This window comes from Lynx canadensis, chromosome B1, assembly GCF_007474595.2.
Source record: "Lynx canadensis isolate LIC74 chromosome B1, mLynCan4.pri.v2, whole genome shotgun sequence".
Lineage (NCBI taxonomy): Eukaryota > Metazoa > Chordata > Mammalia > Carnivora > Felidae > Lynx > Lynx canadensis.
In genome coordinates, this window is record NC_044306.2 from 115,541,256 (window position 1) to 115,647,323 (window position 106,068).

The window sequence follows — 106,068 nt, forward strand, 5'->3', positions numbered from 1 at the left end:
TGAGACAGTCACTTGTGGAGATATAGCCTTATGCACTTTGTTGTCCCCTGTGTTAACCTGTTTCAGACAGAAGTGCATAATAATGCGCTATCCTAGAAGTGACACTTGTAATGAGTTTGCTTTAGTCTAACAAATTTGTGAGCTCAAACACACTTGGGGATTCTTTTGCATTCAAGGCCATTTTGCACAAGAAGCGTGAACTTTTGTCCCCTCCAAAATGTGGTGCGTTGCAAGTATAAGAAAAAGTAGTAGCATTTGACCAAAAAACAAAACAAAACAAAACAAACAAACAAAAAACCCAAACTGTTCAAGGATCAGTTTCCCTCTTAATAAAGTAACTGGCTGATAAAGTGATAAGGGAATAAACTCCCCCTCAAAACAAACAAACAAACAACAAAATCTCTAACAAATGGTGATGGCGGCCACAGTAATTATGACAGGAAGACAGCAAAACAGAAAACAAAACTCAAGTTCCAGCTCTAACACTTATGAACTCTTTTTCATCTCACAAAATGGGGTCACCACATCTTTCCTTACCTACTTCACAGGGTTTTATGAAGATTAAAGAATGTATGTCAAGCATAAAAACTGTAAAATGCTATGCCTCCTTACAGGTGCCACACAGGAATTAAATATGCTTTACACAGACACAGAGTTGTCCGTAATCCATTCCTATTCTAACTTACATTAGTGAGTAATCCAGTATCCTGCTTCTGATAATCTTATCTATTAGAAGAAAAGGAAATGTTGGATGTCAAGGCCTACCGAGCATCACATCAATTCCTTGTGTAATGCATTCTAGATGAGGGTAGTCTTAGAACATATGCCCAGTGCAACCAGCAGACCACAGTGTTTCACGCAGGAGGATGGCATCATCAGTGAAATAAGCTTTCCATCCAAGGCTTGGGTGCACGTGGCAGAAAGACTATTCCGATCTGTACTCTATTGTGTCTGGAAAATCTAAAGAAAAAACCTGAACTACATCTGACAACTTAACCTTTGAACCATATTATCTTACTCCCCTTGCCCCACTCAACTGCCTTTGCTAAATCTGTTCTGGGGCGTCATGCCTTTATCTTTCATCAGGGGGTCCAAAACCAACTTATGGAATCAACGGTAGCAGTGACTGTTGAAGTCTGCTAGAGGACATCACCTCAGTGTCCCATTAGTGAAAGCATGAGGATGACATTTCTTTCAGGACTGAGTGACAGAAAGGACTGTTTTCTTTGACGAATTAATTATTCTGTCCCTTTGTGAACAATGTAAATCAGAATCATGGAGTGTGTAGCTGATTTTTTTACTTCCCATAAATGACCTTATATTGTTCGGAATTATTTTTCACCTTAAATCCAAGGGCAGGGGAAAAAATAACACATTCTAGTTTACTTACAGTTCTATTAATGGAAGGTTATCACCTTATTTTAATAATAGTGCTTGAAGAAAATAATCCTCTTGTGGTTTTAATAAGCACTTAAAACCAAACAAAAATTTAAAATCTTTACAGAAAATAATTTTTTTTAAACCAAAAGAAACAGTAATACTAATTTTCAAAAGACTGTTGATGTCACTGTGGTTTATTGGGTAAATACAAAGTGTAGGCTCTTGCTTTTTTTTTTTTTTTTGCTATTTTTTTTTAAAGCAAAGCCAAGGAGATTAGAAACCAAGTACACATATCCTCTTTAAAATAGAAACATAAATTAGTTTTAACTAACAATTAGGCACTTAAAATGTAAATGTAAAATGGCATTTTTAGAAGTATAAACTATAGTTCCACTCCTAAATTCCTTCTGAAATGTCTTTTACAGACACAAAAGCACAAGCATGGAAAACATTTCTAAACGAAGATAATTTCCTCTTAAAAAAACAAAACAAAACAAAACAAAACTTGAATGCAAATCCCAAATGATAGACCAATGATTAAGGTACTGGTGGGTAGGAGAAAAGAGCTTCTGAAATTTACATGTTTGATTAAAATATAAGCATTTAATAAAACTATTACAATAGCATACAGTATATATCGTAATGAAAAATATGTCAGGAAAATAATGAATTCTAGACTTAAAATTTTACTTTACAACAAGGCACTTAACACATTGAAACAGTACAGTAAATTTCCGAAAGAATGCAATTGGCTACCTCTCAAATCTTGTAATAATATATCTTTTGTGAATATACTGTAACATAACCATACATTTTGCAGCATTAATCATTGCATAGGAGGTAAATTAAATAATGAATTCCAACTTGGCAACTAGATTAGCTTATGTTTACAGTTTCTTCTTTTTCTTTTAAAGGACAGTTTTAAATAATTCCATAATAAAGAGCTATTCTCACTCATGATTCATTTAGAACACAGTATAGTTAATGAGTAATAAAATAAATGAGAACTTATAAGGTGTATATCTGTATAAAAACTTATCTTTGGGTACCTTTGACATGATTTTCAGTGTTTAGGTACTGAAGTCAAGAGCACTTCTTAATAGAAGAAATATTTTTAGCAAGTAAGTCAAAGGAGTTAAATTATTGCAACACAATGACATTAAAAAAAATACCAGAAATCTTTATACATACAAATAGAAAAGCCTTCAACACATGGCATATTACTTATCATATGCTCATTTAAAACTTGTAAACTCATTTATTAAGAAATTCCTTCTCACACTTCCTACAGAAGTAAGTGTGTTAAGACCAGCTTAAATTTTTAATCGGTTTTACAGTGTAAAACAAAAAACAACAAATAATTAAAAAGAAATGTTCAAAATATTAAAGAAACAAGATGTGAACTTTTTAATTAAAACAGAAACTGCATGAGCTCTAGCATGTAAAAAATAATAATAAAAAATAAGAAAGCCAACCTGGTGTTTCAAAGTAAACAAAGTATATAGGTAGTTATAAAGGGAGACATTAATGATTGTGACAATGAGAGGTAAAATGGTGTTCAAATTTTCTTTGATCAAATGGATGAAAGATTAGAACTGCAACTCTCTGCGATCTAAGCACATTTTCCCTTGGGGAAAGGTTTAACATACCTTGAAGTTCCTTTTGCATGATGTTTTCAGATTATTGGCAAAAAATAAAACAAAACAAAAAACCAACCAACCAACCAACCAACCAACCAACCAAATGCCTTTTAAAAACATGAAAATCTACTTTTAAAAAGTGGCAAGTTTGTGTTCCAAGTCATATAACATATTTCCACAAGGGGGCACTGGTATACAGTAAAGAACCTTACACAATGTCATCATTCCACCAGACCAGGGGCTTGGGCTCACTCAAAATAGCCTTTCCTCAGCAAAGCTTGTTTCCTAAGATGCCAGTAAAATTAAATAACAAATTTAAAATTAGTTTTGGTGGAGCTGGGAACAATGCTTTATTTTCAGAGCTGTGGAGGAGCTAAAAAAAAAAAAAAAAAAATCGAACCTGAGAGGAATCCATTTCCACTTGAAAGAATTTAGAAAAAATATGGAGTAATTTACAGGAATGATATATTATAGATATTGTGCAGAAGGACCAAATTACAAGGAAAGCTTCAAGCAGGAGCACTGGTTTACAAAAACAAAGATAATGGATTAGATCTTGTACTGTAATTAGCAAGGAAAAGGAGCTCCCAAAATTTATTGTTTCAAAAGCAGGATCTTAATTGTTTAAGTTTTCTAAGTGGCATGTTAGGTTAAGCCTCAAGTTTGCTTTCCTACATGTAATGGAGTTTCACTGCTTTTCTTTTCCCATCTTGAAACTTTGGTTATTTGCCCTCCTTATTTTCAAACCTCATGCTTAATGTCTACTAGACATCTATGAGACATACACGTAAAGAACATGTGAGCAATAGTGTCCACATGTGAGGTCAGAGAGGTTTTTAAAGTTCTTTAAAAGGTGATGTGTTTTTTTTAAAACTGTATTACTTGACTAAAATGCAAGCTTTACTGTTTCAAGGGTCTCTGGCAATCCACACACCGTGATTTTTAAATCTTAAATACTTTTCCCTTTTTAATTTGCATAAAATTAGGTTTTCCAACACACTGTTGAATAAGGCTCTCAGGTATATCAGGTTATGAATCAGATGCTCAAGGACTATTCCAATGTAAGGAGCATAAAACCCAGGCTTCAGTGTCACATGCTTTTGCTCATAATCAGGGAGCAGGAATTTAAACTCTGTGTTTTCAAGCACAACCCCTTATATATCACAAGTGTCAATATTTAATAAGAGAAAGTTATACAGAATTATGGCTAAGCACATCGGGGAAGCTACAGATATATTTCTTATCGGTTCATTTAATAACAAATACCTGAAAACTCCTTGCATTTCAAAGCCTGTCAAGGATATTTAGGATTTCAATTCTTGTTTTAAATGATCGGATGAAGAATGTCTTTCTTCCTCCCTTTGAATTCGACTACCTTTCCTTTAGTGATTCTTCTGTTACATTGAGAAAGAGCCATACTGAATACACAAACAGAATTTTAGCACCAAAAATAAGGACTCTTCTGAAAAATTTGTGCTGTGCTTCTCTCAAGCAATCTGAAGGTCAATTTTGTGTATCAAATCAAGGCAAACCAGTTTATAGTGATAAATTTCGGGATGTTTCTCATTCTTAAGTGGAGGGAAATTTTCACCTTCGATATAAATGTAACTGCTCGCTCACTGGCGTCATTGGCCTCTCTGTCTTCTGACCTAGTGTTGATGATTTTGTAACCATAAATCTTTTTTTAAACTTACTAGAAGTTTTAAGAGATTAACTCGGACAGCATTGATCTGATCCGATTTTTAAAAATCCATCTTCTTTTTGCACCACCTCAAAGAACTTTAGAAACGATGATCCCCCTTTTACTGAGTAGCTGTAACTGTCTAACAGACCGATCTCAACAGTAGGTTATAGTGCAGCACCGTGGTGTAAGTTCAGGATCAAAGTAAAATTACTCAATTGTGGCATATGTCCTTAGGACCAGTTTATAAGAAGCTGAGTCTCTTGCTAAAAGGCAAGGATACATTACACTTTTGGACTCCTCCTTGGTTTTTCCACAAAGTACAATGTAACTAGGAAGAAATCGTCTGCAGTGAAATGTGGCCAACTGCATTTTTGAGTTCCAACCAGCAGCTCTAAAACAGATCTCCCACAGGGTAGGACAGGACAGAAATGCAGCCTTGTTCCCCAAGTGGCATGATCATCCGCTCACACACCTATGTGTTTCCAGCCTGTGCTGGAGCAGTTGACTGCCCTAGGGATACCAGATGCGTATCTACCCGGCAGATAGCATATACGTGTGTACTCAAGGACCACCTGTTTAGCAGAAACAGCTCCAGGCGTCCTGTATATCTGCCATAGAGATTCTAAGGGGAAATATTTACACACACGTAAAATCTGTGAGATGTGTCAAATACTTCCATATTTACTTAGATCACCTTTCCTATATATATATATCTATATATATATCTATATATATCTATACACACACACACACACACGTGCGCGCGCATGTGTTTGTGTGTATGTATAAGTATCAGTTAAAAAAAGTAAAAGTGATACATAGTGCATGGGGTGGTAGCAGCAGTGCACATTCCCAGACCTGACCCTGACCTTCCCCATGACAAAGTGGAAACAAAGTTCACCTCCAGTTTACTCCTAACCATGGATCTCCCCCTCATTAATAAGCCTAATACTAAAACCACTCTCAACATTGGGTAATTCTATTTACACAGTAGCTGTATATATCCAGATAGTTTATTTAAAACATTAACAAATTCTTCTGACCTTGGAGAAAAAAAAAATCCTGAAAAAATTCTGTAGAGGGCTTTAGTGGAGAAAGAATAAGGATAGGAATAGTATGTTCTTTGGCACCTCTTTAAGAAGCTCATTAGTAAAATCCCAGTGGGGGGGCTTGTCACCAATGAATGAAGGGCTGCAGGAGAATATACCTTTCTCAGGATGAATCAGAAAAGCAGTCAAAGGGTAATACTTCGTTCATCTTTCTAATCATTTACACAAAATTTGGTCCACTTCTTCCTTTACCAGTCAGTTCTTCTAAAATAAAAACCCAAAACTATACCTTTGGTTACAGCGTTAACTCTTTTGGTGTAAGAGCTGATGCCTTTGTTTTGCTCCTCAGGTAGATTTCTCATTATCTTCACCGATTTTCTGAACCCGTGAATACTTTTTGCATGAGGATTTAAAGCAGCCAGGGGGCCAGGAGAGTGGCCAGGAGAAGCAGCAAGGAATTGAGCCTTGTACGTTTTTCTCGAAAAAATAAAAGATGGGGAACCACCATGCTCGAGACAAGAAATTAGTCTGTGAAGAGACCTTCAAGTTCTGTAAAAAGGTAAAAAAAAAAAAAAAAAAAACAAAGGAAAATGAGACCTATTTTTCATGATTTGCATCCCATTTTTTTTTTCTTAATTAAATTGTCATTCATTGTACCATAACAGAGAAAGCAGCAGAATCAGGATCACAAGGCAGTGATTGTCTTTGCGCCTTTTCCCTGATTCTGACATGTTTCTGGTCCCAGCCCCCTTTCCCCCTTGCTCCAGCTCATGCAAATTCTTCTGCCTGCAGTCCCAGTAAGAGTGCAGATTCAGAAAGGGATGTGAGAGTGGGCCAGGAGGAAGAGTTGTAAAGATGTGTGAGCAGGTGGATGTAGGCTGGAAGAAGATGGAAGAGTGCAGGGCAAGCTCGCAGGGTGGAACACATTTAAGAGGACAGGTGAAGGTTTTGGTGGGGTGCTGCCAGTAGACATTTAGACGGAAGTATAAGGAAGGGGGAAATTAAAGTTCATAAAATGGGAAGTAGAACTAGAGACAAAATAACCCCAAAAGAGGCATCTATCAGTGGACACCACTAAACGAGAATTGATTTAGACCCTTTGGGAATGGCATATTTCAACTGCTCACAAATTACATGCATTGGACAATACGGCAAGACTATCCAAAGGTAAGTTAGACTACACAGACTCATGCTCTTTCCTTTTTTAAAATTTTTAAAAATGTTTTATTTATTTTTGAGAGAGACAGAGTGAGAGCAAGGGGGGGCAGAGAAAGGGAGACACAGAATCCGAAGCAGGCTCCAGGCTCTGAGCTGTCAGCACAGACCCCAACATGGGGCTCGAACCCATAGACCGTGAGATCATGACCTGAGCTGAAGTCAGATGCTCAACCAACCGAGCCACCCAGGCGCCCCTGCAGACTCACTCTCCTACACCAAGCACACACACCTAGACTAGGAAAACACATAGAAGGGGAGGAGTCTTCCCATCTTGGGATGACAGGAAGAGAGCAGGAGTTAGGAAGGCTTCCCAGAAGACGTGGCATTTGAGCTAGCTCTTTGACATGAACAGGAGAAGAAGAAAAGGTCATCTGGGAATGGAAGGCACCAGCAACAAATAAGGAAGGGACGAGAAGGGAAGCCAGAGAGCACAGTATCACCGAAAGACGGACCAAATCTAGGAATTCATGGACTGCTTATTTTGCCTTTTTAAAATAGATTCTGTCTTTGCCTCAACATTTCAGTTCTTTGAAGGCAGGGAGCATGTCTTACCTGGCTGCCCCATGACGCTTCTACAGAGAAGGTTCCTGCATTTTAATTTAGCATTTATACTTCTTCAATTCTGGTATTGACTAGTTGAATTAGTAAAACACCATGCTCTATAATTATACAGCACTTTTATCCTTAAATGTCATTTATATTGGTGACATCATTTAAGAAGCAGTAATGGGTATACGTTTCAGTGAACTGACCCAGACCCCACAAGTGGGTGGCGACAGCGGCTATTCCCACTAAGCCACCTGAACCCCCGCTGCATGAAAAGGGGGCCACTGCATTTAAAGAAAAGAAAATCATCCCAGGATAGTTTCACTGCTCTCACCTTTTCATTGGCCATTGAATGGTACCACCAAAACAGCCGTGTTGTAATATAATAAGCAATGATCACGTCGACAGTATAGTGTTCATGTGCTACAAGAATGCAGATGATCCCGGCGGCACTCAGCAGCCAGCAGATTAAATGATACCACCAGAAGTGACGAGGCGAATCTAGACGGGAGGAAAAGTATAGAGTTAGTAAGATTCCCAGAGATGAATTTAATGATTACAGTCTATGTTAATGACCTTAAGTAGAATAATCTAAGGTCAGGAAGTCACTGGAAGAAGAAAACCAATTAACCCAAAATGAGTCACTGTGAACAGTCCGGGATTTGCTCAGGTACAAAGAGACAAGGAGGGGACCACCGGGGGCAGGTCTCATAGTCATTCATCGGGGAACAGTCACTCCCTAGGTATTCTAGGCCTTGTCCGCTGCTAAGTTGTTCAATAAGGAAGAGAACAGAATTGTTTATCAGGTTGGTTGGAATTGGCTCATATTGGCTCAAAGAGATCCCACTGGAAAGAAAAGCAGTAGGGGTCAAAAGAAAGGGTAGTTGTCAATGAAAATGTAGGGAAAAGTAAGAAAGCAGGAGTAATTTCAGGTCTTACAGAAACGTATTTTGATTTCTCCAGGGGGAGAAAAATGGCATTGTGGCCAACAGTATTTTGCTTCTCAGCAGTTTCATACTATTATTGCTAATCGTGACTATGAAACACTCCCGATGTAAAGCTTAGGGTTCTGGCTCATTCACTTGTGGATTTTAACCTTCTCCTAGTGAGTCCAGTAAAAAAGGTCATTATATTGATTAGCTAGAGGAGAGAACCAGAGCACTCATCAGGTGAAATGCGATCATACACCCCACATCCCGCGCACACAAGTGATGAGGACACAGGCAGCAACCTCTGGTTCATCTCTAATAACTTTCCCTTTTTTCTTTTTCTTTAATAGCTGTGTCTTTTTTTTTTTTCTATTTTAAAGCCTTATTAACTCACAAAGTTAATAATCTAACAAATTTATTTCATATTTAACTGTGTTTACATTCATAGTGACATTTATTTCTAAGTACAGCACAATGGTAGAATGCCAAGAGAATCCATTTCCAGAAATCCAGATGAAATAAATACGAAATCAGGTATCATTCAAATGAAGAATATTTTTTGGTGAAATAGCTGTTGCTCTTTTGGTTTCAAGTATAACAGGAAGTTTATAAACCTGTTTGCATTTGGAAGTCTGCTGTTTAATTTTTGCATGCACGTCTTATCGCTTCTCAGTTGGTTCATCCTGGCACAGACTTCTAGCAGACAATGGATAGACTCCTAGAATTTTAAAGCTGGAAGAAGCCTTACCCTTTACAGCCTGGTGGCCACATCCAGGCCCCATAACTGTTCCATTAGGTGGAGAGTACTCAAAATTGAACCAACTCTTAGAAATCTGGAGATTTCACGAAATATGCATTCTGCAGAACCACAGACTCCACCCTTCTCTGAAGCTTCACAGCAGCTCAGTTCCCTTTGCTTATAAGGTCATCTGGTACTTATTACCTTGGAAGTTAAAAATGGTTGGGCAAACCAGAACAATTTTGTATTTGTTTATCCACAAGAAGCAAAGCTGAAGTATAAAAGGAGTAAAGAGATGGGCCGAGTGGTCATTTAGTACTTGTGGAATTGAAAATGAAGTTTTAAGAATGTCTGGAGATACTAACACTGCTCTTCCATAAAAATGTATTCCCATTTATGCTACCACATTGGGACCACTGCTCACTAACTGAGAACACTGGCTGGCTGAGCCTAAGAAAAGATTTAATATAAATTATTTTGAAACAGAAATGGGAAAATGGTAACTTTTCTGCTTTCCCATTCTACCATAGGGATTAGTAACATCAGGCTGAAAGAGGATGACACAAATATTAATTCACCCCACTGCCTGTGTGGGATCCAAGCCCTACAGACATTGAATCATACAGACAATGGACTTTGTGTGGTAGCATGGTAGGAAGGAAGGAAGGAAGGAAGGAAGGAAGGAAGGAAGGAAGGAAGGAAGGAAGGAAAGACAGAAGGGAGGGAGGGGGAAGGAAGGAAGGAAGGAAGGAAGGAAGGAAGGAAGGGAGGGAGGGAGGGAGGGAGGGAGGGAGTTTTTCCCTCTCTAGCAGCAAGGCACTTGGTACTAAAAGCTAGGCTGATTTCTTCAGGCCAGTTTTATAAGGAACCTAGGCCTCAGTGAAATATTTGCACAACTGTGTAAAGCTCCCCTCTGTGTAAAGCCCACAAAATGGTCCTGGTCCAATGTTTTTATCTGTTCTCTTGACTAAATTAAAATCTATTCATGACAACCAGGCAAACAAGGAAAGAGACCAAACAGATCAAAAGGCAGGAAAACAAAAAAATATATGAATGATGCATCTGATTCTAGAAGCAGACGGCTCCAAGAAACCATCTGGGACCACTGCTTACTCTGAACCAGAACACAGGGCATCACTTAGAAGGTGACTGTTTTTCCTAATTGCATAGGAAATGGGCACAAACGTGGAATGCTCTGTCCATGTACAGAACTGATGCTAGAGTTGGGTTTGTACTTAGCATTACAGATTTGCCATTTCATTCCTCACCAAAAAGTAGAAACATCAGAATGTAATTCTTTCACTGCTGTATGTTAACTCACACAGTTTTTGAAACCTCAAGCCAAAATCACGTTTTGGGAAGAAAATATCTCTACATACTGCATAGCCTTTATCAGAGCATAAAAATAATCACAAGTTGCCTTGCTATTGTCCTGAGGTAAAAGAAAGAACAATAATGGGCAATATATCTGGACTGTTCCTTAGCAATTTTATAAGATCAGACAAGTTGGGCTCCCAAATATTCTAAAGAGACCCAAGAAATTAATAGCATAACCTCTAGAGTCAGCCTGCTTGAGGTTGAATACTCCATCCTCCAATTACCAACTATGGACCGTGGGAAGTCACTCTCTCTAAGTGTCCTCTCTGAAAAAGGGGAAAACAGTGCTGCTCTCATGGGGTGGCTGTAGGATTAAATGAGTTATTTTGCATCAAGGACTTAGAATAGTGCCTGGCACAGAGTATTATGTCTATTTGCTATTATTGTTAGCATCACTTGGTCTTCAGTTATTTTCTAAAATTGACCTTCAGTTTCCTGGGGTGTTTCTTGTCATTACTTGCAACTCACCATGGCTTCGTTCCAACATGCAGCTCCTCCCTGCCTCACCCTCATCTTCTTCTCTAAGTTTTCTATGATTCTCAGATTAGAGAGAAACTCCTATAGCACGAGTCCACCTCTGGACTAGAAAATAATTGATCTTACACACTGGTGGAACTCTTCCCAGCAAAAGTTAGAGTTAGAGTCATCAACAACACAGATCTCTCTACTGGCTCATCAGAACCAATAACTACATATGAGAAATAACTGACATTGAAGGAAGAGACAACCCCCGATATCGGTGCAGAAACAGACTCAGGTTCCTCCCCATTACCACCTCTGGTAGAAATGTGAGGACAGAAATAAGGGGAAAGGTCCAGAACGGCCTCCACCTTATGTCAGGAATAATGAAGCCTGTGCATTTAACATGCTACGCTCCCCACTCTAAGTGTGTGTGTGTGTAGCACTTACAAAGGAAACACCTCAAACTACACAATTCTTACCAAAAAAAAAAAAGACTTCCTCTGCTGCAAATAATCTCAAATCTTTGTCCTAAAGCCCTCAAAGCGGAACTGAAACCTGAGACCCCAAGCGGCCTATGGGGACAAGAACTCACTTATGTGCCACTGACAGATAAACTGTGATGTCCATACTGCCATGAAGTAAGGCTAAACCTGTTTGGATTAATGACAGGCCAAGAGAGGGTAGAAGAAGCAGGACAACAGAAGGGCAGGCGACCTTCTGTTGGTCTTTGCCAAAAGGCCTCTTTACAATGCTGAGGAAGTGAAGAAAGTGGAGATAAAGTTCTAAGAAACAATATGGAGTATTCTGGAACTAAAGGTGAAGGTTAACCTGACCAGCTTTGCAAAAACGAAGGAAAAGGTATCAATTACTTTGAAAGGACTTTGAGGTGATGGGTCTACATAAATGGAACCTCAGAAATCTACAACAATGGGATCTGCTGGGCAGCTAACCTCAAACACAGCTCCCATGATGAAGGAGGCACCATGCCAGCCATGAAAGCTGATGGGCTCCACAAGGATTTTGTATAATGGCAATTAAGTGTACAAATATGGAAAGATACTTCAGATTCTTGCCTCCATGTTTTGTATGAAGAAATGATCAATATTGGCAAAATATTTTTTGAAGATGCCTATTAAAGCACAGAAGTCAGCTGGAAAATGGTGAAACTGAAATGGGACAAGAAAACATCTAAAAAAAGGAGAAAACATCAAATTATTTGGAATGATGGAATGGAAGTTTCATACAATGGAAATTTCACACTCATAAGTCATTTACATTCAGCTTTCCAGTGCACTGATTCTGTTTGTAATAAACTTAACACCTATTTGCCAACACTAAAATAGCTTTTCATACCTTGAGAGGTTCTAATGAGGGACTGAGACATTCTGGAGCCAGATTAAATGTTAGAGAATCCAGGGCCAAGTTTTAAGTCTCCCATGTTCAAATCACATAGGCCTAGTTGGAATGAATTAAATACACTCAGACACACACACTCTCACACACTTGCACACCTGTACCTTCCATAGATATCAAGCCCAAAGGGTAAGAGTTCCCATAAGTTTCAGGGCCCAGGGATCCCTCCCACTACAGCGGTCAATAGAGTGGGAATGAGTTAGTACTCACATTCCTTGATGAACAAATAAGTAAGTGTCAGCACAACGGTGTGACCACTGAAGAGGAAGTCTCCACACAAGATATGGGATCCAGTTATGGACAATCCACCACCAGAAATCAACCGTAGAATCCGTTGTACTTTTGCCTGAGAGTCTCCGTTGAGCTGAATGACACAAGAAGATAAGGAAGAAACTTTATAAGCCGATAAAAATCACATTTCATCCTAATTTATAAGATATTTAGAAAGGTCAAAACAAAACAGCTAAAAAAAATTCACCAGGCTGTGCTTTTTTCTTTTTAACTTAAAAACTCAAAAAGAATCCAAGAGGGTAGCTCCTCAAACTAGGTTTTATTCATTTATTGGCGAGTTTTAGTGACATGCTTTAAATTATTCAATATGTTACTAATAATATGTTTTGGTGGTAGTGTGTCCTTGGGCAAAGCTTTTAAAAATATTAATAACCAATGACTTCACCACAGCTATGCACTGAAAAAAAAATCAAAGCTACTTTCTTTCCTCTTTTTAGGGGGAAGTCAGGGTTTTAGATGGTTAATATTTGATTCAGCTGAATACCACATAACTAATATTCTAAAGTGTATTCAGACCTTGTGTTAAGTGGGCAGCCGAAAGTGTACAAATAGCTGTATTAATATCTGATCAAAACATTTCACAGTTAAAACGGGGAGCTGCAACACATTAAATAATTTAAACAGGTTTGAAAATGATGGATTAGAGATGTATTGGGAGCTTTAAAAATGAGTAGCTTTGATCAGGAAAACCATCCTCCAAAGAAATAATCTGTGTGTTACTGCAGAGGGTCAGAAGAGAGTCCCTAGAACAATGGTGCAGAAGCCCCTAGAAGCCACCATGATGACACGGGAAACAATGATGGGCCAGGATAGGAGTTTGACCCAATAGTCAAAAGCTTATATCCCATGAAAATTTTAGCATATGGGAAGGAGCAGTGGACTGAGCTGGTCAGAATAATAGGCATGAAAAATTGGAAAACTGAAGTGCTTGGGGGTCCAGGGTTTCAGATCAGCCTAGCATCAGTTGAAGAGGCTTAGAAAATCAAAGAATGATATTCAGAAATATATTCAGTAATAGTACACAGGAGAGGAGAAATATAGAAAGACCACTAATGACTATTCATTTGGCACCTAGGGGGACAGTTGTATGCCATGCTGTCTTTTATACTCAATGATCCCTGAACCATGGCCAGTCCAGCCTTGATGGTGGTTAAACTGGTCGTGAAGACAGGTAGTACCCTGCCCAAGTGGATGCATGGGGTGAAGGAGGGTAGGGAGGAGAGTCTGGGAGGAGAGAAATTCAATTAGCCTCTAAAGCAAGTAGAAAACCATCTTATCCAGTAGAGTAGGAATCAGGGCATGATTCTTTGCCCAAAACATCACTACTGGGGAGCCTAAACATTTCCTGATAAAAAACAATTCATATGGATCTGGAAAGCTTTCTGGTATCCAGATGACCTATGTAAAAAGGCAAACACACCATGATTGGTTAACAGTTGAGAATAAAGCTCTGTAACAGAAAATGACATAAACCATGATTAGAGGGTAAAGTGAGAAAAAACCTTCTTCAAAAGTTTGTTTAGGGCAAGCCCAGCTGGCAAAAACACAACATAGATATTTTATCAAGACTTGATAGTCCAGGGGTTCCTGGGTGGCTCAGTCAGTTAAGCATCCAACTCCCGATGCTCAGGTCATGATCTCACGGTTCATGAGTATGAGTCCCGCATCGGGCTCTGGCTGACAGCGCAGAGCCTACTTGGGATTCTGTCTCTGCCCCTCTCTGCTCTTTCCCCGCTCATGCTCGCTCACTCTCTCTCAAAATAAACAGACATTACAAAAAAAAAAAAAGTAACAGGTGATCTTGCCTTGAAAAGACAGGCTCTAGAAGGCTGCAAAGGATCCACATCTGAGGAAGGAGAAGTACTGTGGACAGAACTACAGGACTCATTTCAGGTTCACCTCAGGAAATGTGTGCTGTAAACTACATAAAATTATGGATACGCCCTTCATGTGCAAGACAGAACCTAGCCGGGTGCTTTATCAGATCAACCACAGTCCTTCAGGAATTTCTTGTCACGTGGTTGGGACAAACAACTGTCAACACGGAGATCAAATAAAAAAGTACATACACTGCCCAACCATTGTGTTTCCAGTTTAAAAGGACACATGACTCTTCATTTCAAAACTCTAATATATATATATATTTTTATCCGCTCATCGTTCCCAACTCAACACTCTAATTTTCTTTTTTTTTTTTAATTTTTTTTTTAACGTTTATTTATTTTTGAGACAGAGAGAGACAGAGCATGAACAGGGGAGGGTCAGAGAGAAAGGGACACACAGAATCTGAAACGGGCTCCAGGCTCTGAGCTGTCAGTACAGAGCCCGATGCGGGGCTTGAACTCACGGACCGTGAGATCATGACCTGAGCCGAAGTCGGACGTTTAACCGACTGAGCCACCCAGGCGCCCCCCAACACTCTAATTTTCTAAGGGCAGAAACACTTAAAGCCATCAGTCCCTTTACCTGGGATTAGATGGGCCCCAAAGGTATAAGCAAACTAGGAGCTAAACTATTGCCCCACATTCTCTTCTCCCCTCTTCCTTTCAGCAGCCAGGGTGAATGGAGATTTCTGATAGCACTGGATTCATTATGCCTTTACAGAATACAGAACAGAGGAAGCACTCTCTCTCCTTGCTCTGTCTTTTCTCAGTTCTTAATTCCTCAATGCTGTCACTGCTATCCTAGATATCAGTTCATGCTCAAGAAAGGGGAAAAAAGAGGGCGGGGTGAGGGTATAAAGAAAACTGAGGAAGGTCAGGGAAGGTAATGGTGAGAGTTGGGATTAATGGACTTATTTTTCTAATTTTGTTCTGGTTCACTGGGACCCCCAACGCTCACCACTTATAACTCTCGTTCTTATTAATTTCCTGATTTGTCAGACACCATTCTATGCCATGACTGGATATGGAACTGAAGATGCAGACAGCTAAGAGGAGAAGCATCAATCACAAGAGCCAAGGCAGACAGAGGCTCAGTGTTCTAAGGGTTCCTCGAACTGTCACCTCTGCACGCCTCTCCCCACAAAAAAAAAAAAAAAAAAAAAAAAAAAGTACAAGACAGCCCAACTTCGTTGCTGCCAAATCAGAAAACTTACCTTGCAGACTGTCCCTTCAGTTCAGAAGAAAAGTCCTCCAGACATCCTTGGCCAAGGTGTGAGGAAAACTTTCTCAGGGAACAGACTATAGTCATTCCAGCCCAACATTCTTGTATGTGGCAAAATGGGTTTGAAAAGCTAAATCATTTCATTCACGTTCTAATAACTGGGCCAACATTTATTTAAACACACTTCTCAGAACACACAGTTTGTGACTGCAAACCAAAGCTTGGATTGCTGGGTTGAAGCAAATTGTAAGCAAAAGACTTAAAGTAAGGCCCAAGACAGACAAGGGAGAAGGCAACTGGAAAACCCAAAGCCAAATATTTCACCAATCTTGTGAAATCACTCGTGGTGATTGTATCTTGTGAGTAACAAGTTTATTCGGCACCAAGGACTAGATGTGACACCCTCTCACAGAGAGTGGTTTCAGTATACATGGTTCTGTCATTGCTCATAGCCACGAAGGACATTCTACACAGTCAGCAACAGAGGAGGCAGGTAGATTACCTAATAGCCTTGTGACCACAAAAATCTAAGGAGCACTCAAAGCCAGTGGCTGAACCACATTTAGAACACAATTCTGACTCTTGTTCCATAACACCCTATCACCTCTAGTCAAAATGATTTGTGTTTGTTTTACCGAACCATTACTCAGGCACCTATAGCCTGCTTATGCTTCAGGAAGAGGTCTTGACAAATGAACATGGGGGCTATTTAGTTAGGATGCCACCAGAGCTTCCATTGGGAGTATTTGTAGCTTGGTGATCCAGTGGTATGTTTACTGATGTGGCTTCTGAAAATTGCAACTCTTCCAGGGAGGATAATCTTTAATTTACTTTCTTTCTATAATCATAGCAACTCATCTCTGCAAACCTCATCCATTACTAGGATGGGCTTGCCTTCTTTTCTGTGCCCATTTCTTCATTTAACACATAGCAATAACCCCTTAGAAGTGTTTTTACATTTCTGAACTTCTCCCATGCCTTAAATTAGTCTCACTAAAAATCAGCCAATGTTTAAATTCAATATGTACACTGTTTTAATTACAGATACTTTCTGCTTTGATGGCTTTGGAAAATTATAGCTTCTCCAAACCACACCTATATTTGGTGAGGGAGACTGTTGACTTAGAACAACTCTATTTTTCCTTCCACCTTGGACATCTGCTTAGTGTTCAGTAAAATATGATGTTAGACTTTACTCCCTTGTCCAGAAAGCACATGATTTGTATGCTTCTTTTTTTATAAACCAGGACATACTGGGGTCTAAGATGATTAACAGCTCTCTCACGAAGTGGCTCTACCTGGAGAGACTGTAAACCCTGCTTAAGACAGTTTCAGTATTTATTCCCACAATGTATTCCAGCAAAAGGCCCCTCTAGCTTTCCAACTGCTAAAAACTTTGGGGTCATCCTCAGCTTCTTTCTTCTACATCCATATCCAACTTATTAGCACATCCTGTTGGCCTTACCGTCAAAATTCATCTTGAATTGAATGACTTCTCCTCACCTCTTGCCGCCACCACTGAAGTTCATTTTCAGTGGGCCACAAAGGGCCTAGGGGACCCAAGGCCTGTCCCACCTCCATCCTTTCCACCTCTACGCAGCCACATGAGCCTCCTGACACCTTTTAAATCTACTGTGACTAAGCTATTTCCTTGGCTTAGGGCTCCCCCCAACCACATGGCTCACTTCCTTATCTTGTTTCCTGCCCAAATGCTTTCTTACTACAGAAGCCTTTCTGATCTCTGTATAAAGTAGTACCTGTCCTCAGCATTGCTCTTACCCTTACTCAGCTTTTCTGTTTTTCATCTGATAGCAACCTGACATATCATTATGTGACAAGGTGTGCATTTATTTCTCAGTTGTCATCCCCCAACAGAATATAAGCTTTAGAAGAAGAAAAACTTTGTTTTGGTCATGGCTGTTGCTACAGTGCTGGCCTGGTGCAGAACAGGAGCTTAATACTTGAATGAATGAATGAATGAATGAATGAATAGTTAAATAAGAGGGCAAAAAAGCAGAGTTGAACACCCCACTGTAACTTTTAGTTAGTAGAAAATGAACGTCTAATGCGCAAAGATACACATTTTATGAACATATTTAAATTTCTTCCCCCAAGTCTAAAGAGAAACAAAAACTATATTAGATTGCAGTTAACACATATGAAAGTGTCTAAAGAGCATGTCAATAGGGAGCAGGTGTTCAATAATCATTTTCTTCATCTCCTCTATATGGTAATTCAGAGGTACTTACCTTTGGGGCACACTGGAAATGCATTCCAGGCACAGGGAGAGTAGTAACATACATTGTGATACAGCGATACAGGTATAAAGTTCCAATGATAAAAAAGAATCTGCGCCCCACAATTGACCTAAAGGAAAAACAGGGGTGGGGAAAACAAGTTTACTTGTTGTTTCTGCTCCTAATGCATTATCAAACAACGTTTAACAGAATAAAGAAAAATACAGAGTGGCATTAACAGACCACAGTTTCACAGCTCAAAGGCTTATTTGTGAACTGCCCACCCCTGCAATCCCATGGAGAGGCCATACTGTAGCTTTCAGAAACAGAGGTTCACATATTGTGATAATTCTAGGTGGGTTGGGACCCAAAAGGAGTGTCTGTGGGGAGTGGGGGAGTTAAAGTTGACTCAGGGTTCTAGACAACCACCTCTCCTAAAAAAGTTACTCTTTGTGCCAAAGAATTCAATGAACTATGTTTTCAGTCAACTCACTGCATTAATAAAACCTTCTCTTGAGAACATATCAAGGTATAAACGAGCCAGTCACAGAGGAATTAACTAATGAGCCAAGGTGATACTATATAATTGGACACATAGGGAAATGGGACAACTAATTTAACCTAAGTTATATAAGCAAGGTTTATTTGGAGACCATCCAAAAGGATTTTCACAACTTGAGCATGAACTATTTTGTCTATGACTATATAGATTTTTAAAGAAGTAAAAAAAATTTTTTTTTAATATTTACTTTTGAGAGACAGAGAGAGACAGAGCATGAGCAGGGTAGGGGCAGAGAGAGAGGGAGACACAGAATCCGATGCAGGCTCTGGGCTCCGAGCTGTCAGCACGGAGCCTGACACGGGGCTTGAACTCATGAGCTGTGAGATCATGACCCGAGCTGAAGTCGGACACTCAACCGACTGAGCCACCCAGGCACCCCAATTTTCAGAGAATTATATTTTGAAACTGTCCAAAGTATCCTTGTGCATTTACGGGCATTTACCAGTGAAGCTCTTAACTGATGAGTTTACCCTTGTTTTATTCAACCTTGATCCAAAAAAGCAATAAATAAATAAATATCCCACAAGTCCTTTTATACTTTCGATTTTTTGGTGGAAACTGATATTAGTCCCTGTCCTGGACCACTAAGTCCTCACTCCAAGGCAGTGGTTTCTAGAGGGTGACTCTGAGCACACCTCAGGAATCCTCCACAGGGGTAGGCCCTGCCTGCTTGCACCACTGCTTCACGGGTATCTGAATGGGCTTTGAGGGTTCCGAGTGTCCTTATGTCCAGTTGAAGATGACAACTCATTTTCTGCCATGCAGTTAGGGGTGGGTCTATAAACTCTGGGCTCTGGGGATTCAGAGATGGGCGGGGTCCATAAAGCCCCTAGAATTGCTAATTGTGACTTCCCTAGCACATAAACTGTATTACTCCAGGTCCCTCATTTTCAGAGCTCTCAAACTTTCAAAACTAATACTGATCAAAGACTTCTGGAAAAATAGGCAGTTTCAGGTATGTGGCATATTTTTAGTTTTCTCCCAGACTTTCATCTGATGTGGATCAAGGTCTAATTCAGGTAACTGTTAGGATTTCTAACTTATAGAATTATGTACAAATGTAATTTTAGTTGCATGTTTCCAGTAACTATTTTAAGAATATTCCAGGGTTTCTGGGGTCAAAATATAGAGAAGAAAAATACCTAGACTATTAGATGAAAGTATTTATTTAGTGCAAGGCCATTTATTTCAAAGGTTTGCTATGCTAACTATGCCTTTTCAAGTACTGAAAAGGAATGGGCGATAAACAGTGCTGAGTCTCTCCATTTGGTTAAGTGAAAAACAATTCATTCTTTGCTTCTAGCTCAGACCCAAAAAGTGTTGAACTGTGTGCTTCATGCTGTTAGACAAGGTGAAGTAATAAGCAGGAATTATTATGAGTCAATTATATTCATTCCAGCATTCTGAGTTCAGCTGTACTCAGAACTGAAAATTAACTTAGAAGGTAAAATCTGCACTCTGCAACCTTATTTAGAAAAATAACTAGAGCTAATGTTTTTTTTCCCCCCCACAGCTTTGAAGATGCTTTAACAAAGAAGAGCAAGTAGGATTTCTCATTCAGCCAGGATGTTCAAAACATGTTACAAAAATTATTCTACTAGTTACTAAAATACATGATACAATTTTACCTCAAAAGTGAAAAAAAATTAGTATGATTTCCCCAACAAATTTCTGATGATGGGTTGTGACCAAAATGGTGGGTATCATTAAAATGTGTGGTCATCTATGACATGGTAAAATCTCAGGTGGTCATGGAGAGGCAGTGCATAACAACTCTTTAGATGAAGATTCAAATAAATTGAGACTGTACCTCTGGATAGAAGCCAGCTACTTACCAGACCCTGGAAAATATCTCTTTCCACATATATACAAATAAAATGTTGGCCTAAATTAAAGGAGAAAGCAAACACCTTTGGCCTATGCAGGCTCTCTTATTTTCAGTGTCAATTGTAGAAACCAGAAAGAGAAACACTAAAGTTCAACAAATGTATTGTTTGCTTTTGGCATAAAGCATACCATAACTAACAACTTTGGCAGCAAAAAGTTCTAGTAAAAGGCAGTTGATGGCTTTTACTTACCCATATTAAAGAAAATGTTTAGGAATGACTTTGGTTTGTAGAATAAGTTTTCGAAACTACAAACTTGAATTTGGGGAACTCTTCAGCAAATAGAGACTGAATTCTTCTATTCTCAAAGCAACAACCAATGGAAAGAACAATATGACATAAATTCTTTCTTCTAAAAATGATCTTGTGGTATTAATGTGAAAATCCTATTTGTGAATTTTTGAACAGTATGTATTGACTAAATATATATTACATTTTCAAAAGCCTCAGTTTATGAACAATGTTTTGATCAAACTTATATTTTAGTGATTTAATTGCTAGAATCTTAGTAGAGAACAAATCTCCAAAGGATAAATGAAATGAAAAAGGGAATTGAGGGGCCTTGTTTTTATGGGCTAGCAGCGAGATTTCACAGGGAAGCAAAAATAACCACTTCAGAGCTATGTCCTATTTTTAAGTGTCTTTAAAGCAAAAGTACCTGGCTTCCTACTTCCTGATTGCTCCTGTTTCAAAACAAGGAGACTGAAACCAGTGAACTGAGAACTCCTTTGTGGTGCCACGGGGGAAACTGGACAGTGTGTTTACTTTAGAAGTCTAAAGCCCAAACTTCATAGACCCACATCTAAATTCAATTTCTAAAACTCTTGTGATTGGATTCCCAATAGGCAAAAGAAAAGGAAATGTAAAATTTGAGAACTCCTGAATAGAAGCAAACCTCAAAGAACGCCATTGACTATAGACCAATACAGTCATCACATTATGAGTAATAAGAGAAAAACACTTCCCAGTCTACTCCATTCCCCACCTGTTAAAAGCCTAAAATAACAAAAGCATGATGATGTGAATGTTATTCCTTTCCAAGCCTCTTGATTTATCATTCAGATACCACAGTACCAAGTTGCTTAAAATCAGGAACTGCACCTTACATTCATCAACTCTGAATCACCAACCACAGCATATCTGTAGTGTCCTCATATTTGCCCCTTTCATACACAGTTGCTCAACAAATGCTTACTTATTCAATAAGGTAGATCTTTGCATGGCTTCTTGTCATCAGATGCCTGGCTGGAATGAATTTATCAGACAAAACTGAGGAAGACAATTTCAATTATATATTGACTCCCTTAAATACAAGCTTACGGCAAGTCCCCCCAAAATTATTAGACCTACTTACTTGTATCTCAGAAACAGCCACTGGGTGATCCATAATCCAACTAATATAATCCCATTTATTTCTGATACAGAAAATGCCCATTTTACCCGATCAATGTAATCAAAAAACTTGTCTGGTAGCGGAGGGCTGAGCTCCTTGGGAGGCACCCTTTCGTGCACAACTGTGATCATGACGGTTGTTAAGACAAGGTTGAAAAGAGCGTACACAAAGGCGATCCCTGTTTTCCACCACTCCAGGGGAAATTTGTTCCTTGATTCAGTGGGCATAGCAATTTGGATATAGTCCGGGTACTTTTTGGTGCCCTTTCGCAACCCATTGGATAAGCTCTTAGGTTTACTGTTGCCATTTTTGTTTTCTTCTTCAACAGGCTCGGCAGGTCTTGTGTAAGTATTTGCGGGGTCATTGGTTTGATTTTCCATATGTTCCTCGAGTTTTGCTGTCTCTATAATATCCATGGTCCCCCAGTCTTCAGATCAAGAAGGAGATGGTAAAGTTCTTGTTCTTTGTGCAAACTTAACTTTTTCAAATCCCTCTATTTCCGAGATCAACATGGACTCTTATAACTGATTTTGTTTCCTAGCACAAAGTGAAGAAGGTGGCCATCTGATTACTGTTCCTTCCATGCAGCTACCTGCTGTACAGTCACCACCTTCAAGAAAGGAAGCCAATTTTCTTTCTCCCAAAGGTGTTACTCACCTACCTGTAAAAAATAAAACAAAACTACGTTCAGAAACGGTGCGTGTCCAATTGTCAACCATCCAAAACAAAACAAAAGCATTATCAAAATAAGGAAGCAAATACCAAAGCCATTTGCTTTATAAATATATCATAAGAACATGGTGAAAGGTGTTGAGATGGAGTTTATTTGTAAAATACTGAGTTGTCTTATCTTGGGAATCTTGTCTCTTTCCAAGCTGATGTCAGTATTAATGGGAACATTTTAATAAATCCCTTTAAAATCTCTTTAAATAAAAATCAGGACCCAACTTGGCAAATACTTCATCAGACACTATTACTTGTTGCTAACCATGAAGTCACAATAAGTTAGAACCTCTCCAGAGACCACATCATTCTTTCCTAAGACTGTAGCTTTTCTGTGAACCTGGAAGAATAAAAAACTGATGAGGTGCTTACATGCATTGAATAATCGTTACTCTCTTCACTTGTCAAAGACTCAATTTTTTATTTCCTGGAGTCTTCTTAAACGACCACTTCTCAGAACAGATTCAAGAACCACATATGCAAGGTACTTAAGGTGGCATTGCCTCAGTTTATCCTTTTATATTTAGAGATGCACACCACACACATCAGGAACGCGGACAGCCTTCAAAATAATACAGTGAAAAGACACACAAAGCCTTAGCTATGTTTTCATTCAGGGAACACATTCCACTTGTTACTCGAGAAAGATAAAAATCCTCCAGCTGACATGCTAAATTAGTAAGGAACCACATTTTGAGGCGGCCGGCACAATTTCTACCACGCAACAGAAACTGACACCCTGGGGACCAGCTCCAGGCACTTACCACCGCGACACGGAGGAGGAAAGGGTGCCTTCGGCGGAGGCTCCGCAGGCTTCAAAGAGCAAAGACTTCTTCACAGCGCAGAGCCCCAGCACCAACTCTTTTATACTTGCTAGCAACACAGCCCCAGCTGTTCTCAATTTAGGAAAGCAGTATTTTAGTCGTGCTGCAGAACCCAGCCACCTGAAGAGGTTTTCGAACCTCGTAATTAGTCCCCACCCTGAGTACACTGCACAACTGCAGCGTAATTCTTCACATTTTAAAGGGCTCCCTTTCAGGGGAACTTTAGGAAAAAACAGGGAGGAGGAAAAACTCAAAGCAGGACAGCTAAACCTTCACTTAATGAAAGAAAGAGGGAAAAAAGGTAAAATGGCACAGTCAATAAGTACAGGCAATATTTGTTGACAGTATGGATAGCAAATAGATCAACCACACGCCTTTATTGTGCACCTGAACACCTCAGCGCCGAGGGCGCGACGCAGAGGCAATTAAAAGGAGTTTATTAAAAAACATGCCTGGCCTGAGCATTCATCCAAAGAGCTTGCAGTCTGAGGAGACAGAGCTCAAGTGACAACAAAACTACTGGGGAAGACAGAAAGGTGTACTGTAAAAGGAAGGACAAGGTGATCACTAGATAAAAACGTAGTTTTAGTTGTATCTCTGCTCCCCTGACAAGCTGTGTCTACAGAGAGGCACTGTCCACTTCCAGGGAAGTGACGGCATAAGGTGACCTGGAGAGAAACGGATGGTCACTGGACGACGGACACAGGCTAAGAGGTCTCACTGAGAAGCAGACATCTCACCTTTCTATGGTCCCTGTGAAAAGCCCCAGGCACTAAAACATTAGAGCAGGATGAGAAAGGACCAGCAACCCTGTGTGGAAACTGGGATTGACAGAGATCCTTTGTAGAACCCTAGCACAATGTTGTGGGAAGAGTAAGTACAAATAGCAAAGAGATGTCTTGTTAAAATATTTGCAAAACTAAACCTTTGACACCCTGGATTACCACTTCTAAAGGAGGTGCCAAAACACCAACTCAGTCGTTGCCTGTCTCTTTTCACCACATCTAGGCTAATCCACTCATAGTCTCTTGCCAAACTCATCAAAATTCTCTCCAACTTTACTACTCCACATCTGCTCCTAGCCTGGTGTTCATATGTGAAAGAAGCTTGTGATTTTGAAACCCACGTCCACTGGCGGTCTTTATAAGGTAGCTATCCAGTTCTAGAACACAAAATGTAGAACAGAAGAAAATCCAATTAGTTACCTGTTTTTTTTTTTTTTTTCTAAGAGGAAGCACTCAGCCACTCACCTCATGGGACAACTGTGAGGATGACTGAAATAATTAATCATAAAGAGCTTTGCACTACTGGGAGTAAGAGCACTTGGTGTGTGCAAAGCCCATTTATCGTCATTAGTAGCAGGATTGATATTTTCCTTGGGATTTCATTAAGAAGACTGAATATACAAAGCACATTCATCCTGTGTCAACCAATTTTGTGACACAATGTCACCGAGATGATGACTACAAACATATTCATTTCTATGGTGATCCTTTGCTACCAAGTAAGTATCTGGGAAAGTGACAAAAACCACAATAGTTTCGATGGACAGCAATCCCATTGATTCATTTGTTTACGGTACTATGCCAGAGCACAAGGCAGATGAAACCTTTCCAAGTCCTTACATTGCAAAATACCAGAAGTTAACCTAGAGAATATTAAAAAAAAATTTTTTAATGTTTTTATTTATTTTTGAGACAGAGAGAGACAGAGCATGAACAGGAGAGGGGCAGAGAGAGAGGGAGACACAGGATCCGAAGCAGGCTCCAGGCTCCGAGCTGTCAGCACAGAGCCTGGGAGCAGGGCTCGAACTGTGAGATCATGACCTGAGCCGAAGTCAGATGCTCAACCGACTGAGCCACCCAGGTGCCCCAGAAAAGTTAAAGACCTGTATAGACTAATCTTCCTTTTGAAGGAAAGCGCAAAACTCTGAAACTTTTTACACTGATATTCTGTTAAGTTGTTTTTAGGACAAAGAATGATTTATTCCAGAAGTGCAAGTAAGGTTTCAAATTAGGAAATGATTGTAAGAAAACACAAACATATGTAAACAGAAAAGACAGATTATCTTGAGGGAAGTACAAAAGGCATTTGATACAAATCAACATCCACTTGGTTTCAGGGGGAAAAAGTATTCAATAAAGGGAACAGAATTATCTATTTAGAAACACATTCTTTCAATGCTGGTATCCTGTAATATGTGTTTCAGTATCTGGTGTTACTCCTCTTTTCATCCCTAAATAAACTTTAGAATCTTTGTCAAATTACAAGAACACATTACTACTACTACTACTACGACTATTTAGGGGGTGGGGGGAGAGCACAAGCAGGGGAGAAGGGGAGAAAGAATCCTAAGCAGGCTCCACAACCAGTACAGAGCCCGATGCAGGTCTTGAACTTACAATCGTGAAATCATGACCTGAGCTGAAATCAAGAGTTGGACGCTTAACTGACTGAGTCACCCAGGTGCCCCAAGAAAACACATTATTAGCTTCTGTTTTATTTCTATCACCTCTATTCCATAAAGGGTTTGATATGACCATATTCATACATTAGTTATTCCCCTTAATAATCTCAATAGGATTTGTCCATGTAATTTGACAAAACAATTCCAAGATTCACACTGGTAGGTATTAGGTTATATATTACATAATACTAGGGTAATGACACTGAGTTATTCTATTTTGAGTTTATCCAAAGGAAGTAAGAATGTACACAAAATATTTCTGCATTTTTTTAAGTTTATTTATTTAGGGAGAGTGTATGTGTGCATGCTCCAGCAGGGGAGAGAGAGGGAGAGCATCCCAAGCAGGTTCCACGCCATCAGTGCAGAGCCCAACATGGGGTTGATCCCACAAACGATGAGATCATGACCTGAGCTGAAATCAAGAGTCAGACGCTTAGCCAACTAAGCCACCCTGGAACCCCTAAATGTATGTTTTCAACAGTCGTTGATATGAGAAAATTGAAAACAATCTAGTATCCAAAAACAGGGGGTTAAATGAATTATGGTTATCTCACTATCATAAAATACTATGTTTTGATGTAGTAACTATAAAGTGTGAGACAAGCATAGAAATATTACATAAGAAGGATGCAGTTACCCAATTAAAGACAAACTTAGATCTGAATAGGAGATGGAGAATCTCAGTAATTCATATCAGAGGTTATGGTTTTTAAAAACTGGGGAAGGGGCCATGTGACAGATACTCAAGGCTATCAGAAAAGGTATGGTTATCAAACTCATGATGCACATTATCTCCTTAACAGTCCTGACCTGAGGCTCACTGATGGCAGCCTGTAGTGGAGACTGAGTATAGACATGAGCTCTTGTCACAGGGCTTAGAAATGCACTGCTTACTAGATCCCTATAGCAGCCTGGTTGTGCATTTGTAGTAGTTAAGAAGATAAGACATATTAAATGTGTAAATGTAGTTTAAAAATTAAGGAAACTTATCTGAGTTTAAAAATGGGTTTTAATGTTTAAAAAGAGGTCATCTATTAAAGAAAGAAGTTAAACACTGACGGAAGGAAATGTGTTTTTAACATCTGCAAGTTGGAATTATGAATAAAAGAAAATTTATACATTCAGCTTAAAGTCTTAGGAAAAACTAGGTCTTGAAACAATTTTAACAAATGGAAAATCAGTGGAAAGAAACACCTGATAAGTTTCTTAACAGACATAAAAGCTTTTCAGACTTAAAAACAAAACAACTCAGTTGTCACCATAAAGCCATTAAAAAGTCAAGTTGTAGAATTAAACAGCCACAAATAGTTCTCAGAAAATGCTACTTACCTAATTAATCCTCATAAAACCCTAGGAAATATTTTAAAGAAATTGAGGTAAAGTGAGATGCTCAAGGTCAGACAGGGAGAAAGAACAGAGCCCAGATTAGAACCAGGAATCTGACCTCAGGAGCCCGTATTCTTAATGGCACATCACCACCTCTGGTGCCATTACGTTAAGAGGTCAACAATATAGTCAGGAAAAGAAAAGTGACAACTATGAGTTTTTAACATTTTTTTTTAAAGTCTACTTATTTTGGGGAAGAGAGGGAGGGGCAGAGAGAGAGAGAGGATCCAAAGTGGGCTCTGTGTTAATAGCGGAGAGCCCGATGTGGGGCTTGAACCTTGAGATCATGACTTGAGCCAAAGTCAGACACTTAACCAACTGAGCCACCCAGGCTCAAGCTTATTATTTATTTATTTATTTATTTATTTATTTATTTATTTATTTTTTAATTTTTTTTAAATGTTTATTTATTTTTGAGACAGAGAGAGACAGAGCATGAACAGGGGAGGGGCAGAGAGAGAGGGAGACACAGAATCTGAAACAGGCTCCAGGCTCTGAGCTGTCAGCACAGAGCCCGACGCAGGGCTTGAACTCACGGACCATGAGATCATGACCTGAGCCGAAGTCGGATGCGTAACCGATCAAGCCACCCAGGCGCCCCTTATTTATTTATTTTTTTTTTAAATAGAGATACATAAATACTTAGGAAAGCCCTCTAGATAACATCAGAGGCATTTTTAAATCTCTGTTATTTTGCAAAAATTTGTATACACTTAGAGAAAATTTCAGTATATAATTCACCCCTCTTGTGAGAGGAAGAACAAAGGAGTCAATTAAGTATTTCCCATTACCCCTATCTACCATTTAACTATAGTTGTTACTAATAAACTACCATTTAAATTTATCATATATCACTTTATGTTAATAAGATCCATTTTAGCTAAGATATGTCATGCATATAAAGTTTTTTCAGAGATCAAAACACCTTACCTTTTCCTCTAATCTTAGAGCTCAGCTTGTATAAAACTCTTCCCACCTAAAATGGGCAAAAGTCCTACTATGCTTGCAGATAATGAAGGCATCTTATCAATCATGGGATTCTATTTCAGAAGCACTCACAAAATTTTCTGAATACTTTTACTAATGAGTTCTTGAGAACTGAAAAGAAGATCTATAACTTACCAATAAATTATCATGTATTTTTGTGAAATACTTTCTCAACAAAAGTTAACATGAAAAGAGTCCTTATCAGAGCTTTATAGTAAGTTTTTTTACTGCCACTGGGTCTATATAGGTATGATGATAGACTTAAAATTAGGGAAATGGGCAGGCTTTGTAGGGTGACAGCATGCTGGGAATGGATCTGGGAAAAGATTTTTTTTTAATTTATTGGTTTAAAAAAATTTTTTTTTAACATTTATTTATTTTTGAGACAGAGAGAGACAGAGCATGAATGGGGCAGGGTCAGAGAGAGGGAGACACAGAATCTGAAACAGGCTCTAGGCTCTGAGCTGTCAGCACAGAGCCTGGCGCGGGGGTTGAACTCACAGACCGCAAGATCATGACCTGAGCCAAAGTCGGACGCTTAACCGACTGAGCCACCCAGGCGCCCCAAGAATTTTTTAAATTTAAAAGATAAAACCGAACCTCTAAATTTTGGGAGAGATAGCTTGGGTAGAGGACAGATGTTTTGGCTTCTGATACTGATTTACTATCCTTCATGAAGGCAGAGTAGACATCAGTTCAGTTGTTATAGAAGAAAGATCCAGGATATTGCAATGGTTGCCTGGGGCTGCTGGTGGGAATGGAGAGTGACTAGAAATGGGCTGCAAGTTTCTTTTCGGGGGATGTGAAGGTCTTAAAGTAGAAGGGATGATGGTTTCATAGTTCTGTAAATTAAAAAAAATCATTTAATTGCACCCTTAAAACAAATGAGGTAGGTATGTATGTATGTATTTATTTACTTTTGAGAGAGAGAGAGGCAGAGAGAGGGAGAGAATCCCATGAGGTGCAGAAAGAAAGGAATAGATGGTGAGAAGTGGGGCTCGAGCTCATGAACTGTGAGATCATGACCTGAGCTGAAGCCAGATACTTAACTGAATGACCCACCCAGGCGCCCCACAAATGAGTTTTTTACTATGTGGGTAATAATGACCTCATGAAGCTTTTTAAAACAAAACAAAACAAAACAAAACAAAACAAAACAAAACAAAACAAAACAAAACAAAACAAAACAACCACAGACTGTCATGCTAAGTTCTTTCTAAGGAACCAGAAAACCAAGGACTATCCCACACTCATTATGTTCCTGACTGACGTATCCCTGTCAAGGGTAGTACTTACCAACTGAGGACTTCTTTAGCAGTGATTCCACAATACACATTTCTAAGTTCTCTGCAGACAAGTTCAAGAACCAACCAATGAAAATCAAACAGCTTAATAAAATCTGTGTAAACTGTGCTCCAAAAAAACCCTTGTAGCTAAATAATATAAAGTGACAAAAAAAAGATGGATTTTTCTCTAACAGAATTAATCAAAATTTACTGAGTTTATTAAAAGAATTAAAAAAAATGGTCCATTGTTTTTCTCATTAAAAAAAAAAATTGGGGGGCGCCTGGGTGGCTCAACTGGTTGAGCATGCAACTTCGTCTCAGGTCATAATCTTGCGGTTCAGGATTTCAAGCCCGACATGGGGCTCTGTGCTGACGGCGTGGAGCCTTCCTGCTTCAGATCCTCTGTCCCCCTCTCTCTCTGCCCTTGCCCCACTTGCATACTCTCAAAAATAAATAAAACATTAAAAAAATTGGTCACTTTAACTGGTGGGGTAGATAATTTAATACTTGTTGAAAGGAATACTTATTTACCCAGAGCAAATATTAGCTGTGTCAATTGGAAAACCGTAAACCGTGGCACTGGGAGCATTTCACAAGAAGGGATCATCTCCAGGCCATAGTGCAGCAGGAGAGGGGGAGGAGTGCGTGGCCTGTATTAACTGTTTCTGACTTACCTGTGACACAATAAAGTGCCTTCACTAAGATATAACTAGCAAAATGTTCCATTGGATGTTTCAAAATCTGGCTTCTATTTCCTAGCTGCTATTCTTTTTATTGCCAATGGCTGCAAAATTCTGATGATCAGATCTGATTCCAGTGTATACTGAAAAGACAAAACTGTCACCCTGGGGTTGAGAGACTGAAGTTCTCCAATAGGAGTTCTCCACTCAGAGAGCTGGAGTCACAGGGAAAGACAAGGTGACAGTCTGCGGTACAATGTGGAAGGTGGGGTGAGGCGAATAAATGAGTGAATGTGTAGATGGACAAGACAGACAGATTGGGAACCTGAAGACAGAAGAAGGCTGTAAATCGAGGTCAAGGACTAGGAAGTATTTAAAATAATTCTTCAGTTTCCTTTAGGTATACTCTAAAGCAGATGTTCTCAGAGTTAAGGGGTAGAGTCAGGGACACATCACGCGCTTTGCCCAAAGGCTGGCTTATGCTTGCCCCAAACCCTTCTCCCCACCTCTATTCTGGATACATCTAGGAAAGTTTAGAGAATTTCAGGGGGGTAGGGATAGAGGGACTCCCCTGGTGGTTTCTTCTTTCTTTATCTGGTGTTTTCAGTGTAGAATGAGGCTAGAATTTTCTACTTCCCACTCCTCTTTTCTGAACTCACTGCCAGCAAAGTATGATATGTCCATGGCCTCAGAGAGTAAGGTGAGTTGAAGTCTTGCCTTTGTGTCAAAATGCTTATCTACTTTAGCGTATGAGCAAAAGAAAGCCCCTCTCGTTTAAACAGACGTTTGCACTCTTAATAATCTGAACTGTAATTATGTCAATTCACAAGATACAGGACAGACATTTGGTCACTAGAATCATTCCCCCTGCCCCCCACCCCCACACCAGCACTACCTGCTGCATGTTTAACCATCAAACAAAAGCAGCCAGCACTTATTTAGTATAAATACCCTGGAGGCTTTACCAGAAAGGTTAAATCTACAGCCTAACTAAACAACAGTGATAATCACCTGTTTCTACATTCCTATTCTTCCTTATATACCCCAAAGATTTATACACCTAGAAACCGATTCTCTTGGGTTTTAATACTTACTACTCTGCAACAGGAGCACAGATTACCTATTGAAATGAGGATGTTTCTGGAAACCACAAAAACTCCATTTAATAGTTTTAAAATATATTAAGTCTGCAATGAGAGCTTCTATTTCCTAAGAACAGTGGCTGGTCTAAACAAAAAGCAGAAGTTAGGGCCAACAATTTCACATAGTCTCCAGACCACACAACATGTTCTAAATATCAGAAGACCTCATTCTAAGTAAGTAAAGAGATCACAGTCAAGTCAACAGTGTATTTCCTCATCAACAAAATAAAAAATGTTCTTAGATTTGGAAGCATATCTTATTTTTGGAAAACCATGATAAAAAATGAGAAGGAAACAAAGAATAGTAATTTAATAATTCTCTACTTTAATGGAGCTTCTTTATTCCATGCCCTTCAGGTTGCTTAGAAATACACCTATTGAGGGGTGCCTGGGTGGCTCAGTCAGTTAAGCATCCAGCTCTTGATTTTGACTCAGGTCATGATCTCACAGTTTCTCTAAGTTCAAGCCCCACATCCAGCTCTCTGCTGTCAGCACAGAGTCCGCTTTGAATCTCTCTATCCCCCTCTTTGCCCCCATCGCGCTCTGCTCTAAGAAACAAATAAACATTAAAAAAAAAAAAAAAGAAATACACCTATTGATTTCTCCCTCTACCCCACTGTGACCTCACTGTGGGGATACTTTATTCAATTTCATAGCCTATTTAAATGGGTATTTAAAAACAATATCTTGAAGCTTTCCCTGCTGTTTACTAGAATCTCACCACTTTGGGATTTGAGTGAAATCACCTGTAAGCAAGAACGACAGGAAGGAGGTAAGTGATCTTGCTCTAGTGCAGAGGCAAAGGTGAGGCTTTAGGAGCGACATTTAACCAGGCACTTGCAGTCCGTACACAGTGTGGTAACAGAGGAGAGCTGATGCTGAAGAACAGGAAGCTTACTCAATCCCCAGCACTGCTGGAGAAACGACACCCAGATACGCTCCGATACAACTTCCTCGTACAGGTCTAAAGTCTAGAATCAGACGTTTTGATAGGAATCTAAAACATAACAGTTATTGTATTTCTGCTTAGTGCTGTGCCAATAAACAGGTTCAAGAGTTCAAGAAATAGCTTAATACAACTGGAGAGATTTTGGGGGGAGCACTTCCTGGTAGCAAGAATTAAACACCGAAAAATTAAGGAGCTGGACCTTCAGCAGGTTTGCCCCATCTGCTTGTTGCGATTTGGGTGTGGTGTTACATAGGCTTCGGGAGAGGGCAAAGGTGTGTGGGGAACATGAAGGCTAGGTATTTCTTTATGTTTTTAAGTCCTTGCTGCAACCCACCTGGGTTCCTCAAGGCAGAGCATGGTTTTCACTATAAGGCAAAGGAAACAGACCACAGAAGACCCAGAAAGGTCTGTATAAAGCCTCCGTTTCTCATTGTCTTATGCCAACCACAAAGCTCTTCTTTTGCATGACTGGCCGAACAAGCCACTGCTTTCAAATGGTATGAGACTATAAAAAGCAATACTTTCTCCAAAGCCATTAAGGTCACTATATTTGGCTCTAGTTTCTCTCAGAATTTAAACTGCTATGTTGTATTTAAATACATTACTTGTTTCTCAAAAGCACTTATTTGACCAATCTGCTTGTAATCTAGGATTTTGTTACTGCAAAAAACCTAATAATGATAATTTATGTTTCCTAATTTTAGGTCTCTGAAGAGGGAGCCAGATTTCAAACCCAACCTGACACAAGGATTAGTACACATGGGGGAAAGGCAGCAAAAAAAAAAAAAAATAATAACTTAAAACATTAAAATCTTGAATCTAACAATGCCATTTTAACAATTTCAAGGAATGCAAGGGACTGTTATATTGGTATCTGAACTATATCTATAAAATGTTTACCTACTGAATTTTCACTTGTCCTAGTAAATTAAAGAAGAAACTATCACAAAGTGTTCATTTCTGTAATTGTTACCAGAAAGTTTGCATATTAAAAAATTTTTCATTTGAAGGAAATAAATCTGGTTTAAACACCATAATATTTGAATATTATTTTTGTAAATATTAGTGGCTAAGTATCTGAATACTCAAAATGACTGCCAACCGGCATGGTGTGAGAGGGAAAATGAGGTTCTTCAGAACTAGGTCCCGATGCCCGATGTCTTCAGCGAGAGCAAGTGATCCAGGAACCTTCAGCTGCATCAAAATGTTTTGACACATTCCTCCCTCAAAACAGCGAGACAGCTTAGTCAAGACTTTTATTCTTTCCATTTGTGACCACGTGCACTGGTTCACAAGTTGCAAAGCAAAGTTTCTAATAAAAAAATGTATCTTTTGTTGTCTACTGAAGGTACCCAGGATGGAGTGTGAGCCCCTCCCCACAAAGCACAGGGACTGTGATAGAATAAGGACCACAAAGTAGATGATATACACCACTGATTATGTAAGGTCCTTAGCCAATTGCCCATTTCTTTTCAGCAAAAATCTAGAACAGGATACACAGGTCTTCTTTTGTATTTCTTCTATGTATACCATAACATGAGACATTTAGTTCCAACACACCTAAGCTATGCCTCCAGGAGATAATTAGAAAAAGAGGGAAGAGATCGGAAAAGAAAAGGGATAGCAGAAAAAGAGTAAGAGTTTTTACAATGAAACCTGAAAAGAGAAAGAGAATATGGAAAAGTATAGACATCAGGGCTGCACTTAAATGGCTCTTAGGGGACCAGAGTAAGATTTATTCTGTGTAAGGGTGGTTTATAGCTTGGGAAGTGAGGAGAGGCACTGGAAGGGAGCGTCAATCCTTGTTATCAAAAGCAGGAAAGCCCTGAGTATTTGGATGGAAAACCAAACTGGCAGGGACTGGGGGGTAGGTGCTGCAACCCAGCAATACAGTGTTGGAAAGTCTGGGGACTACCTATACTGGAATATTACTACCATAGTAATTGTCAACATAAACACAATTAAAATTTATCATGTAAAAAAGGTCAGAGATTCACTTAGCAGAAATTGTTATTATACAGAAACTAGTAATTATAACATAAATATAAATAACTTCTATATAAATAATATATAAAATATTAATTATTCTTTAATCCAGGCTTCCACCTGGGGGTTTGGCCCTATACTTTCTTTGTACATTAAGTCAGCTGTTCATTCTTATATTCTGTATGTTAAAGCCAGGTGATTACAGGACTCTGATTGTGACAGTCCACTGTCAAATGTAGTTGGGAGAGCATAGAAGGAAGGGGGACAGAGAGTATTTTTTTGCTGGGCTATTCTCCGGGCAAGTGGAGAATGGGCAGGAAAGGAAACACAAGTAGGGGATAAAACTGCTAGGTCCTGTCTTATAGCCAGAACTCATTTCCTTAATTTCTATTTGGAGCTGATTTCCCCCACACCTCCTCTGACATATCCTGGGCAAAAGAGTTCCTGCATCTAAGTATCTCCCAATTACTAGTAACAAAAACTTCCTACAGAATATCTCATTGACAGATTAACATACAAACTTCTACCCTATTGTCATCTGTGGATAAGAACACTGGAAAGTTACCTTCAAACAAAGTCCATTAAATTATAATTTAAACTGTAATTGGAAAGGAGCATAAAAATTGCAATGAATGTCTGGTAGGATCATAAATTGGCATAATTCTTTTGAAATTCTGTCTCTTTTTAAACATGTCAAGAGCTTTGTTTAAAAAATATTTTTAATGCTTATTTATTTTTCAGAGAGTGAGCAGGGGACGGGCAGAGAGAGAGGGACAGAGGATCCGAAGCGGGCTCTGTGCTGACAACAGAGAGACTGATGTGGGGCTCGAATTAATGAACTGCGAGATCATGATCTGAGCTGAGGTCAGACGAACCAATTGAACCAACTGAACCAACTGAACCACCCAGGTGTCACTTAAACATGTCAAGAGCTTTAATAATGCTTACACCTCTTGACATAGTAACTCTACTACTGAGAATGTATTTTAGAACAAGTCTTAATACAGAAAAAACATTATCCAAAAATATATTCAGTGAAACAAAAATCGAAATGTCTACAGGAGACATTTAGAAGCATCTGTGAAGTACAGTAAAACATATGTAATACATTAAATATGCATCTAAATGTCCACCGTAGACATTTTGAAGCATCCATGAGATACATTAAACTTACTGTTTAAAAAACAGTATATTATTTTCATAAAAGTGTAAATGTATGAATTTTTAAAAACCAAGTCAATAAATACACCAAAAGAATATCAGATGTTAAAGCTGATGGTGAGATTTATCAATTATTTTTATTTTCCTTTGTACTTTATTTTCTCCAAATTTTCTACAATAAAAGTACTCACCCACATATCTAAACACAAAAATATTTTCAAATAGTTTATGAAGATTATGTTTACAATTCTAACGATCAGGAAATACAATACGATTTCAGTAATGTAAAGATGTATGTTATATTTACATAGAAAAAACCTGAAGAAAATATACCAAATATTAACCCTGCTTGATGAATTTAAGATGATTTTAATTTTTTCCTTGTTCCAAGTTATATTTTCCACTTTCCACATTAACCATTCTTGTAATCAAGAAAAAGCTGATGGCTATTTTAACTATAACAGTATTGACAGAGTTAATAGGGAGAATGTGTTTGTTTTTAAAAAGGTATTTTGTTTTGTACAATTCCAAGTATGTAAAAAATGCATGTACAGAAAAATCAGAGCACAAGTACACTAAAATATTAAGAATGGTTATCCAAGTGGTAGGAGTAGGAGATTTTTCTGCTTCCTACATTTGTGTGCAGTCCACATTTAAAGATGTTTCATTACAAATGTAACATTTTATATCTAAAAGTACCTGAAACCATGTATAGTTGTTGCTGTGCTTTCAGGGAAGTACTTACCAACTGAAATCTCTTTATTTCATGTCTTCACTCCCTCAATAAAATGCAATAAAAAATACATGTCTACAAAGTCGTGTGTGTGTGTGTGTGTGTTTTAATTTGAGAAAGAGAGACAGACAGACAGACAGACAGACAGAGGGAACTCAGGCTGGGGAGAGGAGAACGGAGAGAGAGAATCCCAAGCAGGCTCCTGGCTCAGTTCTCAGTGCTGAGCCCAACATGGGGCTGGATCCCACAACCCCGGGATCATGACCTGAGCTGAAATCAAGAGTCAGAGTCGGAGTCTCAACCTACCGAGCCACCCAGGCGCCCCCACAAATGTTGTTTTTAGACACACCTGCATCACTGCGGCTCCTTGGCAAAGCCTGGTAAACTAACAGCTAGTTGAATGGTACAGCCCTAATTTGACATACACACACAATTAAATTGGTGTTCAGTTAGTGTCAACTTTCAAAAAGAGACTTAATTGTACTGAAGCGTGATACCTTCTGCAGGGTTTATTTGCAACAAAGGAGTGAGGACAGCTTTATAAATTTCCATATAATAGATGTCACTCAATATTTCACAAAACAAAACCAGTCACTAATTCGGTTTAGTTTTCCCCGGAATAAAACTAGCTGCCAAGTAGCAGAGAATGAGGCCAAACTGGATTTGATGGGGAAGTTGGTTCAGTCAAAAATGCAGATCCCCAAGCCCTCTTTTCAAATATTGGTAATTTTTGTGCACTGTGGATGCTTTAAGCTTATGTATTTTAAAAACCTTTCTCCTGATATTTGGTGGACTTTTGCTTCATTGTACTCATTATCAGTTAATAGTTTTTGTCCTCTGTTCTGTGACAAAACTTCAGAAATAACCTGAAATTGCCAAATGATCATTAAATAATGTTTTTCAAAACAGTAAGTATACCATATATAAAAGTTACTTTTAAAAATTCAAAGAATGATTGGAAACCTTAATTTAAAAGTTTACAAAAATCCATAAATCATACTGAGTAATAATCCCAAATACTACAAAATTCTAATTCCGTATCTTCTTTTTAAAAAAAAATTACATTAGTGCTTTCTTCCCTAATTCCAAAAGCTAGATATTACACTTTTTAGAATTACTTCTGGGAATTTATCTAAAGATACCAGCATAAGCATGAGAAGATTGTTTTCCAAATCTACTCAATAGAATTTTTGGGCAACAGATGCACTTTAAAACTCAGAACTTTGAATTTCAGAAAAACTTAAGTATAGGCTATATTAGGTCACACAGCTCACCCCTACCCCCTTGGCTGGATCGGGGAAACACTAGATACTCAAATATTAATATATCTGAACCAGATATATGAAAATATTCTCATTAAGTCGGGTAAATAAAGACTATAAGGAGCTTCTGGGTAGTTCAAGAGTTGTGACACCAAGGGTTACTGAAGGGAGGAGGGAAGGCAAAGAGAATAGGAGAAGGGAAGGGGAGGAAGAAGGAAGAGGGGAGGAGGGGAGGAGGAACAGATAGGTCAGGAGGGCCTTTAGTTTTTAGAAGTTTAGTTTTTGAAAATACAGATAAGTGATTCTGGACCTGTAAGACTGCAATCACACTGTCCATCAAGATAGGACTGGTTACATGATAAATAGGTTTTATTTGTACAATAAAATACTATCATACCATCATACAACGTTAGGTGAAGAAAGTAAGTTGTAAAATGTTTTCCATATATAGCATGTTTCTTTATTGTGGGGAAAAACTGTTCTGTGTGTGTAAATAAACCAACATGGCTACGAGACAGGTGATATTACATGGAACATTTACGTTTTACCATTTTGTGTTGAAAAAATAAATAAGCAGCATGTTTTGATTTTATTGCCTAAAAAGACAACGATAATTATTCATTTCAGGGTCTTTAGTGTTTATTATAGGAAATGCTGTAGGGATGCCACAGTTTTAAAAAAGTCACTTCCCCCACAAGCTTATACTCTGCTGTGTACAACAACAATATAAAGATTAAAATCGGGGACGTCTGGGTGGCTCAGTCAGTTAAGGGTCCGACTTCGGCTCAGGTCATGATCTCACCATCCGTGGCTTTGAACCTGGAGCCTGCTTCAGATTCTGTGCCTCCCTCTCTCTCTGCCCCTCCCCCACTGGGTGCGCTTGCTCACTCTCGTGCTCTTTCTCTCTCTCAAAAATGAATAAACATTAAAAAAAGATTAAAATTGTTATGAAAAAGTGTTCACTTCGGCAGCACATATACTAAAATTGTTATGATGAAAAACCAAGATAAGGCAAGAGAGTAACAGGAGGGTTATCCAAACTAGAATCTCTGGGCTTACTACGAGGTAACAGTCAATTTAAACATTTTACATGAATACTCTTAATCAGAAAAAAAAAAAATCAGTGTATCACCAAGTCAAAGGTATATCAAGAACATCTATCATCCATCCTGCTGAGATCCAATTAATATAAATAGCTCTTAGAAACCTGTGCAAATCAAACTTTTTAAAACTAAAAAGGGATTCCACTGGAAATGCTCCAATAATTACTCAATTATGGATTTTTGCCTTTGAGTTTTTTCCATTTCTAATAGACCAAAATAAAACATATGTGTTTAATATTCTAATTATATACATCACAATGGACTTTTATTTAATTGATCACCCCAGTGTTGTCTTCTAAGAAATGTTTAATCCACATGAGGCTTTTAAGAAAAGATTAAGGACGCAATATTATAATCACAGGAAGAGTAAAAACAATTATGCAGGAACAGAAAGGTTGAAGGTAGCAAATACCTAAAGAGGATTTAGAATCCAATTAGACTTACAATGCAGAAACTTTATCATTGAATCCTAATACATAGGATAGAAACTACGGATATAGAAAACCTCAAAACCTGTACCCCAAGTCTAGTGACCAAACTCAAGCAATACTCAAGGGTTAAATATGTAGTAACTGTTACTACACTCACTGATGAAAGCCTGGAAGGTAAGGCAAATACATGGGCAGTCAACACAGAAGGCAGAATTATTTCTGGCCTTCCGTTCTGTGCAGAATTTGGCTCTGAGTGCTAAGGAAGGTAGCAGCAGAGAAGCCCGGCTACTATTCTCAAGGGATTTTTTTGGTTAAGTATCTCCCCCCAATCTTCCCAGACAGAAGTGACTTAAAAAGACCAAAGAGCAATAAAAACAACTTTTATAAATTAGATTACAGCCTGAAATAACATTTGAAGTTTAGTAAAACCATATATACCAGATAGAAGTACAAGTGAAAAGAAAATTCAAATAATGAACTTAAAATGGGGGAAGAAGACTGGAGATGCATGTGCATGTGTGTGTGTGTGTGTGTGTGTGTGTGTGTGTGTAATAAATGTCACAGGAATTTTAAGTCTATGAAAACTGAAAACAAAGGTTTTAAAAAGTAAAATAGTTTTGTTTTTTTTTTTAATAAATAGCCTTTTAAAAATGCCAAGCCCCACCAGGTGTTGTAGGAATACTGTACACCTGGAACTAATATTACACTGTATGTTAACTAACTGGAATTTAAATATTTAAAAAAAAATAAAGAAAAACAAAAATGCCAAGCTCCACAAATCAGGAGTGAATGGAAGATCAGTGAAGTAGTTATTCAGTTTAGCAGCAGTCTATCCTTGGGAGTAAACTATGGTCAGAATTCTTTTCTACAGAGTGAAGCAGATTTAGAAAAACACAGGATGATTAAAAGCACTGAACATGAACATGATGCCATGGGGTAGCCAGGAAACACTATAAACTCAATGTTCAATTAGCATCAGGAAGCTGAAAGATGTAATTCCATACATAATCTTATTTCTATTAAATCTAATTTTCATTGATAACCCTACATAAATAGAAGTATTTGGCTATAAATAATCACCTGAAATTGTTTTTTAAAATATACTTTTGCTATCAACAAAATACATTTAAAAAACTGAAATAAAGTAACAGGCTAGAAAAGAAGTTTTTTTTTGTTTGTTTTCCAATTTGGGTTTTGTTTTGTTTCTGCTTCTAACATCTCCTGTAGCATAATCTGCAGCAATAATAGGAGATTGGGAGCCCATTTCCAGAGCTTAGACCGAACAAGAGCAATAATTACATTCTGGTTCATATGGATCTATACTTTAGAGGCACATCTTAAGAATGTCAAAAAGGGGGGTGCCTGGGTGGCTCAGTTGGTTAGGCGTCCGACTTCAGCTCAGGTCATGATCTCACAGTTCGTGAATTCCAGCCCCGCATCCAGCTCTATGCTGACAGCTCAGACCCTGGAGCCTGCTTCTGATTCTGGCTCCTTCCCTCACTGCCCCCGCCCTGCTCACGCTCTGTCTCTCTCTCAAAAATAAGTAAACATTAAAAAAAAATTAAGAATGTCAAAAAGGATTATGGGTTGATGGGGAGCACTGAGAAGAAAAGAGTTCATTTGGGGGGGGTTAAGTGTGGGATAAACAAAATCTTAGCTATCCTCTCAGCTTCTAACTCCCTCCTCTGCTCACTGACAATCACTCTAGGTCCTATCCATTTTAATCCTCCTCCCATCACCTTAACTCTGCTTTCTCCAGCTTAGTTCAGGTCAGGAACATCCTGACTTACACAGGGCAGGATATCAATAGCCACAAAAAATTTTAAATGGATTAAATCCATCCACCAAAAAGATACCTAAAAAAAAGAAAGCTGATGTAGTGCTGGGAGTATCAGGCACCACTTGTATTTTGTACTATTAGAGTGAAAAGTGAAAACATTGAGAGAAGGGTTCCCTAAGAAGATATAAACTCAAGGGGCACCTGGGTGGCTCAGTCGGTTAAGTGTCTGACTTCAGCTCAGGTCATGGTCCTGTGGCTTTGTGAGTTCGAGGCCTGCTTCCAGCTCTGCGCTGACAGCTCAGAGCCTGGAGCCTGCTTCTGATTCTGTGTCTCCCTCTCTCTCTGCCCCTCCCCTGCTTGCACTCTCTTTCTCTCAAAAATAAATAAACATTAAAAAAAACTAAATGGAGACTTGGGGAAAGGGGACACTGGGCTCTGTAACCTCACTGGGCCAGGAGTACTGTACTTGACAATTCACTTCTGGGTCCAAAAATTGTAGCAGGAAAGGTTTTTGGAGGAAATGACATTGACACTGAGACCTGACACATGAGAGGCAGGTATGTAACCAAGAGGGTAAGGGTGAAGAGGTTGCTAAAAAACCCCACTCTATGTAAAGGCCTGATAAGAGGGGACACTGCAAGTAAAGGGAACAGAAGTTAAGTAAATATTGCTGGGAGCACAGAATTTAGGGAAAGGGAAAAACTCATCCCAAGAACAAAGCCTGTAAAAGGAAGGCAGAGGCCAGATTACAAAGGTCCTTGTAAGCAATGTCAAATGTCAGGACACAACACCCTCTAAGAAGCAGTCTTGGACAAAAAACTGAGATAACTGAGGAAAGGTGACCTGACTGGATATTTATTATTATGGAAATTATGTTAATTTTGTTTAGAAGGAACAATGGCAGTAAGGTGTTTTGTTTGTTCTAAAGAGACCCTTTATCTTAAAGAGGCATACCGAAATAGGTACAGATGGATGATGAGATATTGGGATTGCTTCAAAAAAATCCAGGGGTGGGGGGGATGATGAAAAAGATTTCCTGTGACAGTTGTTGTAGCTGATAAGGTTCACCACACGGTTGTCTCTACTTTCAGTATAACTGCTTGAAATGGTCTATTGTAAGTTTTTTTTAAAGTCAAAATAAGCAATGGATTTTGGCCACAGAGAGCCATTTAAGGGCTTTAAAAAAGCCAGTAAAGCAGGAAATGGGCTGGGAACAAAACCAGAGAGAGAGAGGGACAGCTGCTCAAATGGTCAGTGGTCAGTCCTTCCCCACAGTGACTGTGCTGCTTCAGTTTCTTCTTGGGGAAGATTGTTTGTCACTTTATATCTTTTTTTTTTTTTTTAATGTTTATTATTTATTTAGTTTTGAGAGAGAAAGAGAGAGCACAAGCAGGGGACGGGCAGAGAGAGAGGGAGACACAGGATCTCCCCAAGTCTCCAGTTAAAAACAAGTGCCTATTTATAACTTCGGGCTTGTTAGAAACTAACCTTCCCTTCTGGGGTCCTTTGTGTCCGACATTTTCACAGTATGGTTACTATTCTTTGCATCTGCCTGTTGACCTATGTATTCATGCATAATTACTACACAAACCTCTTATAAATGGTGTTCTATAGATGCAAATCAGATTTTGCTTCAAAATTTGCCAATTGTAAGAAAATCCAGAGCATTTTAATTAAACATTCTATTTAATAATCATAAAGCCTTTCAAATGTGAATTACATACTTAGTCAATATCTGGGTGTCATAAAGAAAGCTTTTATTGGGAAAAGTATTTTACAAATACGTATTTTAAACAATATTATCAACATTATGATCATGCAAAGCTAGCTGGGATTTACCCCTATTATGCTAGCTTCTCTCTGCCAAGAAAATAAATAACTATTTAATTAATAGTTTAGTTAATGCTAGGTTGGAATATTTAAGTGTTGAAAATTTTTTGAATTTGTATCCTATTAATGATTTAAATTTATACAGTGTAGACTTAAGACTAAGAGCGGTAGCTAACACTTATGTAGTATTTATTATTTCCCCAAGACTATTCTAATTGCTTTACTTATCTTATTTAATCTTCACCACAACTCCGATCGGTATTATTATTACCCATATTTTACAAATGAGCACATAGAAGTTAAGTGAATTAGCCAAGGTCACCAGCTGCTAAGTAGTGGAGCCAGCATTTGGTACTTACATGGTTCTAATTTAGTATGTCATTTTGCCACTTTTTGAGAAAAAAACATCTACAAATGAGCACACGGCTTCAGCAAAGAAAAGGAAATGTGAACCCCTACCAAATCTGAAGAGCCAACCATAGAGATAGTAGGTTCTCATAGCCAGATCTCCTCTGCCGCTTCCTCTTGACACAGAGTAAAAATGTTCCAGAGTCAAAGGGGAAGACCTGACATTTCCTTTATATCTGTGACTCCCACGCTCGGTCAACTCACCTCCTCCAACTTTTTCTTTTTTTCCCCCCCCCCCAAGTAGGCTTCACATCCAGCATGGAGCCCAGTGCAGGGGTTTGAACTCATGACCTTGAGATCAAGACCTGAGCTGAGATCAAGAGTCAGATGCTCAACCATCTGTGCCCACCCCCCCAACTTTTTCATTTATATTCTCTTTGAGATACAGGGGACAGAAATGCTCCAGGAAAGCAGAACCAGGTCAGGTTTAGTTTGTTGTGCTAAGGGTGGAGAAGGGCCATGCATTTTATCTGTGCTGTGTACTATACTGGAAAGAAAGAAGTACATTACAGTGCACAGTCTCAGGGAGACCATGCAGACCCATCTTCAACTAGAGGAACTCTGCTTTTCTATTTTGGAGGGGTAACCCAAAATCTCATCTGAAACCTGGGTTCTGTGGCTAAAATTTTAAAAAGTAACGGTACCATGGCAAGGTCCTGGATCAGAATAGACCAGAATCCTTATCTCTATGTATTTGGTCACAAATAGGCCATGACTAATCCTGGGTACATAATTTAGCAATGTTGGGTTTCAGTTTAATAGAGTCCCATTATTTTATTTCTAAGACCTTTTGCCACATTAAAAAAATATATCATCCCAGGGCACCTGGGTGGCTCAGTCAGTTGAGGGTCCGATTCCTGGTTCAGTTCAGGTCATGATCTCATGTTTGGAGAGACTGAGTCCCACATCAGGGGGACTGATAGCACAGATCCTGCTTGGGATTCTCTCTCTCTCCCTCTCTCTCTCTCTCTCTCTCTCTCTCTCTCTGTCCCTCCCCAGCATGTGTGCGTGCACGCACGCTCTCTCTCAAAATACATAAACGCACTTAAAAAATATATCCCATAAAAAGAAAGCAAAGATGCAATAGCGATCTCAACAAAGACAGCTAAAAGAAGGCAAACAAAAGTCCCATTTCTCACATAAAGAAGTAGGGTAAGGTAACTTATGGATAAAGAATGAACTAGCCATCGGATGCTCTAGGTAATTCCTCTTAGAGGTCAAAACACCACCATGAGATTGGTCCTATGAGCGAGAAATTGATTCTGTCAAAGATATAAAAATGTTTGATATTTTAATTTGCTTGATATAGATAATTTATGGGTAACAGTCCATAGGGGTTTATTAAGATAATGAACAATAAAAGTTTACTCAACAACCACAACCCCTACAACATGTCCTTGATAATATCAGAAGCAAATTAAATACAAGTTGAACTTACATGGTAATTAATATCTTAGAATCCTAAAGTCCAGGTTCTAACCCTGACTCTACCACTTGATAAGAAGTGAAGCAATCTCTTTGGTCCTCAGTTCCTTCTGCCTTACCTCTCTGACATTCTCAAATAAGGAACTAGGCCAAATTATTGGCCATTGGCATATTACAATAAAAATATAGTTTATCTTTGTTCCTTATGATAAGAAATAATATTTGTCAATATATGCCACATGAAAAGGGAAATAAATTCATGGAAGAAACATCCATTAGGTTCCATTCACTACTTAGCTGTCTAAATGGAGTAAGAAGTCTACAGTGGGGTGGGGGTGGGGGCTGATGGAGAACCCTTTTTGTACCAGGGCTGAAGCCAATTAAATAAGATCTCAACAAAGAGCTCCTGAGTTCAGGTTAATTAAAGAAGAAATAAGACATCAAAACTGAAGAAAATAACTTTATAAGATTGTAGTGAAAGGTCACATCACATAGAACAAATGATGGTTAAATTAGATGCAAGGTAAAGAACACAAAGTTATTGGGTGAGCTCAGAGGCCAATACCAAAAGATGCAAAAGAACCAAGTATTATGCTTTATTATACCAATTGACCATTATATGGATGCAGATCCAAAATTAAGAAATAATATAATACAAGTTAGTGTAAACCATATAGTGTTAAACCAGGAACAGTTCTAAAATATTTAACATTGAGAAGTAAAAATATCCCAAGTAACTTGAAAAAGTATATCTTGATTTAAAGAGCTAAGCTATTCTACTAGCATTAATTGAATGTCTGTTTAAAGGCAGACAACTTACAATATCAAGTAAGACTAGACTTCTCTGGTAATGGATTAGCAATCATTGATTTGATTTTTTTTTTTTCTGGTTAGCAGACTATTATTTCAGTGTTAACCTCAGACAACACACACATACACACCCACAACCATACACACAGACACATACCGACAGAAAACACACACACGCTGAACCAAATATTGGACATGCAGAGGGTCACGTATTAGAGCTTTTCTTTCTTTCTTTCTTTCTTTCTTTCTTTCTTTCTTTCTTTCTTTCTTTCTTTCTTTTTCTTTTTTTCTTTTTCTTTTTCTTTTTCTTATGTTAATTTCTTTTTGAGGGAGAAAGAGAGAGAAAGAAGAGGGCGTGTGTGTGAGCCAGCGGGACAAGGGGCAGAGACCGAAAGGAGGGCAGAGGATCTGAAGCAGGCTCCATGCTGACAGCACAGAGCCCAATGTGGGGTTTGAACTCATGAACCATGAGATCATGACCTGAGCCAAAGTGGGACATTTAACCAATTGAGCCACCCAGGCGCCCCACATATTAGAGCTTTCTTAATTAAAATATCAAAGTCTTCCCTCAAATTTTAAAATAAAGTGAGCTCCATCAAAGTTTTTGAACCATCTGAAACATGATTTATGGCTTCTATTTTTGAAAATAAGTTATATACGCTCAGTAATCTTTTATGAATGGTTAATACCGTTTTCCACCAAGTAACAAAGATTCCTGATGAAGACTGAAAATCTAAATTAATAGGAAAAACTCTAGGTTCGTTATAAAGCCAAGCTTAAAAACTTTCCCCAAATCAACATTCTACACTCAGGAAGTTATTCAAGGTATGAGACTGCATATAAAATGGATTCTACCGTTCAGTGCTAAATTTCATGAGCACTACTGTGGCTTCAAGAAAAGTCAGAAAATTTTAGAGTTAAATGGGCATGTCTCCTACTTTTTATAGAGATCCAAAAGTTAACCTTAAGTCACCAGGCTGTTGTTTTGGTAACACATCTTCATAGTTGCTGAATAAAATGGTGTTAGTTACTTAGGTGTACCGTTGGCCAGGGCATTGAAATAATTTTAATGAATGAATATGGCTAGCCTTTGAGATAATCCTGAGAGCCACCCCCCCCCCCACCCCAATCCCTTTCATCCTGTTGATTTTATGGCAGATCCTTCCTTGGGAAAAACTCCCACCTGACAGAACCAGAGAGAGCCTCTCTACAAGTTCAGGAAGAAGAAAGGTTCCTATCTCACAACTCCCTCACAGCACTGCTGAATCGCTACAGATGATCGAACATCATCCAGGCACTGCTGTCCCACTAGGCCAAAGGGCAGCAACATATTCTCAACAGAGTCTGGTAACACTCTGTTTTCCTTCAAGGAATAAATTCAAGGGAAGTTAGGACTCTTCAGAGATGTAATTGGGATTAATGCCATGGCTTCCTCCCCTTACAGAAGCTCCTCCCATTTCTTTTGTCTAGTTCTGGAGGGTTTGCAGTTTGCACCTACTGCAGGTTATCTCTGCTGGGGTGGGAGGTTCAAGGGCAATCCATGTCTGCCTTGTGGCAGTATGGCTGGCCACCAACCAAGTGCCTGGCTTCTAGAGCATCAGAGTGGCCATGAATGAATGTATCAGCTCACACACTCAAAGACACCAGATCTATCTCCCTGTTCTCCAAAGAACCTCCTAAAGGAGTCAATAACGTGTCCGCATAATTAGGATTTCCATACATGCTACAAAGCCCAAAAATTTCACCCAATTTATGATGCTTTACTTAGTGCGACTTCAATCCTTGTTATAATGTATCTTATATAAGGGGGACATAGCATAAGGTATAAGAAATAGAACACAAAAACTCGTGTATGTTGCTTCAGAACATTATAGATGCCTCAGAACCCCACAAGGAACCTCTGTGATTATATCCCCCTCTCCCTGCATAATCCTGATGTAGGTTTTCAATATATAAATAACTTTCAAAGTACATAATGCTGAAAACCGTTGGAGAACTTTCTTAAAGGATGCTATAATTATAATTTTTATTAATTGCAGCTCTCAAAATGATAAAAGCATAAATGATTCCTTAAAAGTTCTCCTTGGGGCACCTGGATGGCTTAGTCGGTTAAGCATTCGACTTCGCCTCAGGTCATGATCTCACCGTTCATTCGTGAGTTCGAGCCCTATGTCGGGCTCTGTGCTGACAGCTCAGAGCCTGGAGCCTGCTGTGGATTCTGTGTCTCCCTCTTTCTCTGCCCCTTCCCTGCTCATGCGCTGTCTCTCCCTCTCTCTCAAAATAAACATTAAAAAAACATTTTTTTTAAAGAAAAATAAAGTAAAATAAAAGTTCTCCTTTTTGGGTTTTCCTTCATTCCTTCACAATTCTGCCCCTGCCCCTTAGGGAGTTGTCTAGAGGATGGGAAGCACGGTAACACTCACCAGAGCTTATGATAATAGACACTGGTGCTTCCCAAATATTAATGTTAATAATATTTAGTGTTATTACCACATGTGCCTGTTAACATGCACACCCACTTCGTGGGGTAGGTACCATTATCACCTCCATCTGTGGCATGAGGAAGTGAAACCCAGAAATCTAGCACGTGGCCCAGAAGATTTGAATCCAAGTAATCTGGCTCCAGAGTCCATGCTCTTCTTAGCCACTATGCTATGTTGTGATTCTCTGAGATTTTGGTCTATTTCCACAATTAGGAATGTGCTATTTTTTTCCTTAAGAGAAACGGATTTCCTTCCTCATGAATCCTTCTGGGGAGAGAGATCTCATCTTTCCCTCCTCCACCCTTCCTCCCCAGTTACCATGCAGGTAACAGTCTGTTTGCCCATTGAGGTGATTTCCTTTCAAATATTAGCCAGCCCCACCTTCTAACCCACAGCTTTGAGCTCTAGGTCATCTGATGCCTTCAGTGCCTGTGTGAATGTTTATCCCACTCCCCAGTGACTTATAAGAGGGACATTTCCTGGAAATATTGTGGATGGACATTTCACTATGGTGAGGTGTCCAGAGTGTCTGAATCACTCCTGTTGCCTAGTAACCTGTTTGTGTTTGGCAGGAGGAAGGTGACTCACACACAGGTACACTCAGACCCAGGGCAGATATTTATTCAGCATGACCGGCCCTAGACGGTTGATTTCATGTTTAACCTTGACACTGTTCCTTCTCACATGCCACTGTTAGTATAGGCCCCTTCAATTCTCTCCAAGTCAGGGAATTCAAAATATAGTATGCTGTGCATAGAATCAACAGATCCTTTGTAGCTGAAATACAGGCTACATTATTTTCCCTACTGAGTTCTAAAGGAAAAAGTTCAAGACAAAAGTAATTACAAAATTCTTATATGTAAAAGTGAATTGAAATTATATGCAGTCGTGGAAGTTACACGCCATCCCTCTGAGAACTTAGTCCTTTCATGAATTCAGTTAATATAACATATTCCTAAACAGCGATGAATCACTAATTTTGACCTCATACTTAAGAATTTTTTCAGGAAAATAGAGTTGACTCATTTGGTGGGCCACATTCTAGGCCAGAAAAACTTTTACACTTACACACATACCTGTCTTTATTACCTGAAAGAATTGATGAGCAAATATAAGTAGCATCAGACTTGAAGGGATTTACTTTCAAACAGAATATGAATATATGGAGAGGTCATAGCGGGCCTACGGTCACCTCACTGATCTTTGCCTTCAAATTTAAGTTAGCATGCATGCTTTAGCCAAAACACTCCAGAATAAAACACTCTGGACTTGCACTTCATGTAAATTCTCCAGTAGTTATTACTATTCCCCTAATATTTTACAGACCCACCATTTCTCCTAGTGATTTCTATTTATTAAATATTCAAAGGAGGAAAAGTGGCTTCAAAAAAGACACACACATACACATATACCAGACTGTGGGGTTTTTTTTGGTCCTTCTTTTCAGCCATACCTGCTATAGACATGGAGAGTAAGACCTAAGAGTGTACCTAAATGGCACCTCTAATCTTGATGGGAAAGTCCTGAATCCTAAATTTATTGGACTTACGGACATATTGCTTATAGACTGAAGGGTACAAATGTAGTTTAGGAAGTTTTCTTTTTTCTTCCCTGCACTAAGTAATATTCATCCTAACAAAGGGGTTCCAGTATGCCTGGTATCTATATACCAGATCTATTAAAATCTAATACAGGATATAAATTTTATTTTGTTCTCGATAGGTATAAAAGGGATACATAAATGTACTTGGCAAAGATTTTCATCTTAAACATATGTTAAAACTTCTCTCCAAAAATTTTCTCCAAAACTTTTTTTGAAAGGCATATTTTAGGGAAAAAAAATCTTTCCATATCTAAAAACTTCTTGAAGTCTGCCAAACTCCATGGCAGGCTTAAGAAAAAGATGCCTTCATTATCCAGAACTGGCTAATTGGTTACAATTACTACTGGCAAGCAATATGGGGATAAATTGCCCTCCAAAGTATTTTGAAGTCCTTAACCATGCCTAAAGCAGGTTCGCCCAATTTGAGGTTTGTAGTTGATAAGTGAACCTGCTGGAGCCCACATGTTTGGGCTTGTGCATATAACCGGGGATAGAGAGTAAGCTCTGTTCTTCAGAGTCCCAAAATGGAGCTATGCTTGGGAAATGAAAGTGCCAGCAGAAAGCTTAGGATTTAAGCTCATGAATTTGTTGCTGACCATCTGCTTCATGCAAGTTTCAGTCACAAAAGAACTTTCATTAGCATCAGGTGAACCAGACAGACATTGTCCCTGCCTTTACAGAGCTTGCTGTCAGAAAAACAAGTAACTATAACATAGGGAGAAGACTCTAGGAACACCTTGCAAAGGTATACCCCTTAGTTTGGAAAGATCAGGTAAGGCTTCCTGGAAGAAAGGGCCTCTCAACTCAGATCTGAAAAGTGAAGAAAAATCAGGCAAGGTGGGGTGGGGTTATTTAAGGCAGAGAAATAGTATATGCAAAGGCCTTCAGGAACAAAGGAGAATATGGTTAGTATGGATGGGAACAGAAGGAAAGTCAGCTTGGCTGAAATGGAGAAAGATAGGCTCCTGAAGAACCTGATAAGACCTTTTTATGATATTTGGATTTTGCCCCAGGATGATGGGATCAGGGACACGCTCAGTTTTGTAATTTATGAGGATCCCACTTAGGATTCCTGACACTTAGAAACCAAGGAGATGAGCATTTCTTACACTCAGCAGAAAATGAATAGGTCACTCCTCTACCCAAGGGTGAATGCATGAGATTCTTCATGTAACCTGTTTCCTGTAGAGCCAGTGAGATGTTACCATGTGACCTGGAAAGAGAGTGGCTAAGCGCTCAGCCTGTGGAGAGGACTCAGATTCAAATTCTAATTCTATCACGTTCTACATAATACTTAACTTTGGGCAAGTCCTTAAACCCTCTGTCTCCGAGTGGACTTAAAAGTAGCTACCTCATACCGTTGCTGTGTAAATGGCATGAGGTACTATATGTGGCCAAGAGCAGCAGCTGCCACGATGTCATTCAATCTTGGTCACTGTCATCAAACACATGCCAGTCAACCAACTGCAAGCATTAAGAACCATTGCTGTAGACTACATTTAATATTTTTAAACACTATAAACACTTTTCTTTAGAAGCCGTCTATTGAAGAAAAGTAGCTTACACAAATACTGTACATCTTTCTGTTTAACACTTATCAGTTTCCCATTTGAATATTTAAAATTTAAAGTGGGATGCTAACGTTGTATGATTATTCAAAAATAAGCTTTATTTCCATCTTTGGGCCTTATGTCTATTTGGACAAAGATCCGCTGTCCTAAGCAAAGTTTCCAGGACGATTTGCAGATAAGCTTCAGAACTTCAGAATCAGAGCATAGTTAGAAATCACACTGCCTAACTACACTTCTATGGCCATGAGTCCAAAGGAATTTGAGTAAATCCATTTATTTAATAATCAAATTATAGAAAATTAAAGCAAAAGGTGTTGAAGCCTAAATGTAGACATTGGGAAGACCAAAGAACCAGTTGTGGATTCACCATTAAATGTCTAACCCTCTGATATCAGCCGCCTTCTTGCTGCCTCCATTAGTTAGATGTAAACGCTAAATCAGTGTTCAGAAATCTGAGGAATTATACATTTTACAAGAGAACACAGACTACGAGTGAAGATATAATGCCGAAGGTCGACTAACTGCATGCTAACAATATTTGTGTCACTCACCACGAACACCTCAGACAGAGTATTAAAGTTTTTTAGAGCTGATTGAGCTATAGTGCAAGACCACTTCCAGTTCAGTGATTCACTAGGAGGACTCCCAGGACCCTGCCTGTAGTTCTACTCATGGCTATGATTTGTTACAGCATGAGGCTAGAGAGTCAGCAAAGGGAGAAGGCACATGGGATGAAGTCCAGAGGTGATCAGTAGCAAGCTTCCAAGGGTCCTCTCCCACTGGTATCACACAGGTTGTGCTTAATTGCCTGGCACTGACTGAGTTGTGACAACGCCTGTGAAATATCATCTACCAGGGAAGCTCATTAGTGACTCAGTGTCTGGGATTTTTACTGGGGCTGGTCATAGAGAAACCTGCTGTTGGGCATGTACCCAAATTCCACACTCCTGGAATGCAAGTGGGTATTCAACAGAAACTGCACTGTTTGCACAGTTTAGGCACAGTGAGCCACGCTAACGAGGGAATGATGGGAACCCTCCCCAAATCTGTTCCCAGACGCCAGTCAAGGGGCCAAGGGTGCAAGCAGGCCTCTAGGGAGAGCAGTCTCTCCATCTGATTTCAATTAGCAATATAAGACCAAATTATAGGAGAAAGGTCTTACTCTTAGCAGGTCACCTAGGTACATCGTGAGCCTGAGAAGCACTTTTATCCTATATACTTTCAGTATTTAAAATGTAGCATTTTTAATGTAGACAACCATGATCTTAAATTACATAACAGAAGATTTAAGACAGCCTTTTGTACAATAAAAAAAAAAAAAAGCTGAATTCTAGTCCTATTTACTTTTCTGAGCATCTTCTTTTCCAAAATACCACTGAAAAATCTGAACAAATAGTGTTCCTACATTGAAACTACTCTCAGAAACCATTTAGCCTACCAGATTGGCAATAAAATCCAGACCCAGATAACAGGTACCCTTCACAAGTTTCTAGTAGGGATGTGAATAAGAAAAACTCCCTCTGGCAGGCAATCTGACAAGATATCTTATGAAAATTATACATACACCTTATGACCTGTAGTTCAGCTCTGCAAATTATATGCTCTGGAATATAATTGTGTACACGCAGAATAACCTATGTACAAAGTTATTTATTGCGGCATTGTTTAAGAGCAAAGGACTGGCCACAACCCAAGTGTCCATCAATAGGTCACTATTTAAATTGTGGTACATCCATACAATGGACTACTCTGTAACTGTTGAGGGGGAAAAAAAGAAAAAAGAACGAGGAAGCTCTTTTAGTACTGATTTGTTAAACCCTCCTACATATGTTAGGAGAAAAACATACATTGTACAGAAGTACAGTTTACTATCTTTTACTTTATGAAAAGGGCAAATATGAAACCACATTCATATTGTCTGTGTATGCAGAAACTCGGGAAGGATGCATGGGCCCCTAATAACAGGCTGGGAGAGGGTAGTGGATGCAGAATTGGGGCAGAATCTGTGAACCTAAAAAAAATATATTAAAATGACACCCTTGACATGTAACCCTTCTGTCTTTTCTAAGTCCAGGTCATATCCCTTGGCACCTTTTTGCATGCGTGTGTTTTTTTAATAGGCTTCTGTATTTCTGCAGTGGTTAAACTAGAACATAAGATTGCTTTATCTTCTTTTCCAAATCCGGTTCCCGCTCTCTCCTTTGCATCTTGAGTCTGCCTGCCATCTTGAAGGGGGTCTCCCCAGGACAGCTGACAGTGAATTAAGTTCTCTATGCCTCCCTTTGAACATATGCCTGCTGAGGAAATTTGGGAGCTTCTTAAAAGCTCAATTTCTGAAAGCAGGGATTTTGTTTTGTACACTGCCTTATTTGCAACACTGAACAGAGCGCCTGGCACACAGAAATTGCTCAGTAAGTATTTGTTGAATAAATGAATTCTTTTCTTCATCTAGCTTCAATGGAACAGACACTACCAGACAAAGAGGGAGATATCATCGGGGTCAAATATTTAGAAATAGTTGTCATGCCCAGTATTGGCTCTATATAGGCATTCTAATCCTAGCAACATTCTTAGGATTATTTTGAATTTTACAGAAGACAAACAAGCCTATAGAATGCTGTGCTGAACGAGGACTCTTAAATATTCATAAAAATTTATTTTTAATTAACTTGGGATTATAAGGCCTTGGAGTCCATCTGAGGGCTGAAGTCTTTTTAGGCAAACACCACACTAATTAGTAATGATAAAAAAAAGAATGGCTAAAAGAACCAATGAACCCCCAATCGTAAGGTGCCTGCCCACAAGCAGCATAGAGAAAATATTTTGCATTAAAAATGTTACTGCTCTTTTTAGTTAGAAATAAAATTCTCCTTCAAATTAAATTCAAATCAGTCTAGACAGTGAACTGAATTGCACAATGTCAATCCTAAAAGAGAAAGTTTCCTCCTCAGTGAGTCCAGAAGGGGTATGACTACCATGCCTTTCTAACCTTGGTTTAAATGACTATAAAAACTAAATAACTCTGCTAGTAGTAATTTCAGTAATGTGGCTAAATAGGTGCACACCTGACTGATGTTCCTTTGAAGCATTTTCTTAATGCATGCTTGAGGTGGTTCCTGAGTGCTGTCTGTTGGCCATTAGTAATGCAGAGAGATTAGGAGGTTTTGGTGCTCCCTCTATCTCTTACTGTCATTTAAGGCAACAATCCAATGAGTGAGGAAACATGCCAGCACCTGGATCAGCATGAACTCTAAGACTTTGCTGAGGACATTCTCAGTTAGGGCATTAATGGAATGTTTTAACTGGAAAGGGAAGACAGAGAAGTTTCAGGACAACTGGTAGGTAACCAACCGTCAGCTGATGCAAATCGTACTTATGATCTCGCACCAGGAAGCACTGAACCTACTGTTTGCAAATGGTAGCACGCTGAGCCCCACCCTGGTTCATGCAGCAGGCAACACCCGAGGTCTCATAGCAGATCCTTTCTGCGAAGAGTGGTATAGGGCAGAGGCTGACAGCTCTAAAAGGACGGGAAGAGTGAGAGGTTCAATAAGAAAGATGCTTTGTTGTTACGTTTTGTTGGTTTTCTGGGGATGGAGGCGAAATAAAGAGCTAATACTGTCCTCCTGGAAGAGTCACCAGGAAAACACGGACTCTAACAGGTACCAGCATTTCAGGAGGAGAAATGCAACTCTTGGCCAGTCATTCCCCTGACATTTATTTTTTTTTTTTTTATTTTTTTTTTTTTTTAAATTTTTTTTTTTTCAACGTTTATTTATTTTTGGGACAGAGAGAGACAGAGCATGAACGGGGGAGGGGCAGAGAGAGAGGGAGACACAGAATCGGAAACAGGCTCCAGGCTCTGAGCCATCAGCCCAGAGCCTGACACGGGGCTCGAACTCACGGACCGCGAGATCGCGACCTGGCTGAAGTCGGACACTTAACCAACTGCGCCACCCAGGCGCCCCTCCCCTGACATTTAATACCTGCCAGACCCTGTTCAGAGGTGGAGCAATGAAGGTGGGCAGATTCCTGTCCCTTGTGATGCTCACGTGGAAATGTGCCAACAAACACATAGATAAACAAGAAGACTGTGATAAATGCCACTGAGAGAAGTCAATCAGAATCACAGCAAGGTTGGTGTGGCTCATTTAGAGCAAGTGGTCAGGGATGCAGAGGATGCTATTTAAGACAGTAATTGTGGGGGAGGAGGGGGTTGGGCAGCCAAGGAAGAAGAGCACTCCAGGCCAAAGGAGCAGCTGGTTCAAAAGCCCTGGGGCAGGAATGAGCCAGGCGGTTTAAAGACTGGAAAGTCATGCATGCAATGCTGAAGCACTGTGATCAGAGGAGGACCAAAGCACAGTGGAGGGCAGAGGCCAGGTCACCGAGGTTTTACGGGCCAGGTGGAGGGACTGCCTACACACAGGGCAAAGTAAGCATCCAGGAACCCCAGGCTGCTCGGGGGTGCACACTTGGTCACTTCCACACAAAATGGTGGAAGACTCTCTTTGAAATACATACAGCTGCTGCAACCTTTTCATGGATTTTTTAAATAGACTGTAACTGTTTATAACTTGGTATTCATGACATAATAATATATTTGGCTTGCAGATTTTTTTTTTCAATTACATAGCTAACATGGTGCCTTTCATCTAGTCAAACTTAAAATACGTCCCCTTATTGGGGCGCCTGGGTGGCTCAGTCAGTTAAGCCTCCGACTTCAGTTCAGGTCACGATCTAACGGGTCCTGAGTTCGAGCTCCACACCAGGCTCCATGCTGGTGGTGTGAAGCCCGCTTGGGATTTCTCTCTCCTCCTCTTTCTCTCTGCCCCTCCCCCACCTGCTCATGCACGCTCTCACTCAAAAATAAATTAAAAAAAAAAAGTGCCCCCTTGTCAAAAAGAAGAATGGGTAAAGAGGGGGTGGATGACAGAATGCAAATTCATGGTTACTATTCCAAAAACTCTTATGTACACATGCTAACGTAGTAGCATGTTAAGACGCAGTTTTAAAAAATGCCACTGGGGCGCCTGGGTGGCGCAGTCGGTTAAGCGTCCGACTTCAGCCAGGTCACGATCTCGCGGTCCGTGAGTTCGAGCCCCGCGTCGGGCTCTGGGCTGATGGCTCAGAGCCTGGAGCCTGTTTCCCATTCTGTGTCTCCCTCTCTCTCTGCCCCTCCCCCGTTCATGCTCTGTCTCTCTCTGTCCCAAAAATAAATAAACGTTGAAAAAAAAAATTTTAAAAATGCCACTAAAGTTTATGATTTACTGTAATTTGAAATATACATACTATGCATGACTTCCTAAAGGAATAAAGTAAATGATATAACTTACAAAAGAAAATGCTACTATAAGAAGAGTAACGTAGAATCAGAGTGAGGTAGATCCAGACCAGGGGTTCTTGGTCACAAGATAGAGTGGAAGAGGGAGAGGTATTGCCTGTGACTGAATATTGTCGCACCTGCTCCTGGTAAGCAATCACTGTTAAGGTAGCAAAGCTGGGAGGTGGGGGTGGCTTATGAACAAGGGCTCTGACACCTAACTTCACAATCAGCACCTGTGTGACTCCAGGAATGATACTTAACCTCTCTGTGCCTCAGTTTCCTGGTCTACAAGTGGGATAGCAACAGTACTAACTCCATGGGGTCTTTAAGAGGATTGAAGGAATTCATATTTATGGAGCTCAGAAATAGCACCTGGCATATTGTGTACTACTGTTAAATAACTAAAATAGAGATGAGGTAACAGAATGTACCAAGTCCTACAATGTGACAAAAGCTCATGCCGAGCTGGGCTGTGTGTTAGGTTCTCACTTCCTTTGTATAAGGAAGAGAGACGAAACAAAATTTTCTAAACTCAGAGAGACAGCGTATGGATCGCCATATCTGCATGTGTTGGGACAAAGTGGGGAGCCGTGTTTCATTCCCCAGGGGACCAAAGCTTTTCTTGACATTTAGCTCAAGAAATACACTCACTGTGGGTCTCTACACAGGAGGCCAGCCATAAGCAATAACGCAGACCAGGGAGACCATCGTCTGACGTCATATGATGGTTTTCCAGGGTATCCCTCCATACATTCCAAAGCAGAACTCTCTAGAGTTTCTTTAGTAGGAAGCCAAGGCAACATGATACAGATAAGCTGCTCTGATGGTCTGGTTCGTTTCAGGGATACACCTGCATCAGAAATGCATCCTTTACTTCCATTTCCTTGAGCCATGCTTCTGATAAGAGATGAGGAGGAGACCGCTCCAGATTTGTAAAACAAATTCTCCAACATCAGGAGATGGACAAAACGCAGCCATATTAAAAAAAAAAAAAAAAAAGAAAGAAACCTTAAGTAACCTGATGCATTGAAAGCGACTTTCCCTAGAAGCATCTGGTTTTAAGTCTAATGGACTTGAGAGCTGTTGTCTGGCAAAGAACAGCCATAATCGTCTCAGGGGATTAAACAATTTAAGAGAATATTCCTTTTGTCATAGTCATCTCAGGCTCTACCTGGCAGTAAAACATGGAGATTTTCCAAACGACAAAAGCCACTGTGGTTAAGGCACATTTCATTGTGATGTAAGTTGGAATGTAAAATATCAGCTGAAAAAGAGAAGTTTTTATTTAAAAAATTAGTTATTAGAAAACCTTAGCTAGAAAAGGACCTTTGTCCCTTCAGATATTCCCACACCTCATGTGCAATCTATGGTGCCACTGAACTATCCCCCCAAGTCCTATGGATAAGACTGTATCCCAGTGGTTTGTCAACCTTTTTCAACCCATCAGACAAAGTATGCTGTTTTTAAGGCTAGTTGTTTAAGCATCTTTCTTCAGTTGACATAGTGTTAATCTTCAAATTGTTAACTATGGCAACGTATTTTCCTTTTAATACTTGTGAGGTATTGTCAAAGCCACCAAAGAAAGCAGAAATAGATAAATTCACGTGCAATTCACAGGCAAGGAAGCAGAGCAAGAGAGGATGTGTATAACTTATCCCTACGCACCCTTGGACAAGCATCATTTCCTCCAAGAAGGCTTTCTTGATTCTTCCAGACTGGATTGTGGCCCCGTTCACCAACTCCACATTACTCTATTCTTTTTCTCCATCGTAACAGTGGTAATTTTAATTATGCAGTAAATTGTTAGTAAAGATTTACTTGTCTCTTTTCTGTAAACTCTATGAGGGAAGGGACCATATCTGCCAGGTTTTCTGCTGTCCCTGGCACACAGTCAATGACTATTTGTTCACAGCCTAACTCGCTCTTTGTAAGACAGTCCAGCTATGATCCTGAAGACTCCCATGCAAGCTACTTGCAAATCAGATAATTATGGAAGTCATTGAAGTAATCCTATAAAGGGTGGGGCGGGGTGACGACAGGAAAGCATTTTAATATTATAAAACCGACAAATTTGATGCCTTGAATATTTTCAGAAGCAGAATCTGTGGATGTACATATAGCAGATACGAGTGAGAGAGGGAAGGAGAAAAGGAGGGGCAGGAACGACCCACCAATTCAGATGGGTGCTTTAAGAGTAAAATTGTGTTATGAGAACTCAAATAGGGTTTTCTAATTATAGACCCTTAAATTTAAAATATCTTGAAAGGTCACTCTGTACTTCCCTCTGCCTAATACAGGCTGCATTCAAAACATCCCAGAAATAGGAGTCAAATTTTTTTAAGGCTAGAGAGGTTGAACAACAGATTAAAAAGCCCTGTGTCTTGCAATCTCTGCTTTCTACAGTTTTTCTGTTAGGTCTTCCGTGAAGAAATGATTGCCAATCTAGTCCTTTCCTTCATGACACAAAGGTGTTATTGTTACAGCTGAACTCCTAAACTCCTTCGAGTAAAAGTCCTAAGAAATGACAAGACGGTCACAACAGTGAAACTTTAAGAAATGCTTTCATATCTTCTGCAACAACAACAAAAAATAACCCCTTTATACTTTAATATTGAAAGGGAGAAAGTGCCGGGGCGCCTGGGTGGCTCAGTTGGTTAAGCAGCCAACTTTGGCTCAGGTCATGATCTCGCAGTTTGTGAGTTCGAGCCCCACACTGGGCTCTGCGCTGACAGCTGGGAGCCTACAGCCTGCTTCAGATTGTGTCTCTCTCTCTCTCTGCCCCTCCCCTCCCCTACTTATGCTTATGCTTATGCTCATGCTCATGCTCTGTCTCTCTCTCTCTCTCTCTCTCTCTCTCTCAGAAATAAATATTTAAAAAACATTTTAAATAAAGTAAGAAAGGGGCGCCTGGGTGGCGCAGTCGGTTAAGCGTCCGACTTCAGCCGGGTCACGATCTCGCAGTCCGTGAGTTCGAGCCCCGCGTCGGGCTCTGGGCTGATGGCTCGGAGCCTGGAGCCTGTTTCCGATTCTGTGTCTCCCTCTCTCTGTCCCTCCCCCGTTCATGCTCTGTCTCTCTCTGTCCCAAATAAATAAATAAATAAATAAAAACGTTGGGAAAAAAAAAAAAAAAAAGAAAGTAAGAAAGTGTCTAACCTTATTGGTGAGCAAAGCAACCCAAATCAAAAAGTGAGATACCACGTTTTTACATATTGAATTGGCTAAAAAACAAAACCCAAATCATCAAACTCCTCTCCAGGACCACTGTAAAATACATTTCTTATATTTTACAAACACCCTAAGAATGTGAGCCAAGATTTAGCTCTGAGCTTCTAAGAACATTAACAACAGTAAAAAGCTGATAATAACTAAGTGTCCAACAATAGGGGATTGCTTAAACTGTGGTGGATGGACACAGTGGAATTCTGAAATATACTTCCTTACTGTGTTTAATGGGGAGGGACAAGAGGTTCAGGAGCATTCATGAGGACACAACAATATGTATATGACCCTATCTATCCTATAAAGTGGCATGTGTAAACATAAATGCAACAGGTGATAGATTTATGTGTGATTTAAAATTTCCTTCTTATCCAGGTTTAAGTTTTTCTAAAATAAACATGAGTTATTATTATAATTACAAAGTTAAAAAGAAAAGATGAGGCTAAATCTCCCAACACAAACTTCCAAATATCAGTTACCATATTAACAGTCTCTTTAAAAAAAAACAACAACCATTTATCATAAGCACAAAGTCTGTTTAATATCATTATGTACTAAGGATAAAAATAATAAACCCGAGTTTTCATTTTGGTCACTGTGCGTGGGGTAAGCAAATAAAAATACTCTGTCCTGGAAACTTAAAAGTTTTCTTTATAGCAAGATGCCATTTGTGGTAATGTACCACTGGGTAGCAAAGAGGCCAGCCTCTCTGGTTAAATATGGCATAATTATATAGTTCATAAAATTAAAGCAACATGTACATATGTGCTATGATTACTCCTGCTCAAATAAAATCTTGTCTTCTGAAATAAAAATGAAGCTAGAAGTAAAAATGAAGCTAGAAGTAAAAATGAAATGAGACACGGATAAGCATGAACTAAGATGGAAGCAAATGTGGGAGGAGGCTGTTATTAGAGAGTTCACCTCTGGTCACGGAGAGAGGACTTTGAAGGCAGAGTAACTCCTCAGGATACACGTAAGCATTACAGCTGAAACCACTGGGATCCTACAGTATACTGTACATACCTGAGGAGGGTAACAGATGGAGTGGAGGAGCTACCCCTGAGTCACCCTCCAACGCTAAACCATGCGGACCCTTTGTCTCCTGCTCAGGAAGTCCCCAGATTCCAGTCCATTCCAGTCTTTTAGATCTGCGACCATTTCCCTCCTGTTTTTATTTTTCTCTCTCACACTTTTGTTGTCCTTGGTCTTAAGATTTCTAAGGATTGTTTCCTCTAGCTTCCTCACTAGTTATTAGCAGTTTGCTTCTCTTGTGAGAAACTTGTTTGGGGGCACGTGGGTGGCTCAGTCGGTTGAACGTCCGACTTCCGCTCAGCTCATGATCTCGTGGTTTGTGGGGGTTTGAGCCCCGTGTCCGGCTCTGTGCTGACGGCTCAGAGCCTGGAGCCTGCTTCGGATTCTATGTCTCCCTCTCTCTCTTTCTGCCCTTCCCCCACTCATGCTCTGTCTCTGTCTCTCTCTCTCAAAAATAAATAAACATTAAAAAAAATTAAAAACTTGCTTTAAAAAATAATCTAGTTTGCCCTTGTGCTTCATCACCCATCTTACAGTCTCACCCAACAGGCTTCCAACATTCCTTCAAAGCAATCCCAGGGCAAATTACATTTTGGTATATTTACATAATCCTTATTTCACAGAGCAACATCTTTCAAGGTCTTCTTTTAAGTATTAGATGAAGGATGATGTTCAGAGAACAAAATGAGGGTCAAGAAAGTCAACTCTCGGGGCTCCAAAGAGTTATTTGGTGTCCAAATAGAAGACCAATTAAAGTACCAGGAATAGGGGTGCCTGGGTGGCTCAGTCGGTTAAGTGTCTGACTCTCGGTATTGGTTCAGGTCATGATCTCAGAGCTTTGGGAGTTTGAGCCTTGCATTGGGCTCTGTGTTGGCAGCTTGGGGCCTGCTTGGGGTTCTCTCTCTCTCTCTGCCCCTCCCCCTACTCATGCTGTCTCTGTCTCTCAAAACAACAAACAAACAACAAAAAAACTTAAAACAAAAAGAAAGTATCAGGAATAAATGGAAAAGAGGAAGAAGAAAGAAGGAAGTGAAATGAGGGAGGCACACTAATAGAACTTTATGTAACTGAATCTTGAGCAAGACAAAGGAAGATGAAGCAAAGCACCCAGAGGCCTGGCATGATGAACACATTTTGGGGGTAAGGGCTAGAGCTGAGCATCTAGATGTAAACTAGAAGTGCTGAGGGTAGAATCTGAGGCACCACCCAGACTCTAATGGGCTGCCACAAAATGGGATGGTGATGCTGACCAAATAAATAAATCTGCCACGTGCTTTTACCTTCAGCTTCTAAATCATGCATGGTCAGAGGTTACACCTCAGGTACAAAAAGCAAGAGCTGAAGGAGTAAACATTAGGAATGTCATTATTCACGACCATGCTTCTCTCTCTTGCTTTCAGAGTACTATCTACGGGCTTGGACACCTTGGATGTCACTTTGATCTTAGAATATGCCACCTTCAAGAGAAGGATGAGGTTCAGCACATGGAAAAAGAACTCCGGATTCACCCTGCCCCTGTCTCCCTAGAGTGTCTAATGCTTGCTGCAGGGAAAAGCAAAGAATAATTCTTACTTCATCCTTGAAGAAAGGTTTACAGATAGTACATAATCCTAGTTTTTCCATCACATTTCTAAACAAACAAAATGTATGAAAGAAATGCACACCTGTGTCCTCTCTCCAGTCAGGGTATACACAGTCACTTTTCATGGTACTTTAGCTAAACCGTAATAGCGTATCAGTGGTGAGCTACTCCTGTCAGCAGTAAGAAATACGATGGACGAAAACAAGAAGCAAAGGGGTTTCCTGGGGGAAGCAGAATAGACAAAGAATATTTCATTACAATGAAGAGACCTGGCTTTCATCTGGATTCTGATATTGCTAATTGTGATCTTTAAAACGTCACTTGAATAGGTCCAACAGGCAGAAAATCAGTAAGGACATAGTTGAACCCAACAATAAAAACTAATCAACTGGATCGATTGACATATATAGAGGACATCATCCAATAACAGAATACACATTCTTCTCAAGCTCACATGAACATTCACCAAAATAGACCACATTCTAGGCTATAAAATACACCTTCATAAATTTAAAAGACATAAACAGTGTCTCTATTCTCAGACCACAATGGAATTCAACTAGAAATCAATAACAGAGAGCTGGAAAATCCCCAAATAGTTGGAGATTAAACAACACACTTCTAATTAACACATGGGTCAATGAAGAAATCAAGAGAAATTTTAAAATATTTTGAACTAAATCAAAATAAAATCATAACTTATCAAAATTTGTGGGATGCATTAAAACCAGTACTTAGAGGGAAATCTATAGAAGTGAATGCATAGATTAGAAGATATAAAATCAATAAGCTAGGCTTATACCTTAAGAACTAGCAAAAAAAGGGAGCAAATTCAATCCTAAGTAAAAGAAAAGAAATAATAAAAATTAGAGCATAAATCAGTGCACTCGAAAAGAAATTAATAAGAAAAATCAATGGAACCAAAAGCTAGTTCTTTGAAAAGATCACTAAATGTAATAAGGCCTCTAGGTAGGCTAAGAACAAAAGGGGCAACATAAATTACTAATATCGGAAATAAAAGAAAGGACATCACTACAGATTTTAAAGGGATGATAAAGCAATACTATGAACAATTCTACACCCTCAAATTTGATAACCTAGGTGAACTGGACCAATTCCTTGTGAGATACAATCTGAGAAAACTCACACAAGAAACAGACCACCTGAATACGAAGCCTATGGGGGGGAATAAGAAGCCTATTAAGGGAACTGAATCAATTAATAACATTCCAAAATACAAAACACCTGGCCCAGACAGCATCATGGGTAAACTCTTCCAAATATTTAAGGAAGAAATTCTACCAATTCTCTGCAATGTCTTTTGGAAGATGGAAGCGGAGGGAGTACTTCCTAACTCACTGTATGAGGCCAACATTACCATAATACCAAAACCAGACAAAAACATTAAAAAAGAAAACTACATACCACCAATGTCACTCATGAACACAGATGAAAAAATGCTCAACAAAATATTAGCAAATTTAACCCAACAATGTATAAAAACAATTATATACCATGACTACAGATTTATACCAGGCATGCAAAGCTAATTAAATATTCAAAAATCAATAATGCAATCTATCACATCAAGAGGCTAACAAAGAAAAATCACATCATGTCAATAGACGCAGAAAAAGCATGTGACAAAATCCAGCACCCCATTCATGATAAAAACGCTCAGTTAGGTAAGAGCAGAGGGAAACTTCATCAGCTTGATAAAGAATATCTACCAAAAACCTAACATCATACTCAACACTGAGGAGCTCTTTACCAACATACTAAAATCCTAGCTAATGCAGGAGGAAAATGACATAAAAAGTAGACTGGGAAGGAAAAAAAATTAAACTATCTTTGTTCACAGGCCACATGATCTTCTATGCAGAAGATCCAAAAGAACTTACAAAACCCCTGAACTAATAAAAGATTATAGCAAGGTTGTAGTTTACAAGGTTAACATATGAAAGTCAATCACTTTCCCGTACATCCACAATGACCAAGTAGAATTTTAATTTTATAACACAGTACTATTTACATTAGCACTCTCCAAAAAAGAAATACTTAGGAATCAATTTAAGAAAATATGTACAAGAGCTACATGAGAACAACTACAAAACTCTGAAGACATCAAAGAAGTAAGTGGAGATATTCCATGTTCAAGCATAACAAGACTCAATTATTGTCAAGATATTAGTTCTTCCCAACCTGAACTACAGATTCAATGCAACCCCAGTTAAAATCCCAACAAGCTATTTTGTGGATATCAACAAAGTTGATACAGAAAGGCATAACACCCAGAATAGCCAGCTCAATGTTGAAGAAGACTACAGTCAGAAGACTGACACTATCTGACTTCGAGACTTACTATAAAGCTATAGTAATCCAGACACTGTAGTTTTAGTAAAAGAACAGAAAAACAAGTCAATCGAACAGAATAGAGAGTCCAGAAATAGACCCATCTAAATAAAGTCAACTGATCCTTGACAGAGGAGCAAAGATAATACCTTGGAGCAAAGACAGTCTTTTCAACAAATGGTACTAGAATAACTGCTGGTCATCCACGTGCAAACAAAACAAAAGTCTATATATAGATCCTAGCCATTCATAAAAATTAACTAAAGATGAATCATAGGCTTAAATGTAAGATACAAAACTATAAAATAATAATCCTAAATAGATAACACGGGATAAAAATAATTGACTTTGGGTATAGAGATTTTTAGATACAACCACAAAAGCACAATTCATGAAAGAAATAATTGATAAACTGACTTCACTAAAATTAAAAACTTGTGCTCTGTGAAAGGCAATGTCAAGAGAAGACAAGCCTCTCAATGGGAGAAAATATTCACAAAAGGGACTGTGATAATAAAATGTTATCTAAAATACACAAAGAGGGGCACCTGGGTGGCTCAGTCGGTTGAGCATCCGACTCTTGAGTTTGGCTTAGGTCATGATCTCACAGTTCAGGAGATCAAGCCCCACATCGGGCTCTGTACTAGCAGTATGGAGTCTGCTTGGGATTCTCTCTCTCTCTCTCTCTCTCTCTCGCTCTCGCTCTCGCTCTCAATCTCTCTCCTCCCCCCCCCCCCGTTTCTCTTCTGCCCCTCCCCTACACTCTTTCCCTCTTAAAATAAATAAATAACTTAAACATTTTTTTAAATAAATAAAATACACAAAGAATCTTAAAACTCAACAATAAGAAAACAACCCAATTCATAAATGTGTAAAAGACCTGAACAGATCTCACCAAGGAAGATATACAGATGGCAAATAAACATCTAAAAAGATGCTTCATATCGTATTTCACAGAGAAATGCAAATTAAAACAGTGAGATACCACTACGCACCTATTAGAATGGCCAAAATCTGTAACACCGACAAAATTAAATGCCGGTGAAGATAACAGAGTAACAGAAACTCTCATTCACTGGTGGCAGAAATGCAAGATGGTACAGCCACTCTGTAAGACAGTCTGGTGGTTTTACACAAAACTATACATACTTCAATCATATGATCCAGCAATCACACCACTTGGTATTTACCCAAGGAGTTTAAAAACTTATGTCCACACAAAAACCTGCACACATCAAATATTTATGGCAAGTAATTGCCAAAATTTGAAAGCAACAAAGATGTCTTTCAATAGATGAATGAAAAACAGTGATATACCATAGAATGGAATGTTACTCAGTGATGAAAAGAAACGAGTTATTTCAAGCCATGAAAAGACATGGAGGAACATTCGATGTAAATTGCGAAGAAGCCAATCTGAAAAGGCTATCTACTGTATAATTCCAACTATGTGAGATTCTGGAAAAAGCAAAACTCTAGGGGCAGTAGAAAGATCAGTGAGTGCCAGGAGTTAGGGCGGGGGAATGAAAAGGAGAAGCACTAGGAATTTTTAGGGCAGTATAACTACTTTATATGATACTGTAATGGTGGATACATGTCATTACACATTTTTCAAAACCCATAGAATGGGTTTATTCTATGCAAAGAGTGAACCCTAATGTAAACTATGGACTTCAGTTCATAATAATGTATCAATACTGGCTCAACAATTATAACAAATGTATGACACTGAGGCAAGATGTTAATGATAGGGAAAACTGGGGAAGTGGGGACACGGTACATGGAAATTCTGTACTTTCTGTTCAGTCTTTTTGTAAACCAAAAAAGAAAGGCTATTCATTTTTTAAAAGTTCTTCTCAGATTTACCTATAAACTCATTCATATTTAAGACAGTGGTAATTTTTTCAAAAAAAAATTACTCCAAATACTGTGATTTAAGCTGTAAAGCAACATTCCAACATTAATGGCAGAACAGCCCCAATTATGTCCTTCAAGAACAATGACAATTTGCTCAAATACAACCACTGATCTAAATTTGCCTTATAATTCAAAAGCACTTAAGCCTTCTAAATGTAGAAGGCATTCTAAACACTACTTAATGTTGACGAAATCTGTGGTCAGGGCAGCATTCCATTTTGTGGTATAACATGTTTAGATGTATAACTCCATCACAGCCCCCACAGTTTTTCATATTCTACATACGTATTCATTCCAACAAACACGAAGGCTATGCTTTGTATACCAAATGGTAGGGCACATCTCATCCCTGCGGAAATTAAAGGCCCCATTCAGTGTGCAGCCTAAACCCATATAGGGAGGGGCTCAGAACAAATCCATAATGTGCCATTTGCAAAACTGTACCCAGATGAAACCACACCTAAGACTTGTTTTGCTTCAAAAATGACACCTAAGACATCCCTTAAGAACATGCTTATAGCCGAACACTCACTTTAACGGAGCCCTCTAAGTGAAGAGTTTTCTCAAGCTGTTTGCCTCAAGGAACCTTGCTACCAAGAACCTTGCGATCAGTTAAAACGCAGATGAAATTTGCAACAGAAATAATGGCCAGGTCCAAAAGATATTTCTCTGCCATTTGCAAAATCCCAGGTAAGTTGTACACTGTGATTTTAAATGAAAATATCTCAATTTTGGGGTGCCTGGGTGGCTCAGTCAGTTGAGCGTCCAACTTCAGCTCAGGTCATGATCTCACGGTTCGTAAGTTCAAGCCCCACGTCGGACTCTGTGCTGACAGCTCAGAGCCTGGACCCTGCTTCAGATTCTGTGTTTGTGTCTCCCTCTCTCTCTGCCCCTCTCCTGCTTGCACTCTGACTCTATCAAAAATTAAAATAAGAAAAACATTTTTAAAAATCTCAATTTTAATCAGCCTTCTTAAGACTTCTACGAATTACATCTTCAGTTCACAAGTGCACATGAATGCCTTTTGTAAAGAAGCACTTCACTGCACGATGATTTTAATCGTTAGTCCTAATCCAAAGGGTGTGGGATCTGGGAACCTCTTCCCACCCTTGGGATGGAGGCTGACGCTAAGGAGTCTGGGCCTCAGAGTTCCATTTCCAATGTCCTGTTGCTGGCACACCCTCAGCTTATTACACTTCTCATTGACAACCGCATCTAGGGCAATTCACAGCTGACACCACATTACTTCCACTACTTCCGTTTCCAGACACAATATTTAGAAACTATTAGTAACACTTGTGGTTTATAAACAAATAATAATAAAGCTGGCTCATCAGACAGCTGTATTTGTTAAATTCTGGCTAGGTTTAAAGAGTCAATCCAAAATCTTTGTAAAATATAATCAAATCTCATTTAAAGGAACAAAAATGTTTTTGAGGACAAATGATTCAAAAAAGAATTCTGTCAATATTTCTTTTTTTTTTTTTAAGTTTCATGTTGGAAGGAATCAAAGGATTCTTAGAATTCAAAAGTAGGTAATTAACTACTTATATAAAAAAGGGAGTATGTATCCAACCCTGATTGTTTCACAAACAGCATTTTAGAAGCACAGTGCAAGGACATCATTTAAAACAAACAAACAAACAAACAAACAAATTCAGCTTCATTTTCTTAATGATGGCTGAGTAGGGCAGGGGCTCCATGGCTTGTGTAAATGGGGCAAAAAGAACAGAAATGAAGTTTAGGGACTGATACCATACATTACCTTTACTTTTTGTGTTTCCCACTTAACCATTTGGAAGGAACTTTTATAAATGACATCCTTCTGGCTGTAGTTTCATACTTTTCCTCCTTCTTGTTCACCTACTAGAGGCAATGGACTTGTCGAGAAGGTAAACAAAACAACCAAAAAGAAAGATTAGAAGGGGGGAGAAGTAGACTACACCACTGAACAGAGAATCTTGAGAAAAACAATTAAAATCTGTATGTCACTGATGGTCGATGTTGGATGAAGATACAGTAAGAGGAAGTAACACTGCAAAATTTATAAGTCTGTGACACACACTAAGCCTACGTCCAAAATTCACAGAGGTACAATAGGAAATTATAAGACCGGTCATTAAGACAGGTACACCTTTTCCAGTTTCCATGACTGTTGGCCAGATAACTAGCTTAATCTAAATTTCTCTCTCACGTACGTGAACACATAGATACAGATACAGAGAAAGAGCCAGACCAGAGGTTGTATCACCTAATTTCAGATATATTCCTTGCATTTCTCTCAACCTTATATTACATGAATTATCCCTGATAAACCCACATCCTTTAGACATGTATAATCTCAACCTGAATGACCAAAGAATCTTGGTGATAAAGAAGAGTTATATCACCCCCTTAATTTCCTTCTCTAAAAAAGGTTACTAGTACTCTCTACCTTTACTTCGCTTTTCTCCTAAATTCCTATAGAGTTTCTTTTAGACAAATGTGCTGTCTCTGAAACACAGAAGCAATCACGAATCAGATTTTCCTTTTTATCCCTCTACGCAGCACCCGTTTCATGATCTTCATCATGTTTTATGAAAGTACTGGAAGAAACTGCCAAATTAATCTTCCTAAGTAGGATTGCAACTTTGTGCACATCCAAATCTTCAGGCTGCAAAACAAAACCTGAACTCCCGACAATCACCATCTTCCCGAATCTGGTCCTCACCAGGAATGCCCTGAAAATGGCACCAAATTGGATTAGAGGGACTGATTAATCCCAGCCTTCCTAGACCATTTAAGGATTTTTCATACTGTATTTCAAATGCTTTTATTTCTCCCTTCCCAACCTCGTGGAAGATTTAAAAAAAAGTGTCTAGGTAGGTGGCATCATTACTATTGTCCTATTAGAGATGGTGTCTGCCTCAAGAAACGCTAAAATGACCCCCACAGACAATAAGTAATAAAGTATGCATTCTCAATGGTGAAAACTGGTGCTCTAAGGGTGGAAGAAATGGTTTGTAATCCTCCAAAAGGCATTAAAATTTCACAGGGGGAAGGGAGTAGTTAGGAAAAAACTGTCTAAAAAAGGCAATAATGAAAAAAAAAAAAAAAGGCTGAGAAACACAGATAGAGGAACCCAGAGGGCACCTTATATGCGAATTGGCTAAATGATCATGAACAAATTACTTAACCTGAGTTCCACATTCATATACAGCTGACATCATGGGTTTTTGCTCACACTGGCCAGCATCTTCTCATCCTTCACTTCTCACTTTTAATGTTCTTTCCTCAAGGGGTCCTTTCTTGACCACTGTCTAAAGAAGGTCTCCCCTCTTTTTCTTTCTGAGCACTACTGACCCACTTTCACAATTTGTGATTATATACTTGTTTCCTTGTTTTTTTTTTTTAATTTTTAACGTTTATTTATTTTTGAGACAGAGAGAGACAGAGCATGAGTGGGGGAGGGTCAGAGAGAGAGAGGGAGACACAGAATCTGAAACAGGCTCCAGGCTCCGAGCTGTCAGCACAGAGCCCGGATGCGGGGCTCGAACTCAGCCACAAGATCACCTGAGCCAAAGTCAGACATTTAACCGACTGAGCCACCCAGGTGCCCCTTGTTTCCTTGTTTTAATTGGATGGCTCCCACAGTAGGTGGTAGGCTCCATGCGGGGAGCGGCCACGTCTGTCTGTTCACAACAGCACACACCCAGCCAGGCACAAAAGGGTGCTCCCTGGTTCTTGCCAAGCTCTTCCCCTTCAACCGACTTGTATTCCCCTGACATACTGAAGGGTGCACCAGCGCTCTTCTCTAGAGATTAACCCCAAGAGATAGTCTTCAATACTGGCAATTCACTAACTCTTACTTTCTTTTAAAACCACTTCAAGGAGTCCCTGGGTGGCTCAGTCGGTTGGGCATCCGACTTCAGCTCAGGTCATGCATGACCTCACGGCCCATGAGTTTAAGCCCCAGGTTGGGCTCTGTGCTGACAGCTCAGAGCCTGGAGCCTGCTTCACATTCTGTCTCTGTCTCTGCCCCTCCACTGCTCATGCTCTCTCTCTCTCTCTCAAATATAAAATAAGACGTTAAAAAAAAACAAAAACAACTTCCAGGTCTCCTTGGCCCCAGAGCATAACCTGCCAGAAATTTTCCCAAGGATCTTTGATCAATTATAAAAATTTTAGTATGGGGGCACCTGGGTGGCTCAATCAGTTAAGCGTTTGACTCTTGATTTCCACTCAGGTCATGATCTCACGGTTCATGAGATTGAGCCCCACATTGGGTTCTGCGCTGATAGCTCGGAGTCTGCTTAGGATTCTCTCTCTCTTCCCCTCCCCTGCTTGAGCTCTCTCTCAAAATAAATAAACAAACATTTAAAAAATTTTAGTATGGGGGCCCCTGGGTGGTTCAGTTAAGTGTCCATCTTCAGCTCAGGTCATGATTTCATGGCTCGTGGGTTCAAGACCCACGTCGGGCTCTGTGCTGACACCTCAGACCCTGGAACCTGCTTCAGATTCTGTGTCTCCCTCTGTCTCTGCCCCTCCTCCATTCACACTCTGTCTCTCTTTGTCTTTCAAAAATGAATAAATGTTAGAAAATCTTTTTTTTTTTTTAAATCTTAGTATGACTTTCAGAGTTTTTACATTAATAAACTTGATATTAAGAGGGATGAGTTAGGGAAGGAATGTGCATATTTTTTAAATTCAATTTTGAATATCAAAATGGTACTTTTTACTCTTCAAGGTGTCCAAGATTTTAAAAGCCCTTCCTTTTCTTAGTCTAGTGGCTGTTGTTCTACCTTTGGGTGTATCAATAACTGAGCTGCTAATAGATGATACAATGGAATAGTCTAGGATATATATCCAATTCCACTACATGCAGGGAGAAAAATCTGATGTGAACAAGAAGTGAGTGTTTGTATTAGGTAGAGAGAAACACAATGAGATATGAGAAGTCATTTCAAATCAGAACAGCTAACATTTGGAGAACACTGCTCCCTCAAAATAGCTCCTGTCCATTTAGGAAGAGCCAGGTCAGCCATTATTACAGTAAAGTGAATCTTTAAAGTAAAATGTAAAATCTTAAAGTAAAAATGTAACATAAGGGAATCATGTAAAATCCTAAATGTAAAATTTTTTTAATGTTTGTTTATTTATTTTGAGAGAGAGCTCAAGCAGGGGAGGGGAAGAGAGAGAGAATCCTAAATGTAACATGAGAGAATCACATATATATATATATATATATATAAATATATATACACATATACATATGTGTATCTGTGTGTATATAGATGTATGTATATATGTGTGTGTATATATAAGTATATGTGTGTCTCTCTACAGCATCAAGACATTTGGCAAGTTTTAAACAATAAGTTTAGTTGGAGGAAGTAAAAGAAAAAATACATATACACATATGTATGTGTTACATATATACATATTACACATACATACATGGGAGTATATAATCCACATATATCTACCTAAAAATATGTACATTATATGGATTAAAACAAAAAAAAGCATAAAATATTTCATTCCTTCCATTTTCTATTAAATGCGGTCTTTACTTAGGGTGGCCATATAATTTAACATCCTAACCAGGCCAGTTCTGAGAGTGCCAGATAACCTTACCAGTAATGACACCAGCACAGCAGTTATACACTGTGGCTGTCCTGGGCATACAAGGACATGGTCACCTTAATAATAATAAAGTCCATGGAAAACTGCAAGATTTCATGAAATAAATATAAGATGAACAATATTAAAATGTGTCCCCTTTAGAAAAGTTTTTTAAAAAAGGCTCTAAGAAATAAATCTTAAAAGATGAAGTCCACAAAAACCTTGCTCTATTTGGGACAACAACCTGCCAAAGAATATAAATTAAAAAATGAATAGTAAAGGATTAAACTAGGGAATTAGCCTCTAAGAGGACCAGCAGCTTAAATTAATATTTTCTTTAATTAAGAAAGCCAATCCTCTCTAAAACCATAAGCCGATCCCATATAGACATTTCTGCACCACAGACTCTAATACCACTTAGTTATTTTTGTTACTAGGAAACATTTGCACAAAAACAAGATTTATATTCTCCTCTTGCTTCTACTCTTCCACCTAAAGGAGTAATCCTCCATTATTAGCAATGCACTTACTATCTCCACAGCAACTAGTGTAATTGTGGTGTTGCAACAGGCGGAGAATGAAGTGGAAAACAAAATAATAGAAATAGTGTAGAAGAAATAAAATTTCCACACAGCCTTGGTGAGGAAATAAGCACACACACACACACACACACACACACACACAAGGAAACTTGCTAAAAAGAAGCCTTTTGAAGTTGTTAGTTGCTTCTAGGCCTTTAAGATGCATAAGTATGCAAGGGGGTAAAAATGGTAAATTGTATGGAGTAACTGCAGATGTCTTCTCCCCAAGAACTTGAAGGTGGGGGGCGCCTGGGTGGCGCAGTCGGTTAAGCGTCCGACTTCAGCCAGGTCACGATCTCGCGGTCCGTGAGTTTGAGCCCCGCATCGGGCTCTGGGCTGATGGCTCAGAGCCTGGAGCCTGTTTCTGATTCTGTGTCTCCCTCTCTCTCTGCCCCTCCCCCGTTCATGCTCTGTCTCTCTCTGTCCCAAAAATAAATAAATGTTGAAAAAAAAAAATTAAAAAAAAAAAAAAAAAAAAAAAAGAACTTGAAGGTGGGGAAGAGGGGTGGTTTCTGGAAGAGAAGTGATTTCCACAGGTGTTCACATGTGGATCTCAAGAAGGTATAAAGTACAAATGAAAGGTCTAAGAAGAGAGGACCAGAGCAAAGACTAGAGCTAAGCAAGCCTTCCAAAGCAATCACTGGCCAACAGGTGTTGGGGGAGGAGTAGAGGGGGAGGGGGGGGCAATCCTGGGCAAAAGGGGAACATCAGTCCAGGCAAGACCATGGCTGTAGAAGGCAGAGGGCAGCAAACTGAGAATCAGGAAATCTGGGCTCTTCATTGGCCTCTGCTGATACAACACAGGAGTAAATAACACAAGGAAAAACACAGTTTCAAAAATACTCAACGCATTAATTCAGAAAACACGTACTGAGTGTCTGCATCATGCTAAGAAATTAAAACACACACGCGCGTGCACACACACACACACACACACACACAGTATAAGTTTTGCTATCAAAGAGCTCAGTCTGAAAGAACCTAATTTCAACAGAAAATCACCTTCCAATATGGTAGTCCAGTTGACAGAGAAAGGCCTAAGTACTCCAGAACAATGAGGGAACCCCTAGCCCCCAGGGGTGATGTGGAGAAGGGAGACTGTGAGGAAAGCTTCCTGCAGGACCTGCTGTGGGTCAATTCATTTGTGCTTTAAATCACTTCTCTAAAAAACAAGGTCACCACGTAAAAGAATCTTCCACATTGCTAACCCCAATGAATACTGTGTTCTCCTCGTAATCCACTTTTCAAGAACTTACAACAGAACTAATTACTCCATCCTGCTCTAGACATTTGATTCTGCTGGCATCTGGAACACTGCTCTTCTGGTCCTTCTCCTGCCTTGCTGGTTACTCCATAGTCTCCTACTTGATCTTTCAACTCGGTCATTCCCTGGGGTTTGATCTCAGTCTCTCTTCTCTGCCTACAAAATCTCCTTAGATGACAGTAGATTCCCCATAACTTTACATAGCACCAGTCCCATGCTGAAACAGCTCCCACACCGACCGCATCCCTGAATGCAGGTCTCTTGGTCATGGCTGGCTATCTGACATCTGTCTCCATTAGGATGACTAACAGGCAACTCAAACTAACCAATGTCCAAAACAGAACTCTATTCTCTACAACTGTCTCACCCACCAAAAATCTGGGAGTCCTCCTTGACTTCTCCTACTCTCTCATGCCCCTCATCCAAACCTAACCATAAGTCTTGTCAATTCAATCTCCATACCTCTCAAATGCATCTGGGGCTCTCCCTCTCTCATACGGCCTCCCATACAGGCTGCATCCCTTCTCGTGCAGTAGCTTAACAACTGATCCTGCTTCTACTCTTGCTCCTTTCCACCTCATTCTCTGCCCAGCAGCCACAGTCTTGTAAATCAGATCATGGCTGCTCCTTCTTAGATCAAGTCATAAGGCCTTCTCACTGCATTTGCAGTTAGGCCCATACTCCTCACAAAGTCTGCAAGCCCCATCCAACCTGGTTCTGCCGGCTGAGCCACTTCTCCCTCACTGCTGGCTCCTTCCCACCACTTGTGTGACCAAGCACTCTCCTCCCCAGGCTGATGCATATGCCCTTCCCTCTCATCCTTCACAACCCAGTACAAGTCTCACTGCTTCCAACAAACTTTTCCCAACTGTGCTAGAACAGGCTTCCCCAGTCACTCTCCACCATATCACCCTTAAGTTGCCCTTAAAGACCGGCTCTACCTCTGAACTTAACCTTCTTTACTTATTGGTTTTACTTGTTTATCATTGTGCAATCTTTCTTTTCAGCATCCTTTCCTCTCTCAACGCATAAACTCAAACAATCTCCATTAGGGTAGGAGCCCTGACTGCTATTCACTGAATCTCTAGAATCAAGAATAAAGTCTAGGACCTAGCAAGTGCTCACAACATTGTGTTGAATGTGCTAATCAACTTCAGAAGAAATCAAGGAGGGCTTGGAACTATGTCTCAGCCATCTGTATAGTGTCAGTACATTTATGAAACCCAAAGAAACCTATCTTGAGAATTTGGTGAGAACAGTGGCTTGCCCAATAGCTGGGGAATGTTTTGCTATGAAATCCTCTGCTTTTAGTTATGTTCCCACACAGAAATGCACTCTTCCCTTCCTTCCCCCCTCCCCTCCCATGTCTCCCTCTCTCCTCTCTCCCTCTCACATCGTGCCTGTGTCTTCTTATATTCTAATCTGTTTCTGGCAGACCAATATTTGGTATCAAGTAATAATTTCTGTGATCTAGGTTTTAGAGTGGACTTGCTCCTCAAATTGTTACAATAGGGAACTGAACAAGGGCATACATGAGTAAGCAGCATTATGTATATACACAGGGCAAGGACAGGATGAAGACAATGGTACATAAACAGGTAGAAAGTGAGATGACAGATGAGAGGAGTTAAATGTGGGGAGGCACTGGGGCTGAGACCAGGCCAGATGCTTCACACATCCTATGGTATCAGCTCATAAATGCATAGGAACAGTCATCTTTTCTCTAAGCATTATCCTAATAATCTACATGTTTCATTTATAGGCCTAGGCACACCTCCTGGCATTGAAATTCACAAATTTATGTTACAGATAACCTCAGAGAGATGTTCCCCGGTACCATTCAGCCTGTTCACTCTTTCCAGCAAAAGGCACCAGAACCAGTTTTTTCTGGTGCTAAGGCGACACCATGATATAATTAATTCAGTTTTTATACAACACACCAGAATCACTAGATGGCAACTATTAAGGAATTATCCTCAGATTCATGCAGGGTATTTTTGCTTAAAGATAAAATTGGTCACAGCTGCACTTCCCAGTACAGTAGTTGCTAACCACAGATAGCTAAGCATGCGAGACGTGGCCAATGCACGCAGAGATGTGCTGTTAAGTGCAGAATGTATACCAGATTTCAAAAATTTAGAAACAAATAAATATTCCCAGAATTTTTATATTGACTATAATTGGCAATAGTAAATAGAATATTTTGATCTATTGAGTTAAAATATGCTCTTAAAGGGGCACCTGGGTGGCTCCATCAGTTGAGCATCTGACCTCGGCTCAGGTCATGATCTCGCAGTCCATGAGTTCGAGCCCCGCGTCGGGCTCTGTGCTGACAGCTCAGAGCCTGGAGCCTGTTTCAGATTCTGTGTCTCCCTCTCTCTGACCCTCCCCCCATTCATGCTCTGTCTCTCTCTGTCTCAAAAATAAATAAACGTTAAAAAAAAATTTTTTTTTAAATATGTTCTTAAAATTAATTTCACTTTAAAAAAAACTTTTGTAATGTGGCTGTTGGAAAATTCAAATTATACATGTAGCTATCATGTGTGGCTCATATATATTTCTACTGGCAAACACTGAGTTCTTAGGGGATGGTTACCTCCTGGGGGGCAGGGCAGCACCTTGGTCCCAGGTCTGATCTTTGCCCAGAAACTATTTCATCAGCTCACCCAGGAGAGAGAAGCTCTGATTCATACTAACAAAAGGTGCAACAGGAAACATTTATCTATTAACTTATCAGGGATGGCTATGAGATAGGATAGGTACCTTCTGGTACTGGTGAAGGTTACTAGGCCTCTTACATAACTAAGACATCTTCATTCCATGATGGAGATATTGGCAGGGAAGGCAAACCATTAACCAAGAATTGCCTGATGAGGAGAAAATGCAAGCAAAGGAGTCCAGAGTCCTACAGGAGCCCGGCACCCCTAGAGCCGAGGCTCGAGAAGTTCCTAGACTAAGGAGATGAGAGCCCAGAAAAATCTCCTCCCAAAGCATTTTAGAACACAGACCAAAAGCTTCTTTCCTACACATCATTTGAGTTTCTTCCAAACCTTCACATTTAAGATGAAATCAATCCTACTTTTTTTACGCATATATAATTTCCCCCTTAAATTAACAAAGTGACTCCAAATCTCAAAGGGGTGCATTCAAAGGAAATGCAAATATGAAAATGTCCTATCTCTGTGGTTTTAAAAGTTTCCATTTTTTTAAATATTTCTACACAAGGCAGTCTCTTCTCCTAGAAACAGTCATATATATATATTTATGCCATCCAGCTAATTTTCTACCAATATTTCTTTAAAATTATTTTTAAAAATCTTACATTAGCCCTTATTTCATTTGTTAAAATTTTATTTATGTATTTATTTGAGAGACAGAGAGATGAGAGTGCTTGGGGGAGGGGAAGAAAGAGAGGAAGAGAGAGAGAATCCCAAGCAGACTCCATGCTGTTATCGCAGGGCCCAAATCAAGAACCATGAGATCATTACCTGAGCTGAAACCAAGAGATGGACGCTTAACTGAGCCACCCAGGAGCCCCTTTCATTTTTTAATATAGGAAAATCCCAAGATTTTATTCCTTACACTGCTATGTCTACATTGTACAAGGAGAAACCCTGACTTTTAAAATTTTATTTATTTATTTATTTATTTAATTTATTTATTTAGATGGAGAGGGAGAGTGAACAGGGGAGACACAGAGAGAGGGGGAGAGAGAGAATCCCAAGCAGGCTCCACGCTGTCAGCACAGAGCCCAACACAGGGCTCAATCTCACAAACTGTGAGATCATGACCTGATCCAAAATCAAGAGGCTGAAACTTAACGGACTGAGCTACCCAGGCGCCCCAGAAGAGACCTTAATTCATGGAAGTTGTCTCCAAATCACAACATAAGATTAGCTATTGGATGATTCCTTTAAAAAACAAAACAAAACTAATCCCATCCATTATAATCCTTGTTATTTTTTTTAATGTTTATTTTTCAGAGACAGAGAGTGTACATGCATGCAAGCAGGGGAGGGGCACAGAAAGAGCGAGACACAGAATCCAAAGCAGGCTCCAGGCTCTGAGCTGTCAGCACACATCCCGACATGGGGCTTGAACTCACAAACCATGAGATTATGACCTGAGCCGAAGCTGGATGCCTAACCGACTGAGCTACTCAGGCGCCCCCCCCCCCCAACCCACCCAATTCTTGTTATTTTTAATTCTGGTAATTGATTCTTCGATTCCAAGATATCACCTACTCTGGGGTCCTCTAACCCTCTGGATACTTACTATAGACGATCCAATGAATGATACCATTTTTTATTTAATTTGCTATAGTTTGGGAAGTCCTTGTACAGATATGCCCTGCTCTCAGAGAATTCATAATAAAGTTGCCGGATAAGCAAAGAGCAGATTTAGAAAAAAATTAAAGGACTCTGGAGTCAGAACTCAAGTGATAACCCCCCAAATTTGGACTATCATTTTACCCCCAAACAAACGCAGAGCGGTGATGACCACCACGTGGAGTGCAGAGCCATATTTCTGTCCTGCAACTCTGATGAAAAAGGCCCAGCAAAGTGGCGCTACTTGCTCCAGAACCAACAGACTTTTTTTTTTGCTGAAACCTTGGTACTGTCACTTTAAATGTTTGCTAGGTATAAGAATGTACAGAATTATCAAAAGCCCCCAAAGCGGTTAGTTTTGCATGTAAAATATGATAGCCCCCAAAATATAAACACTTGCTATACCTGATGTGCCATAACAATAAATCATGAGATTACACAGCTTTCCCAGTGCTGGCCTAAGGAACAGATCCAAATGCAGATTGTTGTGGTAACTCTATTAGTTTCTCTTTGCTGCTGTAACAAGTTACTACAAATTTGGCGGCTTACACAACACACATTTATTTTCTTAGTTATGGAGGTCAGAAGCACAAAATGGGTTGCACTAGGCTAGAATCCAAGTGTGAGCAGGGCTGTATTCCTTTTGGGAGGCACTAGGGAAGAATCTATTTCCCTACCTTTTCCAGCTTTGAGGGACTGCATACATTCCTTGGCTAGTGGTCCCCTTCCATCTTCAAGGCCAGCAATGGTCCTTTAAGTTTTTTAAACTCAAAACTGCTAGTTCGGACTCTCTGATTCTGACTCCTGTGCTTCTCTTTTCCACTGGGTCCAACCAAATAATCCAGGCTAATCTCCATGTGGTAACATCAGCTGATTAGCAACTTTAATTCCCCCTTGCCATGTAACATAGTAGATACACAGATCGTGGGGATTAGGATGTGAAACCTTTGAGGGGGGCCATGATTCTGTCGTCCACCATCTCCAATACCAATTAGAAGACAGTCAATGAAACCTCACATGTACAAATACTGGCCCCCAATAGAACTTTCAACTATGTTATAACGGGTGAAAGCCTTAAAACTTAAAAAATAAATATCATGGGGCACCCGGGTGGCTCATTCGGTTGAGCGTCCAACTTCAGCTCAGGTCATGATCTCACAGTTCGTGAGTTTGTGCCATCAATTCCTTGTGACTTACCACCCAGAGGATTAAACTAGGTCCTGTATTTCAGTATCAGTATTGAAAGATGGTGATGCTTAACTTTCAATACAGTATTGTCAGACATAGTTCTCTAAAAGTTTCCGAGTGTTCAGTCAGGGTTGGTATTGAGTCTGGAAAAGAAGTACATTCTTCCATTCCTGAGATTAGTGCACACGGCTCAGCATGATTTGCAATTTTATGCCTGCTACTCTAATGATATATATTTTTTAATTTTTTAGGTTTATTTATACTTGAGAGAGAGAGAGAGAGAGAGAGAGAGAGAGAGAATCCCAAGCAGGCTCTGCAGTGTCAGTGCAAAGGCCGACGAGGGCCTCGAACCCATGAACTGTGAGATCATGACCTGAGCCAGTCACATGTTCAACCAACTGAGCCACCCAGGTGCCCCTCCATGCTAGATTCTTTAAGTGCAATGGTTCAACTCCACTGCCAAACTGTCTGCTTTCAAAATCTAATTCTGCCTCATACCAGCTCTGTGACCTTAGGCAAGTTTAACCTCTCTGTCTCAGATGGGGATTCTTAAAACGGGGATAATAATATGGACCTCAGAGTGTTTGGGGAGAAGTAGAGAAGTTCTAAGTGCTCAGAAAAAACCCTGGCAAATAGTGAGTGCTTTAAGTATTTGGTGAATAAAATTTTAAATGTTCCTGCTTGCTGCTTATAACTTGCCAAACTATATTCCAAGGGAATGTGCTTCTCAGCACTAATCCATTATAGGGGATATATCATAAACACACACAGATTATATATATTATATATATATAATTTTATTATATATTTATATATATTATTATATATATAATAATTATATATATTATATATTTATTATATATATCATTATATATATAATATATATAATTTTTTAACAAAAACAATGTCTTTTTTTGCTATTAAAGTTGGGTAGCTACTGGGGTGGTCATAACTGGACATTAAACAACTTGCTGGACAAATGCAAATCTCAGAAAACAGTAGCAGCTGTGTGAAATAAACCGTCTCAGGGCCTCCTAAAGAAAGACTCACAGCATCGGGGAGGACAGTGGGGTCTGTGATTCTTAATGGCCCTGGGCATTTTCTGGGACAGTGGTGTTCATGGTACAATACTCTTCAGAAGGCTGTGCTCCGTAAGGCACAGCAATTGTGCTCCGTTAATGCTACCAGCATCTGCTGAGAGGGCTGGCATATTGTGATTGCTACTTTGAAAGCTTTTCAGCATTCACAGATGATGTTATATAGTTCTTATGAAAGTTCTTGAATTCAATGGCAATGCACAAACAACTTCAATTATTTCATTTTAACCGTGATGAGGAGGAGGAGGGAAGGGTGAAGGATAGGACCCAGACCCTATCAATATAGGCATGATGTGACGAATGGCTATTCTATTGCAAAAGAAATAATGATGGAGCACCTGGGTGCTCAGTCGGTTAAATGTCTGACTTCACCTCAAGTCATGATCTCACGGTTCGTGAGTTCAAGCCCAGTGTCAGGCTCTAAGGTGACAGCTCAGAACCTGGAGCCTGCTTCAGATTTTGTGTCTCCCTCTCTCTCTGCCCCTCCCCTGCTTGTGCTCATGCGCGCGCTCTCTCTCAAAAATAAACATTTAAAGAAGTTTTTAAAAAATAATGAGAAATAATTCGATTTTTGAGGTAACAGAATTGAACCGTTTGTTTTAAAAGTTAGAGATGCAGGTTATATGCAAAAAAAATAAAATAAAATAATGAAAGCTAAGCCACTGAGTATTTACTATGAACCAAGCATTACCCTTGAAGTTTTGCTCACAATGTTTTATACATCATACAGTCACCTTATTGAAGTAAATATTTTATTCCCTTTTTATAGCCGGGAAATGGAGGTTCATCTGAGAAAGCTGCTCAAGGTCACCTAGTGGCGAGGGGTGGTGTTGGGATTCATGACACCCCACTATCCTCCCTGATGAGCGTGTCTTTCTTTAGGAGGCCACAAGACCATATATTTCACACAGCTGCACTTGTCCAGGTGGGCCTAAGCCTGTGTGTGTTCATCTCTCTGGTGTTACTTCATGACCTGAGGTCAGCTGAGACCAAAGAAGCATCCCAGCAGATGGGGTGGTAAACATACAATCCCGTATCAAAATATCCACTCCCTAAAAACTGCCATATTTCCAAAGCCAGTGAAAAGATTACAGAAAGCCTGGAAGGATATCGGGCAGTGTGGGACATTAGAATCAGCCGGCCCTCCCTTCAAACCCTTGCTCTGTGGTCTTCAGTGTGTTAACATTTCTAAAAATGGCTTCCCTACCTCCACAGTGGAGACAGCACAGTTTCTGTTTTGCAGGGCAGTCTGGAGATGAAGAGAGTGGTTCCAGGGTAGATGAAAAAATGCTATCTCAGAGTATCTGCCATTACTCAACCATCACTATTTTCCCCGATTAGCTCCAGCTTCTGGGTGTGAGGAAGCTTAGAGGACAAGCTCTGTGTCAAAGGCCTGGCTTCAAGTTCAACTACTGCTGCAAGTGTCTTCCGGAGAGGTCTCCACTTGTCTTTGGACATGGGCTGCCATCTAAAGGTATGCCTCCACAGCCCCTCAATTCACTAAGTGGTCCATGATCCAAAACCATATAGTCTTTCTTTGACTGGCATCCCTACCCCTAAATAAAAACTCATTCCTTCTCATTTTCTCTAGGTAGTAGATCAGATTACCTACTTAAAGTAATTCCCAGGTTAAGGAAAAGGATCCTTAACCCATCCAGTGAAGTGTATGTTAAGAGTGCCTTCCCAGGATGATTCTCCTTGGCAAAACAGGCCAAGGAGGCCTCTGCCACATGTTGTCACACCTGCCAGGCCAGACGCTCCAGGGTCACGCACGACCCCAGTTCCAAGAGGAGGAGCCAACCCTGAGCAGGCCTCTAGCACATTTCCATCTTGGTCTCTGCAGTTGTCTCTCCATCTCCAGGGCTACCCCTCTCTTCAGCTCCTTCCCAGTTGAGGAACAGCTTTTCAAGAGTTTAATTCGTATCACGTATTTTGCATTTCTAATCATCTTAAAAAGAGGCAAGGGCACCTGGGTGGCTCAGTCGGTTATGCACCGGACTCTTGATCTCAGCTCAGGTCATGATCTCACAGTTTGTGCGTTTGAGCCCTGCATCAGGCTCTGCGCTGATGGCACAGAAAGCATCCTGTCTCTCCTCTCTGCCCCTCACCTGCTTGTGCATTCTCTATCTCAAAATAAATAAACTTTAAAAAAATTTTAAGGAGGTAATTAAATTCCAGGGGTAGACACTTCTCCCCCAATTTTCCATAAATATGATGCCTCCAGTTCCACAGTTTCAATTGGAGAGCAATTTATCTTTGTTCAGATACTCACTGCACACTTTCTTGGTGAAACAAGTACAGCCAAATAAACTTAAGAGTCAAGGATGCCCTAAGGTGGGTACTTCAGCTCCTTCCCAATTCTGCCCAAGGCTAACCCTGACATCTGGGCATCTTTCTTTCCACAGATGAAATGCATCACTATAAATGAACCTCAGCACAGACAGTACCAGGCAAAGAAGTGACATTCACCTGAAGGGGTCCTTCCAGAATCTTTCACCTGATTTGACTTTTAGTACCTGGCTTTCTTTTCGGACACTTTGGCTTTGAATTTGTTACCTCCTCTTTAACAATTTTAATATGTTGTTTTATTCTTTTTTAACAGTACAACACTCAATCCACTTAATGCTTCTTTTTAAAAAAATCTAAGAATGTGCCAAATTTGGTTTGAAAGTTTTAAGTGCCATGATTAAACTACGAAACAAAATTGTAAAGCTGAATCTTAAATTGTCAGCAAATCATCAAGTTAGGGTTTGGTAGCAGGGAAAACTAACCAGCAAATAACAGATTACCCTATTTATATTCTCATCCTAGAAAAGTCATGGATAGAAATTAGAACTGATCTGAGTCTCTGTATGAAAAGGCTAAATTGGGGGCGCCTAGGTGGCTCAGTCGGTTAAGCATCCGACTTCGGCTCAGGTCATGATCTCACGGTCCGTGGGTTCGAGCCCCGCGTCGGGCTCTGTGCTGACAGCTCAGAGCCTGGAGCCTGCTTCAGATTCTGTGTCTCCCTCTCTCTCTGACCCTCCCCCGTTCATGCTCTGTCTCTCTCTGTCTCAAAAATAAATAAAAAATAAAACATTAAAAAAAAAAGAAAAGGCTAAATTGAACACTATGCATAATCTAACATCCTTTATTAAAACCATAAGAACAGAGTAACTAGCATTGGAAATGCAAATGTAAACCCATAGCAAAATTTAAATGCTGACTCCAGGTAGCAAAGAGGGTATGACAGAATAATAAAACATGAGAATGCATAAATGAAGAAATGCTTTATACCTATAATGAAAATTAACTAGTGGAAATTTATTGCCCTTTCATTAAATCAACCCAAAAATGTGTTACCAATGATATGCTTTTCAAGAGATCAAACAACAAACACATAAGGTTTTTTAAAAGGTGACCTATTTAAAAGTGATGGTGCTTAGTCTAAAGCTAGTGTAGTGATAAATCTGCTAAAATGCAATGACTGAAAGTTTTAACTTGGCCATCTTACTGGGAATGAAGGAGGCAAATTGTAGAAGCAGAATTTCTTCCAGAGAGCTACCAGGCAAAATTAGCACTGCTCCATTCTGCTATATTTCCCCACAAAACTTTAGCTTTACAGCGAACAACAAAATACAAGCCCAAATAGCTCTTTAAGAAAGCCTGTGTGTTCTGTTTTCATCAGATAAATCCCTTGCGTAATGAGCTACTGACCTATTGTGCAGCTCCACAGAGAATGTTGATCCTATTGCTGAAATCTTATGAGAAACACTAAAGGAACACAGAAACTAAAACTCTTAAATTTTAAAGAGAGAGGAGAAAGTTTTCTAATTCTGAATATCATTTAAAAAAAGGCAACTAAATTGAACATTATAATTCACTTTTTAAAATGCAAAATGACTAAAGTGATCATGGATTATATACTCATAGACATAGCTAGAAGGATACTTAATGCAGAGTTGCTTAAAATAGTAAAAACTGGAAGCAAACTAACTGTCCAAAAATAGGCGATTGGTTCAGCTGGGATGCAGCCATATAATAGAAAATTATAAAAGCTGCTGTAAGAGTATTTTAGTGATAAAGACGTCCATATTTGAATGAAAAAAGCAAGTCAGAAAATAAGGTATAGGGAACAAACTCAGTTTTGTAGAGAATGACTTTCTAGCAGTGCAACTTCAGGAAAGTTATTTTCTCTCTTTAAATCAGTGTTCTCAATACACATTAGCTCTTTGTGTTATATGTTCACAGGGTTAAAAAAATTTGAAGATATAGTATTAAGTGATTTTTTGAGTGATGGCTGGTTTGTTTATCTGTACTTTTAAACTTACATAAGTAATATACTTATCGTATGGGGGAAATTTAAATAAATTGGAATATTCTCACACAGAAATCATCCTCTTAAAAACCTACCATAGAGCTTTGCTCACAGTAAATAAGCCTTGGTTGAGTTGAATTTACCCTTCAGATTTCATTTAAACCAGTTTGCTCTGGGGTTCATTTAAAATTACTTAATTTAACAGCCAAACTTGCCTATAATATTTTTATTGGACAAAGGAAGGCATACTTGCATTGTTCAGCCTCTTACGAATTTATGAGCCCCATTTCAGGACTCATTAGAAAGCCACTGGATCTTGCTATTACCAGTGGGAGGCAGCCTATGGGAGCCTAGTCACTTTCTGTTTCCTCCCCATTCCCCACTGTCTCCTCTTTTTTGGCTCCTTCTTTCCCCCTCTATTTTCAAAGCCAAGGGACGCTCTGTACTGGACTGTAAGCTTCAAGGACAGTTACAAAACCTCCTTCGTGTTAGCATCACCAGTACCTAGCACAGTGACTGGATCTGTTCACTAAATGTTCATCAACTGAATGAAGTGAATAAATGTCTGACAGTTCAGGTTAGAGGCTTCAATTCCCCCATAAGATAGCCAGATAAAGGTAGGTAGGCTACTCTAGTCTGAAACTGTCTAGTAATTGTCAACCCCCCTCCCCCCAAAACAAAACTCCCTTCAAAGTGTCACTTCTTTAAAAAAGAAAAAGTCCAGGGGCACCTGGGTGGCTCAGTTGGTTAAGCCATGGACTCCTGATTTCCACTTGGGTCATGATCTCACGGTTCGGTTCGCGAGTTCCAGCCCCACATTGGACTGTGCACTGACAGTGTGGAGCCTGCTTAGGATTCTCTCTCTCCCTGCCCCTCCCCATCTCATGCTATCTTTCTCTCTCTCTCAAAATAAACAAACAAAAAAATAAGAAAAAGTTCTCATTTGTATTCTATTGTCTATTTTAATAGATGTAAGATTATTTTTATTTTCCCCTATATATTGTTTAAAGTATCTGGAAAATCCCAGTTTAAGTAACTTGCTCAAATAGGGAGAGTCAGGTTACCACCCAGATAGCCTCAGGTCTCCTGGATTCCAAAGCCCAAGACCATTCTACATCATGTGGCATGAAAAATTCCCTCTGACCTTTGACCCTAAAAGCCTTTTTAGATATGGTTAAGAACAAACGTTTTCAATATCACCCAAGCAAATACTTCCTATCCCTCCAAATACTTCCTAGGGCTTTATAAAATCCCAGAAGAGAAACGGAGACCAGGAGGCAGCAGCCCAAAGGTGTCCAGTGTTTCCCTCCAGGTTTATAAGTCAACCAGCTTTACTTAAAAATGAAAACTAAAGAAACCAAATTAAATATTAACTCGCAAAACAACACTTCAACCAGAAGACTACCCTGAAGTAAGGCTAGCAGCAAACTAAGGAAAGGACCATGAGAATTTTGCACTGCTTATTTGGGGGTGGGGGGGAGTTAAGGATAAAGTTAGAGTTTTCCACACGTCCAGTCTTCCTCCAAATTCTAGGTTTGTCAGTTTCAGCCGTTGCTCTGGCTCTGTTTAAACAGTGAACAAGCAATTCCCCTGAAATGGGGTGGCAACCAAAACCTGTCAGGTATCCGCAATGAAAGGTTTAGCTTCCTGAAGATCTGAGGAACTTGCCAAAGGATTTCCCACGCTAGACCACAGCCCACCAAGTTTACTGAGCAGGAAATTCTGTGGCAATTCACTGGTTATCACCCAATCCAGCACTCAAACACACTATTATTTATACATAAAGTCACAATTTGTTGGGGTCTGAGTTGTGCCATACATTATGACAGGTCTTTCTTGCTTTAACCCTCATTATTCTCATCTGTAGTTATAGTCCCATTTTACTGCTTCAGAGTGTTTAATGTGACTGGGAACCCACCGTTAGTAGAGGAGACTACGAGCGACACCAACGATCTGAAAAGTTCAAATTCAAAATCCACACCCAACCTGGGGTCACTAAACGGTTGAACGTCTTCAAAATTTAGCATAAACGTCAAAACGTTTTGAGGTCATATTAGAGCAAGCAAGATGAAACAGAAGAATAGCCAAGACTGATGAACAGAAAGAAAAGACTGCAGAACATTTGAGTTGTTTCAAGGGGTCGCCGCGGGTTATTGACGACGATCCGTATCTCGGAAAGGTAGACGCGTCCACTCCCACCCATCTGCGCTGAGAAACCTACCCTCCCTTTCCTTAAGCCAAGTAACTCGGGAATGCCAACCGTTGAAAGGCTTCAGGGAGGGCAGCCCAGGGCTGGACTGTTACTGGCCACACGTCGTCAGTAAGTGGCTCTCAGAAAAGAACAAGACAGTCCCTCCTCCACCTCCTGAACTTCAGTCCTGCCCTCCGGAGTGGCTCTGGACAATGCACGGTTTAATCTGTGTCCTTTCAACGCCAGGACCGAGTTACCCGAAATGGTTGCAAATGAATGAGACGAATGCTCAGAGCTGGGAGACTCGGCCACACACGCACCCCCTAGCAGGCAAAACCTGGAGAAGGATGCCCTGGGGCGGGGCGCGCGGGGGCCGAATTAGAGCCACGTCCGCGTTCGCCATCCACCTTCCCCCTCCCCGCGCCGCGTCCGTCGCGCGGCTTCTCAGCCCCGTCTCCTCCCCCGGCCCCTCCGGGCGCTCCTCACCCGCTCTCAGCCTGGGGCTCCCGACGCTCCCGGCCGAAGGCGGCGGCTCCCGGGCGGGATCGGCCAGGGGACGGAGCCCGCTGCCGCAGCCACCCCCGGACCGAAGCCGCTACAAAGTTTGCTCGGGGTCTCTCGCCGTGCGCGCCGCGGCCCCGCCGAGGAAGCCGCTCTCCGGTTCCCTCCCGCGGCCGCCGCCCCCGAGGCCGCTCCCGGCGGCGCTGCAGCACGGGGCCGGGCTCGGCGGCCGAGGACGGCTCCGTGCGCGCCGAGGGCGGGGTCTCCCCGCCCGCTCGGCCCGCGGCGCGGCGCGGCGCGGCGCTCCGTGTTTACCGCGGCCCGGCGGCCCGCTCTCCCCGCCCGCCGCCCTGCGCGCTCCTGACATCATTCATTCTCTCACACCCTCGCCCGCCCACTCCATTTCCAAACAGTGACTCACCCGCGGCCCGGTGGTGGCAGCGGCCGTTCCCGCTGCTGTGGCTCTCCAGGCGCAGAGCGGAGCTCGAAAAACCGGTGCGACTTCTTAAGAAGAAAACCCCAGCCGACCCTCCCCTCTCTCAACCATTAAAGGTGCTGGGAAGGAGGGGCTTGGCAGGCACGGCCGATTGGCTCCGGGCGGAAAGCCTGAGGGCCCGGAGCAGACCTCCCTGAGCGGTGACAGAGATCAATCTGGGAAAGTTCTTTGGGTGCCGCTCCCAGCAACTTTTAAGGATGGGGCGGGGAAGGGATTCCCCCACCCCGTGCCTCGCCTTCTTCAGGAACTGCTTCCTGACGTGGGTGTGAGTGGGCTTGGGGACGTCAGCGGTTATTCGAAGAGTTGGTGCCCGGGCCTAGGTCGAAGAAGTGGGTTTCCAAACCTCGCAAGGTTGCCTGGCTGTGTCAGTAATAGGTCCGCTCGGTGGCCAACTCTAGGTGTGAGCTGGAAGGGTGCTCCAAGTTAATGAGGCTAATAATACTTTCCCCTCGGTGACTAACTGCCGTGTCATCTGTCCTGTTAATTGATTTGCTTCTCTTTAAGGACAAGAGACCGTAACCAAAATAAACATTGAGAGAGTAGTTCTTTGCTCAAGTGAGCGCTGCGCTCTTCCGCAGCTTTTGGAGCACAAGGCGGCCCAGTGGTTTCCTTGATGAGCTCAGCAGATATGTTTTTAGAAGGGGTGTTGCCTTCTTAAAAATGGTCAAGGCTCTACGTTTCTTGGAGTTGCTATTCATACACCTGCTGGGCAGTTTTCAAAGTAAACAATGGCAGTCTCAGAGTCTAAATAGGATGAATTAGAATTGGCCAAATCTTCATTGAATTTAAATGACAAATATTTTATGTTCATTTCTACTTCTGGACAGGGTAATTATGTTTAGAATTTGCATTGCCTTATGGGTGATTACATATAATCAACAAAAATAATCCAGAGGCATCTCTAGGTGCCTATTGCAGAAACCATGTAGGGAAACAATCATTTATCTATGATAATTAAAAACTACTATAACAATAACAACAGCAACAACAACAACAAACACACAGGGCTGTTCCAAAACACACAACTGTAAGATTCCACTACAGAAGCTTCCCCCAAATGAACTTGCTCCTGAAATTAACCAAAGTTTCAGCATCGTTGTTGTGAAAAATGCACTCACTTAAAGCTGCAGAAAGGCAAGAACCCAGAAGAGCACACCAACAATTGAAGTTAATTTTCCTTGGGTTTATTTTTCCTTTTCAGGAGGAATTCATTTTCAATTTTACAAAGCCTAGGCATTTTGCCCAGAAGACAATAGCAAATAGATTGGTTTGCTAGGATGCAGTCAAAGTAAATGGAAATTCAAACCAACAGTTTTTGTGGAGAATCACAGACAGACCTTATCAGAAGTTTGGGTGTCCTGGGACTAGATTCAAATGTGTAGCCACAGGCAAGTTTGGGTGAATATCCCACTGATTCCCTACTTTATAAAGTTCAAATATCTGGACGTTATGGAGATATGTGCAAATAAGGTTTTCTACAGATCTCAAAAAATGATGTTGTGGACTTTTGGGCCTATGCACAAAGATAAACTCAAAATATTCATAACAAAGCCTGCCATCCCGTCTGTCTTACTACATGATGTAAATCCCGCAGCTCCATCAGGGGAGGATCACTTTCTTTACGGAGGGCTGTTTGTTTTGTTTTTTTATGTTTATTTATTTTTGAGAGAGAGAGGGATAGAGAGCGCACGCCTCTGCAAGTGGGGGAGGGGCAGCGAGAGAGGGAGACACAGAATCCCAAGTAGGTTCCAGGCTCTGAGCTGTCAGCACAGAGCCCAAAGTAGGGTTCAACTCACCAACCGCCAGATCATAAACCTGAGCTGAAGTCAGACACTTAACCCACCAAGACACCCAGGTGCTCCCAGAAAGCTGTTTAATGGATAGTTCTGGATTTGTGGTTATTACTGTGCCTCAGTTTAAATATTGTAAAATAAATAATTAGGCCATATTATTATTCACTTAAATATCCTCCAGTGAACATAATAGTATAATTGTGATTGAGTTGCATGAAGTTTTTACATTTTATTCATTGTTAACATATGGGAAAACAAATTATTCATCTTAATTTCTGTGTTTTGAAAAATAGTGACTTGTCCTCACAGAAAGAGGTGCTTTTTTTTTTTTTTAACTTTTTGTTCTTACAATGTATCAAAGTTGACTAAGTCCTTGGTTAGTCACATTACAAAAATTATAGTGCTGAATGCTCTAAGGGAAAGGAACGGTTGACCAGTGTTCTTGTCAATTTTTTCTAAACTAGTGCATACTTCAAATAACATTTTATAGATCTCTCTTTGTTATGATAAAACATACTGATTAAGTTAGGGAAACATTTGCAGTACTTATCTCCTCTTATACTAACTCTTACTCTGGACATATCTAACATTGACTCAACCAACAATGTTTATTAAGTTCATACTTTGTGCCCACATTGTTTATCTCAGAATCACCATGTGCATCTTCTAAACATAGGTGTCAGTAATGGGAAAGTTTCTTTAAAAAATTTTGCGTTAGAATGTTTATTACAGTATTATTTATTATTTTCCCAGGATCCCGTGTAGTGCCTGGCATGTAATAGTCAATGAGTGAAATAAACAAATGAATAAGCCTTAAGGAACAAACCAATAGTGAAGTGACTCTATGTTATGGGATATTATGTAGGCAACAAAAGAATAAAGTAGTCCCATAGGCTCTGACTTCAGAAAACTGTCCTTGTTAGTGACAGGTATAAGCAGTGAAAAATATAAGCAGAGGGAAAATACACCACACACACACACACATACACACACACACCCCATTTTTGTGAAACAAACACCACTCCCATGAAAAATTTCAGAACCAAACTATATTACCTCTCAATAGTGAGATATAGAAAGGCAGAGTGTGAAGGAGAAACTTGTATTTTTGGACTATTGTTCAACACAAGCAGTATTAGAACTTAGAAGACAGTAATGTAAGTCCACGGCATAGGAAGTTTACAGTCTAGTTGGAGAGACAATGACACCCAGAACAACTAGAGATTAAGGCTGTTCACCTTTCGGATTTGGAATTTCAAATATTCACTTTGTGCCAGGCCCATCCAAAGGCCAAATATTTACCATTTATTGAGTACTTACTATATGCCAGGGACTATGCAAATCGCTTTAGCTGTATTATCTCATTTAATCCTCTTTCTGTGAGGACAAGTCACTATTTTTCAAAACGTGGAAATTAAGATGAATAATTTGCTTTGTCATATGTTAACAATGAATAAAATGTAAATACTTCAAGAATCTGAGGTTAGGTACTCATAATGCCTTCCTCTGCATTTGAGGGAATCAAAGATAAGAGAGATTATCATTTTCCTGAGATCACACCCAAGTAAGTGGCATCACTAGGGCATAAAGCATTAATTTTTGGCTTCAAAGTACACACTTTTTGACACCTATTCCATAAATTTCACCTACACAGATATAACTCTTCTCATTTAACAATACTTTTTTTTTAAAGAATTTTTTAAAAGTTTATTTATTTATTTAGAGAGTAAGCATGAGTGGGGGAGGGGCAGAGAGAGAGAGAGAGAGAGAGAGAGAGAGAGAGAGAGAAAGAGAATCCCAAGCAGGCTCCGCACTGTCAGCACAGAGCCCCACCGAACAGCGAGATCGTGACGTCAGCTGAAACCAAGGGTCCATAGCTCAACTGACTGAGCCGCTCAGGTGTCCCACTTTTTTTTTTTAATGTCTATTTATTTTGAGAGAGAGAAAGCATGCGCATGTGCACACAAGCAGGGGGAGGGGACACAGGGAGGGAGAGAAAGAATCCCTATCAGGCTCCAAGCCATCAGTGCAGAGCCTGACACGGGGCTGGAACTCAGAACCATGAGATCATGACCTGAGCTGAAATCAAAAGTCAGACACTTAACTGACTGAGCCACCTAAGTGCCCCAATACTTACATTTTTTTTAGTTTTAAACACATGTTTATTTTAAACTTAAAAAAAAAATTGTAACATTATCATATTCTAAAGCAATTGAAAAGTGAAAAACATAAGCACTGTAAACATTTTGGTGTCTAATTTCCTTTCCTTAAATTTCTATTGTTAAGATAATTTCAACAACATCATACAGAGAATTCTTATTCTGATTTTTAAAAATTTAGCACTATATCTGTATCCTTTTCTCACAATTATCGTATTAGTGGCTCTATGGTATGCCAAAAAATCGTATATGCTTCCGCATGTATGTGTTATTGAACTTAGTCTCAATCTGGTAGTCTGTTAATTTGGGGGGTTAGTATAATATTTTTTCATTTTTCTATCAATGAAAACTCTTAGACTACCTTGTTTATATTAGTACTACTATACTATGTGTGCAAATGTTCTACATTAAATAGAAGTGTTTTGAGTCTTCAGAAAAATGAAAGGTACTATGTGCCACACTTAATATCATTGTCCATCTGCCTCTGGCCTAGAGGAAGACGGGGAGGGTGTAGGAGGGCAGCTCCCAGCTTTGCAGCAGCCCAGGTGCAGAATGGCCATGGTCTGCGATGGTAGATGGGATTGCAGGAAGTACAGTGGATTTGAAGTAGAATGAACAGAATTTGCAGATTGATGCGCTATGGAGATGGAACCAAAAATGACTCCAACTCATTTTTGTTTGCTTAAGCACTTGGGTAGATGGTGGTGCCCTTTACCAAGACAAGGGATGCCAAGATAGGAACAGGTTTGTGAAGGCAGAGAATGATTTTTAAAAAAGGAGTTTGAAGGAGTGCCTGGGTGACTTGTCGGTTAAGCATCCGACTTTGGCTTAGGTCATGATCTTACAGTTTGTGAGTCTGAGCCCCACATCGAGCTCTGTGCTGACAGCTTGGAGACTGGAGCCTGCTTTGGATTCTGTGTCTTCCTCTCTCTCTTCCCTTCCCCTGTTCATGCTGTGTCTCTCAAAAATAAATATTTAAAAAATTTTTTTTTAAAAAAGGAGTTTGAGATGTGGGTGGTATAAATGGAGATGTCAAGTGGGCACCTGATGATGTTAGTCTGGAACTCAGAAAAGAGGTATGATCTGGAGACAAATTTTAGAATAGTCAGCATGTAGATCCTAAGGGGAAAAAAAAATGAGATGGCCTGGAAATAGTATCCAGAGTAAAAAGAGAAGAGTCCAAGAGAGGGCCCAAAATTAGAGGGTTGGTAAAGGAGAACCCTGCAAATGGGTGAAAATACATAACTAGGAAGAAAAGTAGGACAGTGCAATGTTAAGGAAACTGAGAGTGTAATGTTAAGGAAACTAATGTTAAGGAAACTCTACATTAAATGCTCCTGAGAAAGCACATAAAATAAAGACCAAAAAAGTCCACGGATTTGGTGACACGGGGTTGTTGCCTTAACCGGGGTGGGCAATGGGGGGATGATTATGCCAAGATGGAGTGGAATCTGAATGAGTGGGAGTGAGGAAGAGCTGGGGTTGGCAGGGGGCTGACTGGTGTAGAAGCTTACTTGGCTTCCTGGAGTGCTAGTCTATAGGGGTTCCAAAGCATTACAAAATAACTTTATAAAATACAACTTGGGTTTGGTAGGAAATGAGAAGTGACTGCTAATGGATATAAGTTTTATTTCTGGGGTGATGAAAACGTTCTAAAATTTATCTACAACTGATTGAATGCTGATGGGAAGCCATCAGTAAAGGAGACGAGGAGAGAGACAATGGGGAAGATAATCAGTAGTCAAGGTTCAGGAGAAGTCAGGAGAAGATAGTACCCACCACACAGAAGGAAGGAATGGCCTAACAGGCAAGAAGGAACAGCTCCTCTAATATAAGAGGGGAAAGGGAAAAAAGAAGCATGGGAATCATGTTTGTAGATTGCTTATAGGAAGTTGAAATCATTGCTTTCTATTCTTCCATTTCTTTAGGAGTTCAGAGGTGGGTATTAGTTTTTAGTTGCTGCTGTAACAAATCAGACACTTACGAGTTTGAAACAACACAAAATATTAGCTCACAGTTCTGCAGGTCAGAAGCCCTCCAAACTCTCTGCTGAGTTTCCCAGCTCCCGGTTTTCTGGGGCTGAAATCAAGGTGTTGGCAGGATAGGCTCTTATCAGTAGGCTCTGGGAAGCTTCCAAACTCATTCAGGCCCTTGGCAGAATGTAGGTCCCTTTGGTTGCAGAACCAAGCCCTCTGTTGCCCTGCAGGCTGTCAGCTGGGGGGCTACCCTTGGCAGCCAGAGGCATCTGCTCCAGAGTTAACGATGGAGTGCCGAACCCTTCCCACACTTACAATTGTTCTGACTTCTGCCACGTGTCTTTGCCTCAGCTGGAGAAAGGTCTCCATTTTTAAAGGACTCATGACTAAATTGGGCCCACTGGATAATTCAAGATATTCTTTCTATGGTAAAGCCCGCAATCTTGATGACATCTGCAAAGTCCCTTTTGCCATGTAATGTAACATATTCACAGGTTCCAGAAATTAGGGTGGGGACAATTTGGGGGCCCATTCTGCTGACCTTAAGGTGACATAGTCAACTAAGAATAAGGAAGTGGAAGAGGTGGGTGGTTTTAGAAAGAATGAAAACAGTCTGAAGTCACCACACTGCAGAGTAGGAATGTGAACTGACTAGAAAAATATAAATTTGGCAGATGCTACTGAAGACTCAAGTCAGGCCGCAGTGGTACCAAGAATGTCCTTTTCCAGCAGTGTTCAGACACCAGGGCATGGGCACCAAGAATGGGGGTGGTGGATGGGATAGACAGGCAAGGAGGGGGGGAGTCTAGGATAGTGTCAGTGGAGCAGTGGACTAGGGAATAAAAGAAGGTCAGGGGGAGAAGCAAAAACACTCAGAACTATTTCTGCCTTTATAGCCACTACGAGGGGGCTGATGCGGAAGGGACAAGAAAAAGGACTAGTGGCCTAGAGATCCTGGAGACATGGCAGAAATGTGAACCAGGGGTAAGAGACAGAAAAAGTCGGAAGCACAAGAGATTGGGTGGTGAGACTTATGAACTACTTATCTGAGTAGTTTGGGCAATGGCAGGGCCTGAAACGTGGCTGTGAGTGGGTGGCTGAGGTGGAGGGAGGGAGAAGAGAAAGAGTACAGGGCACTAGAAGAGCAATTCTCATGGCTGCCGAAGTTACCCGGAACGATGGCCAGACTAGGAGTAGAAGACTGTAAATCAGCTGCCAAACAATTAATAAGTGGGAATGAAGAGAGGAAGAGGATAGCAGAAAAGATGTGAACGCTTCAAACAAGCAGGGCACTTTACGAAAGCCTGGCATAATCTCAGTCCAGACATATATCTAGAAATCAAAGAGACACAGCCTTCACCTTTCAACTCCAAGGGATGTAGAGTGTGAGAAGATAATCAGATATCCTTGATAGGCTTCAAGGAAAGCATGTCCCTAGATTTCACGTAAGGCCAAAAGATATGGGGGAGATTCAGAGACATGATTGAGCAGATAAGAGAATTTGTGATCATAAAGTAGGTATTTCAGAGGATATAGGAGAAGGGTTTAGGGAGCCTTGGGTTAGAGTCAGAGACATCGGGGAAATAAGTCACAGAGTATTATAGAAATAAGTATATGGAAATATGTATGGAGATGGAATAGGCAGGTGTTGGGGGAGATTTTCTCCCTAAACCCACTGCCTACATTTTCTGAAGCTGACAGCTTGACCCTTTCCCAAAGCCAAGGTAGTAAAAGGTATTCTTGTGTAATATAACTCAAGGCTGAAATGGAGACATACTTATTTAGCGTAATAGAGTTCTGGAGATATGTCAAGAGGAGATTAATCTTAGTGCAAATGGTCTCATTTTATATTGGCTATTCCATTCCGAGGCCAAACTACTATAAGGACCCCTGCTCCTCTCCTTTTCCTCCTTCAGGATCCAAAATCCACGAATTGGCCCCTAATCACCTGCACTTAGATAGACTTCACAGTGAGTGACAAATCATGACAATGTTTTGGAAATAGGCAGGAGAAACTGGATTTGAAAATACTGAGCAGCTCTTCTTGGGAAGAGAGAGAGAGAGAGATCCGGTAGGGGTGGAGTTGGGGGGGGGGCACACTTTACTGATCAACATAGGAAGCCATGGAGTCAACTAGGATAGGGCACGGCTGTGGATGGAGCAGGAGTGGATTGGGCTAAAGAGAACAGTACCAAATATCCATCACTTGGAAGAATCTGGTCGTTTGAAATATAGTACTTGAACTAAAAGTAAGAGCTGATCTAACCTCTGGGGTCTGCTTGACTGGCTAATGTTGAGATTGCTTTTTTTTTTATTGTATGACACTCACTTCACTTCCACCATAAGGGGATAATTGTTGGGACAACATGAGAAAAGAAATGGCAGAAATAGTTCCGAGAGTCTCCTGGAAGGTAGTGGGAAAAAGTTCCTTAGAAAATTCAGCAGGAGCAACAACAACAAAAAAAGATGACAATGAGTTGATTCCCAGATAGATGAGCCTGGAGCAGCATTGCCCAAACTTGCCAGTTTTGTAACAATCGTCATCGTGTGAAGCCCACCCATGACTTAATGAATCTTCAGGGGAGGGATTCCAGACACCATTTTAAGTCAGTGTCTGAGATGATTTGAATATTGAGAAAAAATTGGAAAATTCCACCTCAAGGTAATGATTCTCTACCTTTTTTCCCTTTATTGTTGAGCAAACTGCACTCTTATTAAAGAAGCACTAGCCATAATTTTCAACCTGGGATCATGCCATCTCAGAAGGGCCTATCGGAATCACAAGACTGTCTGGGGTTGGGTGAGAGGGGGGAGGGAAGGGAGGATGGAGGGCACTTCAACTTTAACCAGCTTCCTCAGGGAGACTGGAGGCTCCTTTTCAAGAGGGAGGGTCATCCCCCACCATTCTACTCCCAAACTCCTTCCCTGTGTGAGTCACTCATCCAGACTAGTCTAGGGGAAGAGAATTTACTAACAAGCTTAATAGTTATATTCTAATGTTTAGAGTGTTCTGTGACTATGATTCTTGTGAGTCAGTCTCTAGTGGGCCAGTCACCTTGATGTTCTAGCAAAGTTGAATTTTAAGCCAATCAAACTAAAGACCAGACTTCACAGACAGGTACCCACAGCAGGGAAGTCACTCCTTATAGGACACATGTCCTTATTGGACAGCCTGATAGCCTCTCAGGCCACACTCACTTTCTCCATTCACTGCCTCTTCAATTGTTCCCCCTGCTTCCCTTCCAATTGGAATGTGTGCACACATCCTCCCTCCATACTGTTTATTAGGGCACTACATGTGATTATATCACCTTACCCCACTCTGCCCTTCTTAAAAGGAATGGGACTTGAATCGCAAGTTTTAACAGACTTTTTCCCCCTAATTTAAAATGTGAAGGAGGACGATATTGCTGTAGGACATGCTAACTTTATGCAGATCTGACTTTTCAGCTATTAGTTCAAACTGAGATGTCTAATGCAAAAGGTACAAAGTCCACCTGGTTATCCAAGCCCTTTCTAGAATGAAGGGAGGTAATAATTGCATCCTGTGCTTTCTATATGAAAGTATCCAGTCAATGACCTTTAGTACGTAATAAATACTATATCAATCATGTTTTCAGTTACAAGTTACATGTTACTTCCTAGTGACTAAATATAGTCAGGGATAAAGAGACACGGAAGATAGATGAAAATCTTTGACTTCTCAGCTTTTTCAATTCTTCCAGTCATAAGTGTATTTTTAGGCAGTGGCCACTAAAAACTATATCATATATACAATTTATAATTTTGACATGAAATAACACCTGCTTTTATACTAATGTCATTGAAAAGAATCCAGAATACTTTCATATAACATTAACTCATGTATTATATCTTTACAACATCCTCTTAAATTAAATTTTGATGGCTCCTTAGTCTGTATTCAGTATTGAATATGCATGCTCCAAGATTCAGAAGAAAGTAACTGACTCTAATAATTTTTAAAAACATTTCTCATTTTCCTTTGTGTTTTTAAAATCCATTGTTTTCTGTTTATTTATTTTTTTTAAGTAAGCCCCACACCCAGTGTGATCTGCAGCTTGAACTCACGATCCTGAGATCAAGACCTGAGCCGAGATCAAGAGTTAGATGCTGGGGCACCTCGGTGGCTCAGTATGTTAAGTGTCCAACTTCAGCTCAGGTCATGATCGCCCATTTTGGTTTGTGGGTTTGAGCCCCACATTGGGCTCTGTGCTGACAGCTCAGAGCCTGGGGCCTGCTTTGGATTCTGGTCTTCTTCTCTTTCTGCCTCCTCCCCAGCTTGCTCTCTCTCTTTCTCTCTCTCAAAAATGAATAAATGTTAAAAAAAAAAAAAAGAGGTGGATGCTTAACTGACTGAGTCACCCAGACACCCCTACACTTAATTTCTTAACATTATATCATCCACTGCTACCCCCACCCTGGCATTCTTCATTCTCTCCTGCCCTTGCCCTTTCTTAGCTAGTTCCCATAAATTAATCTTGTCCTTGTTTTAACCATCTATTCCTTGGTCTGGTTTCATTCATTCTATTTACTTTTCCTTTGATTAAATCTGAAGAAAAAGATTATCTTATTTATTATATATATCCTAGGTTTCTCCACTTAGCAACCTGTCACTACTCATTTGTTTAGTTGTACTTTTCACCTGTTTTGAGTCCATCTATCCCATAAACATTTATCAAGTACCTACTATGTGCTGGGTTTTATAGGGAGACAAAGGTATAGCATATATCCCTGGTTTCAAAATGTTCTCAATACAGTTGGGAAAACAAAATGAACACATTAGAATTACATTTGTCAGAATGTGATCATATTTCACCTAGAAGTAACTTAAAATTAATGCATTTATTTCACATTTGTTTTCAAAAGTTCTCACTCCAACTCATGGGCCCCATGACAACCTGCTTAGAACCCACTTTAATTGTGTCTACCAGTGTTAACCAACCACTTCTGGCTTCTGGCTTCCCACTGCCCCTTCATCTGTAGGATAACAGCCTTTGAAACATGCTAGGTGATTTAAGTTGGATATAATTGCATTAACAGAAAAAGTTAAGAGGAAAATACAGAATAATAATTGTAATTATATTCACTAAAATGCCGCACCATAGGCAAATGGCTATACATGTACCCATATAGCCAGGGTCTTGGCAGGAAAAAGTTGGCACACCCAAAGAGATTAACTAAAAAGAGTTTAATGAAGGGACTATTTATAAAGGATGTAGTCAGAGAGGCTGGTACAAAGATAAAACAAGAAATGATGAAGCACTCAGGCACACTGGGAAGTCATTACCACCTCTGGGCCTGAAAAGGAAGGGAGGGAAAGATGTTTCCATTGCCAATAAGAGCTAACACTGTGAAAACGGGCTGCCAGACAGAAGCTGTGGCTGCAGGTGGAGGAATGTAGCCATTCAGAGTGGAGAGAGTGAGATGAACAGTGACCCTGACCTCTCTCCTCCTGCCCCCACATTTCCTGCTGGTGACTGACCTGGAGCTGAAGGGTGAGGAAGCCCAGATGATACAGTCAGTGAAGTTCAGGGTCCAGGGCTACAGAACAGGGCTGAGAAGGGTGAGAATGGATCTGGAAGGGCAAATGGAGAATAACCACAGCATAGCTCCCTACAGAGTTTTGGGACCTATGACAGATGGGTTTATGATGAGGTATATATATTTTTTAATGTTCTGTTTTTGAGACGGAGAGCACAAGTGGGCGAGGGACAGAGAGGGGGGAGGGGAACAGAGGATCCCAAGTGGGCTCTGTGCTGACAATAGTGAGCCCGATGCAGGGCTCGAACTCATGAACTGTGGGAATGAGATCATGACCTGAGTCGAAGTCAGGCACCCAACTGACTGAGCCACCCAGGCACCCTTATGACAAGATATTTTTAAAGGCAGTGAACTCCAGCATCCTCAGCCCAGTTGGGAATAGGCGTAATAGGGCATATTATAAAGACCAATGACCTCAGAGTTTAGCCTAACCAATCACCCTCCCAAACTCCTCCCCTACACCAACTACTGTATGTTTTAAACGTGGCCAAGTTGTTCACATTACATTCCTTGTCGCTTTTGTGGGAAAATGCTCTTGGGTCATGCTAAACCTTATCTTTATAGTAACTAGGAGAAAAAGAAGCCACCATGAAGGTAAGGTAAGCAGTTATGCAGGTATGCTCCTGGATAATTCCAAATTAAACCACACATACAACAAAAATCATCCTAAGGTTTGTGATTCAAAGACTCCCTAAATGGCCTCTCCTCAGAAATATGCAAATAATCCATTCTTAGGATCTTAAATAATTAGAATTAATTTGTGGAAGCATTCTAGGGGTAGGGTGATACACAAAATGATTCTTAAGTGTCACAATTTACCAATTGTTTAGTCTATGAAGACTCGGGCTCTTTTCCTGTAGCAAATGACCTTTTGTGGGCCACATAATCTGACCATGGATTCCCAGGCATTGTCTGTTGATAGCAGAGTTCTCTGAAACAACTGGGCTTTAATCAAGGAGACAGTGAAAGGAAAGTAGCCTGCTCTTCTCATCTCCACCTACTTCCTGGCCTCCATTCCACATTTTCTTGACCAAACTGTGGTCATTTTAAATAAAGAATCGTCATGATCAATAATCTCTGTTACAGAACGGATGAGGACAGGGGAACAAACATTGCATTTGTCAGTGAGGTCACTGATGTCCTTTGCCAGAGCAGTTTCAGTGAAGCAGAGTTTCCCATGTGGTAAGACAAGGGAGGCTGCTGAGCCATGAGCGATTGCAGGTGAGCTAAGCCCCTTAAGTTTCTAACATGGCCAGGAGAGGGGCTGAAGCGACCTTGATGGGGGTCCTTAGAATGTCAAGTAAATACAGTAATTTCCTCTGGTTGCCACGGCATGGGAAAGTGTGGAAAGCACAGCTGTAAGGTCATAGCAATGGAAGTCAAATTGCAATTGAGGGGGAGTAAGCAGAGAAATGGAGGTGGAGGCTGCAAGTACAGAGAATTCTTTCAAGATATAGGTCAGTGAAAGAACAGGGAGGGAATAGACTGATTCTAAGCAGGTTCAATAGGTAAATACTTGAGTACATTTGTGGAGAACAGAGAAGGATCTGGCCATGGAGAAAAATTAAAGATACAAAGGAGAGGAAAGCTATAATGTTAAGGTGGAAAGGAGGAGTGCTGAAGGACTTTACTACTTATACTATTTTCTTTGTTAAATAAGAGGTTGAGTTAATGGCTGAAAGTGAGAGAGGCAGGATGTTGATATAGGGTTTTAAGAGAGAGAGAGAAAGATTTGAGATATCTGCTTTCAGAAATGAGAAAGGAAGCTGGCAAAAGATAAGTAAAAATTTGCCAATGTTGAGAGCCAAGCTGAGGATGGAGCTCATAAATATATAATGAAGCTAATCAGCAGAATTATATCTTTAACACAGCTGTGCCAGGATGCCCGGGTGCTTGAGTAGAGACAGTTGGATGGTTTCATCTGGGACCAGGACCTGGGAGACTAGTTTAGTAGAAGGGTAAACTGGTGAGAGTACTAAAGCAGTAAGAAGAGGAGGGATAGAATTTGAACTCATTTGAAGATGAGCTCTGCCTTACTTTCTTGGTCATTGCTGTATCTCTGGTCTCTGGAGCGGTGGTCCCTAATCTTATCTGTGGATTAGAATCACCAGGAGAGCTCTAGAAACTCCTGATGCCTAGGGGCTCAGTGGGTTAGGCGTCAGACCTCAGCTTGCGTCTTGTTCTCGCAGTTCGTGGGATCCAGCCCCAGGTCCAGTTCTGCTCTGAAAGCACAGAGCCTGCTTCGGATTTTCTTTCTGCCTCTCCCTGCCCATGCACTCTCTCTCTAAATAAATAAACATTAAATTAAAAAAAAAAAGAAAGAAAAGAGATTCCTGAACCACTTAAATTGGAATCTCTGGGTGGGCCCCAGGCACAGTATTGTTTAAAGGTCTCCTAATGATTTCAGTGTACAGCCAAGGATGAAAACAATTGGTCTAAAACAATGTCAAACATAAAGTAAAAACTTGATAAATTTAGTTCAGTGAACGAAGCAATGGAATTCAGATTAGAGAGGCCCTAAAGCTAGGAAGGGCTGAGACTAGGAAAAGGGATAAAGACTGAAGTCTCCATGAACTTGAAATGCAGGTTTGAGGCCACGGCTCTCAGAGAGAGGGATTATAAGTTTATTATTTTGGAGTGGACACAGCTGCAAGAGATATGATTGAACACAGTTCAAGCCAAGGGGACTTTGTGCATACTACGGAGTGATGCTTGCTATTCAGCAGAAGTTAAAGACCTAAAATTAGGGTATTGGAAGATTTGTGGAGTGAAATGTCAAAACTGCACAGGGGATTGCCAGAGAGGAGGGGAGGAAGACTTGCTGTTCACAGCAGTCAGGTTGGACATCGATCTCAACTGAACTGGTTCGGAGATGGACTTCCTCCTGTTGGTTTCATGATCCCAAAATTCATGTTTTCAGCAAATTCGTCATGCCTTCTGAATCCGAGATCACCTTTGCTTCCCTGGGACTGCGTCTATACCTTACACTAAGACAAACATACTAAAGACTTATTGGGAATTAGTTCATTTGTTTTCCTGCTTCTAAGTGAGTATCACAAGAAGGCATTAAAGGCTGGCTATGCAGAGCAGCAAAAAGTGGGAAATGCTGTCTAAATTCACATCCTTTACCTACAATTTTGCTTGAGGCTATTCTCATCAGGGCTTCTGTTGAACAAAGATGACAACAGAAACAAAAGCAAACCATAAAACTCCCCCCTCCTCAAATCCCATAATGGCTTAGGAGAAAAATATTGAGGCCAATAACCTTTAAAATGTCATGTCTTCTTATTTGAATAGGGTATTTATTGCTTACTTATCTTATCGCAACCCATGACTTCAATATCGGATTATGCCCAGTCACATTGAACTCTCATGGTGAACTAAACGATTGGGGTGGGGTGGGTTCCCAGGAAAGAGCTAGATACACCCTCCCCCTTGCCCAATACCCAAGTCATTTTCAAGGAACTATTTTTAAGTGGTTGGACAAAGTATGGTCAGGTGGTGAAGAAGTTGGTAACTCATTATTTTATTTTATGAAGTACTTGCACTACTCCTCCCAGTGAGGTGAACATTAACTTTCTAGATGGAAAACTGCAGTTCTAATCATCTCTACAGCACTTCTGTCATGTGACCTATCTGGGGGCAGCTCCAGATGGCAGCGTGCAAAACAAATGGTGTGAGCCTCAAGCAGTATTTGATTAAGAATTGTTCTTTTTGGGGCGCCTGGGTGGCTCAGCCGGTTAAGCATCTGACTTCAGCTGGGTCATGATCTCTCGGTCTGTGGGTTAGGCCTGCATCAGGGTCTGTGCTGACGGCTCAGAGCCTGGAGCCTGCTTCAGATTCTCTGTCTCCCTCTCTCTCTGCCCCTCCCCTGCTCACACTCTGTCTTTCCCTCTTTCAAATAAATATTTTTTAAAAACGTTAAAAAAAAAAAAAAGAATTGTTCTCTTTGTGGGAGACAATCAGCACTCAAACCAGCAAACTCTGGTGAACTCTCCAGAGCCTGCTGCCCTGGCAGGATGTTTTGGGAAGTTTCAGGAGGACAAAAAATACCCCTCACTGTAGTAGATGAGAGGGGGTGAGCCAAAGAAACGGTCACAGGAAAAATGTAGGTAAGAAAAAAAGACGATTTCAAACTGAAGACATGAAGTGTTCACCAAAATGGCAGGACTAAAGAAGCATACGAGTCTCCCCATCTCTACCCTGTCCCAGGCCACCACCTTCTATCCCTCACTTAGAACCTAGGACAGGCAGCGGACTCCAAATGATTTCCTGCCTCCGGTTGTGGACCCTCCATTCCATTCTATATTCTGCAGCCATCTGGCTCTTTCTAAAAGGCCATTTTGGTTTTATCACTCCCCTACCTGAGCCCATTACATGGCTTCTCATTCCACCCATTTCTCAGGATAAAGTACAACTCTGAGGATAGCTGAAAAGGTCTATTATGACTTGATTTCTACCTACCACTCCAGTTTTAAGTCTTGCCACTCACTCCCAGTTCCTTTTCTTCATATTAAACTTCCACTGTGTTTAAACCAGTGGCTGGAAACTCTCTTGCCCTTCTTTTTCTGGCTAACTCATCCTTATTTATCAGGACTCAATGAAGACATCCTAGTGGGTGCTTCTATAGCACCCTACACTTCTCTACCGTAAGTTATGACATCCGGTAGGCTGTTTAATTATCTGCCTTTCTTGCTGGACGATATTAGCTCACACTGAGTGTTTAATATCCGCCATACCCTGTTAAGCATTTTCCTTAGCTTATCTCTTATGATTCCCACAGCAATCCTGCGAGGGAGACACTCGATTACAAATAACTAAACTGAGGCTTATGTGAAGTCATTTGCTTAAGTCGTAGGTAGAAAGCTCCATAGAGCAAGATGTTGGTTTTGCCTATCATTTGATCCCTAGCAACAAATGTGAACTTAGCCTACGGGTTACCTAGCATTTACATTGCACTTAGAGTGCACTGGGCATGTCGCAATCGTACGTATCAATAGGATAAGGAAACTGAGGGATAAAGGTTAAGTGAGGAGCCCTTGGTGACACAACTAAATAGCCAGGCTGGGATTTAAACCTAAGCAGCTAGCTTCAGAACCACTACACTCTTAACCACTGCACTGTTGTTCCTTTGCATGAGTAGAAATATTAAGGAAATGAATGAAACAGTCAATAAACCAAAGCAAATTAAGGCCACCGTTTCATAAGGCAATTTGTTAGTCTTAGGACTGCTCCCATGAAGTCTTTCACAGCACCAACAACAGAAGGATGAATGCACAGTTCCGACAAAACAAAAACGTGTCTAAAAAAAAGAATCCTTTTTTTATCTGGCAGCGTCCTAGCTTCGCTGAGTAGTAATCAGTGATTTAAAAAAAAAACCAGGGGCGTCTGAGCTGCTCAGTTAAGCATCCCACTTTGGCTTAGGTCATGATCTCACAGTTAGTGGGTTTGAGCCCCGCACCAGGTTCTGTGCTACAGCTCAGAGCCTGGAGCCTACCTCAGATTCTGTGTCTCCGTCTCTCTCTGCTCCTCCCCTGTTGGTGCTCTGTCTCTCTCTCAAAAATAAGTAAACATTTAAAAAAATCAACTGAAATTTCCTTCATTATTATTATTATTTTTTTGCACTGAAATATGTACTCAAATGGCATTCTGTAGAGAAAATGGGGGGAAGAAATCCAATGGAATTATAGTTAAAAGCTGAAGTCAACCAGCTATACTAGAAAGGCACTGCTGTGGTCTGGGAAAAGCAAAGAAGAATGGAAAAATCCTTGCAGTTCCTAACAAGGCAAAAAGTTTAGTTTGGCCTTGTCAAGTACAAATAGAACTTGGGTGGCAGAGAGAAAAAAGCAAAGGAATGCTTTCCTAGTTGTGTTTTTCTCCTTTCCCCAAATGGAAAATTTTATTGCTGTTTCTTCTGATTTCCATATTGTTTTGGTGGTTCCTACCACAATGAATTGTTTTAAAAAAATCACTTCAGCATTTTTCTCTCTTTATAAAATAGAAGAAATTTGAATTAATGAGAAAAAAATTTCTTTTAGGAGGATAATAACTTGGAGTACATGAAAGCAAGAGGATTTCTAAGTGAGTGAGGGACTCTCCCCCAATTATTAGAAGATATGACCCTGCAGTTGTTGTAGCTCCTATGCAGGAGACCCCCAGTAACTGTCCCAAATTTGATGCCAGAGCCCTATTTGACTTGGTTAATATACATAAGTGTATATATATATATATATATATATATATATATATGTGTGTGTGTGTGTATACACATACATACACACACACACACATATATATACACATATACACACACATATATATATAGACTCATCTATCCAACTGTCTATTTTACATCTCTTACACGTCAATAAATCCTACCCCTAACCTGTGCACTCTTCCATATCTCTGAGGCAATGTCCCTAGTCAACAACGATTGTCTTTTGTCTCTTTAAAATATATAGAAATATAAATAAATCTAGATGTGTATATAAATAATATAAATACATATAAATAAACATATATGTGTATATAAATAATATAAATATATATATTTATTTTAAAGAGACGAAAGACAATCGTTGACTAGGGACATTGCCTCAGAGATATGGAAGAGTGCACAGATTAGGGGTAGGATTTATTGACGTGTAAGAGATGTAAAATAG

General features: G+C 40.1%; 1 protein-coding gene across 4 annotated transcripts; it reads right to left on the reverse strand.

Moving 5' to 3' along the window:
- Positions 1–1,554: 1,554 nt before the first annotated feature.
- On the reverse strand, positions 1,555–88,389 carry SGMS2 (sphingomyelin synthase 2). 4 transcript variants are annotated; one of them, XM_030313302.1, is made up of 6 exons: positions 87,842–88,389; positions 21,873–22,572; positions 18,083–18,200; positions 12,648–12,801; positions 7,852–8,018; positions 1,555–6,302 (listed from the first exon to the last, which is right to left on the reverse strand). In XM_030313302.1, the coding sequence occupies exons 2-6, from the start codon at positions 22,325–22,327 to the stop codon at positions 6,099–6,101; spliced, it is 1,098 nt and encodes a 365-aa protein (XP_030169162.1). In that variant the 5' UTR covers positions 22,328–22,572; positions 87,842–88,389; the 3' UTR covers positions 1,555–6,098. The 4 variants fall into 4 exon arrangements, with proteins under 4 accessions (XP_030169162.1, XP_030169160.1, XP_030169159.1 ...); XM_030313300.1 differs by lacking the exon at positions 87,842–88,389 and adding an exon at positions 60,510–60,788; XM_030313299.1 differs by lacking the exon at positions 87,842–88,389 and adding an exon at positions 23,007–23,196.
- Positions 88,390–106,068: the final 17,679 nt, after the last annotated feature.

Excerpts from the sequence above, each read along its gene's own strand:
- SGMS2 (XM_030313302.1), bottom strand. The coding sequence starts at position 22,327 with ATGGATATTATAGAGACAGCAAAACTCGAGGAACATATGGAAAATCAA. Across the intron at positions 12,802-18,082 it reads ATTTCCAGTGTGCCCCAAAG|CTCAACGGAGACTCTCAGGC; the intron begins GTAAGTACCTCT and ends TGTGTCATTCAG. Across the intron at positions 8,019-12,647 it reads TTATTTGTTCATCAAGGAAT|ATTCGCCTCGTCACTTCTGG; the intron begins GTGAGTACTAAC and ends CCTCCCGTCTAG.